A 144,179-nucleotide genomic window follows, 5' to 3' on the forward strand; every position below is an offset into this window, starting at 1 on the left:
ATGGCACTTCTTCACTTCCCCATCCCAGGCTGAAGAATTCATCCTAAAGATGAAGAAGGTGAATACCAATCCAGACGTGTAGAAAGAGTCGCCAGCTGAAACGCGCCAAGAAGGGCTTTCAGATGACTTTGACTGAAAGAAATCGACATTGATCTGTTCTGGTAAGCTTTAAAATGGACTGATTGATGACGAGCTTGGAAATTGGAGTATAGAGACATTATCTGTCCTCTCGGGCTAATAATCAAAGACTGATACAAGGTCACAAATGAACATTGTATTTACCATTCGTAATATAAATATGCATGTAGTCGGAACGAGCTCCGACCTTTTTCTTTTCTTTTCTTTTCTTTTTAGTGTTATAACAACTACTGGTTGCTTGCTTGCTGCTCCTCAAGAGGATCAGAGTTTAGTCAAATCGGAACCGGTACTTGGGAGGGAGGGGAGATGTGCTTGGTTAGCTGCACAGGGTTTAGACTAGGTCTACTTGTTGTTGCCTCCTTTAGGAGAGGCCCCTGTTATTTCCTGTTGTATTTGTTTGTTCTAAAGGCACACTTTTTATTTTTATTTCATTATAAGGCATGGTTAATAAGGTGGTTACACAAGCTTAGTTTACTGTTTACATCATGAGTGGTCATACTAAAATAAATATGATTTCATGGAACGTTAGAGGTCTTAGGAAGCTAGTGAAATTAAAACAAGTAATGTCTAGGTTGAGGCAGCTCAAAACGCAGATAGCTTTTATTCAAGAAACTCATTTACTTTCCAGTGAATATATTCCATTAAAAAGGAGATGGCAAGGTCAAGTCATATCTGCCTCATTTTCCTCTCAAGCCAGAGGGGTGGCAATACTGATACACTCATCTGTGCCATTAAGGGTTTATAATTTCATACAAGACACTGCAGGCAGATTTGTTATCGTCCAGGGCTCTTTACTAAATCAAGACATTAATCTAGTATGTCTATATGGGCCTAACAACGATGATGCACAGTTTTATAATAACTTGTTTCTGACTTTATCAACATTACATGGCCACATATGTATGGCAGGGGACTTCAATTGTACTCTAAATCCGAAACTGGATAAGTCATCAGGTATGGACACCTCACATATGCAGAGTAGGAAAACAATACAACACTTTATGAGTGAGTTAAATCTTTGTGATATATGGAGAAATAGGAATCCTTCCAGACGGGAATATTCATGTCATTCTACTACACATAACTCTTACTCCCGCATAGACTACTTCCTCATTTCTAAGCCTATGATAGACAATGTTAATGACTCAGTGTATAAAAGCATTGTCATTTCTGATCATGCATTACTACTAGTCAATTACACTGTAAAAGCAGCTACCAGGGGTCTAACAATGTGGCGATTAAGCCCACGATGGTTACATGACAAACAGTTCTTAACCTTTGTCGGGGACAATACTGATATTTACTTTAAAGTGAACACTACTCAAACATCAGCATCTACGAGGTGGGAGGCATTCAAGGCCTATATACGCGGGCAAATGATCAGCTATACAAGCAGTATCTCTAATAAACAGAACCTTAAGCTGTTGGAGCTAGAAAAAGATATTAAAGAACTAGAGATAGAAATTAACCTTAATGATACAACAGAAACTAGACAGAGACTGGCTATTCTAAGAGCACAGTATAATGAGCTGTCCTCAAATAAAGCATTAAATAGCATAATGAAACTGAAACAGACATTCTACGACCAAGGAGAGAAGGCAGGGAAACTACTAGCCTGGCGTTTAAAATCAATGCAGAATGAAAGGTCAATTTTAGAAATAAAGTCAGAGGAAGGGACAACAATTACTAATCCACAAGAAATTAATAGTTCTTTCCAAAAATTCTACTCTAAATTGTATATGTCAGAATGTCCAGCCTCAGCTCATAATCTTCACAGCTTCCTAGATCAGATAGAAATACCAGTCCTGACAGAGGACGCAAAAGAGGAGCTTGACTCCCCAATCGTAGCATCTGAATTGTCAGAGGCCATAGACAGTATGAAAGGAGGGAAAGCCCCAGGACCGGACGGTATTCCTATTGAAATCTACAAAAACTTCAAAGACATGCTGTTGGTTCCGTTATTGAACATGTGCGAAGAATCGCTTGAGAAGGGGGAGCTGCCGCCATCATTACGGAACGCACTTATAACATTAATATTAAAACCAGGGAAACCCCCTACAAAGTGTGAATCCTATCGCCCCATTTCTCTGATTAATAATGATGTGAAAATAATAGCCAAAGTCCTTGCCAGAAGGTTAGAGAAACACTTGCCATATATTATTGCACAAGATCAAAATGGCTTCATTAAAGAAAGACAAGGCTCTCACAATATTCGTAGGTTAATGAATATTATACATGCCAAACAAGAAACATCTGATATGGCTGTGATAGGACTTGATGCGGAGAAAGCCTTTGATAGGGTCGAGCACGAATACCTATTTGAGGTGCTGCAGCGCTTTGGAATTGGCAGATATATTCTCAAGTGGATTAAAATCTTATACCATGACTCAACAGCTTCAGTAATGACCAACTATATGGTATCCAAACAGTTCTCTCTGTCCAGAGGTACAAGACAGGGATGTCCTTTGTCTCCCCATCTTTTTGTTATGGCCATCGAACCTTTAGCGATTGCAATTAGAAGCAACACTCAAATAACTGGTATCAAAATTAATAATATTGAGAATAAAATAGGATTATTTGCAGACGATATAGTTATTTTTTTGACAGACTTGAAACAATCTATACCTATATTACTAACTTTAATAGGAACATATGGCAGCTTCTCAGGCTACAAGGTTAATGCATCTAAATCTACAATTCTCTTTCTGAAAAAATCTGAGAGACTGAATCCGCCACTAAGTACTCCTTTTAGGAATATTACGGACAGCTTTACATACCTTGGAGTTAAAATCACACCTACAATAGAATCCGTTATACCAACTAACTATAACCCAGTGATTGAGTCAGTAGAGGAATCTATTAACAGATGGAAATCTTTGCCACTCTCAATGATAGGACGTATTAATGTTTTGAAGATGAATATTCTTCCTAAGTTCCTGTACCTTTTCCAATCCATCCCACTCGCTCCGCCTGATAATTTCTTTAACAAAATGAAAAAACTTTTTTGTAATTTTATTTGGAACAATAGACGCCCAAGGCTGCGTATGACTCTGTTGTACTTACCGTATGAAAGAGGTGGGTTAAAACTCCCTTTCCTCCAAGGATACTATTGGGCTGCCCAACTAAGAGCAGCCTCATATTGGTTTGACCATCAGTCACCACTGCACTGGATAAAGATGGAGGAAACAACAACTTCTAAAGGTCCCTTATACCTCTACATTTATTCTGCAAATTTAGCCACTTTGAAAAGGCACACCGCAAACCCCTTTGTTAGAAATACACTGATAGTATGGCACGAAGTGTTAAATTATCTTGGGGAAAATGCTCCACTATCCCAATTCTCACCTATTTGGGGGAACAGAAATTTCACGCCAGGTACTAATGAACTTGGTTTCAAGTTATGGGCAGACAGAGGGATCAGGAAGATATCAGATCTGTATGAGAATGATACTCTTTTAAGTTTTATGGAGATCAAGCAAAGATTTGGCATTGAGCCTAAACACTTTTTCAAGTATCTTCAGATAAGAAGCTTCATAACAAAGACACAGAACTCTGTAAATCTTCCCTCACAAAACTCTTTGGAAAGGACAGTCCTGAACCAACATGGAGCAGCTGGATTAATTTCAAAATTTTACCAGATTATCATAGATGCAACAAAAGCATCTTCAGAGGATAAAAGATTGGCATGGTGTTCAGACCTTAATGAAGATATAACTGTAGAAGAATGGCAGGATATATGCTTCCAATGCCAGGTGCAAACAATAAATACAAGGTTTAAACTCCTCCAGTACAAATGGTTGATGAGAACATACTTTACTCCAGAATTATTGCATCGCATTTACCCCAGTACGCCAGATACTTGTGTCAAGTGTGGTATTCATAAAGGTAGTTTGTTTCATTGCCTCTGGGAATGCACCCTCATTCAAGATTTTTGGAAAGAGGTTATCACAATTGTATCCATCTTTATTAAGGAACAACTTCCACTCTGTCCCAAACTTTGTATTCTTGGTCGTTTCCCAACAAGCTGTACGCTTAGCAATAGCTGTAAGAAGATGGTCATATTCTGTCTTCTTGAAGCTAAACATAAAATTGCACTATCATGGAAGTCTGTTCATAGACCAAGCAAACGAATTTGGATTGAGGGGCTACTGCAATGCCTTGCATTGGAAAAGCTTACATATGCCATTAAAGGGAAATATAACACATTTGTAAAGATTTGGGGCTCATTTATGCAGTTTCTTGAGGGGGATGATTTCGTGACAGCTTGGTAGTCTGTTGTTCTTGCTTTATTTAGTTTTGTTGCTTTTTGTTTTGTTAACAAATCACAATATGTATTGAGGAAATACTTGTATGTGGGATACAACTGATGTCCACATGAACATGTGGATGCTTGTAAAATGTTTTTCATTCTTTACGTTTCGTAGGAAAACACAATGTAACAGTTAGTTATCAAACCAGCACTATGCCACTAATATCTGCATTTTTTTTTCAAGTGCCTTATATGCCTATTGTTGTGCCTATTGATGTGTTTTGTTTTGTATTTTTGTACTGTAACTGAAAAAAGACAATAAAAACATTTGTCAAAAAAAAAAAAAAAAAAAAAAAATGAGTCGTAAAGTGTGTGTTGTAAAGTTAATGGTTTTGCCCTTTTGTGGAGTGTAGAGATGATGTTTTCTCAATTTGCAAGAAAAAATGTATTTTTTTTAAAAGAATATATATATAGTATGTTTGTCTTTTCTGTTTGTCTCAGCCCCCCTCTTCTATTCTTGGTGTGAACATTTGGATATAAGACCCTCTGCAGAACTTCTGACTTTTGTACTTCGCTGCAGACTGCTTGACACCAACGATTTACCTTCTTGCAAGAATAAACTCCCTGCAAAGACTCTTTATTTCAAGAATCTTCATTTCAGTGTAACGGAAACATTTCCTCTCCATTTTATTATTATTTACTGGTTTGTCTCAGTACATTTCTACCACGTCATCAATGCATAATTTTGTTCCGATTGTCCAGACCAAATTAAACATACTTCAGATGTGAAACACCCTTTAATGACCTAAAACCAAAAGGAAGACCAAAGCTGATCTAAGCAGGGCTGAGCAGGCAGTTGAGTGGAAGACACCCTAGGTCAGGGCTTCTCAAACTCCGGACCAAGGTACGGATCCGGACCGAACTGCAAATCAATCCGGACCAAACCATGTGTCCCATTAAAGAAAAAAAAAGAAAAAAAATTATGAATCTGATGAAAATTAAAGTGGACCTATTATGCTATATTGGAAACATATATTGTAGGGCCATACCTATACAAAACATGTCTAAAGTTTTGTGCTGTGTTCTACCAAACAGATCACCCATTGTAGCCATGCCTCATACTGCTCATCATACCCCTCTTTTGCAGCCCTGTTAGAGAAACGCGGATTTTGGGTCCTTAGCTTGAAAAAAAGAAAGAAAGAGGAGGCGGAGCTAATGCCTGATCAGAATTCTACCGGAGATAAAGTTAAATTCTGCTGTGATAAAACGCCATCCTGTTCTAAACCACATGAAAGATTATTTCTGAAACAGTATCTCAAATGCTTTTTCTCTTGCGGGTTTATCACAAGGTGAGTTCCTTTTTTTATTTCCTGCTTTTTAAACACATGTGCTCTTCAGCACAGGTTAGCTCTGAGTGTGAGCGAGGCTTGCTAATGTAAACAAAGACGAGATTACGTCCAAAACACGTCAGGCATTGTTTCTGATAGCAACTCTCTGTGGGTCCACTGCCGATTTGACATCAGATTGGCAGCAAATCTGTATCCGCTCCCTGTTTTTAAAGAATTTCGGTACGGAGGAAAAGAGGGAGGGTTTTATTTTCTGACGCTGCGTGAGTTACCTGACGCACTGGGGACACATATTTATGTATAAAAGACATCACAAAGTGCATTGTCTGACGCGTTGTGAGAATGAACGTGCATATATATTTACTTGTGTGCGCGAGCGTGACATGCATTGCAGACCGCAAGTTAACCGTGACTTTCTAATGCTTCTAATGCCATTTTTGCTGAGGTTCAAGGCATTGGCTACAGACAAACAGTGCCATTTCTCCTACTAGTTCAAGCCATCATACTGTATGTATGTATTGAATTTGTGTGTGTATACAGGGGCGCCGTTTACCGACAGGCAAGTGCTTGGACCAGAAGGGGGGCCCCCAAATAAGGTAGATTAATCCAATCCAATCCAACTTTATTTATATAGCACTTTAAAACCTCCAGACCAAAGTGCTGTACAGCGAGATACATAAAATATAAAACCACACAGCTCAGCTCACAAAACATTCAATAAATAAATACATTTAAAATCAAAGATACAAACACAAAACAAACCAGAATAAACGTAACAATTTCAAAATGTAATTTTCTTTTAAAAAAAAAAGAACAAAAAAAAATTAAGAAGGTCCACAGCAACGACAACATGAAACACCCTTTAATTTACTGCAACAACATGTCGGGAAACCCCCCCCAGGCATTGCGCGCCAAAACTGCTTCTTAATTTCAGTTTCGTTGCTCCGCTCCGGGGGGGACGGGGACGGGGCATTGATCCGGACCGTTGACCTTGTATAAGATTCACAAGTGGACCTTTAACAAAAAAGTTTGAGTACCCCTGCCCTAGGTAATGAATAGCAACGACAGAAAGCTAGGCCAGCTCACCGCAATGCTGCGTTCACACCGGACGTGATGCGAATATTTGCTTCGCTCTAATCGCTCTAATCGCATCGCTCTAAACGCATCGCTCTAAACGCTTGAGTTTCACCGCGGCTGTCAGCTGTGTTTATTCGCATCATTCAAACAAGACACGCTGGCCAGGGGGCTAGAACTACAACAAAATGAACATATTTTACCGTGATTTAATTGTAATACACGTTTCAAAAAATGATGCCGAAGTAACGACATACTGATACCACTTAGTACGAACCATGAATTAATGCTGTATTGGATTGCATTGTACTGCACAGGTGAAACTTATAAAGTGGCTTAGTGTACTTCAAATTAAGTACAGAAACAGCATTACGTTCTACACTTCAACCTTATTAGTTTAAACATGTGACATTGTATTCATATTATACAGATAGAGGGATTTTTTCTTTTTTTAAACAGTGTGTTCATTGCTGTATTGCACATTTTATTTAAGTAGTAAGAGATCTAAGCACTTCCTCCATCCCTGCCTTTGGAAACTTTCTTTCTCCTTCAATGATTTTTTTGTATGCAACGTGCAGAATTTTGTAAATGTAAATCTACTGTTCTTCAATAATATGAACGCTTGCTGTTGTAAAACTGTACTTTTCCCCATTGTGGGACAAATAAGGGAATTCTGATAATGAAATGATGTCCTTCACAAGTCTTGGATCTACTCTCACTGATGCTCAACCTCTTATTTATTGTCCTTGTCTTCACCCATGTCCTCTCCAGTTAGTGCCATGCTCGTGAGACATCAGTGATAACTAGAGAATGCAATTCCTGAAGAAATAATAATGCTTTATGATGAAAAGCTGATGCTGAATTGCTATGCTGAAATGTAATGTGTAAGAAGAACGTGAAGAATTTAGATTGAAATGATACATGAACACTGGGGGCTTGAATGTGTGATGAGAGAAGAAAATAACGTAAAATGATGGCGAATGGTCTGTCGCCAAGGCAACGGCATTTGATGACACCCCATAATACGCTTAGATTTGTTGATGGCTGCATCGTTACCAAACCTGTGAAGTTTTGGGCCATTTCGAGCATTTGAACTGAAGTTGTGAGAAAACCGTGTTTCATAGTGTGACAGCCGTCGTCTTGCCTTCTGCATTAACCGGCCTTTGAGCATTCTGTGTGTTTATATGTGTGTGTGTATATGACTGCCTTTAGGTACTATGGTTACCGCGCCGGTGTGATGTTGTTTAGTGCCTCCCACCGGAAGAGGTCTGGACGACGTTGGATGATGCTATTTAAGCTGCGACGCTGCTGTCATTCGGGGCGCTGGATTTGTGCCAGTACGCCACGCTACTCTATTCTCCAAATGTTTGTGTATGGCCTGTGACTTGTGACGGCGTTGCATTTGTGCTAGACGCCTCACTATTTTCGCCTTAAAGAGCATCTTGCAGGTTTTTTTTTTTTCTACATTTATGCTTAAACTTACTTGAAAATTACAATTAAAAAAGTGAATGTAGGATTTGATATGTTTTACGAGACATAAGGGCAGGAATTCAGAGGGAAAGGAGCAATTTTGAGCTCTGCTCTTAAAAACGGCTTTTTTTTAAGGTCATACGTCAAACGCGGCATATTACATCACAAAGGGTAAACATCTCCGCTCTCTGACCGCGGGTATAGTTAGTAGTTGCGTTGAGCTGAGCGGTTGTGTTTTAGTGAGCTGGTATTTTTCGGTAGTTTTACATTGTATTTCACCATTTGTAAACATGGTGCAGTATTGTGTTTGTGCAGGTTGCACAAATACCAGCCTGTCAGGACATCGAGTCCACAGTTTCCCTCACGGGAAAAGGACCGGAGCTAGAGTTCGTTCCTGGGTGCGTTGTGCATCCACCTCCCTGCAGCACATACTCTCCACAGCTTTATCAGGAAACCGTATTACTTCTCTCTCCCCCCCCCTTCGCTGCTCTCTCTCTTTCTCCCCTCCGGTACACGGCACCGTAAGACGTAGTGTGGAGTTGCATTAGGTAACGCTGTGGTGGCACACCTGCTTTCCATCAAGCCATTTACAATGGCATATCAACGGAGGCTCCACAACCTTTCTCCGCCAGATCGTCAAGTATCAGCCGTATCTCGCGTCTCTCCTCCGGTACACAGCACCGTAGTGTGGAGTTGGATTAGGTAACACGAGATACGGCTGATACTTGCGCATTAGTTTCTGTTATGGATCAGTATCAACAGTCCTGCCAGTAACGTTACTATATTATCAATGCTACGTTAGTTATAGCCTGATATATGATAGCTAACTTCACAATGTTGTGATGTGACGTTAGCTAACATTCTGTAGCTAACGCCGGTCACTCACCAAGATAGCTGCCAAGTTCTCCACTGGTTCTCCTCACACCACAGCTCAATTTCTCTCCGATGGCCGTTATTTCTTCTAATCCTTGGCTGCTCCTGGTCTCTTGGACGCCTAGCAGGCTCAAAATTATAAGGTTGTGGTCCGTCATATGCATTCGAATATTCATGTTCAACTTCTTCTGTGTCTTCTGTGTCGAAACTAGCATTGGGATCCATGTTTATTAATACGTTACACCGGCCGCTCTCCCCCTTGTGTCCCCCGTGTTACGTCACACGCGGGAGGTCACGTGCCGAGGCTTTTTTATGCGGAAGTGAACATGTCTTACAAAAACGACGCCAGATGTCACTGTAGTGTTTATTTCTGTATATTTTTTTGAAAATCTAGTGTATTCATCATTTTCCTACACATTTATTCACAGGTGTCTTTAACCTGGAAGTTGCTCTTTAAGTACCCATATTGTTCTGTGACTGTGATACTCTGTGGCCTTCGTTTTGTTTACTCATATTATACACAGAAAGCTCCTTTAAGTTTAAGGAGCCTATACTTTTGTTTATATCATTTCTATTTGAGTTTATTATTAAAATCAACCTCTTACCAAGAACATCCGGTTTTGTGTTGCTTCCCTTTTACCCTAAACGAGCTGGGGACGTAACACATTGTGAGCATTGTGTTGCCATGGCAACGGCATTTGAATAAATCTCAAAACTGTCCCGTAGATGTCTTCACGGCTGGACTGTTAGCACACATGTGAAGTTTGAGCACTTTTTGAACATTTTCATAGGAGTTATAGCGACATCGTCTTTTATGGCGAGGGATGCGTTTCCATGGAAACGGCATATGGTGAGATCTCAGATTTGGTGTCGAGCTGTTGAGGCATGGGTCGGTGATATACAAGTGAAGATTGGGGGACGAATGGACCGTGTCCATTGGACTTACAGCAACATCGTGTTTCATGGCGAGTGATCTGTGGATGGCTGCATCGTTACATTACATTGCATTTAGCTGACGCTTTTATCCAAAGCGACTTACAATAAGTACATTCGACCAGGAAGATACAACCTTGAAGAAAACAGAATCATATAAGTACATCAGGTTTCATAGAGCCAAACCTGTGAAGTTGTGGGCCGTTTGGAGCATTTTCACTGAAGTTATGTGAAAACCGTGTTTCATGGCGAGCCTTGTGTTGCCATGGCAACGGCATTTGAAGAAATCTCAAAACTCTCACGTAATTGTCTTCACGGCTGGACTGTTAGCACACATGTGAAGTTTGAGCTAATCGTCTTTTATGACGAGGGATGCGTTTCCATGGAAACGGCATATGATGACACCCCATAATTGACGTAGAGCTGTTGAGGGCCGGACCATTAACCATTATCTGAAGTCTGCTGCTCTGAGCATGTCAGTTGGAGTTATGACATCATTGTGTTCCATGACACAGGTGTTTATATTTGAGCTAACGAGGTGTGCAGAGATCAAAGGTTTCCATTGTTCTGAATGAGAGATAAAACTCTTACATGTGAACGTTTTGTTGAAGAACCGTAACAGATATCGGTGAAATTTCAAAGCGTGAAACATCTCAAGGACCTTGAGTATCTGAAGTGTGCTTTTTGTGTACTTTCGGGTCAATAATGTGGCCTTTTTGGCAGATTAACTAAAGGTGTGCGGCTGCTGCTGTGAGGAAATATCAGCCTGAAATTAAGGCTTTAATGGAGACATGTTGAAAGTTTTTGTCACTTCATGCCATCAAGAAGCATTTTGTTTAATTATTTTTGCTTAGTTATTTGTAATTTTTCAAGCTACGAGATGTTTTCCTACGTTTGTCATGAAAAGTTATGTCTCAGGAATGTAGGGTTTGGGAATTATGGCAGTTTTCTTTTTAAATATGAAGGCAAATTTCAAGATTTCCTACTCTCTAGCTGTGACATCACGCAATCTAGTTAGTTTTAAAATCTGAAGAAGGCCTCTGTACCAAGGTCTGAACAATGTTTAATATCTCTAAAAGTAAGAATCAGATTTAAAAGTTGTGTGACACGAATAATGTCAGAAAGTTGTGTAACATTTTAAAGTTGGAATGAGGTTTCTAGGTGAAAGTATGAAGGAACAGTTGAAGATTTTCTCCATTGACTTCAATGGTTAAAAATGTGATGAATTATGGGATATATCTCGGGAATTATGAAAGTTATGAACGAGAAAAGTAATAGCGATCGATTCCAGACCGAGCTGAACGTTTTGATGTTCGAACGGAGTTTCTGTGATGTGGAATGTGGGAGAAGACCGGCAAAATAACGGGCGGAATAAAATTAAAGAATTTTGTGCGTAGAAGAACAGATAGGGGAATCAGGTTGCACAGGAATGCCTTATTGCTGAAAGAAAAATGGATAACCGAGAAACAGTTTGGGTCTGCAATTTCAGGCAGTTTCACTCAATCAGTCATTTTACGCAGATGTGAGAGGGTAATGAGTATGAATTGGTGCTCCTGAATGAATTAGTTTTTCAGCATTTATATTGGCAGAATGCCCTCAGGAGGATGTCACCTGCAATGAGCCGTTTTATAGCCCTCCTCGCTAATGCATACCAAGCAGGGCTAATTGGCTGTAAGAGCCTGATGGATGTGCGCATACATTGTTGGAGTTTTACGCCATATTGACAGGGTGATAATCACAGTCTTAATTAATGATGATTAACTAAGCTTTATAACAGCAGCCAAGGCACCCAACATTCAAAGCTGACATTGTTTGAAGTAACCACTGTTAACTGTGTTCGTTATTCTCCCGTCCAGGAGAGAAGCTTTAAAAGGAGACTAAATGGAGTCTCTGTGAAAGTTCAATTGGGTACTTTAATTAAAAAAGGCGCGGGTTGGTCACAAGCATGATATTGTTCAGTCAGACAAACAGCTGTGATCTGGCTCTCCTCGATAGGGAAGAGAAGAGAATGGATCTCTCCTCCGGTGCTGTTTATATATCCTCTGCTGGCTCCTCCCCGCCAGCCGGCTCGCCTCGTCTCCAATGTCCGTTGTTGCATTTAAACAGAGGATTGGTTCTTTTCACATTCAATATATGCTTAACACGCCGTTTCTCCTCATATTCTCTTTCATCACTTTTCATTTAACACATTCTAAACGCTGTAATCAATACTCTAAACAATACTTCTCGGCTCGTTTGGTTTCCGGTCATTCCGGATGTTGTCACATGCTACTCTCGTCTGTAAACAATAATGTATTCAAATAAACTGTACCTTCGTTTAATATTCAGCATGGTAGTATCTCGACATCTATAGTTGTAGTGTTAAATCAGTAGGCTTCGGTTTGCACCACTCTATATCATTTTGCTACTAAATTCACCTCTTCAGGAAATCGTATATTAGCCACATGCTAAATGCTAACCGTAGATGAAGGATTTTCAGAATAAAAGCTTAACTGCTTGTGCACAAGAATTTCTGGTTTTTCAGTATAAAAGAGCATTAAAACTGACGGCATGTTTAAACTACATTTCCCCATTAAAACATTGATTTTAATTTCTAACACCACCTAGTAATATAGGAAGTTGCGGCCTAAATACTGACTCCATATTCAATGATTCACCTCATGCATCTTGGTTGGATTTGGTAGCTATTTAAAGTGTAAGTGCACCCAAACAAGCATTTGCCATAGACCAAAATATAATTGACACCACACCAGGAGGAAGTTTAACACACATTCATGGCCAGATGTCCTAAAGATTTGGCTGCTCTCGCCCACCAAGATTCATTTGTAATCTTTACTCCTCTAATAGCATAACTATGTCAGAAACTAGTCTGTGGTAAGAGCCACTTACTGTCTGAAGGTACACTATAGACAAAAGTATTGGGCCACCTACACATTACTCCTACATGAGCTTTTATAACATCCCATTCCAAATTCTTAGGCATTAATATGAAGTTGGTTCCCCCTTTGCAGCGACAACAGCTTCCACTCTTCTGGGAAGGCTTTCTACAAGATTTTGGAGTGTGTTTGTCGGAATATTTGCCCATTCAGAAGAGTATTTGTGGGGTCAGACACTGATGTTGGACGAAGGGGGCTGGCTCTCAATCTCTGTTCTAGTTCATCACAAAGGTGTTCACTAGGGTTGAGGTCAGGGCTCGAGTTAAGTTCTTCCACACCAAACTCATCCAACCATGCTTTTATGGACCTTGCTTTGTGCACTGGGACACAGTCATGCTTGAACAGAACAGGGCCTTCCAAAGTTGGAAGCATAGAATTGTCCAAAATGACTTGGAAAGATGAAGCATTAAGAATCCCCTTCACTCAAAATAAGGGGCCTAGGCCAACCCCCAGGCAGGTAACGTTCTCCTGGCATTCCCCAGACCCAGACTCGTCCATCAGACTGCTAGATAGAGAAGAGTGATTGGTCACTCCACAGAACACGTGTCCACTGCTCCAGAGTCCAGTGGCGGCATGCTTTACACCACTCCATCCAACGCTTGGCATTGTGCTTGGTGATGTAAGGCTTACATGCAGCTGCTTGGCCATGAAAACCCATGCCATGAAGCTACCAGCGCACAGTTTTTGTGCTGATATCAATGCCAGAGCTAGTTTGGAACTCTGCAGTTATTGAGTCAGCAGAGCTTTGGCCACTTTTACGCACTATGCGCTTCAGCACTCGGCGACCCCACTCCGTAACTTCACGTGGTCTGTCACTTCATGGCCGAGTTGCTGTGGTTCCTAAACGTTTCCACTTTGCAATAATACCACATACAATTAAGTGTAAGTGTCCCAATACTTTTGTGTATATGGTGTATGTCTACTCTGTCAATGTGACAACAGCATCAGCATTTATACAACTTTATAAAAACGAAATTCACAGTCATATTCTATCTCACTGCGGCAACAAGGAAAAACAGCTTTAGTTATTTCCACACAACCTTTTCAATAAAAGGTGCATCGATGTGCTGTAGCAAGAATCACTTTCTCAACTACTTAATGATTTGTGGTTAAGAACATTGATCTTTTGTGGATGAGCGATCAGAATGATGTTTTTCATATAGTTGCAAAAGATGACTTATTCTCGTGTTTGTGTTTGTGTATGGATAGTTGGAAACTAAAGAATGCCATGGTATTGTTGTTAATGAATTGATTTGGCATTTTGTCGGATAAAGAACAGCTTCAGATGCATATCTTCTCATATAGATTGTCCCAATTGTGATTGTATAATGGGAAATAAAACATGGGAAATAGACCAATAGAGCTTGTTTATAATAAAAAGTTCCCGGATCCCAAAGGAGGAACACATGGTAATTGAGCAAAGGTTGCCTCCGGCAAAGCAGGTTGTGTATCTCTGATATATTATATACTAGGGATGTAACGATACCAAAAACTCACGGTACGATAATATCGCAATAACAAGTCCACGGTACGGCATTTATCGCGATATTGAATAATAAAGGGAAAAAAAAAAAATGTCCAATATTTTTCAATAACAATTTTTTTTACTCGGAAAATGTTTCTTTATTATATAATAAATCTGATTTCTACAGCATTTTATAGACCCTCCAGAAAAACGCGGGCAAAAATCCTTGATTGTGCGGCCTAAAATCCTTGATTATGTGATTAAACATGCGGGGTTTTTATGTGATTTTATGCGGTGAAATTGCGGGAAGTTGCGAAATATGCGGAAAGTTGCGAAATATGCTAAATATGCGGAGAAAAAGAATAACAATTTTTTTAAATATTGGGCTGTCTTATTTATTCTCTCTCACACACAACCTGCCACTAACGTTAAACCCCTGTACTATTCAATTAAACACATTCAATGTTTATTTATTGTAAAAGCAATTGTGCTATTTTAATCTCACACACATGTGTGGAAAAATCGGGAAAAATGCGGGGATTATGCGGCCTTTTGATAAATATGCGGCCTTTTAAAAATCTGCGCCATTTTGCTGATTATGCGGTAAATTCTGCGATCGCAGAATCGCGTTTTTCTGGAGGGTCTAATTTTAGTAGGATAGCAGTATTTTAAAGTGTCAAAAACAAAGTGACAGTAACAGACTGGAACAAGAAAACAAGTGTTTTTGTACTAGTACTACCAAACAAAGTAGGCATTTTCTTTGTGCCACTGCATCTCACAAATAAACAAGGACATTTAATAATCAGACCCTGCAATAAAATAAATCAAGTTTCAACTCAAACTCACTAGTCACTCACTCACAGCATCATCAGACAGGTTTTTAGGAATATAAGAATGTCCACATTTCCAGGTATTTATAAGCTGGGATGTTTGGGCATTTACAATATCCCCTGCTCTGGAAAAAACTCTCTCGCTTGGTACTGATGTTGCTGGGACACCAGTGGTCGCGTTAACCGAATATTTTATTTAACAATGACGGAAAAATCTGAAAGCAGTCTGTCATTTTGACAGATTAGAACAAACTCGGACCAGCTCCAACGTTTCCCCGCAGCGAGGCTCTGGTGTTATGCCGTGTTATGCATGCCTTCCAAAAGGAAATTATATAGTTTCCAAACCGTACTTTGCCGTACAGATCAATACATGTCTGGGAGGTTTTGCTTTACGCTGTGCTCGCTCCCGCGAGGTGCATGCACACACGGCATAACACCGCCCCCCCCCCCCCCGTTTACAGTTCACGAGCGTGCTGTCTCGTGAACTGTTCAGACCCGACGGGTAATAAGGGATTATGACGGATATTTTACGATCCTGTCTGTCAAAATGACGGACAGCGAAAAAGTCTAACGCCACCTCAGTGGGACGGAGAGATATGCTTTGGCCATGGGTGACAGCAGTGGGTCAAACTGTGCATTGTCTCTCCACCCCTATGCAAAAACAATACAGTTTTTGCCAAGAAGGTGAGGCTTATTGACAGGGCGAGATATAAATATATTGTTGGTACTTGTCAATGTCTTTAGGTGTGTAAATGTAGCCCTGTAAATACGATGTCCTTTTGTGTTATCTGTTATGTTCATGTTGTAACCTACTTGCTGCCATGTTGGACAGGTCTCTCTTGAAAAAGAGATCGATGATCTCAATGGGACCACCTGGTTAAATAAAGGTTTAAAAAAAAAAAGCGTTTAAAAAAAAAAATATTTTTTTTTTTAATTAATTTTTTTTTTTATCGCAGTAGATTTTGTCATTCTCATGACGGTATTGGGACGTTTATTTACCGCGATACCGCGATATTCGGTATATCGTTACATCCCTATTATATACACACAATATCAATTTGACTTCTGTCTGTCTCAGTTGCTCATCCTAAGGTTTGCTCAGTTTATTGGGGACATTTTTCATAATTCAAGGTGAGGGTCAAAGGACGGAGGGCGTTGTATGCTTTACAGATTGTAAGTTCCTTTTCTTTTCGTTTTATGTGTGATGTTGGGCTATATAAATATAACTGACTTGACATGGCCAGCTCCTTGTGGACTAGAGGTGGGGGCAGACCCTGATTTGCATGCACCTGGGAAAGCAAAGACAGATTGTAACCAGATTTGCAATTTGGCCAAGATAATTGCTATTTCACATATATGTAAATGAAAGAGCCTTAAATCTCAATGCCATGACAAGTGCAAGAGGGGTGGCTGACTTAAAGGCGGTTGTAATAACTTCTGATTTTCTAAATGTTTAGTCTGCATTTAATCTCAAACGGATATGTGAGGCCTGAGGCAACAGTGGCTTTTCAATGACTGCAGGCAAATCTAAATGACTCCACTGGGAGTCATAACCAAAATGCTGAACACCAACACCTCCGTCATGCTCTAATGAACACATAAAATAAGTTGCCTAACCCTTGCTGTGGGATTTGGGGAAGACTATGAAATTATGCACAGTTTCACAGAGATACATAACACACACCACATCAAATCTAAAGCCTAAAGCCCAACATGCAGGGAGACACTTTACAGTCTGCTGGTGGAATGTGAACACAGATCAAGTTACTTTGTTATTCATTATTCTTGAAGCCTAAATACCCATTAAATACTTATTTTCATACCCTCTACACGTTGTTTGCATACATGGTAAACATTTCACAAATGTGGCCAAGAAACGTGTCAAATGCTATTTTCACAGAAAGTGCTTTATTAAAGGGGCCCTATCATGCACATTGTGCTGTAAACTCATGGTTTTGTGCTGGGTCTATGAGGGTTCAATTAATGGGGTTCAGTTTATGTGAGTGGGATTTTAAATCTGGGTGGTGATTCATGGGATTTATTGATGTGTTATAAATAGAGGGGATAAATAAATTAACGTCATTGAGATTGAGGAATCAGGAGAGGCCGCTAGTAAGTGTGATTATTATATTGAATGTGAGTTTGGAGTGTGACTGTTTGAGGTTGTGGACAGGTGTCTTTTATACTGATAACGAGTTCAAACAGGTGCCATTAATACAGTTAACAAGTGGAGGACAGAGGAGGCTCTTAAAGAAGAAGTTACAGGTCTGTGAGAGCCAGAAATCTTGTTTGTTTGTAGGTGACCAAATACTTATTTTACCGAGGAATTTACTAATTAATTCATAAAAAATCCTACAATGTGATTTCCTGGATTCTTTCCCCCCATTCTGTCTCTCATAGTTGAAGTGTACCTAGGATGGAAATTACAGGCCTCTCATCTTTTTAAGTGGGAGAACTTGCACAATTGGTGGCTGACTAAATACTTTTTTGCCCCACTGTACATAGTGATGTCAGTGTGTGGGAGAGAAACTTCCTCTGGCAGAAACTTTGGGATCTTAGCCGCGGCACGAAAAACTACACTACAGGAAAGTGAAAGCCCAAAAAAGGGCCCCTTGAATTATTCTGAAATGGCATTAGGTTTAATTATTTAGCTCCAAACAAAGTGTAAATAGACAGCTAATCTTTTTGTTATTTGGTTTTTAAACGTTAGTGCACGTAGCATTCTGCCTGGCAGTGGGATATAAGCCACCCCACTTTTGTCTATACAGATGAGCTGACTAAAAGGACATTGTACATGGATCAGCCTCTGTCTCTTCATAATGACATAAGGATCATTGATGGAAGATCTCACAAAGCACACAGCTGTGGCTGAGCTGCAGACACATACACACGCCCATACACACACACACTCGAACAGCTTTACTGAAGTGAGTGAGCGATAAGAGCTTCATTATGAAGAATCACGATAATAATTGCAGAGGCAGTCATTCTTTCTAAATAGATAAATATGTATCTCTATCTTCTATTTCTGATAAACAATCAGTCTTCTGCATCACCAATCTCATATACAATTAACAAGTAAGAAATAATTGTCGAAGTCTGGTTGATTGACAATAGTTGCTAAACTTTTGCGATCGCGCTACTGTTTTAAAAAACAATGTGTTTAATCTCTTGTATATTTTATTGCATTGTTGAAAAAACTGTGACCGAATTGTTTTCATTCATTACACAACTCCACTTTATGACATTTTGAATAGCTTTAGTTACTATTTTCTCTGCTTTTTTCATTCTTAGTCAATGATCTATGAAAAGTTTAGCTAGCCCCCTGCCATGCTTGTCCCTTAGAGAAATGGGTATATTTTTGATTAAATGAAACAAGAGAATTATGATACTGTACAAACTTAAAAAGTATCTAATTGATAAACAAAAATATATGTGACTTACAAATTATATATAAACAAATGATCTACCTAATTACACATCCGAAAAAGGGTTGGGAAGAAGTTTACACATATTTAATTCCACCCCTTCTCCCATTTTCATTAACACTATTTGGTGTCTTCCTGAAATATCAATGCAGCATTAAAAATGAACTGTTGCTGGGTTATACAGTGGCCCATTTCCATGCAGCTACCGCTGTGTCATTAAATATGGATCTCCTCTCCAGAGAGGTGTCGCACGACTTCAGGAATTTTTGGGGAAAGTAAAAAAAGAATAAGGCAGAGAGGGAGCAAGAGCTGAATGCTAGAAAACTGGCACAAACATCTAACCCTTTGTTGTTTCTTTGTGGCAATATTTTGATACCAACTGTATACTTTATCCTCCCTAATGATCTGAATTTCCCATGAACTCTGCTTTGTGGGGTTTTTTATTTCCTGTCTCACATGATAAAATAACTCTTCCTGCTTGGCCCGGCTGGTTGTTGGGCCACGAGGGCTCCAAACAGGGTCGATAAACAAAAAGAATATAGAACACATAAGCTGTCAAGTTTGGTTCTTTTAAAAAAGTGTTCAGTATTTAGTTTAAATGCTAACACATTCAATACAAATCTGAGTCATTGTCAGGCAGTGGCCATAAGGTTCCGAGATTGCATTTCGACCAATGGTTTCTACTTTCAATGCTTGGACTACAAATAGCAAACAGGACGCTTCTGATACCAAAATCTTGTCTCGTTGCTTACAGATTCTTAATTTAAGATTTTTTGTTTTGAATCTGAAAACGAAAAATCTGCAACTGAAAAAAATAAGGATTCAAATATCAAAATATGTATAAAAGTGAAATCTGAAAGTGAATATTTTATTCCAAAACATTGCTGAACTGAATCAAAATGATATTATGGAGTCAGATTTGGGTCAATATTCTAGCGCGCAAAACAAGCTACTCACGAGCGGAAAATGTGCTTTTACACGCGCATGAAATGACCCTCGCGCACAGACAGCCCTCTTGCTCGCTCGCGGAGTCTGTCTGCCCGCACGTGAAAAGTTTCTTACACTTTGGGGCGGAGCCACTGGACTATGATTGACAGCTGCCAGGAAGCCCAGAATTGCCAGGTTTGATAAATGCCTGAACTACCAAGAGCCGAGGAGTGACAGCAGCAATCTCAGTTGGACGAGATTGAATGGTAAAGTTGTCCATAAAAAAACATTATATTCGTAAAGTGTACAGCTAATATATATATATATCAATTAATTTGATATAAAAAAAATTACACATTAATTCTAGGAGTGTAATGCTTTTACAAACACTATAGTAATAATATGCATTAATTATGACAATATCATACTATTACTATGGGAGTGTTCTATAGTGTGTTCAAAAAACAACTACAGAAACACTATATATTATACTATATTAGCACTATTTAAAATAATATAGTCTTAATACGGAAACACCAACAAAAAAAACTATAGTAGTACTTTTACAAACACTATAGTAATAATATGCATTCACTATGACAATATCATGATATTACTAGGAGTGTTCTATAGTGTGTTTAAAAAACAACTAGGAAACACTATATATATATATTATACTATAGTTATACTATTTAAAATAATATAGGAATACAACATAGATCTAGATACATAGTATTACTATTGAAATATTATAGGGCTACTATAGCTAATAAAATGGCACTACAGAAAAAACTATAGTAATACAATAGCAGGTAAAAAATACTACAGCACTGTACAAACTTACTATAGGACACTATACAACTCTTACAGCATAGTAATACTATAGTTAATTTATAGTTCATTTCGTATGAGGTGCATACAGCAGACAGTAGCTAGCAGTTTTCGACAGATACAGCCCACTCAAAAATATATTGTTTTATATATATATATATATATATATATATTAGCTGTACACTTCACGAATATAGGCCTCATGGATTTTTATGGACATCTTTACCATTCAATCTCGTCCAACTGATCTTGCTGTCACTCCTCGGCTCTTGGTAGTTCAGGCATTTATCAAACCTGGCAGCTCCAGGTTTCCTGGCAGCTGCCTATCAAAGTCCAGTGGCTCCGCCCCAAAGTGTCAGAAACTTTTCACGCACGCGCAGACAGACTCCGCGAGCGAATGAGGCTGACACTCCCGCGAGCGAGCAAGAGGGCTATGGAAAGCCTAAAGTGCCACCATTCACCCGTTTAAAACGCGCGTTTTTTGCGCAAAAAATGCGCGTTCTTGACGCGTCTAGAAACGCGCGTATTACGCGCGAAAAACGCCCGTTTTACACGCGTAAAATGCACATTTTTTAATATGATGAGCCCCTCCTTCTGATTTCCATAGCCACTAAGTTTAAAGTGTCTGTAACCAATCAGTGAAGAGTAAAGCCAGACCAAAGCAATTTGTAGATGAAAAGTTCCTGAAATGTTTAGGCTTTGCTGTAAATTGTATATTATTCCAGATTCAGGGGACCAAGTATTATTTTTCCTTTGAATATAATCAATAAATCAAACAATATAAAATACATATATATAAAAAATACAATTGCCTTACGCTTTTCCTTAACCCTCTGGAGTATAAGGATATTTTCTCGATATGTAGACGTCTCCTTAAATCACCTTTTAAATGTACTTCTTATAACATGGCACCCCATATGTTACTTATCAAAATATTCAGGACACTCTCTGGTCTTGCTAGAGATGCAAGTCACTCACCTTAGAGCACTGTCTTATGAGATACTTAGCTGAAAATGAGAAATCCGATTTTTGTAAAACCTAAAAACTCTTTCGAAAAACACATTTACTCATCTCGTCTATTTTTTGGGGCGTTTTAGATTTGGTTTACAAAAGTAGTGAAATAATTATATGAATTACACTATAGGCCTATATACAGTAGATGAGATGAAATGTTATTTATGTGTAAAATAGTTCCATCCCTCTGCTTTCACCACAGAAAAGTTACATCAGGACTGATTCATGACTTCATATTCCATACCAAGGTTCGTGTGATGTGTAAAAATACAAATTGAGCATTAGAACTTTTTTTTTCAACCAACAATTTATGTTAACATAAGAAACTGTAAAATCTCAATATTTACAATATCAGAACTTTTTCAACCAACTATTCATTATAAATGTAAAGACAGGGGGAGCAGTGTCATGGTCTTTGTCTGTCTTCCAGGACAGGGGGTCTGGCTGCTGTGTAGGTGATGGTGATGGTGCATGGGCTGCTGGTGGCTGTGTCGGAGGGAGGTAGGTGTGATTGTCCCAGGTTGATGCTGGTGGCCGTGTGGGAGGTATGTCTGCTAGGCGAGACTTCTTTGCTGGCTGGGTTGATCGTGATGGCTGTGGTGGAGGCCTTTGTACCGAGGTGTATCTTAATCTTGTGGCAGATGGAGATGGAGGCCACTGTAGTGATGATGGTCCTCTGGTCCTTGGTGGTGATGGCTCTGGTGAAGGCCCTTGAGCCACGGTAGATCTTGACCTGGGGGCAGGGACAAATGGAGGTTCTTTTTGCTGCTAGGCCCAGGCAGCTGTGAAATCTGAAAAAAATATATAGGACAATAATTACTACTAAGTTTGTTAAAATAAAGTTCAAGTGGAATGTTTCTCAAGCACAAATAACAATGCCCAACTCAAAATAAAATGCTCTCTTTCTCTGGAGGAGGAGGAGGAGGAGGAGGAGGAGGAGGAGGAGGAGGAGGAGCGTGTGAGAGATAGAAAGAGAGACGTTGTTAATATTTGGTGCTAGCTCGGAGCTAACGGAGATTAGAAGCTGTTTCAACAATAAGGAGAGGGAGAGCTCTCTCCTCTGGGACTGAGAGGGATAAGGTCAGCTCAGGAAGGTAAAGGACTATTAGATTGTAAACTTTAGTCTAAGTTATCTCAGTGGGTCTCAAACGGTTTGGTCATCTTTGTAAACAAATATTTCCATCTATGTAATATTAGTTGTATATAAAATGAGTTAATAAATCATTCCACTGTGTGCAATAGGTCAGTACAAAAATAAAAAACACAGTTTGAAAGGGGAGTGATTAGTAAAATATGCATAAATAAAAAGAAAGAATGCAGACTAGGTAAGATAAAGAAAAGGAGAGAGGAGTTGATCAAATATGTGTTATTGCTTGTGAGTATATTCTAATGGATTTTTGATGATTGAAATATATACTAGTACCCCCCCTAGAGGATGTGAGGTCATCACAAATAAAACAGGTATACATGGCAGAGTCCTGCATCGGGTCGCGACGGGTGACCCGCAAAAAAGGTGATTCGCGGGTGGTATTTTTTCAAACACTTTTTTCCGGGTTCGGTTCTGGGTAAAACAAAGATGATACGGGTCGGGTCGCGGGTGTTGCATAATAAATATATTAAAATAATAATAATTTAGTTTAATGTTTAAATCCTCAGACCTCTCCCCCGCGGGACCGTGCATAATCATAACCTCTGCAGCGCATCAATCTGCTTCTGAGCGCTGTACATTCTGAATGGCTGAGGTGAAGCTCTCCAGCGGAGAATACAGCATTTTCCAACACTTCCTCAAGAGCGAAATCCAACGTCTGGGAGGCTTTTGGTGTCCTCCTAGATGGAGAAAATAACCAACATCCCACGCTTTTTGAGACAAATATGCAACTGCGTGTGTTAATAATTGCACGTTTTCACTGCTCATATATATATATGCGGGTTCGGGTCGGGTTGCGGATCCTGTGCCGACGGGTCGAGTCGGGTTGCGGAACTAATTGGTAATATGTGCGGGTAGCGAGGCGGGTTCGGTATTGCACGTCGAAGGTGCGGGGCGGGAGCGGGTCTTGAAAATCAGACCCGTGCAGGACTCTGATACATGGATAGGATACTAGATAAGTGTGCACACTCATTATATACACACTACACATTTTCTTGGATTTGTTAACACTATAGTCCCTAATATATTTGTAGAAAGGCAGGAAATGGAATTAAATTGAGAAGATGTTTCATTCGGAGGACCCCCTGTTTTGTGTCCCCCCCACTTCTCAAACCAAAGTTACACCCTTACACCCTTGCACCCACACAATGCAAGTACACTATTACTGTAATATTTACATTTACCTATCTTCAAATGGATCCTTGCTGCTGTATTCTTCTTCTTCAGAAGGGTAGAAGCCTCCAGGTTCTGATGCTGCTCCATCTCCACTGCTGCTAGTGTTACAAGTCCGCTGTGCAGAGCTGGTAATCAGATAATAAGCCTCTTGATCAGGAGAAAAGAATGAAGCACAGGGAAAGTTACTGCCGTTTGTGTGGTCGTTCTAGCCAGAATGTATTAAACACATTAATAAATTCACTTACAAATGATATCTGTTTTCTCTATTTATCTAATAATTCTTTGTGTGACCGGTCTGGATTGACGCCAGATGTATCTCTGCGTTGTGTTGAATGAAAACGACTTCCTTCTTGCCAACCAGGTTTATTATCTGTGCAAACAGAATATAATGACGGCAGGAAATGGCTTCACCAGCTTTCTACCTCAATACTTCGCCTCAGTGAGGCCTGAAGCTAACTGAGAATGTAATCATACATTTAGCAAATCAAAATAACCGTATGACATATTTGTCTCTAATCAAAAATGGACATAAATCCACATGCCATATGACTTTTATGAAGGATTAAAGCCTTTTTCATTTACAGTATATAATACAGTGATAACAGATAACACACACAACCCGGTTGACTGTACTCACTTTAACATGGCTATGTTGTACAGGCACAATATTAGCATAGCATTAGCGTTTTAGCATTTAAATAATATGAACAATTATGACCTCAGACCAGCATTTCACATATTTATACAAACAGAATAAACTTGAAATGTAAGTCAAACTAGTGCACGGGAGTCATACACATGGTAAGTAGAGCCCTACGTTATTCAGGGAGCAACAGCCTGTGCTAAAGAAGCTAGCGGACGCCATTAGCCACACGCTAGTGGCGCAGCTCACAGAATGAGATTAAACTACACATAAAACAGTTTCAAACACACTTCTTAGATCAAAATATGACATAATCTGTGCACACACACTACTAACCCATTGAACAGGAGAAATAAATGAAGCAGAGGGAAAGTTGCTGCCATGTGTCTGTTCCATGGATGTATAATCGTTCTTCTTCTTCGGTTTTTGGGCGGATTGCGAACAACTTTAAGGTGCATACCGCCCCCTACTGTACAAGAGTGTGGATCATCCTATCACCACTTGTGGAATTATAGCACTGTGTTTACGGCGTTTTAAATTATTCCAATCAATTCTTTTTCGCTCAAATACTTAAGAATGGCCTTCCCGATAGCTCTTACCCCCTCACCTTCTGTTCCCAGTATCCCCATCAGGCTCCACTCCCTTCCTGCCTCTCTGACCCTGTCTCTTAGTTTTTCCCTCTCTGTTTTGTACATGTTGCAGTGTAATATGATATGTTCCACATTTTCTTTAACTCCACCGTTCCTACTCTTGTCACTGTTACTTACTGTTACTTTTCCCCATGACATAGAGTAACATTCAATGCTGTGTGATCCAGTCTGAGTCTAGCTATCATGATTTCCTCCATTCCGTTTCTTTCTTTATAAATATTAATTGTAATTGTCTTTTGAACTGCCTTTCTGGTCTTTCTCCCACCTTTTCTGCCAGATCTCCATCCCTTTTTTCTTAATTAGTGCTTACTTCTCCTTTTCTAAGTTGAACTGGTAATGTTATTTCCTTTTGTAGTGCACGTTTTGCTCATTTGTCAGCACACTCGTTCCCTTTCACCCCCTGATGTGCAGGCACCCAGCAGAACTGAAGATCTATACCGCCTCTGTGAAGACTTAACAAGCTATGATTAAGTTATATGAGTAATTCTTCTCTGACAGTTGTTGTTGACTGTATGCTTTTTAAAATGGATAATGAATCTGTGCATATCAACACCCTATCTGGTCTGACCTCTTCAACCCACTGCAATCCTATTATTACAGCCAGCATTTCTGCTGTATACAATTATAATTGATCAGACGCTCTTTTTGAAATCCATATTTTAAAGTCTGGGATATATATACCAACTCCAACACACTCTTCCTTGTTCTTAGAACCATCTGTGTATATTTTGAGGTATTTGTGATAATTATTGACTTAATTGCACCTATACACAACCGTAACGCTTTATATTGTAATCTAAACATTTTTAGTAATGACGTTTTTGCTGCTGCTGCATATATTAAACACCCGTAATCCAGAGTTGTCCTCATAATTGCCCCATAGATGTCAATTAGTGCCTGTTTGTCTGCCCCCCAGTCACATCTTGCCACCGCTCTTAATAGGTTCAAAACTTTTTGGGATTTTGTTTCCAAATGTTTAATATGGGTTTTCCATGTACATTTACTATCTAACCATAGCCCCAGATATTTAAATTCATTGACCTCATTCATCGGCTTTCCATATGATGTAAGCTTCTCAGTCTCCATCTTGCATTTATTTGTAAATGTCATGAAGCAAGATGTGCTTGCTGACAGTTTGAAACCCCAGTTGTATGACCCATTCTCCACTTTCTTTATAGCTTTGCCTATCTTCTCAAACACATATGGAACATTTCTTCCCCTTATCCATATGTCCCCGTCATCTGCATACAAGGCAGATTTGATGCATCCGACCAACTTAGTCAATATGTCATTTATCATAATGTTAAATAATATCGGGCTGATTGAACTCCCTTGGAGAATACCATTTTCTATATTGAACTCTTTCGAAACCTCTGCCCCTACTTGAACTCTGAATTTCCTGTCTGAGCCATGATCCTGTTACTGCCACTGTTACCTGTCACTTAATTTGATGAGTAACCCATCCCTCCACATAGAGTCATAAGCCTTTTCAATGTCAAAATATACTATTGCCATAACCTCTTTCATTTTCAGTGTCTTTACACTGTATTCCCACCTCATTGCTCACTCTAACCAAAGCATATTGTGGATCTTCCTTTGCAAAAACCACTCTGAAAATTACTCAGTAACCCTCTTTGTTCTAAGACATGTGATAGTCTATATGTCATGTTCTCCATCCATTTACACAAGTGTGATGTTAATGCTATGGGTCTGTAGTTACTAAATACCTTGTTTTGTTCTTTAATAGCTCTGCTACATTCCTCATTCCACCACGGCACCACTTTCCTCCTACCCTCTGTTGTTATTTTTGACATAGTTGTATTTGCTGCTTCTTTAATGTGCATTGTGATTGGATTTGAGCACTCCTCTATACTTCCTTCTAATGCTAACAATTGTGCTGACTCCTTACAGCAAAGTCTACATTTCTGTCTGCTTTACCAAAGCACCACCTGGTAAATATACTCACTTCCTATTTGTGTTGATGATAGTGAAAACTGGGTAATGATCACTTCCTATGGTACAGTCACTTTTACATTCCATTCACACGATTTAACTAAACTATCCGTCACAAGTGTGAGGTCCAAACATTATTGTGTCCCCCTATTCACGTCTATTCTTGTTTTTTGTCCATCATTAAGGCAAAACAGTGATCTTTCCTCTAACATTTGTTCTACAACATCCCCATTACTGTCTGTTTGAATGCTTCCCCATAGGCTGTTGTGAGCATTAAAATCACCACACCACACTTCCCTTCTATGACTCGTCCCTGCTATTGTCTGTAAAGTTTCAATGTGAAGATTTTTACACGGGTTATATAAATGTACAAGCTTTATGCTTCCTTCTTTCATTGGGCTGCACATTTCTACTATGACACATTCCTTGTCTTCAGGGGATGGAACTATGCTATTGGGTGGTACATGTGTTTATAGGTCCTGCCCTCTGGCCATACACACCAGGGATTTTGGGCCCCATGAAAATATATCACATTGGGCCCCACCACCAGGCCCGGGCCACGCCAACCAAGCACAATTGCTGTAACCACACCTCCAGAACCCAATCGACTCATTTATGCTTTAAATAACTCTACCTGTACAGGCTTGCATCTATCTTGTAGTCCAAAACTAACCGCACAATATTTACTGACACTGAGCTGTGAAAATATAACACTTATGGGGGGACAGGGCTGCTGAGCCTACAGATGGATCTGTTGGTCCTGGCACCAGGGGGAGGGACAACTGATTCAGCATGATAGCTGTCTAACAGAAGTTAAATCCATTTCTCACTTATTCTGACAATCTACTTAACCCAAAATAAAAGAACCCAATAAAAAGAGTTGTTAAATAATAGAGAAGTCACGTTGTAATATGAAGTCACGTTGTAATAACAATAACTAATCTAACTAACTAACTAACCTCTCTCATTCAGATTAATATTGTCGGGTGTTCTTTTTCTGCTTTGCCAAAGGCCACTGTGTCAAATGTCCCATTTGGGTTTCCGTATGTAGTTGTCCATCCCGCACATGCGCAGTACAGATCGGGCAGGGGGGCAGATCATGTGGGCAGATCGGTTAGTGACAGAGGTAACCGTCGTAACCAGCAGACTTCATCCGCTTCTATCCAGCCTTTGACACTTGGAAAACGAGCACATGTGATACTGGTAAGGATAAACTAATGTTAATATATATATATATAATATAATTTCACATACCGAAACGTTAACGCTTGTCTGAGTATATCTTCCGTTGACTCTGGCTGTGACTCTTACCGGCTGTTGATAGCCCTTATAAGCTAACGCTAGCATGCTTTATTCAGACATTTTCATTGGAGACAAAGTTCTTGGCGCAGTTGGACAAACACTCCACCAAACTGCTGCAGGTCATCAGGAGCAGGGGAGGAGTTGTGAAACAGAAGACCACCGGGATCTTGCAGGTTTTGGATGAGGTATCTATGAATGAGTTTATCTGTGGGATCAGTGGCTGAATCGTCCTTTTTTTTTTTTTTATTTATTACATATATATATATATAAATATATAAAACTGTTCTTACTCAGACTGTGGACATCGCCATCGGAAGAGAATGTATCCTCAAATCTCTAATGATCTACCTGGGTGAACCTGTTGACCATCTCATTAAAGAATTCCAGGTAAGACCTCCCACTCACTCACAAGAAGTTTGTTCATAAAAGAAAAATAACAGATTTGTACTGCATGCAAATAACTCCTTGATTAGAAAGCTAGTCATTTGTGATGACCTCCTGAGCTTTCCTCTTGGGCCGACTGAACTGAGAACTTTCCTTTTCATCTATCCACTATAATCTTGTATTTTTAAAAGGTAGCTGCAAACATTGGGAAACCTTTGCGCCTCAGGCCTGTTGAACTACACTATGTGGTCCTCATCCATTTCCCTTTTTTTTGCATGATATGCAGGACGCTGAGGCTGGAGAACTGGAGCAGGCAACAATGGCAATCTTTGTCATTGGGAAAAAGGATCAGTTTCATCGACCCACAGACGGCAAGGTTCTCATCGAAGGCACAGAGGTCCTCAGCGGCTTGCCCTCGGTTGCGACAGCTTTTGCCATGCTCTTCGGGCTCATATACGCACTGAACTTAAGATATCCGAAATAACTGCAATCCACTTTTGACATTGTGGAAAAAGTCCCGATGGAACTTGAGGGGAAAAAGATGAGCCCAAAAGTGAATAGACTGAGAACCCAGCTGTTCATCCCAGAGTAGACACTTTGTTGCACTCACTCACAGTTACCATTGTTACATGGTAAGGTTTCTAAAACCAAGGTTTTATAATAATTATGCATTGTAAAACATTTGCGAAAAAGTGTTGTGTTCAGAAGTTGCACTTACAGTATGACCGATTTTCACTGTAGAAGTTATGCATGTCTAATCATTTTCTGAGATTACATGTCTCACAGGCGCAAGTTGTCAGTGTTGCTTTAAAAAAAAGTGTGCAGTAGATAATAAGGACAAGTCTTTTTTCTAAGAGTTTGATGTTTGGAAGCGGCACATATTACTGCAACTAATAACTGTGGTACTTATTAACATGTCTAAGATCAGGTAATGACTGCCTCAGAGGCCAAAGCTGGTTGTGTGAACAACTTGTTTTTCATTCAAATAAATGTGCTCTGGAGTTAAAATATACAGATTGTTCTGAAGAAATTTACTGTTTTACTTTTATTAGTGTACCTTTCAGTTGCATTGCACTCCTTAAATGTGTTTGACACTTTAGGTAACAATGTGGCTGTCATTTGATTAACTCTGAAAATACAGTTTTTAATGAATAAATCACATTAATTAAGTTAAAGGTGTCCCCTCAGCTGTGCAGACTTATTTAATAATACGGTAGGAAATTGTGGAGTAAAATTAATATCCATCTTGTACACACACACTTTTCCTCTACTACTATTTTTTTACATTGACCTGAATGTATTCTTTATTCTGTGTATTTGTGGACTGAAATATAAGTTTTTATAAAGTTTGTGATACATTTAGGAGTTACATTGTATTAAGATACATTAGCTAGTTAGTGCTCTTACCTGTGTGCCTCCTTCAAACAGCATTATAACCAGACTTTATCTTCAAACGATAAGTACCAGTTATAGCTACTTTATTTTAGATAAACAATTGAAAAGACAAAATCAACCAGCTAATGTATTGAAAGACCAATCTTTATTTTAAGGTGCCTTTTCTTTAAACCTTCAGATGTGAGATATTAGTTGTGCAGTAATAGTATTGACAATACAAAAATACTGAGCAACTTTAGTTGAGTTAACTTTATATTTCTTGTCTAAAAAGCATTTATTACACTAATTTTTCCCACTCATATTCACAGTGTGTACCAATTGACTGTATTTCCCGTCAGGTGTCATCTCTCTAACCGGAGTACTGTTTTGTATGAAGCGGCTCCGGCACAAACATTACAACATAAATCAGATTCCCCAATAGTAGGTCTAGCAGTACGTACAGCAAGTTGCATTACATAGATTGTTTTGAACACACCCTCAAAATAGCAATGTGATTATATTACTGGATGGAAACTGAAAGCACGGGAACATTAATAAACTACATAACAGAAAGTATGAATAACAATAATGAAATTGTGACTGTAGATATGTTTATACTTTATATTATTTACTGTACATGTTTAATTTAGATTTAATTATTGTGATTATTCTTTATTCTTTCCATCTATCTAAATCTCACAATGGGGTAGGTTACAGGAACTTTTCATCAACAGATTGCTTTAGTCTGGCTTAACTCTTCACTGATTGGTTACACACACTTTAAATGTACTGGCTATGCAAAACAGAAGGCGGGGCTCATTATCATATTAAAAAACGCGCGTCAAGAACGTTTCGCGCGTTTTACGTGTGCGTGCGTGCGTGTGTGTGTGTGTGTGTGTGTTAAACGGGCGAATAGTGGCACTTTAGGCTTTCGATAGAGGGCTGTCTCTGCTCGCGGGGGTTTAATCTGCGCGCGAGGGTCATTTCATGCGCGTGTAAAAGCACATTTTCCGCTCGTTAGTAGCTTGTTTTGCGCGCTAGAATATTGACCCAAATCTGACTCCATAGATATTCAACCTAAAAAATGATTTCAAATACATCATTGTATTTTTCAAAGTTCAGGAAAAAAAAATGTTTGAATGATCAAAACGTAGGCTATGACCCTGAAATAGCTCCACAGTCATACAGTAAAATTAAATTCCAATGTACTTAATCTAAATGTTAACTTAAAAACTGGAGATTGAAGAGGTTTTTCACAAACTGGCAACATGTACAGAACAGCAGACACATTTTAAAACTAATCAAGCAGAACATTTACCTGGTACTCTTTAACGGGCTCCTCTGCAGACTCTTCCAGAAGCTCCATCAGGCGGGAGGGCGGCTTCCGTATAACTTCAGTGTGGTGCTGTTTAACAGACATATTAATTATTGTAGCAAACACATAACTGTAAGTACATAAAGATATTGGAAACAAATATTATGGTTTATCGTCAATTTAACCCGCTACAAAAGGCAGCACCAACAGTTAATGTTCTAATAAAGTGACCCAAAAGTCTCCCAGGATTACAATACCCCTCTCGTTCTTTCGGCTGCAGTAAACAGGCCGCATCACATACAGTGGTACACAGGCAGTTTACACAGAGCAGCGTCCATGGCAGTGAATGTGACCTACCCTTGTTTTCTTTTAAAGCTGGTGAACAATTTGTAAAATAAAAGCACACATTTGCATCACACACAGTCGGATGCACTGTGAGTGAATTTACTTGACTCCCACAGTAAAGGAAAAATCTGTTTGGCGACACACTGCTTTACTAACGAGCAGCATTTAAAAATGTAGCGTGAACATCCCCCCGCCCCCCTAAATAAAAAATAACTCCTCTGAACTACTAATGTCCCACTGCCACATGTTGTATTAAAAACTGTGAATTTCGTCGCTGTTCACAAGTTTGAAGCAACTACTAAACCACAAAGTATTACATGTTGACACGTCCATGAAAGCAGGCAAAATTAGCTAGCACACTAACTAGCTAAATTGCTAAGATGAAAGACTCACCTTAGCCAACATTTGTTTGATATCCACATTAAGCTGACAAACTAACTAACTAACTAACTAACAGGGATGTACAGAGGTAATAAAGTACCTACATATACTTACATTATTCAAAATCCACGAGTATTCATTTTAGACGAGGGTCCATTCTCTCTTTAACTGGAACAGTCTGCTTTTTTTCAAATGTACTGTGCTCAAACTCCTCTAACGTGATCGGGGGCGTCGCCCACCTTTACTCACATTGCCCAGGTACATTTTACTTGCTTTTCACAGGTTGTAGGCATGGTTGTAGGTCAACCCATTACTTTAGTCAACATTTACTTGGTGCTATGATTTAAATGTACTTAACAAAATGAAGATACAAAATTACTTGCAAATTCAAGTAACACGTTAAATAAAAACGAGAGATTTTTAGTGAAAGACAATTATTAGTACTTTCTCGTAAAATGTAAAGACATAATCAAAGTAATAATTACAGGACCAAATTTGCCATGCTAATGTAACGGAGTTGATCTCTGGGACCTCGGCCTCCGTTACGGATTGTATAGCTTCATTGGTGTTAGTATGTGATTTGTTCCCTGGTTTTATTTTGAAAAGTGTTCCCCTTCCCGTCTTGTCTGTTGATGCTGATTGTGTTCACACCTGAGGCCTGTACTACGAAGCTGGATTTTCCTAACCTGGATATGTTTGAGTTAGCCGGTTGGCCTAATCCAAAACATACGCGCTGCCGCTAAACTGTACTACGACGCTGGTTATCAAGTGGATCGCTCAAACCAGCCGTGCCCTATCTAGTTAGGTACGCGTTCACATGAAAGGAGTGGTATTTGGAGCATTCGACCAATCAAAAACATGGAGAAGCGTACTGACAGCGCAGCGTCATACTTCCTGAATGAAAAGTCAACTATAATATTAGACAAATATGAAGAAGTTAAACTTTAAACATCCATGACTTAAACACTTTATCCAGGATAAAAGCCACATAGCTGCACCTGCAAGGTAAATACAGCTGGTAACAGAAAAAGTGTTTGAATGCATAATTAACAGGTTTATGATATCACTGCCGTGTCTAAGACACGATCTGACTTTAATTACATTTGACTCGAGTGTTTCCTCAACTTAATGTGTTGCTTAAAATAATACTTCTGTATACAGTATGTGACACTGTGAGTGTTGCACGGCCAGATACGGCTCAGCTGACTCAGATAAGGAAATATATGATACATTATGATGTGATATGCCGCGGACTGTACTTAATCTTACTTTGATCCGGTTACTTATGTTGTGGCAGATATTTAAGTAAGCTTTCTTTACGCTAATGTTATAATAGTCAGATTGCTCTGAAGATGGGAGGTGATATTCTATTAATGTTCACGTTCACACAGTCTGTGATTTTTGCCGGCCGTCTTTCCTTCAACGGCAGCTTTTCTGTATTTACTTTCTCCTGTAATATGACTTCATCGCTTTAAACTCCGCACACTGAGCTCTGATTGGTCAGCAGGCAGTGCTTTCACTGAGTTGAGCTCTTAGCCTGCAACCTAACCTGCTCCGGGGCAGGTTAGCCGCACAGCATAAGTTATCATGGAGATCTAGCCTGCTAAAAAGAGAACCAGCTTCGTAGGACCGGAAAGCCCGGGCTTTCCCTGAAGTTAGCCGGCTAAGCGAAAATCCAGCTTCGTAGTACAGGCCTCAGGTGCCCTGTGTTGTCTCCTACCCCCTCACCTGCCTCTAGTTGGTTTGATTGGTCCTGTGTGTATTTAGGTTCTGTTTTCTTGTTAGTCTGGGTGTGTGTGAGATCCTTGTGGCTGCTGACTGTGTTCAGGGAGGACAGTCATATTGAGGCTGTGTATCGTGTGCCCATGATTAATAAATGCCCACACCGGGTTATATTTGAACTCTCTGCCTCTGCCAACTTGTTTGGTCGGGCCGCTCAACGGTCAGCTTCACAACCTGCTGACTTAATCTTTACTTTTAAGTGAGCAGTTAAAGCATCAAAAGAGAAGCAATAATATATAAGGGAACTATGAGGTACAATATTCTTTATCAAATGAACATGTGCTTCACAGTCTCTGCAACTATCATATCCTCACATGTTATCTGCCTGTTGACAACAGCAGAAGCAGGTTTGTTTGTTTATTCTGTCAGAACTGCATGAAACAAAGACCCTTTCAATTTGCTACATATCTTCCAGTCTTATCAAACAGGCAACAACAAAGGATATGAAAAAGTACTGGAACGACAACAGGCATTTGTATGTGTGTGAGGAGTGTGGGGAGCATGTATTCTGGCGAGTAAACATGGAGGAATCTACGTGGCCAATTTTCCTGTTGTTCCCATGTGAATCTACACAAACTACCACCCCGCCTCATTAAACTCAAAACACAAGCGACAGTCAATTATTTAAGCCGGGGGCCATTTGATCCATCTCCAATGTAGAGACCTAGCTAGCGGCTGATAACGAGTTGGAAAACACAAGGTTTTGTGTTTGAACACACCACTGCTAATTTGAGCAAAAGTCTGTGAAAATATCCATCATGTGATTTGCCAACTTTTCTGTCTCGGGTATATGAAAGATTTACCAGCATGCTCTAGTACTGATCAATCACTTTATGTAATTTGTGTGGATTTCACTATTAGGTTTCCGGACACTGATTTCTTCCCTGACTTGTGTAGGTGTGTGAATCTGGAGTTTACACTGTAATGCTATACCAATGAGTTGTGAGTAAACGAGTGTTCAAACTCACTACACCAACATGGACAATTTTTACCGTTAAGATGTAAGTGTAAACACAATTTATCATCAGAAGCCAATCACTGTCACCGAGCCGTGACTGCAGGGTATCCAGCTAAAAACAACCTCGCAATAATAAGGCAGCATTACACCACTACACACAGAAAAAGCTTAATAAGGTTCCCAGTCAACCTTTGATGTGTCAATCATTTCATCATGTAAGCTGGGTTCCTGAATGACAGCGGCATCCTTAGCCTCATTTCACAACAGAGGTTTAATCAACACAGAACTTACGGGAGCCAAACAATACAGCCACCGTGCTAAAAACAGCATTTTACTGTAGCGTGTGTGAGCATTTTGTATCTTGCCGGCTCACCACTGCTGAGTGTAAATAGTTTTTGTTCTTACACTACACAGATCAGTCTTAAAAAGGAAGCACATTTTCAAAAGGAAGTTTGACTGTTCCTTTGTGTCTTATCAATGTGTTTGATGGAAAAGCCAGGGGGAATACATAAAGCTGGTCTTGCAAACTGTAAGGAAGAGATTGAATTGAGGAAAGAAAGCTATCAGCAGCAACAAAGTCTATCAGCTTTCAGACCTCATTGTCGAAAACAAGAACTCTGATGAGCAGCAGTAATGAGGTCCCAGGCGTACCTGCCTCACTAAGGCCAATGATCCACCTGTACTTGTAAGTCTGTACTGCGATTCCCCTTACCAAGGTCACACTTTGACAGGATACAAAGACAAGGGCTACATACACAAAGACAAAAACACCCTATCTGTGAATTTATTTTATTTTGTCCCACTTCAAAATCCCTAGAAAGTACCTTCAGTGCTGTAATTATCAGTCCTCTCCTTCTGCTAGAAGCCCTGCCGTGTGTTCAATCTAAAAACTTAACTGTGGGAAAAGACAAGTTGCTGTTTTACGTGGAAGTCATGTGCTCGACTATTTATTGGCAAGGAGAACAACATCCATGGATTGGCTCATGGGACAGGCCATGTTGCCTTGGCACATGAAGACCAGTGATAAATGTGTTTTATTATTTTAGAAATGTCTAACATATAATCTATGAAGAGACATTTGAACAGTTCTTCTTTGGCCCCTTGTTGTAAGGGAAACTTCTGCAGCAATGGAGAGTCAGGACTCAGAGAGACACCAGGAGAGTTGGAGCTTTGATGTCAAACACTGGTAGTTTATTACAAGTATCGGCCGGAGAATTTATATCACAAGTCACAGCAGCCAGATATTCTGACTGCACGGGTGCGTTGCCACATCAATTCTGACCAGCCTCTCTTTCGATAGACCTTTTAACTAGCTTATAGAGTTAATCCACATATCGGGGGGCTGACGTAAACATTCTGGGAACACTGGAGATAGCCCCAACATCTGGAGACACTGAATCACCTGTCTGTGGTGCTTAGAAGCCAGCGTTCTCACATTCATAAAACCCTCTGTGACCGATAATATCAACGATAGCTGAACCCTCCCATTCCTTAAGACAGATAACAGACTCAGGGTTGGTCGTAAACGTCAACACACAGAAAAGGTTAAATATTTTAGGAGTAAGGAAGAATTATTCCCTAACACTTGTTACATTTTATCCATACATTTTTGATAAGTGGAGTAAACAATGTTATACCACACAGCCACCAGGCATAAGAAAAAAAAAGAAAAAAACTTGTGAGAAAACCTTACGTTATTGGTGGAGGTGAAAATGGGAGACGTTAGCGGTTTCTGGCCGAAATCTCCCCGTTGGTTCAGGCAACACATCTGCTTAGTTAGGCCTGGAAAAGAGAACCGTTTGAGTGGCAATAGGTCCTCAGGAAGTACTCAGGTCTCGTATTTGAGTAAAAGCATTAGTTCCCGAGTTTATCAATACTCTATTACAAGTAAAAGTCCTGCATTTTCTCAAATAAAAGTACAAAAGTATTAGCATAAAAATATACTTAAAGTGGCCAGAGTAAAAGTAGTCATTATGCAGATGCCCCCATTTCAGAATAATATATTATATGTTTGGATTATAATTATTGATGTTAAAGTGTTTATCAAAGCTGGTAAAGGAGCAGCTAGTTTTAATGACTTAGTATACTGCAGGGCAGCTTGTGAATTTACCCCAGGTGTAACTAAAGTCCTTTTTAAGTGTTGATTATATTTCACATTATCAATCTAAATCTGTAAAGTAACTAAAGGTATTAATTCAATAAATGTATTGGAGTAAAAGTACAGGATTTACCTCTGAACTGTAGAGTAGAAGTACAAAGGTGTATGGAAATACTCAAGTAAAGTACAAGTATCTCAAAATGGTACTTAAGTACTGTACTTGAGTAAATGTACTTAGTTGCCTACTTCCCGCCTCTGGTGTGTCGGTTAGTGGGGGAGGGGCAATTTCTTTGTCCTTTCTAATCAAAAAGAAATAAAGCTCAGATCAGTGGGTTGTCTGTGTGTGAGTGAGGGGTTAATGTGGAGAAAAAGGGAGCAGTGTGGCGAGTTTCAGTGAAGGAGACTTACCGTAATGTCCACAGAAAGGCAATGAAGTCCACAGTTGCATCCAAACAGGTCCAGAGTGAACAAGATGAAATTCCTCCCACCGGCTCCAGGGATAAGCAAACCACTAGCAGTGCCTTGTTTTCCAGAAAAAAGTTTGCCAAATCCAGACGTTTCTTGGATCACTGCTTTTTTGACTTTCTTGACTTTTATAGTCCCCACTGTTTACTTCTCTTTTCAAATGCAAAAATGTCAATAAACAGAATGCAACTTCAGAATAAAGCCACTGTCACTCTTCTCTGTGATCTCCTCCATGCTGCTTGTGTACATTTTTTCTATCCCTCCCACAGTTTATAGGTGTGTCATTGATCTCCTTCCCCACCTTAACTTCCTGTCAGGGTGGACAAAGGCAATTCTGTACTTTTAATTTATTGTCCCCCTTTCTGCTAGAGTAACTTAACAAATATCCTTATGTTAACAAAACACTCATCTTTTAACAAGATGTTTTGTTGCCTGAAGTACTGTTTTCCGTACTTTATGCTAAGATGATATAAGCACCTTTAGCTGTACAGTAGCTACATATTTAGCATAGATACATATGAGTGGTATCAATCTTCTCATCTAACTGCCAGTATTTTCCCAACAATGTCAACTTATTTCTTTAAAGATAAGGAAGGCGTTTTTATTGCTTTACATTGAAAACAATGAATATGTATGGTGGATCTTATACAGTTTAAATTAACTTAATTCAACACAAAATCAAATATGTATAATGACTGAACTAAGCGAAAAAAGGGGAACTTGGATTGTGGCTCAATGCATTGGTGCGCTGACCTTTGGATCAGCGGGACACTGCTTCAAATCCCGCTGCAATTATCATTCTGCTGAGTCCTTGGGCAAGACACTTCACATCAAATTATCTCGTGATGATTACCCACAGTTTTGAATACGTAAATCACTTTGTATAAAAGCATCTAACAATTGACCTGTAATGTGAATGAAATGTAGTGACATGGGCAGTATTGCCATACAGTAGTATAATGTCTCATAGCTGATAATGGACAATTGGAAATGGTATTTTCCCAAAAATTTCAAAGAACGAAGAGATGACGTTGGGATTTAACAAATAACATGTCAAAAGAGAAATGTCTTTCTTTTATTGGAGGCCTGTAAGGCTTGTAAATTACAATGTAAGTAGGTAAGATGATGACAGTACTGCTGTGACATGCTGCAGGTGGAAATGTAAGACCCACTTTATTTAGTCTGCCTTGAAGATCTAACTTGACACATGATGAGCAGTCACTTTATGAGAAACTAATAAAGGTAGCAGCTCTTCCTCTGTCACTATACTATTTGATATTGCCATTACTAATTCAGGTGAATCCGAACCAGTAACATACAAACAAAACACAAAACTGTATGTCATTGACAGATAAACTGGCAGCAATACAACCTCAAACTCAAGCATATCCACCAATGTTTCATGGTGAAATCAACTAGTTTCTAATCAAAACCCTCACATATCTGTCAGGTCTTGGTTTCCAAAATAGTTCAAAACAGCAGTGAATAATCTCAGAAAATAAACCATAAAAGAGGACATGGTTTCAGTATGTTTGATGGCCATGGTTTTCCTTATCAAAGAAAAAGGAATAGGCTGACCCAATTTATATTGTGAGCCGCAAGATAGCAGTAGTCTCCCTTGTTTTATGGTAGAGAGATAAATGTGTGAGGCCCTTTAGATAAAATGGCTTTGCTGAATACGACCCTATACTGTGCTGCACTCATGCATTATAGAATCGGTGGTGGGAAATATTTCCAGGCCCATATCATTAGACAACTGAAGACATATGTTCAATTACAGAGTTGGTTCTGTAAAGTTTCCGTGCTTGTTGAGGAAAGTTTAATTCTTCAAAGCGTACACAATTATGACTCGGCTGTTAACATGAATACTTTTTAAAAGTTGTAAACTGGTAAATAGAATGTTTTTAATATGGCTTGATTGTGGCATTATGTAACCACAGGAAGTGGAAAATATTCCAATGTTTTGATTGCATTGTATTATTTGGTATTGAAATCAACATATTGACAAAAAGCTGGTAGAACAATGCTTCAGCGGGCAAATACACAATTTGGATTATAGCAGCTAGTAGCACCATGAATTTAACATCACTTGCAAACTGCTCTCTGCCTCTTCTCGAGGTCTAAATCACAACATTATTATTTAGCTGAAGATATGATAGTGCAAACATACCAAAACCTTTGCAGTTACGTGCAATTCATTCTTTTAGATCTACACATCTTCTCTTTGCAAATAGCACATCGCACAGATGCATTATTGCTTGGCAGTGATGTTAACACTTTTAGCAGGTTGAGCAACTGCAAAGGCGCAAATCCTTAGGTGAAATTGCTTCTCATTGTATTGGTTAAAATCCCATTTTGTCTTCCAACAAAAAGCTACATTTTGCTTACTTGCAATTTCTGCTTTGCTCATACATTGTAAGGACACAAATTGCTGGTGACCTTGTGATTTGTCACATTAAATCAGAAAAATAGGATTACAGCTAGGAAAGAGGAATTGTTCGGTGTGAATGTGAAATCCTGAAAAGGCAAACTCTATCAAATCTTGTCTGTTACATTAGAAATATTAGTAGGAACAGAAAATCTGCTTTGCATTGAATCACTACCACAGATTATGTTTGAAAAATCCTATTTGCTCATATATAACGGTTGGTGCAGTTCCTTCACAGAGAAGCCGAGGATAAACCCACAGTGAACTCTGAGTAAACACACAGAAAAAGCAAATGCTGAGCTAAACATCAAACAAAGGGGTGTGTGGAAAAATGAAACACAGCAACAGTTTTTTTTCTTTGAACAAGATGAATTATTGCAGTTAAGAAGCAAATATATTAGTTCTAATCATTGTACAGTTACAGAGCCTGAAAACTAAACTGTCAGCACATATTCAAACTGTACATTAGAGCTAATAATGTCCAAGCCATTTGCTGCTTCTGTTACTTATGTGGTTTTGTAAGTGTGTAACTGCAATTCAGAAAGTTCATGTTGAAATGAAAGAGAAAGCATAGCCTAATTAAGCTTCAGAGACTGCGGTGCGGTGTGCTCATTATAATGACTAGCTCCTTACGCGGACAGACACACACGCACACAGACAAAACACATCCCCTCACTACATCAGAAGGACTAGACTATTACCATTAATTCTAACTTCTTATCATAACAAAAAAACGTATGTAGTTATCCAGGCATTCTGTGGTTCAATGATAAAAGACCAGTAGATACACATCAGAGGGACCAAAATGAGGTAATTGAAGTGATTTCAGAGCATCTGATCCTCTCACTGTTTGTCAGATGGAGAAGGAACAATGACCCAGTCAGAAGTCATCAGCTGCCATTGTCAGAAATAATATCACACATTATGGGAGAGTAATTGCACAGAGATCAAAGAACTCCTTATCGGCAATCTGCTTGACTGCATGATCAATTTCCTGGGCAGTGAATTATTGATCCATAAGCTCTGGCAGGACCTTGAATTTGTGATCTGTTCAATGGTGTTTTAGCATGGCTATAAGGATGGCTGTCCACCACTTCTATCTCAAAAGCTGAAGTGTTCTTTGTTGAGGCATTCATGGTCCCCTGAGGATTGATCCTTTTGACTTTGGTGATCCCATTAGTTTCCCTCAAGTGCCACTATAAGATTAATATCATCCTCACAACTATAGATTTTCATGGGATTTTTTTTTAATGACATATTTAAACATTCTTGATTGAATTGGAATCAAATGTTGATATTCATATAGTCCCAAGATGATGAATCTCAATGGCTTCCACAGTTCCCCTTTCCTCCCATCAGCTGGTTAACATATGATTGGTTGTTGAAATATATAACATTATAAGATAGATTACAGTCACAGTTAGTTCTGACATTCATGTTGAGAGTGTCACGATCTGTCTGTGTTGTGTTTTTGCCATGTCTAGTTCTGTCTTTGGTTTCCTGTTGCTTCCTGTCTCTGTGTTCACCCCCCGTCTTGCCTGTTGCTTCCTGTCTCTGTGTTCCCTCCTACCTGATTACCTGATTGTGTTCACCTTGTGCCCCTGTGTTTTCTCCTCCCTCCTCACCTGTTTCTTATTTGTGTGATTAGTCTTGTGTGCATTTAAGTTCTGGTTTTTCTGTCTGTCTTTGTGAGATTATTGATGTTGTTGCAAGGTTGTTGTTCAGAGGGATTTTTGTGTTTTGCCTTGCCTGATTTTACTTTGTTGCTAGTTCTGCAATAAAAGTATTTTGGATTTGGATTTTCTGCATTTGGGTCCTGTGTACCTTGCCCTCCAGCTGTGACAGAGAGGGCTAATTGATATAACTTTGTTTACATTCTCTTTACTGTCAATAATATGAATGTGCCCATTATTCAGGTTTATGACCATATGAGCAACCTGCAAAATTACTTTCCTATCAGTCTCAGTTTTTCTCTGTTTTTAGTGCTCCTGTTGGTTCTGAAAAAAAAAAAAACAGGAAAAGTGTCCTCTGGAGTGCTTAAATTGTAGATTACACATAATAAAGTGGCCTCTCGTGTGTCCTTCCATTAGATACAAAGTGGTGACGGGCCCTCCAGGTGGCCTTTGATTTAAGAAAACATTATGCATGCCATACACCAGTGTTTCTCAAACTTTTTCATACCAAGGACCACAATAAAAAAACACTCGCGGACCACCTAACTCCATAAATATCCAAAAACAATAGGCCAGCATACCATTCCAACAGTATAACACATTACAGCCTAATAATGACAAACTAACCTTCTCTACATCGCCTCGTTCACACATTAAATCAACAATACAAATATGACTACAGATTCTACAAGCATTTTGTTCAACTGCGATTTAAAACGCTCTCAGGTTTTACACCTCTTATGAAATGTAGACTACATTTATTACGGAGTTTATGTCCGAGCCAACAGACTCACAGATCGTTGGCTACTGAGAGGTATGCAAAATAAACCGCATGTAGTTCGACACAAACCTCCACTGTGGATTTTCAAAACAAAATACAGTTAAACTATGGTCGCAAGTTTAACTCTCTGAGGTCTAAGCCATTTTTTCACATGTTAGACTCGCGTGGGCTTTTTTTGTAAAAATGCTATTAAAACATGAACCTTGTTGACCATTGGGCTGGCCTGCATGGTCTGCCTACAAAACAAAAATAAAAAAACGTTTATGCAGCCCCAACAACAGCCTATGATCATCAACAGACTTTATGCAATGCTTCATTGGATACATGCATATATTAGATAATAATCTCTCTCTAACTCCTAACACATCTAAATCTACTTCCAGCATGGATAAATGTTCATAAAAGATATCCATTGTTTGTTTTATATGCTTCTTGAAATCTAAAAAAAACACATTGTTTTTCTATAACAGATTACAATCGGAAATGGCACAAACAAGTGGCAACGATGTGTGACGAAGGTGTTGCGATGGCTAGGCTATTTCATGCAATTGAAAGTGTAACTTAAGCTCGCTCCATTGCGGAGATATTCCCGCGAGAGTGCAGAAAACTTAAATAAATAAATGTATTTCAAATGTGAAATTTTAACAAAATACTCACGGACCACTAGGGGGCGCTCACGGACCACCAGTGGTCCGCGGACCACACTTTGAGAAGCACTGTAGTCTTCTGCTCTGCATGCTAAGACTTTCTATGAGGTGCTGGCCTTTTGCTTTGTTTCCGCCCGCGCCCTTCGGACAGCTTGTGTCCACTGCTGTATCAACATTGTTATTATGAGCAAGTTAGCATGCTAAGGTTGTCATGTAGCTCATGTACAGACTCTAACGGCCCGTCCACACCTTATACAGTCTATGGTCCACACACAGGCATGAAAAAAATCTTGAAAAATCTTGATGCTGGGCGTGTCTGAAGCTTGGCGATTTTTTGCGAGCAACGCCACCAACAATGAATCTCCCGCCCCCGACATACAAAGCAATAACAATGTTAAAACGAAGTAAACTAGATATAAACTCCCCAAACAGGCGAAAACCTACCAGTTTCACCCACTGTCTCTGCCACCTCCCTCCATGCCTGTTTCCTCCGGTTTGTATCCCGGTAAATAGTTCTGGTCGTAAAGAACCGGGTGATTTGCTACCGTAATTTCTCGTTTGGAATATGAGGAAATGAACTATGGTCTGGTTCTCTCAGCTTGCACGCAGTTTGATTGGCTAGCGCTTGCACTGGCGGGATTTGCATAAACGGGATTTGATTGGCTGAAAAAAAACATTGCTCAACTTTTGATGCTCACGATGCTCCGCTCCCCACAATGCAGTTCGGCGAAGATTAAAAATCTTCTACGTCACCCCATTCAAGTGAATGGGCGAGGCTTTGAAAGATTGTTTTCATGCCTGCCGTAGGCCCGTCCACAAGAATAGCCCTAGAGACAGCTGTAGAAACGCTTGCATGCAATGTACATGTCTAACTGTGATTGTGATTGGCCTAAATAGACTGTATAGTGTACATATCCATGTGACAGGTGTAGTAATGGGTGTAATGGCACTAAAAGAGCATCTGGGCAGGTTACTGTCCTGGTGCCTGCTTCCTGCCGAGACTGCCTACTCTCTCTGTTGAATAATGTAACAAGTGGTGAGTGGTGTGGGTGGCAGAGAGGGATGGCCTCTTCTCAAAATAGACTTCAGCGCAAAGGCAGAAGGCTTCAGAGAGAAGATAGCCACACAAATGTTGTTATATTAACAATCTGCAGTTATTTATAAAAGCACTGCAGTTTGGGCAGAATCATATAGGCTTATAATATTTCAAAAGACCAGTCATGGTCAAGAAAAAGAAGTATGAGAGGGGCAATGGCTTTGAACAGCTGCGGGAAGTGGCATCAAGGAAATAGGTTTGAATGTGTGCTGAGGTGGTTGGGTTCATCCCTGGAGCATGTGAAACATATAGCAGGAAGTGCAGCCAGCTGTGACCCTGAGACAGGAGTGGTCCCTTCCTCACACCATGTCTCTCTGTGTGTTTGGTGTGTGTGCAACTTGATTACAGAGAGCATCCTCGCTATTTCAACAGGGGAGTCATCCAAACTCCTGGGCAGGCAGCGTGTAGCACTTTGAGAGGATGGAGAGCGGGATAAATGGAGAAGAAGAGCTGGATTCCTGAGAGGAGATCCATTAAACGAAAATCAGGGGGGGCTGACCATTACGGGTGGCATGTGGTAGCTGATAAGAAATTCGTGGGCACGTGTTAAGAGTCGCCAGATTTCTGTGCATGCACTCAGCGGCAAGGCGCTCTGTGAGGCAGCGGACGGTGTACTACATGGAATCAATGTTGCGGAGCAGGAATCAATCAAACTGGGGCTAAAACACTGTTTTCAAGACAATCTGCCGTTTGGTGCTGCATTCTGGAACTCCTGACAGCGCTGTTCGGGTCATGGAGAAAGGACATTCATACCAATAATTTTCCAGCTGATGCCAAGGATGCCTTTTCCTTCTATGCTCTCCAGCAATGCGCCCCAGTGGACTCCAAACTTTAGTACGATGGAATCAACTCTTAATCGCAACAGTGGCTGCAATGCTTTTGGGACCTCGTTTAGTTTTGTGTCTGTTCCGAGTCTTAGAATGTCTAAAGAACACTGCAGTGTGGGATGTGAATGATAGTTATTATAAATTAATAAAGAAGAGGTTGGTTGAGGCGAACTCTCTCGGCTCATCCTCTTTACTTTTATCTTGTGAACATTTTTGCGACGGCTCCTATGGGAATTAAGCACTCGTCCCGCTGTATGCTCCTCAGGAGAAAAATGGCGGAGTCTGAGAGCATTGAGGTAAGTGTGAGATATACACCATTGATTTTCAGAGGAAACACGTGAGTGCTCGTTCAGAGCCCTAAACGTGTCACATCATATTAAGCCATTTAGTAGAAGTTGCACCACGGACAAAATGCAGATACTGACAGGGAGATTGCAGTCTGAGGGACCCCTGCATTACACCCCTGCATTAATTTAATATTCATTTTGTGCAGTGAGTGTTTCCAACATCGAGCACATTTGGTTTCACTTTAAATTATAGTAGGCTACAGCGATCAAATTGTTCCAAGGAAAATCTTATTTTACAACAACTTGCCCAGTCTGTTCAGCGTCGTAAAACATCTATATATTGTGTCATCTATTTGCGTAAAAACACCCCGTTTTAATAAGGAATATGATGTGAGCATGGTGATGTTTAACGGGACAGAATGTGCTGCTGCTTCAGACAACTTGCGCTGTCCAAGGTACTGCAGCACCTTGCAGATGAAGAGGAGAGCGCCGATGTGAGGAGCAGTTTGTGGAGAAAAGTACGGTGAGCTAAAGACGTATTGGTTCAGCAGCCTACGAGTCCACATTATTGGTTCCACGTAACACTCCTAAAGGGATCCAAACGGGGATAGTTCGGTACATTTAGAAAGAAATCGACGGATTCTAACTGGACCAATCGATAGCTCAAAAACAAAAACATCCTAAAAATCACAAACGATGTCTCTTAACGACCGTTTAATGTAGTAACAAAACTAAACAATTGGTAACAAAATAAGTCAATTTGCACAGTCATCCGAGCTGTGCAACTTAAACCACAACCTGCAGCCACAGGAGACGCGCAGGGACCGTCTACAAAGTGTAGGCTGAGTCTATCTCTCTCGCGGGCACTGAGTCACAGTTCCTTCCCATTTTAAAATTAAAATGTCCCTCAACTGTGATGAAAGGCGGCTCTGCGTCACTGCAAAGCTTCTATATAAATGTTGTTGTGTCCACGGAATGCAAGTTTACCAAGATGTAATATTCAAAGCTCCCTGAATGGGAACTTTGATCAAAAATGGATGTGGGCCTCCCCTTTGTGAAATAACTTTGAAGCACTACACTGAATAATAGTAGAGGTATTAAATATTTTAGACAAGGAAAAATAAGCACAACATCTTTAAAGGCATATTTCTTCCAAACAAGTATTTCAATATAACCATATGAGGCCATTAATGTGTGAAGTTATTTTGGTATATGTATGACAGGGAAGTTTTTGAAAACATGTTCTAATTTGTATTATTGCACTTTGTAGACAGTCCCTGCGCACTTCTCTTTCCTCCTGCTGCAGGTTGATACCAATGCTTAGCGTGTATTGGCTTGTTTTGACAAAAATTAGGTTGTAGCCCATTGTCTACATTACTACAATTGTAAAGAGACGTGGTACGTGTTTTAACAACCATTTGTTTATGAGACATTGATTTGTCAATTTCAAATCCGACAATTTCTAACCTCACCAATCTAACAGGGATTCCTTTGATGCAGGGAATAGTTAAAGTCTATCAATTGCCCCACCTTCCAAATGTACATTATACACCTTTGATTGAAATAATAATCTACTGCATTTTTTGTATTTATTTATTTTTTAATTCAGAGCAGCACAACATGAGCCCAATATTTTTATTGAGTGCAGTGCCACATCGGTATTCACAATGCAACTAAGCAGTGCTGATAAGTCATGCATTAAAGATTCACCCTGAGAAGCCTCATGTTGCAACATAGCTCATAAAAAGGAAAAGTTACTCCAAATCAAGTTTATTAGTAGAAGCAATCGCAAAAGTCTTATTTTATCGATGAAGTCAGCAGGAACTGCATTAATTTTGCTCCTCTGTGTTGTTTTGGAAAGTTAGATTTTTCAGAGGCACCTAAGTGCCATAATGGGAGAAGACCAAAGTGATTCTCTTTCCTCATGATACTGATTTCCCTCAACCTTATGGCAGGAAAAAGCTTTTCCTGTATCTGATACCTTTTTGCGGATATGAATTCCATTGAGTTTTACTGCATTATCCTCCTACTGAGATTTTAACAGAGGTGTAACACAAATGTACAGAAGTGCCTGTGTGTCCCCGCAGAAGTGCCAAGTCAGTCCTTCTCTTACAACAATCCTATCCTCCATGAAGGCCCGGGGATCAAGTCTGAAATACAACCCTAAATGTGTTTATCTGTCTGGGGGCGTGGGGGGCAGAGTCAAGGTCGTATGGCACTCTCTCCTTCCTCTGTCAGGGGGCATCTCAGTTACACTCACTGCAGCTGCTCCATTCTGACCGCACTGCACCCCCTGTCAAATTTAATCTCTGCGCTAAATGACGATTTTCCTGATTTGCAACTTTGAAAGGGATCCCACAATTCTGTATTAAACTTGGCAGCTTTAATCGCCGCCTCTGTGGCCCGCCTTGTAATTATTGACTCTTTAAGTGAGGGCTTGGAGCCAGCTGTTCATCAAATCCTTATTTTTTTGCTTTCGCTAGTGTAATTTATTTGTAGAAGATGCCAAGATTTCATTTGCAGTGGAAAGCGTGAAAGAACTGAGCTTCAAGGTGAATGACTATAAAGTATAATATACGGTTGCTGACAGATGCCAGCACGTTACAACGGCCCACAACATTTCCATTAGGAGAAGAACGCTGAAGTTACAAAAACGATGCAATAAAAACAACTGTGCGAAAACACATGCAAATGAACAAACATCTTCACTATCTTGAAAACACATGCGCAGCATTTCGAAAACATTCACCAACTTGAGGAAACATGCGCAGCGTTAACGAAAAGTGGTGCATAAACACAACTCTGCAAGAAGCTAACAAACACAATGAAACAGGGACACTAAAAAGTGAAGTTGCAGTTAAGGCTCCTTGATTATTTCAATTATAACCACATCTCAAGAATATTAGCCTCAGAAATAGTAGGTTAATATGCTGCGCAGCACTGAAGTGCACCCTCTTCAGATCAACATCATGGCTTTAAGGATTAGGAGAAGTTGGTATTTTCCTTTTTAATAAGGGAAATGCAAGAAGTTTTTTGAAATGTAAAGACACCTTAATGGTAATATCATTTTTATAACTTCAAATCCTTTAAAGCCAAGGAGAAGGCAGCTGTGCAATTATCATTACTTTAGGGATGGAGAGGGGAGTAATGGAAAATACTTTGTTCCTACAGTATATAAAATGTAAGCGAAATAACTATTTAATATGCAACTTTTTTGCTTTCCGGAGATTAAAGATTAAATATGGTGATGTATAACTAAAGCATCCCTCCCATACACCTATTTTCGTTCACGGCGCAATAATTTACCATTTATTATTAGAAGGCTGAAAGTTGGAACGAGAACAAACACAATAATCGGCTTATTGGCACATAACAGAGAAACTGGGAATCTGTTTCTCCACCTCCCTCACATTGTGTCTTACTCCCAAACTAACACACACACATACACACACACACACACACACACACACACACACACACACACACACACACACACACACACACACACACACACACACACACACACACACACACACACACACACACACACACACACACACCCTGTGGCTAGACCTTTCCAGCTGGCCTGAGAGGTGATAATCAGCGCATTATGGGTGGACCGTCTGTGCAGAGCAGAGCTTTCTTGCCATCCCTCTTGCCTTCTGTTCACAGACTTCATGTCAGTATCAAAGTATTCTCCAGACTCAATGAACTCTCTGGACTCTGTGAAACCACCAGACGGATTCTTGTAACAGTAGACTGACAGTTGAGCTAAGTGGGAAATAGCATATGAAATGGATAAAGATTAGGGCATGAATGCAAATCGCACCTTGATGTTACCTCCACATTTTGTGTCTTACTCGTAAAGTGATTTGGATAACTAGACCTTAGAGTTCTTGGCCTCAATGAACAATTGTTCCTCTCTTTCTCTCTGTTTCTAGCAGCCACAGCCGCAGCCACGGCCGATTCGCATAATTCAGTCCCAGTCGGCGCAGCCCACCTCATTGCCCAAGCCGGTGCCTTCCATCCAGCATGCCTCGCGGCCTCCTCTGCCGCCACACACACCACATGTGGCCAGCCTGGCCGCCCCTCCTGGGCGGGGGAAGATTTCCAAGTTCCTTAGCCCAGAGGAGATGACCTCACGAGACTACTACTTTGACTCTTACGCCCACTTTGGTATACATGAGGTATGTCATATTGCAGTGAGAATCACTCTTCTGTCTTGTTCCTGTCTGTTTCTTGTCAGGGTTTATTTTATACTTTGTAACATGAAGGAGCGGAATTTTTTCATCAAATAGTGTCAGCAACTAAAGTCCAGTATGAACTGCACTTAAAATAATTGCTATGTACACATAACTCTTTGGGTTTCCACAATAGAAATCAATAAAAATAAAAAGAAAGACTACTTAAGACTACTAAAGATAGTTTGTACTGGACCCTATGGAATATGCATTTTTATTCATCAGATGATAGTTATACCAGCAGCTCCACATGTACGTACAGCGGCAAACTTAGGGAATAGTCTTTCATTCTCACAGTGACGTAATATTACATCTTAATTCTGTCATTTTGCAAATTGTTCAACTTGCAGAAGACATTGTTGTTATAGTAAATGTCAAATATAATTCAGAGAACACAGTGAAGTAATTGCTCCATTATTTTAAACCTGAGTGTAAACATATTTAAGTTCGAAGATGCATTGAATAAAAATAAAACCAAGAAATATCCCTGCAAGATCTATTTAAACGGTAAGATAATATCATTTTACCTCAGACTTCTTATTTGATGTCTTGTGTTTTTTTCCAGTCATGAATAAAATGTCAACCATTAGGAATTGAGCCTGAATTGCAAATGAAACTCGTAATTTGTGATGTCATTTTCACTAAAAAGAGCTCTAGTGTACATTATTAATTCGGTTTGAAAATAGAACAAAATGAGGCAAAAAGCTCAAATCTGCACAGCAACTTTAAAAGGCCAGACTAAAGCCTTGATCTAACTCCAGGGTAGATGACAAAAACTAGATCATGCAGACCCTCATGGCTACGCAGGGACCATGAATCGGTCTTTGATTCCCGCTGACGTTGGTCTCTGTGTTTTTATTTGTCTTCACTTCTTTTTCTCTTTTAGACCTAATTATTTCAGACTCCTCTATTATTAGTTGGAAATGCACCATAATGATGATCTTGTGTGACACTTTTTGTGAACTCCCAGCCTCCTCATGCTCTAGACTACACAAACAACCTATAATAGCTTAAATATTTATGTCCTAGACAGTTAGAACCATGGGTGGGGTTATGATCAACCAATCCTATCAAAGGACATGAGATCTAATATAATAACATAGACGTTCCTATATGACCTGTGAGATTAATCTTTTATATTTCTGGGTAGAAGGTCAGGGGTCGTTTTATTTTGTCGTTTCCTCACACTCACGCATGCATGGATTCAGACAAAGAATGAATGCTCATGGGGTTTATTGGAAAATCAACCCTGGATTTGAATATAGAACCATAGGGCTGAGAAAATATATAGAGTTTGATTATGTGTGTTATTTTCCACCGCTCCTCTACAGATATCCCGTCAAATCCAGCCCCCTGTTGTCCAGCCAATGTTGTTAATTCACAAAATAAATTGTCCCTCTCCTCACGGGTTAGCTGTGTCCACATCTTCCTGAAATGATTTCTCATATGCTAAACCAGGAGATGCTGAAGGACGAAGTGAGGACGCTCACCTACAGGAACGCCATGTACCACAACAAGCACGCCTTCAAGGACAAAATCGTTCTGGATGTTGGAAGCGGGACTGGGATCCTGTCCATGTTCGCGGCCAAAGCAGGGGCAAAGCACGTGTATGGGGTAAGACGTGTTTCCTTTCAGCAGAGCGTTATCATGCTGGGCCTGACAAGCTGCTCACACTGTGTGCACGTGCTGTATCTGTATGACAGGCTCTCAGCACATACATGTTACCGCATTTTCGTCAGGCTCCCTTTTATCTTCGTGAGAGATTTCGTGTGACAGGTAGATGATAAAACGGTGTGGCCTCTCCGGCAGGCTGACAGGATTAGCTTTAGCGTTTTAAGAGCTCTTTCTGTTTATCGATTAATGGAGTAGAATGAATTGCTAGTCAGGGCATGTCTGAGGATACATGCTGGATACCCTCCACCGGTTTGAGATAACAATGTAGAACTTCATTTCTTTCTTCAGGACAACACTGTATTTGCTCTCAGGGGAGGAATGGTTTACTTGGAAATATCAAGAGATATCATGTGTAATGTGTGCCTTGGCCTCGCTTCCCAAATTTGGATTCCTTGCTTATTTGGCTGTTTTGTAAGTTCTTCAGTGGTTTTCAACCTTGGGGAGAAATATGGAATAGTTTATTTTCCCTTCTTAATTCACTGTAGAGGCGAGTCCAATGTGTGTAAGAGAGATATTAGAGACTATTTTGATAATAGGTTTCACTTGGCCAACGGTTATCTCCTCAACTGTAGTTGACAACTAGAGATTTATGTTATTAATCATACCAAATTATTCTCAGATGTAGGTCCCTGGAGCAAAATCTTTTCAAATGGGGGTCTGTGACCTAATGTGTATCAAATTCTTTGTAGTTAAACCTGAAATACCACTTCAGTTTGTGCTTAATCTCACATTTGCGATGCTTCTGTCCATCTGGAAAGGATATTTCTACATAAATGGGGCTAAGATATCTGGGATTTATTTGACCTTCGGCTTAGATGCTCTTAGTTTGAGGTCTGCACCGATGCCCGATACCTTTATCAGACCTAAAGCTTATAAAGCTCCATGTGAAAGATGGGCTTGTGAGGTGGAAGTACTGGGCTATGGGCCAATAATAGCATCACTCTGCCATATGGGCCTTGTTACAATAAAAATGAAAAGTGATAACCTCTCTGGCTCCATATACTGTAAGACATAAAATACTCTTTCATGCTTAGGACCATATGTATCATAGAGCCATATAGTCATAATACACTGGTTCCACATTCATTCAAATGTATTGTAATACACATCAAATAAACAACCGTTGTTTGTACATTTATTTCTGCTTGAATTTGTATCTCCCCGACAACATTTTTGAAAATACAAAAAGATGGCTCTCTGGCTCCATCTGCATTTCTATTTCATTCCGATTAAATTTGGGCCTTCAGGAGTTTTTTTAAGATCAACAACCATTTCCAGCCTAAAAAAGATTATTGATTTTGAAGCAAGCCTGAGGGCTTTGAATAGATGAAGGAGTGTGAAACCTTTTCTCCTACTTTTATGTTTACTAACAGCACTTCATTACAATCCTTGGTTAGCAATACTTTCGTAGTATTTTAAAACTTTTAAAAAACAGCGGTAACATTGACTAGTTGTATACAATGGTGGCTCAACTAATTACTGACTTAATGTGACTCACAACTCAAACACGTGCATGACACCTGAGCAGAATAAGAAACCTGTTGTGTCTTCAGACAGAAGGGCTAGCAGAAGTCCACCGTGACGAGCTGAGTGACATTGACTCTTCATGACACTGGTTTGAGGTGCAAGATGCCCTGCTTGAGTGTGTGTTGAATCTAAATGTGACCTCGAGGCTGCAACTGGAGCGGAGCGTGATGGACAGAGGGCTAATGGCTGTCTGTTCTCGCAGAGTTCACTGAGAGAGTGGAGGAATCATGGCCAATTAGAGGGCTGAGGCTTGTATGTCTGCGAGGGCTCAGGCTTACATAAACCTAGTGCAACATTAGGCATTGTTGACACAGCCTGGTGTTAATGGGCAGGAGACAGACAGAAGGCTTTGTGCGCCCCAAGCAGCCTCCTGACCGCTGCTCCACTAAAAGGCAGCAGAGAATAGGGCTTCTCCAGGGAGGCAGTGCTAATGTCAAGTCCCTGCACCCTGTATGCCTGCTCAGCAGGGAAGCTGGTGACCTCAGCTAGGATGCAGATGCCAGAATATCATGTCAGTGTGTATGGCAAACTGCATATGGAACTGTCATTATTGGGATATTCTTTGATATTACACTATATTTAGCTGACACTTTTATTCAAAGCAGCTTATATTTAGTGCAAAAAAAACAAGAAGATACAAATTCAAGAAACAGCCAGAAACTGAGACATACAGTATTAGCCAGACAAGCAGAGATGTGTGCGTCAGGGGCGGCACCAGGGGGGAGCTAGGGGGTGCTGAAGCACCCCCCAGGATTGCCAAAGCACCCCCTAAGCATCCCCAATAAATATGTCTTTTTTTTTTTTTAGAGAATTGTTATAATTTTTAAATTAAATTAAATTAGAAAAGTTATTGATTACATCAATGCAAATGTGAAACAAACAAATGTTTGACCAAAAACATAAAGCCAACACAGGTGATTAGGCCAATGGCCAGCACCCATTAGATTTTTGACCTACCCATAGGCTAAATTACTTTGTGACACTTGAGTGACTTCCTGTTAGCTGGAGCGCCAAATTATTTGCTAACGGCAAAGTGACAAATGGATCGTTTTTTAGTCCTTAAACGTCCACGTGTGGACATTCAATCAAAACCACCTGAAAGCGAGAGGGATTCTGCACATAATAGGCCTCGTGAGTACAAGTAGCTTACTTCTGGCTCTCTGTGTTTCATTCAAGCTCTGCTCTGTGTGTGTTTGGCACGAGCCATTTTGTGTGCGCGCGCGAGCACCGGTGGGTCTCTACCGGAGATCGTTGTGGTTAGCATCTGGTGCTAGCTAGCCAAGCTAATGGATATAAGGAGCTTTTTCAACAACAAAGTGGAGGGAGAACTCTCTCCTGTCACACTGAGAGTCTCAGATAACCTCAGCTCAGGTAAAGTAAAGGACTCTCAGTGTTTAGATAGTTAACTTTAGTCTAGTTATCTCAGTGGGTCTCAAACGTTTTGTTTTAAAAGGGGAGTGATTTGTAAAATATCTATAAAGAAATAGTAAATCTGTTTACAGTTCTGTTTCATATGTATGTTGAGAGATGTATCCATGAATCTCTTAATTTTGCTCTCAAAGTGCACCAGATTGATGCTTTTAACTTCAATATTTAAAAGAAAATCTTCGGGAGCATTTCAAAATGCAAGATGTGGGGGGGTGCTAGTGGATCGCCGCAGCTGTTAGATTAACATTAACATGCTTATATTGTAGTTCTAAGTGCAATGCCTTGCGGCCTGTAGCACAATCCTTGATGGAGCATATGTGTGGGCAGGAAAGGAGTGAGCAGAGAGTAGAATAGTTGTCGATTTTTGTTCTGTTTTCTGTGACTATCTGCCTCACCCTCTCAGACTTTCAGGTGCGCGCGCTACTAAAGAGACGTGTTACCATGGAAACCAAACAATGGTGTAGCTGTATTAAAGTCCGACTGGAAACAGTCCTGAGTAAATCTGATTTTGTCAGAAATCGGGAGAAATATGACCCCGGGAGGAAACCGGGAGAGGGCAATGAAATCGGGAGTCTCCCGCGAAAATCGGGAGGGTTGACAAGTATAAGTTGCAGTAGAAAATTCAACTGTAGCGCTGGTGCATTAATGGGAAACCCTTAAAGTTTGAGCACCCTCTAGGAAACGTCAAGCTACCCCACAGCACCCCCTAGAGAAAATCTCTGGCGCCGCCACTGCGTATCAAACATCTCCGGTATCAGATTGGTGAAAAGACAGCAGATAGAATCAGTTGTGTACAATATGCATTACTGTGGTAGTAGAAGCCATGAGGCCAAATTACAGAGTGGAGTGAATTGGTTTACAGAGAAAAGAGGAGGATACCCAGGAAGGACCCCTGTGGAACGCCACAGTATAGTACGCTTGTTATTCACAAAAATAATTGATACAAATATGTATTTTCAAACAAATGTTAGGTTAAGTGAATTAAGTAGGTTTTTTGTCCATTTTAAGAGTTAATAGTGTCACGATCTGTCTGTGTTGTGTTTTGTCTTGTCTTTTTCTGTCTTTGGTTTCCTGTTTTATTTTGAAAAGTGTTCACCCCCTGTCTTGCCTGTTGCTTTCTGTCTGTTTTCCCTCCTACCTGATTACCCGATTGTGTTCACCTTGTGCTCCTGTATTTTCTCCTCCCTCCTCACCTGTCTCTTGTTTGTTTGATTAGTACTGTGTGCATTTAGGTTCTGTGTTTTCTGTTAGTCTTTGTGAGTTCGTTGTTTGTCTTTGACTTTCTCGGGGTAGTGTTCTGTTTTTTACATTTTGGCCTTGGAATAAATGTATTTTTCTTTGAAATCTGCATTTGGTCCCTGCCTGCTTCACTCAACCCTGACAGAAGGAACTCACCAAGGATGGGCCCAGCAGATTATTTTGAGCTATAATTACTCAGTTTTTCCTTTTCTTTGACTGGCTACTCTGATAAGTGGAGGGGAGCGTCTGGAGTTCAGCAGCGAGAGGCTGAGGCGCACCAGATGGCTATGGAGAAACCAGGTCTAGTGAAATTCTTACCTGGCTGGATCTTGGACTTCCTCTCGGTGTGTGATTCCCGGCCTGCTAGCCCCAGGCATGTTAGCTCCCTGCCTCCCAACTCCCAACCTGACACCATACGCCTCGGTGTGTTCCGTCTGGAGTCGGCCTCTGCTTCTTCCCCAGTTCCTGCTCCTGTCCGGGAGCCGTTCTCTGGAGCTCGTCTGGCTTTTGGAGGTCCACGGAGCCTCCAGGGGGCTCCTGGGAGGGGGAGTCGCAAATCCAGGCTGGCATCCCGAGCCCCAAGAGCCATAGTTCTGGCCCCAGTTCTGGCCCCAGCAGCCATGGTTCCAGCCTCAGTTCTGGCCCCAGCAGCCATGTTTCCAGCCCCAGTTCCGGCCCCAGCAGCCCTGGTTCCAGCCTCAGTTCCGGCCCCAGCAGCCATGGTTCCAGCCTCAGTTCTGGCCCCAGCAGCCATGGTTCCAGCCCCAGCTCTGGCCCCAGCAGCTATGGTTCCGGCCCCAGTTCCGGCCCCAGTTCTGGCCCCAGCAGCTATGGTTCCGGCCCCAGTTCCGGCCCCAGCAGCCATAGTTCCGGCTTCAATTCCGACTCCAGTACCGGCCCCAGCAGCCATGGTTCCGGCTTCAATTCCGGCTCCAGTTCCGACTCCAGTGCCAGCCCCAGCAGCTATGATTCTGGCTCACGTTCCGGCTCTCCGGCCCACTCCAGTCCCTCGTGTTCTGTCGGTGTTCCGGCCCACTCCAGCTCCTCGTGTCCTGTCGGTGTTCCGGCCCACTCCAGCTCCTCGTGTCCTGTCGGTGTTCCGGCCCACTCCAGCTCCCCGTGTCCTGTTGGAGGTCCCGGCGTCACCTGTTCTGCCGGGGGTCCTGCCGACACCAGATCCTGTTCCGTTGGGGGTCCCGCCGACTACTCTCCTGCCGGGGGTCCTGCAAACCCTATGTCCTGTCCCGTTGGGGGTCCCGCCGACTACTTTCCTGCCGGGGGTCCTGCCAACCCTATGTCCTGTCCCGTTGGGGGTCCCGCCGACTACTCTCCTGCCGGGGGTCTTGCCAATCCTATGTCCTGTTCCGTTGGAGGTTCCGCTGGGGGTCCTGCCAGCTCCTTGTCCAGTCCCGTTGGAGGTCCCGCCGACTACTCTCCCGCCGGGGGTCCTGCCAATCCCATGTCCTGTCCCGTTGGGGGTCCCGCCGACTACTCTTCTGCCGGGGGTCCTGCCAACCCTATTTCCTGTGCCATTGGATGTCCCACCGACTACTCTCCTGCCGGGGGTCCTGCCAACCCTATGTCCTGTCCCGTTGAGGGTCCCGCCGACTACTCTCCTTCCGGGGTCCTGCCAACCCTATGTCCTGTGCCGTTGGAGGTTCCGCTGGGGGTCCTGCCAGCTCCATGTCCAGTCCCGTTGGAGGTCCCGCCGACTACTCTCCTGCCGGAGGTCCTGCCAATCTTATGTCCTGTTCCTCTGGGGGTCCCGCCGACAACTCTTCTGCCGGGGGTCCTGCTAACCCCTTGTCCTGTTCCGTTGGAGGCCCCGCCATCACCTGTCTCGCCGGGCGTCCTGCCAACTCCTGGTCCTCTTCCGTGGGGGATCCTGCCGAAGCCTGTCCCACCGGCTCCGGTTCCTGTTCGGCCAACACCGGGTCCTGCCCGGCCTCCGGAGCTGTCTGGTCTTTGCCCTCGAGCCCGGCCCCCTGAGAGCCGCGTTCTTCGCCCTCGAGCCGGGCGCCCTGAGAGCCGCGGTCTTCGCCCTCGGGCCCGGCCCCCTGACTCTTCCTGCCGCGGTCCTCGCCCTCGTGCCCGGCCCCCTGACTCTTCCTGCCAAGGCCTTCGCCCCACCATGGTCTCTGCCTTGCCCCCGGGCCGTCCGCCCGAGACCCCATCCTTGGTCTCTGCCTTGCCCCCAGGCCGTCCGCCTGGGACCCCTTCCGGGTCCTCCGCTGTGCCCCTGGGCTGTCGGCCCGTCCTCCGGACCCCCTCCGCCCACCCTGTTGGCCCTAGTTTTGTGTCCCTCCACCCACCTGCTGAACTTTTTTTGGGACGTCTGGGATCCGTCCCTTGACGGGGGGGTGCTGTCACGATCTGTCTGTGTTGTGTTTTGTCTTGTCTTTTTCTGTCTTTGGTTTCCTGTTTTATTTTGAAAAGTGTTCACCCCCTATCTTGCCTGTTGCTTTCTGTCTGTTTTCCCTCCTACCTGATTACCCGATTGTGTTCACCTGGGGCTCCTGTGTTTTCTCCTCACCTGTCTCTTGTTTGTTTGATTAGTCTCATGTGCATTTAGGTTCTGTGTTTTCTGTTAGTCTTTGTGAGTTCCTTGTTTGTCTTTGACTGTCTCGGGGTAGTGTTCTGTTTTTGGCCTTGGAATAAAGGTATTTTTCTTTGAAATCTGCATTTGGGTCCTGCCTGCTTCACTCAACCCTGAAAAATAGTGTTATTTAGTGATGATAATATCGAAAAGGGCAATTTTTGGGAAAGGTTAATCCTGACATCCTTAATGTTCAGTGTCCCAAGCGTAGTACCCCCTTGACCAAAAAGTACCATGAGAGTCCAAGGCAACAACTGAGTGCTTCCATTATTTAACGTTTCTCCACAAGTGTCCCATCGGGCTTTGCCTTTTTTCGTTTTTTAATCCACAGCACCTAGAGTTCATTCAAGAGTCCCCTGTTTGATTACCACCAGATGGATCTCTGGCAGCATGAATAAGTTGGAACACCTCTGACAAACCGAGTCCCAGGGCAGGTAGAACAGAGTACACACTGAGGGGAAAATCAATACTCTCAGACTCCCTGATGCTGTAAAAGGTCCGTATTGACAAATGCCTCCTCCTGAATTATGCTCTCATTTAGTTTTGGAGCTGCCTGCTAGAAGTGTCCCCGAGTTTATTCTGATGAATGAGGGAGCTGTATTGTGTTATAACTATGTTATTGCTGGCGCCTCAATAAATCAGCCATCAGTCCCGCAGAGGTGGGCAGAATAGGAAGATATATGTCAAGCTTAGGACTTGCTAAAAGTAAAAAGATTGGAGCCTGCCTGTAGGAAAATGGGACAGAGAACTGGGTATTTGAATCAATGGGTGTAAGAAAAAAATTGTAGGGTGAGGATCATTTTAAATAATTTAAAATGAAAATTCATCTAGAAGTATAAGGTCCCATCGGAGCAAAATGGCTGGTTGCAGTAATGCGGTGACTAATCTTCCCTTTAATTACTTGTACTAAGATTATCTGGCAGTGTTTCAGGGCCTGGCACAGAGGCTGGTCGCCCTGTAAACGCTTTGTATTTTATCTTTCAATATTTTCGTCATATCCCACACGCAAACTAAGTCAAAAGGCCACCTTAGAGGCAGTCCTGGCTAACGATTAGGTGGAATAGAGAATAGAGTGACACACATAGCACGCGTGGGCAGAGAAATTAGAACTTGTGTGGGCTTGGCTCATCTCTAAGACTCTGACAAGGCTACTTACCTGGAAGTTGTGGAAATAAATAACAGGATAAAAAAATAAAATAAGTATACCTGACACACACACACACACACACACACACACACACACACACACACAAAACTGTACCCCTCACGTTTGTTATGTTTTGTTCAGTCGGATAATCTCCACATGTCTACCCTACTTTTATAATTTTCTAATCATAAATCTATTGATCATAGATCTATCAATTCGATTTATGATTAGAAAATTATAAAAGTAGGGTAGACATGTGGAGATTATCAAACTGAACAAAACGTGATCCGTCTCTTGAATGTGTGTCAACCACAGACCTTATTTCGAGGTATTTTCCGGAATCCTAAGAAATTGCATTGCTTTTTTGTCGAAGGAACCGGAAGAAGCTTACTTCCGGGTTTTAGGAAACGTCACTGTGGCACTCTATATACACACATTTAGGTTCAGTAGGTATCTTCTCCTCCAGTACCCCCCTTCAAATTAGGTTCAGTAGGTATCTTCTCCTCCAGTACCCCCCTTCAAATTAGGTTCAGTAGGTATCTTCTCCTCCAGCACCCCCCTTCAAATTAGGTTCAGTAGGTATCTTCTCCTCCTGCACCCCCCTTCAAATGAGGTTTATATATGGACAATTTATGCTGATAGAGCTTGTATCCAAGGTCAACATCCGTACAGCGGTAACATTTAAAGGGCATGTTATTGCAAGTGATGCCAGTCCATTAAAGATATTCTTCCTAAAGCAGTCCTCCATCCATGGTTATTTAATTAGTTCATTTTCTTTTTCCCTGCCAGATTGAATGTTCCAGCATATCAGAGTACTCAGAGAGGATCATCAAGTCCAACCACCTCGACAGTGGTAAGATCTGCAGCTATTCACCCTCTCTATGATCTAATTAGACTGCACTTTGCTTGCAGTGAAGGGAGCAACGAACTAGCTTTCAGTCGTGAAATACATACAGTAGTGAATGAGGAAGAAGGAAAAGAAGAAGTAGAAGAAGTGTGGGGTATCCTAAAGATCAAGATTTTGAAGGATAGTGTCTCTGATCCTGTGTTGATTATTCCATACTGCATTGGACCATCTCATCTGTATTCATTTGCACATTGAAACTTCAAAGCATACTGTATGTTTAAATCATAACACCTCGGTAACTTTGAAAACAGATTTACTCCCAAGCTTCTGACTGTGTATCCACCAAATGATAGGTCCATAAACCACTCTGTCAGCCAAAGCCAAACCTATGAATATCAAGTATGCACTGGTAATTGGAAGGGGATTTAACACTATGTAGCAATCACTAGTTGAAGTATAAGGGTTAGCTTGTCATTCTGACGGACACTTTGTATCACCGGATGAACTTGTCAATTAGTTATTTTCAAGGCTGAACATACAAACAAACAAACTGTTGTGTCTCGTCAAATGTGTTAGTTATGTATTATGTCTGTCATTTCCTGTTTTATTTTGTACTTACCTCTTGTCTTTCATTTCAGGCCCTGTTTCTTCCTCCCCTTGTGTGTTTTTCCCGCCATCATCAGTGGCCGTTTCTCAATGTCGAGTAAAGCTGCTGCAAAGCCACTATTTCAAGTATACTACATCATCGAGTGGCGCCGAATGCTGGGCATTTAAACAGTCCTTCGGCGCCACTCGATGACGTAGTATACTTGAAATAGTTGCTCTCCAGCAGCTTTACTCAACATTGAGAAACGGCTAGTGTCGGCCCCGCCCCTGATTGTTTCCACCTGTTCCCACTCACCTCATGTTTGAATAGTCCTGTCTTCCCCTGTCCTGTGTCAGGTCGTCTTGTTTGTTTCCCCGAATGGTCGTCCCAAGCCTCAACTCCGAAAGGATTGCTTTCTCGCATGTCAGGTTATGTTATTTTGTTGATTTATGTAGACTTAAGTTTTTTCTTAAGTTCTCCTTTTGTTATGATTATTTTTTTCCTCCTTGTGAGCGCTTTTTGTTTATTCCAGCTCCTACTCTGTTAAGAGGGATTACCTGATCATTGGAATTAATAAATACATTTGATTACATTCACAACTTTGTCTATGGGTCGTGCATTTGGGTTCATCAGTTTGTGTCGAGGTCCTGACACAAAGCTCATCTCAGGAAGGGAGATCCCACCTCCATATTTACGTAAAGCACAACGGGGTGATTTCCATAAGAACACTGGCTGCCATGAAAGCACATACTGTACGAACTGATGTTTCTTACTTTGAGACTTAAATCTGCTTTCTATGTGTACCTGTGAACATATTTATACTCTTTCAGGCATTATCATAACTTCATTATATTTTGTATTTTGTACACCAAAATAAGAGCATTCAAAACAATGTGTTGTGTGTGTTGCAGTGATCACCATCTTCAAAGGCAAGGTGGAGGAGGCGGAGCTTCCTGTTGAGAAAGTTGACATCATAATATCTGAGTGGATGGGCTACAGCCTCTTCTATGAGTCCATGCTCAACACCGTCATATTTGCCAGGGACAAGTGGCTGGTAGGATGGGTGGAGTGTGTGTGAGTGTGTGTATAGATATGCTAGTTTATCCTTAAAATAAAATATAAGGAAAAAGGGGATTTGTTTTGGTATGATTAAGAATCCATTCCATTTATCTGGTAACCCCTTAACACAATCTTAATATAAGAAGTATTAAAATTGACTATGATAAAACAGCAAAAATCAAATATAAGTTAACTTTACTGTTAACACAATATGCTCTTTAATGCAATAACATTAACAGGAGAAAAATCATTGTAGGAAAGCATTCAAATAAGAATTCTATATTGTTAGCAGGCATGTTACATTATTAACCAGTTTGCATTGCTTTTCTCCCTCTGCCAAGGGTTTAATTATTTTTGGTTTGATCTTTTGGTACCACTTTATAATAAGACTTATTAATCATTAAGAACCATTTATAAACCAGTTCTAAAATCGTTTTCATACATCAACACAGGCGCGCTATTTGAAAAGATAACTAAGCCTTATATTGGCTACTTAGCGAGAATAAACTCAGTGAGCAACAGATACCAAGGATGCTGGCTGATGAAGAAGACAAAGTAAGCTAAGTAGCCAATATAATATTTGTATCTTTCTGTTCGGATTTTCATCAAACCTTGTAGAAGGGTGTAGCATGGGCCAATGAAAACCCATTACATTTTGGAGGGGATCCGAATAACAGGGCGGATACCAGCATTACTTTTTACTTTAAGCCCTTTCAAGTTCCCTTCTGTATGATCTTGTTATTGGAAAATAATCGTTAAAGTTTTATAATTGTACATCACGAACAGCTCTGCTGTGCCAGTCTGCGCACAGTGAATAACAACTCAATAATTTAAAGTTGTACTTGGCTGAGGAATACAATATCACCGATGTTGTAATAGCCCTTTTATAATCTGTTCTGGACTAATTGCGATTAATTTCCTTGTCTTGTTTGTCAAACAGAAACCCGGTGGATTAATGTTTCCTGACCGTGCCTCTCTGTACGTGGTGGCCATAGAGGACAGGCAGTACAAAGATTTCAAAATACATTGTAAGTTCATTATGTACAATATGTGGGGCTGATAATGTGTGTTATCTGAAGCAATACTGTGGAATGACACATGCGTCTACTATACTTCATATACTCTGCATACATCGTTGGCGGCTGTAACCGGGATTATTTCTCTACATTGTAAGTGAACCATGGTTGTAGAACACTCCACACCTCTGCAATGTACTCACACAAGAGTAGGCATGCTAATACAAACCTTTTCCATCTCTGCAAATGATTTTAAACTTTACCTCAGGCATAACACAAGCATTGGTAATTGACATTATAAGTCAACAAGCCTCTCCATCTCTATATCATCCTACTCTAAAGCTGCCAGGAGGACCGTGGGCGATGTTCTGCTGCGTAGAGTCAGTGTTAAGCCAGTGCACAACCTAGCTGACAACAGGCATGCAAACAGAACAAAAGCCAATAGGCCTCCTACTCACCCTCCCCCATACTTCTGGGAAATTATACAACCACAGTGCACCATGGGGAAGATATATCAAGTTGGCTCTCTGCATAGCAAAGATTTCCAATGATGTCTGGATACCATTATTCTCAGGCCGCGACGAGTGTTGAGCACATATTGACATCAAACTTCTTTCTCTACGGGGCAAAGTGACTTTTAGAAGTGTCCTTCTGAAGCTCTGCAGTATTCTAAGAGCATCCTGTGCTCATTAGTGCTACTCACTGCCTTAGTTAAGTGGGCAGCATGAAATCAAAAACATTACATTACCTCAGGGCTTTGTGACCTGTTCATTATCACCAGTGTTCCAACAGGCTCTAGTAGTTCTCTCTTTTTAGGGTAAAGATAAAGATGTTTGCTCACACTCCATTTTAAGGAGCTTAATGAATAATGTATGAGATTATTTAGTCAAAGCTGCGAGGATATTCAAGGCAAGAGTGGAGGCTGCGTTCAAGGCTGAAAGGCTCATGTTAAAACAAATTATCCCCAAACACAATGTGACTTTCATATGTCACAGGAAAATGGTTCCACACTGACTGGAGGCCTGACTCTGGGGTTGCATCAGAGGACTCTTGTAGTAGGCCCCCTAGTATTGCTTTACAGCTACAGCCCAACAGTTTGAAATACTGTAGCTTTTCCCCTCTAGAAAATTGAATGAAATATATCAAAACTTAAAAGGAAACTGTGTCTTATGTTTGCGATTTACAAAGATGAGTTGAACAAATGATGGGAAAGTAACCCGATGCTGTATTTACCAGGGTGGGAGAACGTGTATGGCTTCGACATGACGTGTATCCGTAATGTAGCCATGAGGGAGCCACTGGTGGACGTAGTGGACCAAAAACAGGTGGTGACCAACGCCTGCCTCGTCAAGGTCAGTAAAATGTTGACAATATTTTGGCTGAAAGCAGTTGATTCATTCAACACAAAAACTCACTACCTGTAAATGTCAGCTAGACTCAATGCAGTGCAGCAGAGATTTTACATTAGTGTAGCCGTTATACTTTCTCTGGGGATGACAGTGTCATGACTGACATATCTCAACAGCCTTTGGATGGATTGGCATGTCATTTGGTTCATGTCCATAATGCCCAGAGGATAAATCCTAATGATCCTAGTGATCCTCTTACTTTTCCTCTAGCTCCAGCAGCATTTGTGGTTTTCAGTGAAATCACAATTTTTAAGCCTCAGCTTTACTGTGTGTTTAGTGCTAATCAATAAAAGGGAACATGCTAAAACTGTTGTCTAACTAATGATTACACCTGATTAATATTATAATATTAGCATTGTCATTGTGTGCATGTTAGCATGCTCAATTTAGCATTCAGCTTCAAGCCCAACTCTGCCCAAGTACTGCTTAAGGTCAATCGGTAATATTCAGATTTTAGAGGACTTTAGAGAGATATTTGGGATGTCTTGAAGTGGGGTTGTTTGAGGGACTTATTCATATTTATTGTATTATCTACAATAGATTGTTCTCAGCATGCCACCAGTGAAGAGAAGCAGACAGGAGGCACACAAAAATATCAATGCAATAAACTGCTGGGGACAGGCCAACATAAGAAAAACATCTCTACAAAATTTGAGGCTTTTATTTATTTAGACCTTGTTTTGAGTTTGTTCTCTACATATACATTACTGATTATAGGTATTCATGGTAGAACAAACTGTTTACTAATGCTGGTTCAGTGTGCCAGAACTAAATGAGCATCCCATATAGTATGTAATAAGGAGTGATAGATAATTTAAATGAAAAGTAAAATGGCTTTAATAAAGTAAACTAGATTGCAGAAATGAAGGAGTATTACAGTGGTTCATATAGAAAAACAATAACTACAAACTATCGATTGATTGGTGAACGTATTGTATAACATTCTGTTGCTGGTATGAGTATGAGCTTGGTGTGCTGCTGTGGCCCTGTCTATGCCTCTCACTGTGGCAATTAAACTGGTCAGGCTGCTGCCATGCATGCCAATTGCAGCCTGTCTAGTCTTCCTGATTGTGCTCCATGTCATAGTGACCTTGTTATCTCTGGCATTGATTGGAAATCTCTGCCCTGTCTCGCCTCCATCCTGGTGAAAATGGCTGTGGGATCATACCTCCAGTGTTGCTTTCTCGATGTTGCTGATTGTGAAGCACATCGTTTTTATTTATCTTGATTTCATACACATTTTAATTGAAATACGATAAGATATAACATACAACCAGCAAAGAGATCAATCATGAGAGTTTAATAAAAAAAGCTATGAAGCTGATGGGAAGGTCTTTGGACTATGTAGAATATGGTCCTATATACTAATTATTATATACTAATAAAGGACTGGCTTATCTAAAGCTAGTTGAGTAGCACTTGAAATGTTTAGGCTCTGTGAAACCTGATGTACTTATATGATTCCGTTTTCTTCAAGTTTGTATCTTCTTGGTCTAATGCACTTATTGTAAGTCGCTTTAGATAAAAGCATCAGCTAAATGAAATGTAATGTAGAAAAAAGAAGCCTCAGAATATTAATGCCCCGCTGACAAGCTTTATTGTCTTTAAATGGATTACTGACCGGCCTCATTAAAGTTGAATAGCTGAGGAGAAGTACACATAGGACCTAATGTTATTAAAGTGCTGCTTGAACCTTTGGTAGCAATACTCTGCAAGGATCATAACCGAGTATAATCCGGCAGAAAATAACCAATTTACATTTACAACCTGCATGATAGGGCTCTTAAAACTTTTATTCTGCCTTCAGAGTAATTGCATGGGTGCAGACCTGCAGACATTGCAGAGCCTTATATTGTATTGTAGTCTTAAACTTTGAAATGTGACTTTGAGAAGTTTATACTGCATGACCAGAGTTAATGTCTTGTAATGTGTTTATTGGAGTGATTATTTCCTGAAGATGGCAGGGGGGGATTAGACATTAATATTTCATTGTTTTTATAGCCAGCAAACATAAGGCTCATTCCTCCACAGCTAATGTGACATCTGGTGCTAAAGCAAGCAAGCTAGCAGTGAATATCTAATATTGTTGAGGGTACACGAAATACGATTATCACACCTGCCTGCGTGTTTATCCTGCAGGGTACTTTGTTTTTTCAGGGGAGCTGCTTTCTCCTCTGTTATTCAGTGATAAAGATGATAGCTGGCGCAGTGCTGTTCACTCGACAGTAAACCACGATCTGGAACAACATGTTCTTTTCTGAACAAGGTCTAGTGGGACAACGGGTTATCAGATACCCTGTTAAACTTACTGGAATCTGGGGACACATACAGATGTGGGGTTGCCCGTGCACGAATAACACCTGGAGCCTCACCATAGAGCTCCCAGATGACCTCAGTCCCCGAATCCCTGTCCTACATGCACCGACACAAGGGTTACATAACCCTGCGGATATTTACCGGGCACAGTACCACTGGTGTCTAATGGCCGCCCTATATCATTCTGCTAGTAAAAGCTGTTCTTTCTTGATGTGTGTGTTATTTTCATCTTTAATGTAATGCATGTCAACATTACATGTACAAATTCTGGATTTGTTTCTTTAGCATTTTTAGATGATGTCATATTGTAAGTCTGTGGTTTGAACAACATGGTTGAGGTTAGAACTTTACACCATGAAGAGAAAATATAAATAGTTTGGCATTTTCGGGAAACATGCTTAGGGCTGTTGCTCTTTTCCCAAAAGTTTAATGAGAAGTGTTGAGTGTGTAATTCACTTTGGGTAAAACATCTGGTAACTAATAATGTCAGTCACAAGTTAACAATAACAATACCACTTCAAGTCCCTATAAAAAAGCTAACATCAGCAGCTGGTTTTGCTAAAATGAGTTGGCTACAAGCTAGCTTGGCTCATTGACCTACCGGCGTACCAAAAGCTCACTAATTCATTGTTATATGTTTCTCTAAACCACAAAATATTGTTCAACACTTTATGTGTGTGTGTTTTTAAGCCAGTTAGCTGTTTCTGCATGTTGATTCTTTGTGTTGAGCTAACCAGACGCTAGTTGTAGTGTTACATATAACAGGCAGGAATTAGAGTAGTATCCTTTTAACTACCTTTCGGCTAGAAAGCAACTATACATTCTTACCAAAAGGTCAAAATAGTCCTTCGCTGATATGCTCCAGATATCTGAGAAGGGTCCTTCTCTTTACTCCCATAGGAGGTGGACATCTACACAGTGAAGACTGAGGACCTGTCGTTCACCTCAGCGTTCTGCCTACAGATCCAAAGGAACGACTACATCCATGCACTGGTCACCTACTTCCACATCGAGTTCACCAAGTGCCACAAGAAGACTGGTTTCTCCACCGGTAAGATGCCTTACATGTTGTCTCATTTGTGATACAGCAATCTATGTATATGTTTCAATGTATGTGCATCTTGGAAGTATTAGAGCTACAGTATTATATGATCATAATCAGGTCGTTTATCATGGTAATGATAAACAAAACATTTCCTTTTTCATTGCCTGCCTTCACAGCAATAAAACAGCATCACCCTGGCTCCAGGTTGAGTATTTCCCTTTAGTCTACTGACAGCAAACAGAGTAGATGCTTTACTGAAGAGCTGCTTTTGGTTTCTCATTAATATATTTACTTCCCTTGATGGCTTCAGTGAGCCCTGTAGTGTAGAGATGAAATTTGCAATGCAAAAGAAGACGGCCCTTCTGATTCACAGTAAGGAAACAAGGGAAAGGTTATGGCCTGTTCTTAAAATCAACAGCTCTTACAATGAAAAACAAATAGATCTCCCCATGGAAGCACAGATCTCTGAACAAGTGAACATAAAAGGGCTCAATAGAATAGTTTATTGTAATGTGCTAATACGTTTTAGATCTGTTATCCTCAGACAGAGCGAGGTTAGTTTTTCCCCATCCTTTTAAGTCTTTATGCTAAGCTATATTGAATGTCATTAATATTCTATAGTTACCTATTGTATGCAGCAAATAAGTGTTTCTGACTACCACATTAGAAACAAGAAATGAAAGTTAAATATCCACACACTTTGATATTATCATACCGATACAAGAATCTCTGCCCAGATGTCTAAAGTTTTAACTAGTCTGTAGTGCCGCAGTTGAGTGATTGACATAGTATTAATAACTTAATAGCTTAGTAACCTGTTCCATGTGGTTGCTAAGATGTTGGAAAGAGGCTCAAACGACCACACTGAAAATGGCAAAAAAAACGCAAAGGAAACTGTTTCATGTGAGAAGATGCTGGGAAGATTTAACTATAAAAACGATATGGTTAAAGAACAAAAGGAAAACTTTGAGGACATCATTTCCAAAGTCTCTATTGCCATGTACAGTAGGCTACCAACGACTACCACATTATTGTAATCAAATGCCAAACTGCCATTTTTATATCAATGTCTGATTGGTTCCCTGTCTTTCACTTTTTATTATTTTGGTGTTGAATATTCCAAAAATGTAACTTTATAGTTATATAACTTGTATTGTTTACTTGCTCGGGCTTGCAGAGCGTCAGACATTAGTTTATAGTGAATTGTTGGCTATGGTTTATGTTAGCAAGCACTTCCTACACTACTGTAAAGGAGGGAAACTTAGAGAAGAAGGGAGGATATTCCGGGGCTTGTTTTATACCATCTGGAAACGTATTTCACATCATTAGGCAGATAGAAAACATCCACAAGAAAAGATTTTACATGAAACAGAATGCTCCCTGGAACCTGAAATCAAGGCCATCAGCTGGACAGCTTCACAAGGCACTTGCTTTATTAATGTAGCTAAAGTCAAACGGGAGTTTCTAATGCAGTCTTTGTTGGGACCAAGACATCTATCTCAATAGTAAATGTCACTGTCCCTTTACATTAGAACAACATACATCAGCTGATTGATATGAGCAAAAACAATGCTGGATTAAAGTGAGCGGGATGTTGTGTCAGAATCTGTGTGGGACTGACCTCTAGTGGTAGCCCTAAATATCTCACATTAAAATTATATGTAAAGCAGCATGTATCACTGTTGTAAGAAGAAGCTTTCTCTGCCCTACCCACTTCCCCTAAATGTATTCACTAACCATTTTCTGTTGTGCAAGTTTTCCTATTTCCAAAAAAGTCTCACTTACCAAAATGTAAGGATACAGATCTAAACTTTAACGCAGACACAAACAGACTCTGAGGCAAAGGAGGAAAAGGCAAGTCAAAGATTGCAATTCATGCTGTCGGTTAAAGAAATGCTATCTCATACTGAATTAGCATGAGACACGCATCTAGCTTGTCAGTGTCTTTTTGAACTCTGCCCCACAAAAATGTAAGAGATGCATCTGTGCTGCAGCCACGCTGATTGGCAAGTCCTTTTATGTATGGTATCACAAAGAGCTCGTGCTTAAAAGCAAAGCTACCAAGCTGGAAGGAATTCAATTTAAGAGCTACTGACCTTTTGAGTCGCAGCAAAGCGATCCGTCACAGCACTGGGTGATGCTCGCACTTATTTTAGGGCTGGGGTGTCAGACTTGACCTGTTTGTGTGTCTGTGCACACACACACAAACTCATAGACACAGAGGAGTGCACATAAGGGGGCACGATATAAAAAGCAATGAAATAAGATCTTGTCGTGAAACAGTGAAGAGGTCAAGAATACAGTCATGCATTTCCTGCCTTGTCCTTCAGCGCTGTCATCTTGAATTGAAGTGGAGCTTCCTGCTCTTTCTGCAACATTGCTTCACTTCTAAAAAGACACAGACTAGGTTCCATGCTTCTGCTCTTATTCTGTACAGTTGGTTTGTTCTCATCCTGACATTCTCGTCAGGTAGAGAAGAGACTGCATTTCTGTGTAGAGAAATAGTGAATTTTTTGCAAGGGGAAGACGTATTTAGACATTCAGTTTGTGTTCTGTCGAAACATCTTTGGTACATCTTTCTTATCAGGAATATTTTTTAAAGGATTCAATTGTTGCTGAAGAGAGGGCACACCAGCGTCAAGTGAAAGATCATTTGAATATCCATCCTTCGGATTCAAAATGTAATAGGTTTCTCCTTAGCCCATGTAAACCTTTCCACAAGATTTCATGAAGCCAGCATTTTTTTTACCGCAATCATGCTGACCATCAAACAAACATCCGAAAACATACACTGCTTGTCTGAACACTCAGGAATTGTATTTTATTATGAATATAAATAACTTTTTGCTTCTAAATATTAATAAATTGTTAGTCATTAAGATCTGATCCAGATTATTTGTAGTACTTACCACAAAAGTTGTCTAACATTCTTTGTGGAATGAACACCAGTCAAAGGGTTTCTTTTTAAGACCTGGCAACAAGCCAACACTATTGATGGCCTATAAGTGATCTAAGTCTGTGTTTCTGTTTGTGTGTGTGTGTTTCAGCACCAGATGCTCAATACACACACTGGAAGCAGACAGTGTTTTACCTGGAGGACTATTTGACGGTGCGGAGAGGAGAGGAGATTGTCGGCAGTATTGAAATGAAGCCCAATGAGAAAAACAATGTAAGTCTTTTACAGTCTGATGTTCTGGATTTTGAATTATGGCCTTTGGAGTAAAGGTAATAAGTCTTTATCCTTTTGTATACCTTTTCTGAAGTCCTAAACACAGGAACATCAAGTCAGGAAAAGGATAACCACATTATTTGTATATCCATCCTTTAGTGAGAGTTGACAGATTGTTTGCTCCTCAGTGTTGGATAGCGGTCAGGAAGGCAGCAGCACTGCAGAGGATTCCAGACAAACAACAACAGATTCTATTGTTGACCTTTTCCGTGTCCTCTCCTCCCCCTTTAGTATGAAGCTGGCTTCCTCCTGTTGTCTCAAACAAACAGGCTGTGCTTACTTAACACCGTGTTCTGCTGTCAGGACAAAATGGAAAAAAATGCTACGTGTTTGCTTAATCATTACTTCCCCTTTCAAAAGCCCAGGGGGCCGAGGGGCAAACGTTGTAGTCATAAACACTCTGATCTAAATGTTTCTCTCCTGTGTTAAAGACTTGGGACAATGGAAATAAAGGTTTTGTCAATAATGCTAACAACAGACTTTAAGTAATCATTATTTTTCACATAAAAAAAAAAAAAAAAGTTTTTATTTATTTTTTCTGTGAAAATTCGTAAATCATTTGCAATTACTATGTCATAAATGAGACTTAAATAATGTATGTTTTCTTCCAGCCCTATTACTCCATGCCCCTTTTGTGGCGGACTTGAGTTGTACAACAACAAACATTTTGAAAAATGATCTTGAAAAACATATATAAAGATCATAAACACAATAAGACTTAGAAAATAATTCACCTTACTCTTTCTTTCTCACTTGCCTTTCAGGGCTTCCGTACCCCTCTCTTTGATAACCATGCTTCTTTTCTCTCCTCTCTTAACCTGCAGCGCGACATGGACTTTACCTTTGAGCTGGATTTCAAAGGGCAGCTGTGTGAAGCGGAAATATCCCACGACTACAAAATGCGATAAGATGGACTGGGGGACAGTGGCACTGAGTACAACCCCTGAGCACCAGAGGGAGACAGAGGCACTCCCATGACCACAGACAGGCCCATTGGGTGAAGTTAGAGCAGCAGAGAATCAGAAATAAAGACCAGGCCAAAGACCAACCAGAGGTGGCCCCAATGACGATTGGCTATTGTCACTCTAGTCACTAGAGTGACAATAGTTATATCCTACTAGAGTCTAGTGTGCCATGAAGGAAGGAAGTTAGTCATGCTGACTGTTAAACACACCTGAATGTAACACAACAAAAAGAGGTCAGGAATAACTCCTAGTCTGAATGTTATTGATTATTGATGTGCGTATATGTGAGATGGAGTGATGTAATTGAGTGTTTTGCTCAGTATTTTTTTTATTTTCACAACAATCTGGACCTTATGGAGGGATAGTGTGAAAGTTACAGTAGAACTCATGTATTCAACTGCAGTATTGTCCACATTCTGGTATAGATGTAAGGGTTGATTCTCATGTTTTATTATGTAATGTAGGAAATGATTGTTAGAGGCACTTTTTTATTTTTAGTTGTGTCAGTTTAGCAATGCAGAAAGACAAACAGCAATTGAAAGCCACAGCAAAGGACATTGTAAGTGTAATGTGAATGGTAACACGTGTTTGCTTAGTCGGTGTACTAGTAGCTTTCTGTCAGTGTGTACTATTAAGAGGTGTCACACAGCCCTGTGTTCTCAGTGTGAGCATAATGTTGACATGTTAATAACAGAACTCCCCCCATCCTAAATGCCTTGACTAAGTGCCAAAGGCTTTTTCTTTTTTTCCCGTACTGCTGCATCTAGTTTTGTTTATAGTGTTATGTATGGGCGCGCCGTTGGGTTTATTAATATTAGATATAAACAAGCTATGATGCTGCTTTAGTCCTCATCTGGGCAAAATCCATGTCAAGCAATACAACCCGAAATTCTTATTAAAGAAATACTTCACCCCCAAGATGATTATTTGTTTTTAAATAACTCACCCTGTGTTAATTGAATTTGTGAATAAAACCATATCGCATGCCTTAATGGTGAACATGCCCACGGAGAATAACTTTGCGGTAGAACTACTCTTTATACATCCATGGGTACAACTTCAGATACAAATGAACACATAATGAAATATGACCTCCGGCTTGATGATTGACAGGTCACAGAACAATGGGGGCTATCTACCCTTACCCACAATTCACACAGACAAGTTCAGCTGTCAGAACAAAGTGAAAAACAAACAAATTGCATAAAATATTATTAATATGTCAGGTAGTAATACATTTATTTATTTTCTTCTCAGAGTGTACCAGAATGCGTAGTTTATATGTTAGTATTTCTAAATATCCCCCCAGACCCCCTGCTGGGGTTGGGTTTTCAGCATGTGTGCCTTTTTATGTTATACAGTTCAGCTTTGATACCATCATCTCATTAAACCTTTTTTAAAAGCATTCTTTAGTTCTGTGAAGGGATACAGTATATGCACTGTACTTCACTTTAATTAATCGTGTATGCTGAAAAGCATATATATATATTACAGCACGATTTTTTGTTGAATAGATTTGAATGGTTCAAATGTTGGGTCGCGATTTATTGACAAAGGAAAAAGTAGGTCCCGAGGTCTGACCAGTTGAGAACCACTGCACTAGAGGACCTGCAGTATCCCTGCACCAATATCTTGGTTTGTGTGCCATGAGATTAGGCATCATGTTTCTCGCAACATGCATAGAAGTACACACTGAGTGGTTTCATTCACTCAAGATGTGGACCTGGGCAAAGGTGACTCTTAATAATCCTATTAAAGCTTCAAACTACAACTATCAACTAGGGAAACATTTATTATCCCATTATCTTTCCCAGATCATAATTATGTGTATATGATACATATGATATTATTGTGTCCAGACAGCCAGGAAGCAGTTTCTAAACCTATATCTAACTGCAGTCATCTTTCGACGGCTGAAATCAAACTGTAACGTTTAATAAATGGAGGAAATATTTATAAAGCATGCATCGAATACTAGTGAAAGAATAAAGTAATTAACTGAGTGCTGCTTCTTCATAGCATACTGTACACTTTCTTTAATCCTGCATATCCTACCGGGCGATGGCAGCTACAAATAAGCTATGTTTTGAGTCAATAATGCTAACAACGGACTATAAGTAATCATGTTTGTTTAGAATGAGCCCTGTTATTGAGAAGCACCTTTGAAATGTGTTTTCAAAGGCGCTGCTCAAATCACACCGGAAATACGTTTTCAATATAGTTTACAAGTCATACAAATGCTAATAAGTTGGCATGCTAATTCCACTAAATATATTGTTTTTCATATTGTCATGTCAACTTGAATAAACAGCAATGTCCAAACTCATCCACTGTGTGACACTTTTTGACTTATTTTCATGTAATTTAAACAGGAGGAGAACTTTACACTTGATATTAACACCAACATTTCTTTATTTTTTATGTATTGACATGTTTATATTTACATTAAAGTGAAGTCTAAGACACTGCCAGTAGTGGAGCAATACAAGTGACCATAGTGCAATACCAAAGAGCAAAATCTGAACTTTTTACTAAAATCCTTCAGCGTTGATGTTACAGTCACACCATTTTCATAAAATACTTGGCACGGAGGCATATCAAAATGAAATGAAATAAATATTTTCAGCAAATAACTGGGGGAGGCCAGTACTTAATAAATATCAATGAAAAGGGGATACACAAAAGACAGTAAAAAGGGCAAAAATTACAATATATTAGTTATTTCTGTACCACTTTACAATAAGACTATCCTTATAAAGGATTCATAAAGGGTTTATAATTAGGTTACACTTTACTAATCATTAAGAACCATTTATAAACCAGTTCTAACACAGTTTTCATACATCAGCACAGGCGCACTATTTGGCAAGATGACTTACATTACTTACATTGGCTACGTAGCGAGAATCAACTCAGTGAGCAACAGATACCAAGGATGCTGGCTGATGAAGAAGACAAAGTAAGCTAAGTAGCCAATATAAGGCTTAGCAGTACAGAGAAATGTGGGCTCACTATTTGGCAAGCAACCGGTCACAGTTTCCCGGTTTATCTCATGTCTTATAAAAGCTTATTAATGATTTATAAAGTGTTCACAACCTAATTAATAAATGAATTACAAACTATTCGTAACCCTACACATTATTTGTATTCATTGAGGCCACAACAGAGAAGCACGTTTCTGCTGTGCTTCACTGGATGAGAGTGGTTTTGTTCTTACTTTATACACGCAGACAAAACCTAAAAACCCCCGTGCCATTTCCTACAAATAATACGACAACTTATCTTGGCCCTAATAATTGAATCAACATCTCACAGTCAGAACACACACTGTAAACCTAAAACCGCCATTAAGGTAGTGTTTACTGCGAGTTGGTTTGACAATGCATTACATTTAACTGTTGTTGACTTATGTCTGTGTACAAAAGCTGAACAGCTACAACAAAATACACATAACACTGAATTAAAACATTGATATTTAAGGGAACACGTCCAGAGGTGACATATAAAGTTTTCTCGGAAGCTAAATACATATTTTGAGATCCGCGGTCCCAACATTAAAAAGGTATTTGACTCAAAAGGGTCTTGGTTCAACTTACATTTGTTCAGTTGTTTATATAAATATATCTTTCTTTAGAATGTTCTTACATTTTTCTTACTTATATTATTATTTCACTATATCTTCCTGAAACTTGAGGTTATTTACACTAACATGGACAGTTTACAATGTGCAATAACGTACAAACGGTATGGATTCTGGTGTTTACCCGGAGCGGCAGAAGGTGGAAGACAGTGAGGAGTTGTGCTGACTTTCATAATAATGTGTCCTCAGTGGTCACTCCATCACACTGTTTCTTAGTAAAGGGTAGTGCTACTGTGTTTGTTAGCTGTGTTCACTGTTAGCAGCAGGATCTCTTCTTCTCGTAGGGTCCCCCGTCGACCAGCTGCACCGTCTTCTCCTTCTCTCGGTCCTCCTGCTCCTTCAGGATTCTGAGAGTCACAAAGAGTTATAAACAAATGGAGCAGTGCACAATTTGCAGCTGCGACTTCTACTGTATTCTAACCTGCAAATGCTTCAGTTCTCCTCTACCTTTATACATTGTTTAAACCCTGCAGGGTCTTCATTTCTTACTGGGGATTATCTGCAACTATCCTTGCTTATGTGTCATGCATGTGTATTGTGTTTTATGTCACAGCATTGAGTGATTGACAGTAGAAGTATCAAGTCAATTGAGAATAAAGGAAGCATGTTAAATGTCTTCATTTATTTGATTTATAGAAAAACACTGACAATCTCAAACAAAGGCAGAAAAACAGTTGGATTTAAAGGTCCCCTATTATACTGTTTTTCATCAATATATAATAGCTCTCAGATATATACCAAACATGTCTCTGAAGTGTTTGGCTCCAAATACCAAACAGACCATTGTAGCATCCCATAATCCCCTCTGTTTCAGCCCTGTTTTAAAAGTGCTGATTCTCTGTCTGTTACTTTAGATGAAAATAAGGAGCCACTCCCCACGCCCCTCTGAGAGATATTTGGTTAAAAAGAACACAATAGGCGCGTTCACACTGGAGAACTTTTCCCCGTACTTTTCCCGTTTAGTTCCTTTAGTACCCCTTATGTCGCGTTCACACCAAAAACAGTACTTAGTGCCGGGAACTTTTACCCCCATTTTTAGTGCCTGCTGAGAGGTGGTACTCTCCTGGGGGAAAAAAGTGCCCCAGTTCTGATTGGCTGAGCGAATTGCAAACCACGTCCCGTAAAACTCTGAAATGTTTTGTGAAGCCGCCATTTTATTATCCTCGCATTAGCACTATTTTTTTTCTTTTAAACTCACACAAATGTCATACATTTTGCTCACCTGGCTAAATGAATTATGGACTCTGCCACATTGTGTCCCGTGCACGCACTGCACTCATAGAAGTTCATTTGGCAGTCCTAATAAAGAGGCAGAGATATTTCAACAGTGTGCACATTGATCAAGGCTAAAGTCATTTTTGTACTAGTAGTGGCAAAAAAAAAACATCATTCCTCATGTAACAATATTAGTGTTACATGGTTCTTTACAGTCACCATAGAAACTAAAATAAACACCAGGAGGGATAATGATACAAAGAAAAAAAGATGATAAAAAAAAATTGCTTCAGAATCATCTTTTTGTCATTTCCTTGTTTTTCTGTAATCACGTTTCTTTCGTTCGTCATATCTTAAGAACACAGCACTGTATGTGGGTTTTCTGTTGTTGGATGGGCTGGAAATGGATTTGTCGGTGAGGACCTTGAGCTTAGTGGATAAAATCAACAAACTGACCTTGGCTAATCTTTCGCCCACTCCTTTCTGAACTTGTCTCTCGATCTCCTTGTCCGTTTTGTTTGCCAAGAGCATGATGGGAATGTCTTCGCCTGCGCCCTCCTGTGAAAGAAGGTTATCAAACATTACAGGCTCAAAAAACTGATCTTAAAAGAGTGTTTTACAGCTTTGTGACGAAGATGGCTTCGTCACTGTTGACTGACGGCTTCGGGCTTTGTATATTGCACATGTGTTTTATTTTGAAGAGTGTTCCCTTTCCCCATGTCTGTTGCTGCTGATTGTGTGCACCTGGTGCCCTGTGTTGTCTCCTCGCCCCTCACCTTTGTCTTGTTGGGTTAATTAGTGTGGGTATTTAGGCCCTGTTTTGTTTGGTGTGTGAGATCCTTGTGGCTGGTGACTGTGCTCACGTGAACAGCAAGATTGAGGCTGTGTCATGTGCCCCTGAGTAAAAAATGCCCACACCGGGTTGTATTTTGGAAGTTTTGCCTCTGCCTTCTTGCTTGGTCGGGCAGCTCAACCGTCAGTCTCACAAGCTTAAACACAAGGCCACCAGCTTCCCTGTTTCTATTGGCTCCCCAATGGGAAAACTACAAGCATTGCTGTAAACATTCAGCGACTGACCTTTTATATTTTTTATAACGTGAAATAGTTATTCAACATATACAGTACACAATATGTTTCTTTGGACTCTGCTCAAGGCAATCAGAATAAAGAAAGCAAAGCACACAATTCAAGTAAAACCCAACCGTTGGTTCAGCTTGTTTTATTTGAATGTGTGCAGCTCATTGTTACTGTTAACGTCTTACCTTTACATTTGTAAGCCACTGTCTGATAGCGTTGAAGCTCTGCACGGCTGTGATGTCATACATCACAACCACTCCGTCAGCCTTTCGAAAGAACTGTTTGGTGATGCTACGATACCTGCAGGAGGGGTGAAGGGGAAAAGACGGGAAGAGGAATTGCTGTGTTTACTGTGCCATTTCAAATGTGCGGATTGCAAAAATACAAGAATTGTGTCTTCACATATGAGATGAGGGAGGTGCGTTACGACACAAATGCAAACTTAAACTCTGAAAAAGGAAAACATTCCATTCAATGGGAATTCAAAACATTTAAATAAACTGTTTTAAAAGAAAGTAGTTGCACAGTGCCACAACTAAAGCAAAGGTAGAGGTCCATTGAGCCCACTGAATTCAGTCATTTGATTGGTCTATTGAAATAATCCTTCTATTAGGTCCATTGAAACTAATTGGCTCATTGAAAGAAGCAATTATATTGGACCATTCAATCAAGCTCTAGGATTGGTTCATTAAAACAAGCACAGACTATAGAAACTCTTGGATAATATTGCATGCATTTAGCTTTTAGTTACTTTTTGATTTTCCTGTAACAAAAATACTAATACTATGGAACATCACTGTATTCTTTTTCTTACATACGCCTTTTTTGGGGGCATTTCTCCACTGAGTTATAGCTGATATGGATTATTAAGAACATTTGTTGTATCTATATATTACATATCTTAATTTTTCTTTTCACAGAAATGTAAGAAAAAATTAAAAAGAAAAGTATGATTATTTTGCTGCCTGAGACCCAATGTTTTCCTTGTGTTGATGCCTCACCTCTCCTGTCCTGCTGTATCCCATAACTGCAGTGCCACCTGGCTGTTATCCACAATAATTGTCTTTACACTGTAATCTATACCTGAGCACACACACAAGAAAATGTTAGTCAGCATATTTGATTTTAATATATAACTGTGAACTATTCTTACAACACAGAACAAACTTCTACATTGGTACGAGTATACTAATATATACGTTGACAGCAATTCATATGATTGTTGCACAATTTAAAAGTCACACATTATTAGTGAAAGGGCTTTTGCTGAAAAAAAATTGGAGGAAAGCAAAAACTGAAACTTGAAATGTTGCAAGTAATGTTGTAAAACCTATTTTTTATTGTTTTTTGAAATCAAAATGTAATCTTCCAACAGCTTTAAAGAAAGAAGTTTAAAGATGTATATTCTACACAGCGTTGCCATTGCTCCAGACACAAGTGTGTGTCTGCTTTATTCTGTACGTACCCACAGTGGCAGAAGTGCCCGGGTGGAAGCTATCATCACAAAATCGCCGGAGGAGGGACGTCTTTCCCACGCTGGAGTTCCCAACCAGGACGATCTTGAAGAGGCGATCGGGCGGCGAAGGACCGCCTTCCTCCTGGGAAAACAGGAAGCACGGTAACAGAGAATATACAAAGCTCATGGGATAAAAAGCCCTATATTTTTAAAGAGGGCTTTAACAGCAGTAAACATAATGAGAACTTTAACAGGTCTCTTCCCTGTAGCCTGACTTGAATGAATCGATGTCCACATGCTTACAGTTGTGCTGGTTTCCTTGCCAACAGGCTGACCCCTTGGAGATGTGGGGGTTTCCCTTTCCTCCACATGTTCTTTCGTCTTTTGCTGTTGGGCAGAAGACGCTCCCAGAATATCGCTCATCACCAAGTCTATATTCTCCTCATTGTCAGAGGCTTCCTCTTCTTCACTGCACTCCTGAAGAGGAGTTTGGGCCACAGAGTCAGTCTGGAGTAAGCTGGGGAGGGGGTCCTCCTCGATGGAGATGATCCTCTGGAGGTGTCCTCTAGTGTTCGCTCTGACGTAGGACTGGCTCGACCCATTGGCTAGGTTGTGCCTCTCTGAGCTGGTGGTCATCTCCTCCTCATCCTCACTGCAGATAGGGAGTAACATTAAAGCTACGGTGCTAATCGAAAGAACACACATCCAATGCACTTGGTGAAAAAACAGAGGACGCACTGTAAAATAAAAGTGGTTTGTGTTCCATTCGACACAACTGAGAGACAAAGGCTTATCCAGTTAAATCTCATTTATAACTTAGTGATTGTTTACCTTTTGAAGATGTTTGTGTTTGTATGTTTCAGAGCACTCATTGAAGGCCTCAAACTTGGTGTTTTCCTATAATTCTTTGGATTCTGCAGAAATGAAAAACATGATGTTTTTATTCATATTGCAGCATGAGTGTATTATTCTGGGCTCTGGTTATCAATGACATCTGTTTATTTATCCCATCTTTAAAAGAAGACATAAGGAAGGTATATTTTTGACAAAAACAATAAATGTCTCATACCTGAAAGCATATGTCCTTCTCATCCCGTAAATGTTTGTTCATTTCCCTGGATACATCAAAGAAGTAAACATTTTAAAATGAGTGAGAAATCTTAACATTTAAATGCTGTAGCTAATTGACTGTTTAGCTGAAGGTCTTCTGAAACAAAGCTTACACACTCAAGTATTATTGAAAAGTATTCATCATACATTTTGAAAGTTTTGAAATCTTGCATTGCACTGTCAACTTAACAGACTTCAATTACTAACTGAGTTGTGACTGTAAATTATTTTTGACTGAGCGATACTGTTTTGTTATTTTCCGACAAAGTACACATAGCATCTGAACAGCTTTTGGAAGGCCTTGTGATTTGAAACCACATGATTAATATAAATGTCTCTTTACTGCATTTATTTATTTTGTAGGTGCCACTCTCCATCCTTACCTCAAAAGGTCCAGTTGTTTGAGGAGGCTTGTTCGCTCTCTCTGCAGTCCCTCAGTCAGTCTGTATATTTCACTGTATTAAAACAAAAATCCCATCCTGTATTACTAACACATATATTTTCACAATGTGTTGCAGTTATACTTTTTTAAACAAAACCACCCAGAGCAAAGAAAGACACAATAAGATGATATACTTGTTTGAGTTCATATGACATGATGTATATTCTTGTTGAACTCTCTTAACGAGAATGATACACAAGATTAATTGTGGTTTATAGCAACTCGACTTGCCATGTTTTACCGCCTCTCTAACGAGTACTGCAAGAATGATTCAGCATTTTTACTTCTGGTTTGCCTGTCTCAAAGTACATTTCTGAATGTATTTTAAACTAACTGTAAACTACGCCCCAAAACTGTGGAACACGTTACCCAACAATAATAGGGAAGCCAATACGTTAGACATTTTAAAAAGCATTTTACTGACTTTACACTATTATACTGCACTATTTCTCTGTGATTGACATTGCACTATTTCTCTATGTTTTATTCCCCATGTTTTTTATGTTTTATTATTTTATCCCACTTTATGCTTTGCTCTTGCTGCTTGTTTTACACTGATGTCTTATTTCTTACTGATGAAAAGCACTTTGAACTGCAATCCCCTGTATGAAAGGTGCTATACAAATAAAGTTATTATTATTATTATTTTGGGGTTGAATACATTTCTGTGGTCTGTGCTTATAGTAACACAAACGTAAGATATTTAAATCTTCTGTTTTTTGGCAAAACATATGTCAGTAAAGCTTTACTCATATAAATGTCCCCGCTATAGGATGAATGAGGGATGTCTGATACTCATACATTTAACAAGCAACAACATATCTTTAAAATATTGTTGCTAACTAAATCAGACTACAGAGGTTGTACGGTCGCTATTCCACTTTTTTTAAACTTTGGCAATTGTGTTTATTTTTTATTGTCCTAATTTCTGAGGATGATTTTGATCTATTACATTTTTTTTTACTTTTCATTTCCTCAGAGCTTATTTCCCACAGTAATCTAAAATCCTATTAAAAAAGTTAATCGTTTCATCAAGGGCGATACTAACGTCTGGGTTGGCCTGCAAAAACATTACTGCAGCACTCTATTTACTGTGGCAAAAACAAGTGATATAATCCTGACCAATGAGCAAGAAAAAGCTAATTGAGAGGCAAAATAATAAGTTAGGAGTTATGAAGGAGCCTGAGTGAGTAAGAATAGCTACAACTCACATCTCCTTCTCCTCATGAAGCCGTGTGGACTGGTCCTGCAGCAGACTCAGCTGATCCTGGGCCAGCATCAGCTCCTGGCTGGTGTGTTCCAGCTCCCGGGACAACTCATCATTCGTGTTCTTCAGCTTCACGTTCTCCACCTTGGTCTCATGTTGTTCAGAGTGAAGATCGTGGCACTGATGCTCCAACTGGAAAAGGTGGTCAAAAATGAAACAAGATCAGTAAAAATAGTTTGAATGTATTTGCTTAAGATGAAATACTTGTTCTTATTTTATACTTAAAGAGCAAACCAGAACAAGTAGGTACTTTTAATGAGGCAATACTGACCTTTTATTAGATATTAGAAAAATCGGGTATATTTTTAACTAATGTAGCTAGTGTTATTCACATGTTATACACTAGAAGTCCCTCGGATCACAACACACTGTAAATACAACCTGTAAGACTTTATGTAGGGAATATATCAGACTTTAGTGCCTCCTAGTGGCACACATTCCCATATTGTTATTGCTGTCAAAGTGTTAATTGATTTGACTAATTGTATGGATGTGACAGCATTATGTGAAGGACAAATATCTTCAAACAGCCTTCAAATATTTTCAAACAAACTTGTTTTGTAACATTAAATAAATGAACAGATCCATAGTAAATGCTTTTAAAGCTGTGAGCCTGTTTGCTAATGTATTGACTGCTCCTCAACACTGGGGACACATCTCACTTGAATTAGAGGTGATAAGGGGCTGTGAAAAACAAGAAACGTCCTTGTTTGCGTGACCAGAATTAATTCAGTTCACTAATTAGCCTTAAAAGCCTGAGAGCAAGTGTTTAAACGAAGGTGTGACAGAACCTATTAACATCTGGCAGCAGGCGATCAACACACACTGCTGCTGTTGAAGTGTAATCTCAACAGAGAAGATTCAATTAGAATGCATTCGATAAAACTGACAGAATAACAACTCCTTTTAAAAGGAGCGTTAAAAGGAGGTTAATGCTTAAATGCTTGGTTTTGTTTGTTTCCTTTCTGTTTCCACACATCAAGTAGAGGGGGCCCTACATATCGAGCAGAGTCAGTGTAAACATCATCATTTTGGGATACTTTTTTTCTTTTTCAGCAACTTAGTTTTTAACAGCAGAATTTTTATTTATTTTTTCATGACTAATTAATTAGTTTGCATATACTTGTATGCGTGAAAATAGGCTTCCATATAAATGTTTCGTACAGGAGAAATTCACAAACGTTTATTGTTTGTTCCTTAAATGATTGAGAACATGTATTTGTAGTGCACTGGGCACCGAGATCATCATTGTGTTATATGATGACAAATAAAAAAGTAGTTGATGATATACATGTAGAGCAGTGTTTCTCAAACTTTTTCATACCAAAGACCACTTAACCAATAAAAAAACACTCGCGGACCACCTAACTCCACAAATATAAAAAAAAACATTGTTTTTCTAGAACAGATTACAAATTGCCTGAAAATGGTACAAACAAGTGGCAACATGTGTGATGAAGGTGTTGCGCTGGGCTATATCATGCAATCGAAAGTGAAACTTAAGCTCGCTCTATTGCGGAGATATTTATGCGAGAGTGCGGAAAACTTAAATTTATTTATTTATTTCAAATGTGAAATGTTACCAATATACTCACGGACCACTAGGAGGCGCTCACGGGCTACCAGTGGTCCGCGGACCACACTTTGAGAAGCACTGATGTAGAGGTACTAAATCACTTCATTAGTTTATTTACAGCAATGTTATCTGTCCTTTAAATGTGTATCTGTGATGCTGCTGAGTTTGCTGATGGATAACTAAAGTGACAGACACTCTGTGGAGTGTTATTAATAGACAGTGAACTACATAGCACTTTTTGTGAAGTCATGCATCCATCTCTCACTCACCCCTCTCTGCTTCTGAAAGAGCTGTTCTAGCTCCTTCTCCTTACTGGACAGCTGCAGCTCCAGGTCCTGACTGAGACTCAGGAAGCGCTCATAGTCCTTTATGTTTAGAAATAAAAAAGGACACAGTACAAGGGTGATGAGGAAGAAGCTGGCAGTGATTTATAACAACACAAGACAACTAGTTTGATATGAGTACCTGCAGGACAATCCTGTCTTTTTCACTTTTTATTTGCAGCTCCATTTCCTCATAAAGGCGCTGGATCTCATTATCGTGTGTTGCTGATTTCCTGTACGGGTAAAAGCAAGACACAACGGTGTGCTGAGCATAGTTTGCCTTTCATTAAGTCACTTTAATTCATACTGTACAGTTTTGATTGACCCCGTTGATAACCACAAAGATGTGACCCCCCCCTGACCTTTTGAGAGCGTTCTCCATCTCCCTCTTCTCCTGGGTGGCCTCTATGATCTTGGACGTCACTCTGGACAGGAAGTCCTCAAAATTGGATAAAAGGTGAGGTTCGTCTCTGCGCAGCGTGGCCCACAGACTGCGCACCTCAGCAGGACTAAGGGAGAGAATGAGCAGAGGTAACCAAGTGCATTATCAAACTCAATTTCTGATATCTGCAGTCTTTGTCAGTCGGTTTTGTGAGAAATCTACTATTCTTTTAATATCATTTGTTTTATTCAAGGACATGGGTGGAAACTCTAGAACAGCAACACATACTAATATATAGATGCAGTCGCTCAAGTACAAGATGAGTTGATGTGTTTTTAAGGACATGATGTTTGTTGCCTTGATAAATCTATTTATACATTGAGTAAACATTCTTAAATTTAAAATAGTACTAAAGCTTTATTGTATAGCACTTTTATATGCGCTCAGAACAGTCTCATAATACACACTGCACACAGAAGGATTCACACTTGCATTTCATGATCCGCAAAAGGGTTCACACTTGTATTTCCGGATCCACACTTGTGTTTTTCAATGCACACACAAATGTGTTCCGTTGCATATACATGTAAATACAACCCAAATAAAGAAAACAGTTTTACATATGTATTTTTTGCTCCACACATATTTGTTTTCCGTTTAAAACCGCGGAACCTGCAAACACAAACAATGTGCATTCGTGTGTGGTTTTTTTGAGACTCCCCTGACGGTCAGCCGATTCGTACTTGTAATTGTTTCTATAGCCAATCAGATGTCTCCTCAATTCTAAGCCAACCACATGAGCGCGCCCCCACGAGGGTCTTGCGTTCATGACGTAGCACTTCATGTACGCATTTTGCGCTGTCCGGAGCTGACAGGTCCATGGAGCCTGCATTTCAAGCTGTTAGCCGGAGCCTCGCAGCGGGGAAACAGACTTTTACAGATGAAAAGAACATCAATGCTTATTGTAGTGAAGTGCAATGCCTTGCTGCCTGTAGCACCATCCTTGATGGAGCATATGTGTGGGCTGGACCTGTATTTTACAGGAAAGGAGTGAGCAGAGGGCGTTCTGTTTTCTGTGACTATCTTCCTCACCATAATGAACACCCTCTCAGACTTTCCGTTGCGCGCACTAGTATAGAGATGCGCTACCATGGAAACCAAACAATGGTATAGATGAGAGTAACACCTACGTCACTTCCGGGCAAAAATTACGGCCCCGCCCACTTTTGGGGGAAAACAACGCTGTCATTTGAATGGCGTTCAATACAAATTCTGAAGTTTTTGCCCATCCGATCAATTTTTGGGGAAAACCGTGGATTTTTGGATCTTCAAAGAGCTCGATTACGATGGCCAGTCAGGCAAACAATTACATTCGATCTTTGGTAATCGACAATCGGTCTTGATAAATGTTTAAATTAAAATCAGTAGGCGAGGCTGTGATTTCTCCAGCTGTTACTCTCATGAGTGAGGCAGAACATAATATCATGCCAAAAAGCTGCTGTGTCGTTTATTGCACCTCAAACATTAAAACAAATCCAGAGTTACGTGTTTCTGTACTTCCTCTAAGAAGAAAGGACAGTAACAGAAGATCTCTGTGGCTTCAGGCTCGATTGCCATTCAAATGACAGCTTGTGATGTGTCGGTCGCGAACGAGCCGGCTCAAAGAGCCGGCTCTTTTAAGTGAACGACGGGAGCCGGTTCGCTCCCGCGAACGAGCCGGTCCTTCTTTTTTTTGCGGAGGGATCTAGATCGGCATGAAGGCACATTATGCAATGTGCAATGTGCACATTATCCCGCTTATTACATGGCCACGCCACATTCTCAACAAAGTAACGACATGACTCCCAATATTAATTGAAATGCTTTTATGAATTTAGAAAATGATTTTATTGATTTAAAAAATAGTTGTATGTATTTATTTAATTTGACATGCATCCGCTAAAGAACAATAGTCCGTTGTTACTGTTTGAACTAACGTAGTAACGGCAGGAACTGCTTCGATAGTGTTTTTGAGGAGCTTTTTGATTACAGATTTGAAAACATCGTTGCTTGCTTTAAAAGTAGCACAATTCATTATGTCAAACCTTGGAAAGTATCTAGATATCCCTGCCCTAATGCCAAAGTAAATATCAACTGAATATGTGTCGCCGTTTGATGTCTACGTCTGGACCGCATGCGTAAAAAGGAGGGTTTCTGCCCCGTTACTTCTCTTCTTACTGCTATAAGAATAAAACACGGAGGAGGGAGATCTCTTTTTCTCCCCCTCTTCTGAGAGCCCAGCAGCTGATCGCAGAGCACGCTCCCCTCTCCTGCAGGGGGGCGTGGTCAGCTGCAGCTCACAGAATCGGCCTTTTCTTTAAATATAATTTTAAAATGTCGATACAGTAGCCCCTTTTTTTAAATAGTTTTTAGGTGTTGCTATCTGTTTTGTGTAGCGTGGTTCTACAAGCAAGTCAGTGCATTCATGGGGTGGTATCAGAGAGTTACAAGGGTCTGTAAATGCAATGAAAACATTTGGCCAGAGCAAATCATTTATATTAAACATGTAATTTTTACTTTTGAATACTTCAGTACAAAGGATGTATTGATTAATTTAAGTGATATATGTGTACACATAGGCCTATACATCATTCATTAGTCAAAACAGGGCTACATTTGATTTAATTATAAAAGGTATAATATGTGGTAAACTGAAGAGCCGTTTGGGAGCCGAAAGAGCCGGCTCTTCTTGGTGAGCCGAGCCAAATGATCCGGCTCACCAAGAAGAGCCGGAATTCCCATCACTAATGACAGCTGTTGTTTCCCCCAAAAGTGGGCAGGGCCGTAAAGTGACGTAGATGTTACTCTCATCTATGAAAATAAATAGCCTACTGCTATATTTAACCATATATCGAGCCCGATCGTCGATTTCTAATGGCTTAATGCAATTGTTTGCCTGTCTGGCCATTGGAATCGGGCTTTTTGAAATCCAAAAATCTCCGGTTTTCTTACATTTCTGATCGGATTGGCAAAAACCTCCGAATTTGTATTGACCCCCATTCAACTGACAGCATTGTTTTCCCCAAAAAGTGGGCGGAGCCGTTATTTTTGCCCAGAAGTGACGCATTTGTTACTCTCATCTATACCTGTATTAAAGTCCGAGTGGAAACCTTGACACCGTCCATATAGCTATAGTTAAATAATATAGCTATAGTTAAATAATATAATCGAAACATTAAGCCTCTTTGATTTAATAATCGGAGCTGAAACCTCTCTGCCCTCTCATATAACACACACTTCCTTACTTAACTTTGAATAATAATAACGTAAAAATAAAGACGACAATACTTCGGTCCTGAGATTAGCGCCTGCAGGCAGGCTCCATGGACCTGTCAGCTCCGGACAGCGCAAAATGCGTACATGAAGCGCTACCTCATGAACGCAATAAATCATACCCTCGTGAGGGCGCGCTCATGTGATTGGCTTAGAATTGAGGAGACATCTGATTGCTTATAGATAGAAAAAATTACAAGTACGAATCGGCTGACCGTCAGGGGAGTCTCAAAAAACCAAGCGGCAAACTCTGGGGAAGAGCCGAGGACGCCAATGCGGAAGTGCCTCAAACTGCAGTTCATCTAGTGGCCAGTAGGAGCAGTCTGAAGAAGGGAGCATTTTCCATAGACCCCAATGTTAAAATGCCCAACTTTAGAGCAGAATTAAACATGTTTACATCGTGGTTCAAAAAACCATATTCTCTGTATAGTTAGATCCCCCCTTCATGAATATGGATTGGGGGGTGAATTTTTTCTCAACTCATCTGTTTAATTAATATTAAGCCTTAAAGCTTTTGCATAAATTAGGGCGTGGTCACTTTGATGGACATTTACATGCCTCACTGTCAGCTAAAAGCAACTTGTCCACTCAGCTAGGCTACAACTATAGAGGCTACAACGTTAGTTAGTTGTAGTTACTGTACTTGACCCTTTAGCTTTAGCCGTGTTCGTGGTGATTGTGCCTTTTAGGGAATATTGTTACAAATACCATACAATTAAAATGTTGTGCTGTGCGCTTGAATGTACTAACAGAACTTCCAAGAAGTCTAAAATGATAATATTATACATGTCCCGTTCACAGCTGTTTGTGTGCTTGGTAGCTTAGCTTGTTACTTATTAGCCAGCTAAGGACGTAACCCTTTATACATACATATACATTTTAGTTTATGATTCAGCCTTGGGTAAGACTTTTATATTCTATGGCTATGACTCCCATAATGCTAAACGGGAGCAAATGTTAATAGGGGACCCAATTATCCCAGTGGTTGCCGCCGGAGCTAACGGAGCCGCAGGAGGCTAGTTCCAGCCGGCATCCCGGAGCTAGCCCACTGCGGCTCCGTTAGGTCCGGGCGATGGAGTCCGTCTTTTCTTAACGTGTGAATGACAAGCATTAAGAATAACAAAATATAGCAAATTCTCTTGCAGATTGTCTCATTTGATTATGAATGTAACGTTTATATAGGGGAACTACACTGTTAGCAGTAACTTGGTATGCACGTATTTCATGTTAGCTTAGCTTCTTAGCCTGAGCTAGCTCTGTTTACTTCCAGTTCGGAGGCAGCAGGTCCCGCCTCGGCTCCGCCTCTTTGCCCTTATTTGGAGCAGGCGGGATTAGACTGACGTCGCTGTCAAGCCGTTAGTGGCCGACTCCGCCTACTAAGGGCTTCTCGGCAACTCTGCAGAATCCTATGGGTGACGTCACGGACACTACGTTACGAATGCACAGCGATCCATGCACAGAAAGCGGTTTGTGTTTGCAGGTTCAGAGGTTTTAAACGGAAAACAAATATGTGTGGATCAAAAATACACATTTAATTTTTTTTCTGTATTAGGATTTTATTTACATGTATATGAAACGGAACACATTTGTGTGTGTATTGAAAAACACAAGTATGGATCTGGAAATACAAGTGTGAATCCTTCTGTGTGCATGTGTGTATTATGAGACTGTTCTGAGCCCATACTTTTCAAACACTAGGTGCAGCTCAAAGTCCTTTAACAACATGGCACACATAACACATTCAAACAGAGAACAAGAACATTGAATTAAGTGCCTTTTTGTGCACATAAAGAGCATAAAACATATTCTAATAATTGAAGGAACGCAAGGATGTAAAAAAGGTATGATGATAACAAGTTATAATGATCCTAAAGTTCACAACAGATGACCTTCTCACTAAAACAAAGGAAGACATAAGACCAAATGATTACAAAGAATACAAATATAAAAGGAAAAATATATATATGTACAAACAGGGGATTTTAGGATTTTTTTAGAGCCTGCTGAAGACGACCTTAGGGCTCGTCCAAGGACATAAAAGGACAGAATCAGTGATGTATGAGGGGGGCAAACCATTAGGAACTTTATAAACCAGTAAAATGAATTTAATCAGAAATATGATTTTTAGTGCGGGTTTGAATGCTGTTGAATGCAATATTGAAAAATTGAGAATAACAAATAATAAAAAATATTGAAATAAGCATTTCAATCCAACTATCAAAACTAGGTTATGACAAAAATATAATACTATGTAATTATCTTTCAACAGGAAACAATGTAATGTGCCTGTAAGCCAGTGGTTCTCAAACTTTTTCTGTCAGGAAAAGTCGGGCCGCCCCCAACACAAATAGTCAAGTAATGGGCCAAGTTAACATTTATTAAAATACATTAATATGATCGTGAGCATTCCTTTGCTAGAACAGTGATAATAAAACAATGCTCCATAACTCTGTGTGGTAAAAAAAAAAAAAATACAATTGTGCAATCCCTTTGCTAGAACAATACGTTAATACTTTGCCACTTTGCAATCTGTGCAAAAAAATGAAAAGAAAGAAAATGCTGATATTTGGCAAAAAACTGTGTGTTCTTATCACAGCATTAGTGGCTGCAATGAGCCTGTTTTGCACTGCACATTTCTTCAAAACGGGGTTGCAGGCGCAGTGGCGGCGCGAGTGATTTCTTTTGGGGGTGCTGTGGGGTAGCTTGACGTTTCATAGAGGGTGCTCAACCATTTAGGGTTTCCCATTAAGGTACCGGGCGCTACAGTGGAATTTTCTACCGCAACATTCCCCACGCACATACACAGTGTGACTGTTACAATGAAGGCTCGATAATCAGCTCACGGCATATTGGTGTAAGCAGAGGTAAAGTGCTATTTTATAGGTGGGCAGTGGACCTAACATAGGGGGGCATGCTCCCACGGGAAGATTTGTTTTTAAATATTGAAGTTAAAAGCATCAATCTGGTGCACTTTGAGAGAAAAAGGAAGAGATCTATGATACATCTCTCAACACCCATTTGAAACAGAACTGTAAACAGATTTACTATTTCTTTATGGATATTTTACAAATCACTCCCATTTTAAACTTTATTCTTTTTTTACTGTCATACAGTATTTCATACCTGTTTTCATTTATTCTTTTACTTTTTTATAACTATAATGATCATATAAACGTGTGCATCGGAAATAATTGTTTACATTAATCGTGACCAAAGCGTTTGAGACCCCGGCCACTCATAAGGTAGGGAAAAACAAACACTTCCCTTGAAGCTTTTTCAACAGTTACACATCCTTTAAATCTGGCCAACATCAATATCAGTTAGTGCTGCACAAACTCATCTGATCTGAAATGTCAACTGGAGCTAACCAGGTAGGCGGAAGGCAAAAGGAGGTTTAAATTTGGCATCCACCTCCACCACCGTTTGCTTTTATTGAGTTGTTTGTTAAAGGTTAGTCTATTCATGCTCTTCATAAGATCCTGTCTCTATCCAGAGTTATCTTTTTTAGGCAAACAGACTTCAACAAGAGCTTCAAATGCCTTTCAATATTGAATAATGCAGATAATATTAAAGTGATTCAGATACGTTTTGTGAAGTGGGGCTTAAGTGTGAAGCTTTTCACTAACCCTAATGTTTAATGCTACATTTCTATGCTTCAAACACAAAACTATAAGTAACATACTTCAATATTTAAGCTGTCACACTACTTAAAGGGGCCATATTATGCTCATTTCGAGGTTCATATTTGTATTTTGTTCATCTACTGTGACATGTCGACATGCTTCAAATGTTCCTCATACTGCCTGTGCTGCAGCACCTCTTTTCACCCTCTGTCTGAAAACAGAGCCCAGTCTGCTCTGATTGGTCAGCTGGACGGCTCTGTAGTTATTGGTCAACGCCCCTTAGCCTATCATGTACAATGTGTTGGATTGCTAGCCAATAGAGGTGCAAGTGTTACATAGTGATGTAATTACGTTATGGATGAAAACAAAGGAGTCCAATTGGGGGGTGTGGGAGAGAAACTCCTTCCAGAGGGATCTTTGGGATTTTAGACTTTGCAGACCATTTACATTCACAACAACCTTGATAACACACTACAGAAAATGGAAAACACCGAAAAGTATAATAGGGCCTCTTAAAATAAAAGAGGCAGAGCAGAGATTGCTCACAGGAACGGCTTTGCTTGAGAGTGGAAACTTCCAACTCTTGTTTAGTTTGATCAGCTGATAAAAGTCTCAGGCTATGTTGCCTAAAATGTAGTGTAGACTGAAAGCAGACATTAACAAAGTGTGCAAAGATATGACGTGGCTTATCACCACACGGTGTAAACACAAAGAACACACGCGCAGACAGTACTCACTCTTCAAAGACGCTGTTCGCCCCGAGGCTTTCCATGAGCATGCCGAAGTGTTTCTCCTCTTCATCCTCGTCTGGTCTCGCCAGGCTCTCCTCCCACTGGGTCTGGTACAGGACCTCTGTCGGGCTTTTACAGGCGTTCTTCTCCCCCATGCCTTCTTCTACTGAAATCTTCTGACCTGATAAAAACTTACCTAGAAAAACAGACTGAATTTAAGTCCACAATCAGACTACTCTTTCTGTGATGGTAATGTTCTTTTTTGTAGAAACAGAAACAGAAAGAAATCGTACTAAAGCCGGAGGAGAACTCATCGAGAGTGAGGAATCCATTGCCGTCAGAATCGAGGGTATCAAATACGTTCTCCAACTCCTCCGCACTGAGAGGGAGCTCAGCGTTCAGCCTCTATTTAAAAAGACACAAAACACAGCTGCTACTGACGAGAATATTAACCCTACTGTAGCTATAACAACTGCTACTTGAGCCCTAAGAGCACAGACATTAGTGCAGTAGCTCATCAAGTGGAAAGGGAAACATGGTGCTTATTTTTAAACTAAAGTAGCCGAAAAGTTATTTTCCAAATAGCTTCTTTCTTTTTCTAAGCAGTAAATGTTTAATTGACATGCATTGTCTCAATCAACACATTGCTTCACACTCATCTAATTAAGGCAACTAACAGCTGGAATCTGTCCAGTGCAGCTACAGTTTTGAATGAGTGACCGCTGCGCAGCCCCGCAGGAACAGACAAGGACTGTCCTTCAACACAATATCTAATTTAGCCCATTCTAACAAAAGGGACATGTTTGGCTTTTCATTATATGATCATTCACATGCATGTGACATACATGTTTGCCAGGTTGTGTTTCTTGAATCCTCAAATTCTGAAGGTTCAACTTCAGCTCCAATGATATTATTATTAATAATAATCAAAATATACACCTGAATTAAAACTAGTTCCCTATTAAAAGCCATGACCAATCAAGACAATGAGGCTATAGCACTCCAATATATCAGAGTTTAAATCTATAGCCCTGGCTACAAAATTCCTTTATTTACTATTTTCCACCATATTGATCAATTTTCAAATATTTATCCTATGGGAAAAACATGTGTTATCAATAATTATCAATATATAATTTGACGACTGTTTTTGTCACTGATACCAGAGAAACCTTTATTAAGAGATGCCCAAGGGTTAAGTTAAGATAATATTTGAGAGACAGCTCCTCCCAAACCAAAGTGACATGACAGAATGAGAACCTCCCGAAAAACGATTGAACCATACACTGTTGGATTATTTAGACACAAAGCTCACACAGCCACACCTCTGTTAGCAGCTCGGGTTTTATGCTGTGTTTACACTGCTGCAAAATGTTGACCAAGGGACCGGGAAAGGGTAGGATCTGTGTAAGACCATCAGCTGTTCTTGTAAAGTGTGTTATCTGGGCAGAACATATCCCTAATGTCAGCAAACAGTAGCATTGTGAAGCTAGTGCATTGGTGGTAAGACTGTGAGTCTGTGGAACTATTGTGGTTGTCAAAAGTGCACATAAATGTTAGCAGTGCTTCTCACTGAGCTTCTACAAGCTCTAATAGATGTAAGGAAAGTGTAAAACAAATATAACTAAGAGTAACAAGCGCTGCTTTGAGTACTGCATTTACTCTTCACTAACAGACGGTCACATAAATAGAAGTGAGAAGTTCCTGCTCGCTATCTAATTTCCAAGCTATTATCATAAACACCAGATCAAAAGCTTCCCCTCTGGGTATTTATGCTCCTCTGAGCGTGAGTCCTACAAGTGCTTCTTCAAAGGATTAGCCACGGCAGGGATGAATATCCAAGCGGCGAGTGAATCTGCACAATAATGCGAGTGGAGTAGCTGCATGACAAAGCTTCCGGTAGCTCTCTGTGTCTCTTTCATGCTGCTTTGAATAAGGTGCACATGTCCTATCTTTGTCCTGTTCAGCAGCATTAATGAGGGTGCAGACTGTCCCTGTGTTTTATACTCATTCTGGATGAATGAACAGGAAAACCATTATGAAACTGTGAAAGTGATCCCCTGTTTACTGTGGATGCTTAAATGTGGTCCAAACAGCGCTCATGCTTTGTTTTTAAGTAGTTTACACAATTGATTCAACAAAATGTTTCTTTTTTTCCCTGTGGTAAATATGCCTCTAACTGTAATCCAACTTTCATTTAACAAACAGTGAGTTTTTACACTACTTTGTAACACTTGTGTAGTTATGGCAGTCGCATCAAAATCCTCACCTGCATATCCCGTCGGGAGATGAAGCCCTTGTTCTCGATGTCACACATCTTAAAGAACTCGTGGGTTTTCTCCAAAATAGTGTTTTGTCCCACCTCCCTATTCTTCGCCTCGTCGCCGCTCCCTTGCCTTGAAGTTCGGGCCGCCTTGGCGTTGGTCGTGGCACGATGAGCAGTAAAAGTTGCCATGGTATTTGTGAGTCCGTTGATACGAGAGCGTATATTTCCCCTCGTCTGTCACATGAGCAGGGCACACACAGACAGAGCTTCGAAAGGAAAGGGATCCTGGATAAGTGGAGCTTCAGGCTTCGCTACATCAGAGGCTCTCACCAATGTCACAGAGTGTCATCTCATAGCAACCGCCTCTTTAATTAGTCGATGAAACCTAGGAGAGAGACGGGAGGAGAGTCTTCAGTTTCAATAAGTACAGCTCCTCGCACAATAAAAAAATCTATAAATATAAAAATGAGTGTACTGCATCAGAAACCTGTTATTATACAAAATATAAGGTCTAGAATAGGAAGCACTTTTAAACTACATAAATCAGAAAGATTCTTAAAATATATATATATATCATAAATGTGTCCTCTAGCGTGCATTTAAAAAGGAACATACTTTAGATTTGATGGGTTCTAAATGCCAAAAAAACACTTTTTAAACAAATTATGTTGTTAATGACACAATTAGAGAAACAATATATTAATTATTGTTCTTTCTTGCTTTTTCCGCCATCTGTCACACACATTTTCAGTCTGATTTACATTATTTTGTGCAATGTCACTCACTGCGTGCTCTACATCTGAGTCAACTGCTGCTCTTTTCCTTTACTTCAGCCCTCGCTGAGACTAATGCCTTTTAACAAGTTGAACCAAAACTCAAAAGAAAGTTGTGGTATGACGAGGAGGGCCTTGTCTACCTGGAAATATTGACTGATATAACTCACTTAGTGGTGGGTTTCATGGGGACTACAGTTCTACGGGGCACTGGTGTGGAAGACTGCCTTCAGGAGGCTGTTGTGCACCGCGAGTCGATTCATGAACAGAAGCATCAGACAGTGTGCGAGTGTGTTTACCCAAGCAAAGGTAGACTTGTGGGACTGGTATAAGTCAAACAGAAGAAAATAGACAAGCATGTAGGAAGTGGAAAGACAGAGGAGAATATAGGGTGAGAGACATAATACTACCCTAACTCTAGATAACTCTAGACAAATATAATCTATATTGTTTGCTCATGAAGCTCAGTGTAGCTTTTTTAGTTGACAAATTTGATATGAAATGTATTTAATTGAAGTATATAGCACTTATGGAAGTATACTGGAAATAATATATTTGTTTATTCAATTATTGTTCTTCAGAAGTAACTGTAGATGAGTGTTAAAAAGAAAGTTTGAGCCAAAACATTGTGAAACATATTGCAGGCATGACACACATCCAGAGGAACGTCACCAACCCACAATGAGCAAGAGACAACGGTAAAGCCTTAGCGAGGAAATAAGAAAGGGAACTAAGATGAAGTAGTGAAAGGTTGATGTAGATGTGGTGTTTGTTTTCCGTCAAGCATACAATTGTATCTTTAACAGACTCTTCTTTAAGTCAGAAGCCCTAAACATGTGTATGGCTCCTTTGTTAAAACATGGTGACAGACAGGTGGCCAGTGACTTAGGACTAGATTAGAAAGATATCAGACAATAAAAAACACTTTAAATTCCAAAGATATTTGTGATGCAACGTAAGGACAAGATTTGATACCCCATTATGTCAGTCCAACATCACTAAATTGCATTCAAGCATTCGTTAACATAATATAAACATGTTTGCACTATCAATTTCCTTTAGTTGGATCAATTTTTAAATGTGTTAGAGTACTGCTTTGCATGCAGTTACCTTATCTATTTCCGGCTATGACCTGGAACAGCTGTTACAGCTACAGCACTCACTACAAGCTAAGCAAAACAAGTTCAAACTGAAACTAAAACTCTGTCTGAAGCAACATAACTACACTAACTAAAAGGATAGACATATATTAATTGATAAGGATTCAAGATAAATAGTCACTTCAATATAATGTGTTGTTCAACAGACATGTTTCTTGTATATAGTGTGCATTAGCTTATGACACTCATATTGTGGTTAGGCCTACAGAGACACATTTTGTTTGTGGTTTGTCGTCATGACTGCAAGATGTTCCTGCAAAATACTCCTTTTCTTTTGCAAGAAAATAAGGGCAACTTGTGCCTTCTGCAGTTGAATAAAAAGTTGGTCATATTGATGCTGACAAGAATGACAAAGGTATTTATTTAAACCTAGCAGTAGATCCTCACTTAACCTTATCGCATGATTTAGTTCCAAAAATATAATAAATTGTGTTGCACAGGTGAAATTAAAGTAGTTGATAATGTTGGATGTTGCTCAGTAGTACCCATATTGGATTGGTTTTACATGCTGAAGGTATTTAAGGTATAACAAGTTCATTTAAGTTGTCAAATGTAAAGCTACGCCACTTCCTGAAGAAAGGTCACGACCATTTCCAACTTTAACAACACTCAACAGCTATCTGTGGTCAGTGAGGAACTGCAATGTGCCTGTTAGACCTGGCACATAGCCTAATTTTTACATAAGAAATGTAATTAGAAAACTAAAAGCTTGCAATATGTAAACATAATGCAAGTGCAGAGGCTTGTGATAAGCTATAGTGAGCCAAGGGCAGACAACAGGTTCCAGTTTCACACGTGTAACAAGATAAAACGTTCACTTCCTTCCCTGTTACAACTTTATTCTATTGTGAAACTTCCTGTAAAGCTTGAGTGACAATTTAGAAATAAACCTAAAATAACCTAACGTTAGCTAAGCTATGAAGAACAAGTAGAAAGTAGTTGTAACATTAGGCTGCAGCAACAGCAAGAGCACACAGTCATGTTTATAAGGCTAAAGTGCCCAGCTAAAGTGTTACTTAGTTAACGGCATGTTGGGGGATTTATTTATTTATGTTAACGTTACGTACCGGTGAATGAAAGGTGAAATTAAAGTTGGAGGAATTCATTGACGTGGTTGTTGTCAGCCGTATCCTATCCGTAACCTCAGTGTTTACAAGTGAACTGGCGTGAGTGCAGGAATGTTAGTGAGCAAGCAGTGACGGAAAAAAGCAAACCTGAGGGCGGGACTTCATCCAGTCATCGTTATGACTCACTCGCGCTGCTGGCCAATGGAGACTGACGTTGCCACATGGCCGATATCTTGCTACAGGCAGTGCTCTCATTCATAACATTATGGTTTACTATTTAAATAACCATAGCTTGCTCAATTTTCAACCAATTTTCAAACGGTTCAGTTTTTTATAAACATCAAAGATGTAGTTATGATACTGCATACTTATAATCATGGACTTTCTTATGAAAATAACATTAAGCAGATAAAGCAATAGCTATACACACACACAAGGTATTTATATTAAATATTTGCCGGTGTATATATTTCCATTTATTTTTATTATATTGTTAATATTTAAAATAAATTATAAAATTAAAATATATTTATATTTTATATATAAAAATCGGTCTCATGTTACCACTATGTAAACCAAGGGTTGTTAATTTAGCAATGCCTTAGCTTGAAGAACAGGGACACAATTAATGACAATAGCATATGGTGGTATATTATTTAGATATTCACACCTTTATCAGAAGAAGCAAACCAACATAAAATTAGCTCACAGACAGTAGGTCCTGGCCAGTTTTGTTTTTTTCGTCAGTGCCAAAAAATTGCACTACTTAAATCCGTTTTTAAGTCGAAATTAAAAACTTTTTAGAATGCTTATTTTTACAGCTTTAAATATTGGCAGACAAATGTATTTGTTTACGTTTTAAAAATAATTGTTATCCTGCTAGAAAACAGGATTCGAGATTTTTCAAGATTCAAAGGTTTTATGGTCATATGCAGTGCAGTGGTCATATGTACAAAAGTGGTGCAGCACGAAAAACTTAGATGTTTATATATAAGCTTCACACATTGTCTTCTTCAGTGATTATTTGCTGATTCTTAGGAATAATAATTTGGAGTCTTAATTTCTCCTTCTCCAGCTCAAATTTGTCGTGTTCCACTGGTGCATCATAAACACGTTGGGTAGTGAAAGTGCAATCGGATTCTCTAAAGTACTGCAGTCTCTTCTCCTAAGTCCTTTTGAATTCTCCTATCCACTATCCCTTAACCCAGGGGTCGCGAGACCCCGACGGGGGGTCGCGAGATGATTTCAGAATCCTCTTGATGTGACCCCTGACCCCTGACCCTGAGGTGTTAAAAAAAAATATATATATATATATATTTTTTAATGATTATTATTTGTATTATTATTAATAATAATAATAATAACGTGTGAATAGACATTTTGTATTATGTAAGCCTAATAGGTTTAATAGGTAAGCGGGACAAATAAAGGAATTTTGATTCTGACAGATTTACGACAGTATCATATGCAGCTCAAAGGTCACTTTACAACACCACAGTAAATATCAGAGACGTAAAACACACATCAACTAGGTTATGGCTAGAAAGGATCCGTCTAATGTAAATATGACGTCACGTTCTCGTTCTCGTTCTAACTCTCGTTGTAATCGGAGCGGCTCGGCTGTAATCGGAAAGGGTCGGGGTGGGCGGGACGCGGGAAGAGACGTCGTTCTAACTCTCGTTGTAATCAGAGCAGTGGTAACCACTCAAAGTCCTCAAGAGATAGGAAACGACAGCAGTGTGGGACCTTATTGCGGGAAATTACTGAGCACACATACCACCTACAGGATGAGACGTTCATGTGTCCAGTGATATCAAGAGTAAATGATCTTACAACGTTGACTTGCCTGTGAATACAAAATAAACCATAGTGTTGCTGATCTACAGTGTTGTCATTCTTCTTTCAACAGCAAGACCGCTAACAAGTATTTACATACTTAATATAGTTTAGTTTCTCGCCATCCCAAACGTAAACATTCAGCCACGTGACTGCGCTTCCGAGCCGCTCCGATTACAACCGAGCCGCTCCGATTACAACGAGAGTTAGAACGAGAACGTGACGTCATATTTACATTAGACGGATCCTTTCTAGCCATAACCCATCAACCAGCGCCATATAGATAGAAGAGTTACGACAGCGGAAGTCCAAAAACGGTTATCGTCACGTGGTTCATGCAGACGAGGATTGTTCCCCGGAAGTTCATGGCGGGCAATGTGAATGCATTGCTAACAGGAGATAGAACTACGATTTTTGGTAATTATTAGTGAATAAAGGTTTTGATTTGCAATATTTATACAAAAAATCGATATGTGTATGTATTTACATCAATAGGTTTGAAAAAATAAAATAGAATTAGCTAGTATTAAGTGATAATATTAGGATTAGTGTGAACAACTAGTTTACATGTTAGGCTAACAGTGCCTTGGTTAAAGAGCCTGTTGCTGTTTATGGCTTTGAATTCTTTAAAACCAATATTATCTTCTTAAACTTGTATGGTGGTCAGGAGCATCACTTTCTAATGTTTATTGATATATTTAGAGGGAGGGGATCTAAAGGAATGCTTCAAAATTCAGATTAGATTCATTTCTACCATTTTCTTAAATTCATGGTAGTTTCAGTAATCCCATGGTAATTGAGGACACAAGTTATCTAAATGACTAATGTCATCTTTATGGCTTTCAGAAAAGACAGGAGACCGACAGGTGACTATCAAAGGACAAGCAGCAGCAGCAGCAGCAGCATGATGATGATGATGTTAAATGTTGTTGTTTTAGGAACATCCATTGCAAATACATGGAGTTCAATAAACATTGAATAGCATATCATGCAGTTTGTCTGTGCCTTTTCCTCCGTGTTGTCCTGGTTTGCTGTGCTGCCTCCTAGTCGCCACCATGGTTTGCTGTGCTGCCTGGGGATGCTCAAATCACTCCGAGAAAGAAGTACGAATGTACGGCTTCCCCACTGACACAGAGCGGAGAAAAAAATGTCTGACTCAAGTCAGCAGGAGCAATTTCACGACCAACAGCAAAAAAATATGTGAGGTTATTATATACAAACACTGCATTTGCACTTTTTCACAAAACGAAAACCACACCATTGGGAAAGCTTAATGTTTTGTTTAATACAAAAAAAAACAGGGAAAGGCTTGAAAAACACAGAGTTGAGACTCAGGGTGCAGGGTGAGGGTCTCAGTGCAGGTATTCAGGCTCCATTGAATCCCCCTCTGGTTCTTGTGCTGAAAGAGGGAGTAACAGACAGGAGAAAGGGTTATACACACCTATATAGCACACCTATTGGATGGGAAATTGCCTTGGAGAGATAAGGTGTGTTCTTTGTTCCCAACTGAAGTTATGGAACTTTATTATTTGTGAGTTTAACAAAGTATGACAAATGGCATCAGTAACAGATGTGATATGAATTTCTATAAAGTTGTCTCACATTCTTGGTCATATTTTATATACAGTATGTAATGAGTATAACATGTCCAGTAACTATAAAGTGTTTCCTAATACTGTGTATTCAACCACTATGGAATATGTATGTGGGCAGACAAAACTGAGTTGTTCTGTGTGTGAAGTAACCTCAAGTCACTCCGCAGGCACATTTTGATGCAGACCAGTTTGTCAAGACAAAAAAGGGCAAGACTAGGCTGAGAGCCGAGGCTATACCCACCATCTTCGTGCATCGCCCTGTGGTCAAAAAGAGAAGGGCCCCTGCACCACGATTCACCCCGGGACCTGTATCTACAAAGCCAATAGCTCATGATCACAGCTATAGAGTGAAAGGTGACACAGGTATAATAAGTATGAACTCTTAGTAACAAAAGTCATATTTCTTATTTTTAAGTGGTATAATATTTTAAATGTTCGAAAATCTACAGTGCCATGTCTTCTACTTACATTAGTCTCAAAGATTGAGGGAAGAAGGGATGAGGAGACTGAGAGAAAGGAAAGTGAGGGTGACGAAAGAGAGGACATGGCTAGTGAGGAGAGACAGGGAGGGTGGACACCACCCACTCAGCCAGCAGCCAGTCAGCATACGAGGGAACCAGCAGCCAGTCAGCATACGAGGGAACCAGCAGCCAGTCAGCATACGAGGGAACCAGCAGCCAGTCAGCATACGAGGGAACCAGCAGCCAGTCAAACAGATCTATTAAAAAAATTAAAGAGAAAATTAAAGAGCCAAGAAGGAATCACCGAAAAAGCAAAGTCTGCACTAAGAAAAATCAGGAAGGAAAATGCAGCTCTCAGGAAAACAATGAAAATTAGGGACAACAAATATAAGAAAACGTTTTCGAAAAACCAACTTAAGGCATTAGGCAGACTCACCACAAAGGGAATGAAATGGAGCAATGAGACAATTAAGAAGGCTTTAAAAATTCGCTTTGCGTGCGGACCAACGGGTTAAAAAACTCTGCAGGAATTGCAGATTCCCCTTCCAGGAATAAGGACACTGCAAAGAAGGATGCAATGTGTTAAGTTTGAGCCTGGTGTGTAACAGCTAACATCACTGCCCCTCCACCCGTAACATCACTGCCCTCCACCTGCCAGCACCCAGCCAGAGGAGCGCAAACAACAAAAACAAGCAAGGTGTCCCGTCATGTACCTGGAAGTTTGGGTTGTCAAAATGGAGTAAGAGAGGGACTTGAAAAACCTTGGTGGCTCTCTACTCATGTTGTTACAGTTGTCTTGGTTACAGCTCTCAAGTTTTTTTTTTTTGCCATTTCCACATCTTTAGAAAATATGAAATAAATGAAGTGAAATCAACCTCTTCTCTGGAGAACAAACTTTGATTTCTCTGTCTTGTGAGTTTGCAGTCTTGCAGTTTTGCTCCTCCACCTTTAACATCACTGCCCCTCCACCTGCCATACAGTAGGTTACTAACACGATTACTTATATAATACAGTGATAGAATACATGTTTAGAATGCTTACTTATATAAAACAGTAGTATTAAACTTATCTTGTGTTTTCACTCTCACTTAAGTCCCTCTCCCTTTGCCATCAATCCAAAATCAGCTGAGCTGCAACATTATACAGACAGGTAATAATCAACATAATCACAAGGACACAACATGGCTCTGCTAAAAACACTCACTCTTACACGCACCAAAGTTATATTTATCTAATATGTAACTCCCTCCACCCCCGCATACAATGCCGTTTAGAAGCCCCTCTTCTCTAATTCAACAACGTTGGACGAAATGACATTAAGAGAACGGAATTTACAATTAAAAGGCTGTTCAACGTGTGTTGCTAACTTGATCCGTTATCCTAGCTTTATCTGTTATCTGTAAACGTTCCCTAAATCTACTAATTTAGGGATAATCCACTGACATCCTTTAATACACATGTTAATTTGAATCAGATGTACTGATAATATCCGCAATATAAATCTTTAAACTTCTTCTTACCTTTAAAAGTCCGTCACGAACGGTCTATTATGCTGCAACTCTACAGCTCTGCTAGCCTTGGCGCTAACTTCCGGGGAACGATTGAGAGGCTCCACGATCCGCCATTGCTGTAAAAAAGTGGTCCATTGGAGTGAACGGAGATGACGTAACTCTCAGTCTATACGGCGCTGCCATCAACTATACTAGTATATTTCTTCTGAACAGCTCTTTAATACATTTTTCGAAATGAAACGTTGGTTAATACCAACTAGTGAGAAGGCAGACAGGCAAACGGAGAAGGCAGCGGAGGAGAGCGGAGAGCCGCCATCACAAAGGCCGTCGACTTCTTGCGCGGGAAGAGGAGGAGGAGGAGGAGGAGGAGGAGGAGGAGGAGGAGGAGGAGGAGGAGGAGGAGGAGGAGGAGGAGGAAACGACAACCGTAAGGCGGCCGGGTCCATAAGCAGTCAGACCAGCCTTCATCTAAGTGTCGCAAGTATCGAGAGGAATACATCCAGTACGGATTCACATGCCTCATTATCAATGAAGCACAACATCCCCAATGTGTAGTGTGCACTGAGGTTCTTGCACATGAGAGCTTAGCTCCAGCGGGGTGCAAAACAGCATGTCCTCATCAAGTTTTCCATCAAAACTGTATCTGGCAAAAACAAGCAGTTGGGCAGAGTTTGACATATCTGTGGATTCGTCTAACTGTAAAGCATATTTCCCTTTCTTCACTCTGTCAATCAGCTGACACTTGATATCCCGGGGGCCATGTCCGTGATGCGCCGGGATATGGTCCCGTCAGAAAGCGGCACTGCTTCCAGCTCCCGTGCCTGTTTATGCCCATGCATTGCCCTACTCATAGCGATAGCAGCAGGTTTAATTAGGGTTTCCCCGATTGTATGTGGCTTTTTTGCCTGTGCAATTCAATATGCCACCTCATATGATGCCTTTTGAGCCTTGGTAGGGATTGTTGCTTGGTTAGTTATAACTTTCTTTTGGCCTTGCAATTCTCTCTGCTTTCGGCGGGAAAAATCTGCTGGTTTAGAAGTGCACAGGCGAGGACATTTTCACAAAACTTGACAACAAAATAAAAGAGGGACTGTCTTGGGATTATTGCATCGGTGTGTGTACAGATGGTGCTGGAGCAATGCTGGGGAAAAAGAGAGGACTAAAAGCAAGAGTCTTACAAGTGGCGCCCCACGTTATCTTTACGCACTGTATTATCCACAGAGAAGCTCTAGCGAGTAAAACGCTTGACCCAGAGCTTAAAAGTGTTCTTGAGACGGCGATACAAATGGTCAACTACATAAAATCCCGTCCACTCAATACCATGCTGTATCTCTGCAACGAACTGGGATCGGAGCATCAGGGCCTGCTGTTCCACACAGAAGTCAGGTGGCTTTCAATGGGAAATGTTCTCAGCCGCCTGTATGAACTGCTGGGCGAGGTGCGCTTATTTCTCACGGAGCATGGGTCCCAGTTCGCTGACCACCTGACAGACCCTGACTGGTTAACAAGGCTGGCATACTTGTCTTGCATATTTTACAGACTGAACGGACTTAACCTGTCATTGCAAGGTGAAAACACAAGCATCATGTCCTTGAATGGTAAAATCTGCGCATTCAAGAGGAAAGTGGATCGCTGGACTGCGCGAGTTGAAATGGGCAGGATTGACATGTTTCTTGAGCTGGAGGAATTCAGAGGAAAATGATCTTAGTGTTAACTCTGTGAAGAAGTCTATCACTACCCACCTGCAAGCCCTCCTGGAACACTTTAACAAGTATTTCCCAGAGGAAGCAGCTCCGGAAAAATATGACTGTATAAGATCACCATTTACCTTAACGACCGCAAGTCACATGTCATCCGACATGGAGGACGCACTGACTGAACTGTCAATTGACCGCACATTAAAGACAGCTTTTAATGCGAAGACGCTTGCTGAGTTCTGTATTTCAGTCGAGAGGGAATACCCACAGCTTTCCAAGGCCGCGATGGACGTTCTGACGCCGTTTGGCTCCACATACCTGTGCGAAAAGACTTTCTCGGCACTGACATACATAAAAAACAAATACAGATCTCGTCTAAACGTGGAGGATGATATCCGAGTGGCCGTCTCCAAAATTAAGCCCAGGATGGATTTGCTGTGCTCCATGCATATTGCCCACCCGTCTCATTAGGTGAGATTAACGCTGAAACATAGCGTATTACCCAAATGTAAATATGCACCGCAACAATGTTCATATGTTTATTAGTTATTATTACCTTTTATGTCTTTAAAGTTTGCACAGCAACAATGTTCATATGTTTATTACCTTTATGTATTTTTACAATTTGCACCGCAACAATGTTCATATGTTTACTACAGTTTATGTCTTTTAAAGTTTGCACCGCAACAATGTTCACTCGTAATTCACATGGAGATTACTTTGACTCATGAGTTCTGCTGTTATTTTATATTAAATTGCTATATGTAAAACCATATCATGGTTGTCAGGCTGTTTTGTTCTTGTGTGTTGTCGTTATGCGCGTGTTTGTATACGCCTATTAGTGCGTGCGCCCTGTGCATACTTTTTTTTTTTCTTCTTCCAGTCACCACGTGATAGTGGGGGGTCGCCAGTCTCTGGCACTGTTATTTTGGGGGTCGCGGGCTGAAAAGTTTGGGAACCCTTGCCTTAACCCAGTGGTTTTCAAACTGTGGGGCGCGACCCCTGGTGGGTCGCGGAGGTACTGCAGGGGGCCGCGGGAAGATTTCTTTTTCCTTTTTTTAAAATTATTTTCTCATTTTAGCTTTGTGAAGCACCTTGAGATGACGTTGTTTTTAAGTATGCTATATAAATCAAATGTATTATTATTATTATTATTAAATTGTAAACAAACACTACTCGAAAATATCTCATTGGTCAGAGAGCTGTGGGCATAATGCTGCCTTTTGCAACATCCTACTTGTATGGGATAGGCTTTTCTGCTGTTGCTGCCATCAAAACAAAATACAGATCAAAGCTGAACATTGAGAATGAACTGAGAGTGGCAGTCTCAAAACAACTCCCCCAGCAAGCACACACAAGGAATTGATATGTGTGGAATAGGAATGGTAAAATGATGTGATTGTTTGCAACCTGCAGTAGAAATAGTAGTTAAGTGTTACATTTGAATTTAAAAATATACTACTCAGGGAAGAAGGCCTACTAGTTTAATTAGGCCAAATTAATTCACAGTATCTATAACAAGCACTTTTGTTCATGTGTAATCCATAATAAAATATAAAATTATAGTTGGATCTTTGTACCTTCTTATTACTAGCAGAGAAAATGTAATGTTTTTACAACAATATACAATTAATCATATAGATGGGTACCGGGTTGGGGGGGTCCCGAAAATATTTCCAATTACCCAAGGGGGGCCTGACTGAAAAAGTTTGGGAACCACTGCCTTAACCCCATGACGACAAAAGGATTTAGGAGAAGAGACTGTGGTACTTTAGAGAATCCGACTGCACTTTCACTATCCGATGTGTTTATGATCCGCCAGCGGGCGTCATAAATGTGCGTCTGCTGCTGTAGGGAAACTATGGAAATTAGAGTTTTCTATACAGTGGACTACAACATGGATGTACAATAAGAAGAACGACGGACTATTGTAAACTCATCTAGAGACTCTGCAACATGCTCTGATGGTGTTGTTTTATGCTTTATGAACGTGGACAACAGAGAAACATATTCTTCATGACCAAAGTTGGAATTGAGATAAAAAAGGAAAGTGAAACTTATGCTCGTCACCCTCTCCCTCCGGTCTACATTAATACAAATGATCCCAACACGTATGATTGTATGAACTATGAAAAGATCTTAAAATCAATACAAATGTATTTATTATAAACGTTAGTCCTTAACATCTATCACTGTGTATATCAGCATTCAAACATCTTTTAAAAACGGCAAGTTACCGTTTTAAAAAGCTTAATAAGCACCGTAGATTTCATGATATAATTTCTCGGTCATAATCGGTTGTTTCCTTGAACGGCCGAATGTTGCGTGATGGCAAATGCTGCGGCCGCAAGGCATTGTAGGGCAGCATTTTCTCCTCTCCTTTCGTAAAGGGAGGTCCAGTGGTTCCTAAGCTAAAGTCTCCTATTAGAGTGGCCGTATGTAGTTGTCAAATATGGCGGACCATCTCGCACATGCACACTGCAGATAGGGCAGAGCTGCAGATTGGGTAGTGACACTCCAGAGCAAGTCGCACAAAATGACTAACCATCATGCAACTCACTAAGACGGCGATCGCAATTGCGCAGGTCTGCGTCGGTCTAGCTCATCTCAAACAAGCCTACTTTTTTCACACTGAGAGATGACGATAACTTCACATGGACACTGGCCAATCTAAAACCTCTTTAGTAACATATGTAGTACATATAGATTTGCTTGACAATAACTGCATTTTTTTCGTATATGCTCATAAAAAATGTGTGTTATAGTGAACCAAAAGTCGTGATAGAGGCTTGCTTGTCAACATCCAGGTATTTCTGCACTGGTGGGCCATGTTACCGTGTCACAATATCAATCGATCCAGCAGAGCTTATAGGCAAAACAGAGAAGATCAACAAAATATATGACATAAAATGAACTTACCAAAGCTGAAGTAGATTTCAAGTCAACTTCATTCATTTTCTTTCCGTTTTACTGATTTTAATCAGTATACGCTGCTCTCTCTTGTCTCCTCTTCACATCTACACTTTTCGTGGCACACGTAGCCTACTTACAGCCAATCAGCTCTGAATTATGAGATGACGTTTTGGTGGGGTTGCCAGCACTTTGCCCCACTGGTGATAATTATTTTTGCCACACACATTGGGTGCATCTCCAACCCAGTCTAATGGCATTTCGTGTTCACCAACACGATTTTCAATCTATTAATTTGTGTTCACCAACACGATTTTCCCCTTTTTTTCGTGTTGCACACATAGGTTTAAATCGCACAGCACGATTTTAAAAGCAATGTATTTCTATTGGTAGTCTCACGGCATTACGTGTTAAAGGAAGACCGGAAGCTGTGTGGTTCATAAAAACATGGTTCTTACTCAATATCAAGCCACAATTATTGCTTTTATTTTAAATCGTATAATATCTGACTTTTGTTGCCGTCTGTGAGGAAAATAAATGGGGCTGAGAGCCTCAGGATACTGAAATCTGTATTTTTAAAATCTTTTTTTCCTTCTAATTTGTTATTCTTTTCAAAATAACACACTGTTATTTACTCAACAATAACACATAATTATCCTTGTTTTTATTTATTGGTTTATTTCCATAATCTCTGGCTTTTTTGACGTCCGTCAGGAACTGAATTTCAAAATAAAAATAACCGAAAACAGACGTAGGCCTCTAGGAGTTTAGGACAGGTTTAGTATGGCCGAAGACACTACACTACCCATAATCCCCAGCTATCGTTTAGGACTACAGTCCCCGTGATTAATCTTCAAGCTCTGGGATTTGGATGTTGGAGTGCAGTGCGCCAAGGTTACGCCTAGCGTCAAACAGCTGTTTGAAATGGAATGAAACCACGCCAGACTATCCAAAACTGGAATCGAACGCCCCCCCCAGAACTACACATGCTGGCTATTGTGTTTCGCAAAATGTTCTGTGACGTCTCTACTGAACGTTTTCGTTTTTCCCACAATTAGAAGTTGCCATGACATTGGTGTTATCAAATGTAAAACATATAATTAATAAATGGGTGAAAATAGCTTGTGTCCATAATGCGCAGCATTAATATATACCCACATGACAGCTCATTGTTACTTTGTAATTCTACTCCACTACAATACAGAGGTTAACCTGGTATTTTTACTCCACTACACTTATTTGAGTTAGAATGCAGATTCTGATTAATGATGTGAAATATAAACAACCCTTAAATCAGACTTTAGTTACACCTGAGTAAAATTCAGGGAAGGTGATTGTCAAGTGCCAACAATCAGGAGAGATATTTGATAGTTGGTGCTTGAGAAGACTAAACATTTATCTGCAATTGACATGAATGGAAACGAGTAATAAAGTATATTCATTACTCATTATTCTCTACTAATAGTTAATTAAAGACTGTATAATGGCTATTTTGCACATCCCTTTCAAGATTTTCAAAGGTTCGACATATCATATACACAAGTACGGTGTATGCAATGAATGAAAAAATCTTCGGTCACAGGTTCCTCAACAGCGCATTACAAGACATCTATCAATATGTGTGTACCTCCACCATTAAACTGTCATATTCTGCACATTTCTTATACTATATACATACATAAGAGTATAATTCATATGTATAATATCAGTTAAAATAAGTGCTTCAACATAGTTAACATTGCAGGAAAGCAATATATTAGGCGTTAAGTACTTTGTCAGGCTTAATATTTATCTGTAGCTTTTTTCTTATTTAAAAGAAGACCTTAATCTAAAGTATTATTTAATGTTTAAATAAAGGTTAATTCGTTTTTTTGTTTTGCACCTCCTTCTATTAATATCTTTGTAAATCCTGCACTAAACTGTTTTATTGTAGAGATCACTTATAGTATCTTCTTGATTTTTTATATTCTATATTTCTATCATTGACCTTCTACTTTCCCCCTATGAAAGTATGTACTCTTAATATTTTTTTAATCAAATATAACACATAAAAACAATAATTCAATAACGTGCTTTAACCACAAGGCGGTGCACACAAGGTACACACAGCCATAATAACTTTGTATTATTAGTGTAGGATACTTATGTATGTACAACATCTGAAGATGTGTAGTTTTGTTCATGCTTTCACATAATTTTACAGCATATTGCTATACTATTTCAGACTCAGTATTTACATTCTTATATTCAAAGAAAATCAGTAATATCTTTAAAAACTACAAGTCCTTTGCATCTATGAATTAGATCAAATGTAAAAGTCAGCTGAATTAGGGTTGATACTGCCAGGAGACGTATTGTGTGAAGAGAAATTTAAGATGTTGTTTAATTGTTGATATATCAGGGCTCGACATTAAGGGCTGCCCGATGGCCTGGGGCCATCTAGTATTTAGTTCGGGCAATGAAGCCTCACCTGCTGGTTGCCCGATCGCGCAATCTATTATGCCAGTATCATGCAGCTCGCAGATCCAGTAATGAGTGACCCGACAGTAAAACTAAACATATCTATAACTAGTTACGGTAGTTTGAGAGGTAATTAAAATAGCTACGTGTGATATTCTAACCTGAAGTGTGTGTTTTGTCCGCTCACCGCTGCATGTGATCATGCAGCGCTGCGTGTCGGCTCGCGTTTATGTCCATATCGATCAGATCCAGCTAGTTCTAGCTAATCATATGACTACCTGCTTATTAAAAGACACCTAAACAATAAGTGTCGCTATGCAACTGGGTGAGGCCACAAAGTAGAGCGCAGCATTATGCATTTGTTTACATGCCCACCGGAACCCCGAGGCATTACCAACAGATCAACGCACAATCAACCCATACAGGACATCTCTTTCTCCACATTAAGTGTTAGACATTATAATTGACTATTCTTGTCTGTCACATACTCTTCTTGTCTGTCACATAAGTGGCGCAACTGAAGCGGTATTGCTCTAAAGGGAAATTATTTTGACCAAAGAGATTTAGATTTAGATTTGCCGGCTAACGGGAACTCTGACGTCGCCATTTTGTGTGCTTTGCGGATGCGCTCGGCCCCTCTCGACTGCTGCTCGGGTCTGCTCGTCAGCTTCCGGATGAGGAAGCATTAATTCGACCAACTTACAGTAGATAACATTACAAACATTTTTAACAGGGGCCATAATAGTGTAAATAATGTTTGTTTTGGCAGTAATGTGTTCTACTTTTTTACATCTGGGAAGGCATTTGCCTTCATCAGATGGAAAGTGTCTTGACCAACAACTTAAGTATTTCTTATAGCTGTGCAGGGCATGCAAGCGAGCAAACACAAACAAGAACAAACAAACAAGTGAAATTAAGAATAAAATTGAAATTGTACAATATAACATTGTGGTGGTTCATCTTATAATTCAGTCTAGAGAATGCACCAGACAGCATCTACAAGACCTGCAAAAATCTTTTCTTTTCTAGGGGCAGGCCCCCCAAACCCTTCGTGCCATTTCGTCCGTGCACATGGCAATCAGGGCAATCTCTATTGGGCTCAGGGCCATCTGTAAATTAGCTTAAATGGCCCACAGGGCCATCTCCCAAAATCCTTAATGTCATGCACTGTATATTTATGATCCACGTCAAGTATTCAGTTTTGGCGGCATTTCTTCCAGTTTTTCCAAAGGTTTTCTCATCAGGGCTCTATAAATAGAGAACTACGGCAGATCTGTAATATGTAATGCAGCCAAACCGTGTATTACAATGCCGTTATGTGATGACTTTCAAAGAGAAAAGCAAGAACACTCGGAATTGAGTATTATTTTATTCTTTTTAAATGTTTTTCCGATTTCATATCATAACCAAATCCCAACATGCATTGCGGCTAAAATATCCAACCCGCGAGCTTAAACAATAGCTGAGGATCTTGGGTAATCGCTCGAAATGCCTACGTCTGTTTCCGGTTATTTTTATTTTGAAATTCAGTTCCTGACGGACGCCAAAAAAGCCTGAGATTATGGAACTAAACAAATAAATAAAAACAAGGATAATTGTCTGTTATTGGTGAGTAAATCACAGTGTGTTATTTTGAAAAGAATAACAAATTAGAAGGAAAAAAAGATTTAAAAAATACATATTTCAGTATTCTGAGGCTCTGAGCCCCATTTATTTTCCTCACAGACGGCAGCAAAAGTCCAAAATTATACGATTTAAAATCAAAGCAATAATTGTGGCTTGATATTGAGTAAGAACATGTTTTTATGAACCACACATCTTCCGGTCTTCCTATAACATGTAATGTCGTGAGACTACCAATAGAAATACATTGCTTTTAAAATCGTGCTGTGCAACACGGAAAAAATGGGAAAATCATATTGGTGAACACGAATCAATAGATAAAAAATCGTGTTGGTGAACACGAAATGCCATGAGACTGGGTTGGCATCTCACTTCGGTTAAATGGATTCCTTGCGTCGTTTCCCTGTGACTAGTCCCTCCCACCTGGGAAGCATGGAGAGACGCAAGGAAACCACGAGAAGCAGGGAAATTAGTCTTAAGAGCAATGGGACGTCCTTTCCTCCGGAGCGTCACGTGAAGCGACGTCCGTTTGTGATGACTCCGCACAGCTGATCGTCTGAGAGCGTTATTTTCACAAACACCCCCATTTCTGTTAGTACACATTTACTGACATAAACATTTGTATCATCTGTTGTAGACCCAAATAGATAAAGTAAAATATGAACTCATTCTCAAAAAAGATAAACGCCATTCTTAAAATGTATAAACTGCTAAATACTACCATGTAGTAGCAGCGCTGGGAAGCTCCACGTCATCCAGGTTGTTGGGATTTATCGCTGACCCCCACACCGTGGCAAATATGAGGCGATTAAAGCCCTTCTCCTTAAGACGTTTAGCTTATCTGCTAAGGAGAGGGCCCGCCAGATTCTTGACATTCAAGGCCTAGGGGACAGCAAGCCATCTCAGCTCATGGAGAAAATGCTAAATCTGCTAGGGGGGGAAGATCCCCGGATTTTGTTCATGGAGACATTCCTGTGCCACTTGCCTTCCCGGGTCCAGACGGCGCTGGCAACACATCCATTACAGAGCCCCGTGCATTGGCTGAAGAGGCCAACCGTTTTTTCTTGGCTACCCAACAGCCCGGTGCAGAGGCGCTAGCTGTGACACTCAGCGCCCCCTCAACAGTTAAGAAGGCTTGGGGGAGGCTGGACGCGACAGTAACAAGCCGGCGTGGAGACACAGGAGAGTGTTTTTACCACACACGGTTCGGGGCCAGCGCAAAGAAGTGTGTCGCTCCCTGCAGCTACAAGCCTCCGGGAAACGGAGGAGCCAGCGCTCGGTAGTGGCCCTGAGCGTTGGCGGCACGAGCAGGCTTCTATTCGTCAGCGACAGAGTCTCAGGAAGCTTGTTTCTGTGCGACACAGGAGCTCAATGGAGTGTGGTTCCTGCTTCGAGGGAAGACGTCGCTCGTGGGGGACATGGACCGTGGTTGACGACGGCTAATGGCGGCCCCATTCGCACGTACGGCGTGAGGCCTATGTGTTTGTGTATTGGAGGACAGCGGTTCAACTGGGACTTTGTGATGGTAGACATTTATTTTCCCCTCCTCGGGGCAGATTTGTTATGTGCTCACGGACTCCTGGTGGAGGTTAAAAATAAACGCTTGGTTGATGCCTTGACGTTTTCCTCCCTTGTGTGTAAACTTGGCAAGGCAGCGTACGACGGGCTGTCTGGCTCGCTGTCGGGTGCGGACATTTTTCTCAGGCTGTTGGCTGAATTTCCAGACCTGACGCAACCCACCTTCTCCGCGCTCACCACCAAGCATGGGGTGGAGCACTACGTCACCACCGAGGGTCCCCCAGTCTACACCAGGGCCCGGTGGTTGAACCCTTCTAAGCTTGCAGTAGCGAGGGCGGAGTTTTCAACCATGGAACGCCTGGGTATCGTCTGCCGTTCTGACAGTCCTTGGGCCTCTCCTCTACACATCGTTCCCAAGCCGAACGTCGGTTGGCGCCCGTGTGGCCGCCTCAATGACGCCACGACACCTGACCGCTACCCGGTGCCGCACATTCAAGACTTTTCAGCAAATCTGGCCGGTACGACAGTGTTTTCAAAAGTGGACCTGGTGCGTGGTTACCAGCCCCTGGACGTCCCTAAGACAGCAGTGATAACTCCGTTTGGACTTTTCGAGTTCCTGCGGATGCCTTTTGGGCTCAAGAACGCCGCCCAAACGTTCCAGCGATGGATTCGGTGCTGCGGAACCTGCTGTTCGTGTTCGTTTACCTGGACGACATACTCGTCGCAAGCGCTTCGGTAGAAGAGCACCTGTCACACCTCCGAGCCCTTTCACGAGGCTCAGTCAACACGGGTTCATAATCAATCTTGCAAAGTGCTGGTTCGGGGTTTTTGACATTGACTTCCTCGGACACCGCGTCACCAAGGGCGGTGCAGCACCCCTGCCGGCGAAGGTTGAGGCTGTTGCTGTTGCAGCCTCACCCGTCTCCCCCCTGCTCCTCTTTGAGGCAGCAGCAAAGACTAGTTTTAGCTCTCAACAAGTTTATAAAGTTTATCTTACCTTTTTACACCTAGTTAAAACATTTTTTTTTATTATTCATGCATATTTTACCAATCACTACCCCTTCAAATGGAAATATGTGTTTACATAAATGGTGACCAAACCGTTTGAGACCCACAGAGAACTTAGACTAAGTTAACTATCTAAGCACTCAGAGAGTCCTTCACCTCACCTGAGCTGTAGTTATCAGTCTCTCAGTCTGACAGGAGAGGACTCTCCCTCCACCTTGTTGACAGCTCATTATATCCGTTAGGGCAGCTAGCTAGCACCAGATGCTAACAACAATACACGTAACCGGTGCGCGCGCTTTCTCTCTCGCTCGCTCGCGTCACAAATAGACACCCTCCCGAGCTTGAATGACACGCAGAGACCAATCGAGGGCATTAGTGTATGATCTGTATGAAAGTGGCAATGTCGGCAGGCCACATCATGTAGACAGCCAGTCACCCTCTGTGAGGCAGAGTCAGACCCACATTTGCGCAATGTTGCGTTCACAATACATACGTAAAAAAATAATAATCCTCAGGCCAGCACGCCATTTAACAGGCCAGGCCATCGGGAAACTTCCCGGTCCTCCCGATGGCCAGTCCGGGCCTGCCGTCAGACATTTCCTCGGACAGGGGCTCACAGTTCACGTCCGAGCTCTGGAACGCCGTGGCGAGCGGTTTGGGGGTTAAGCTGCACAGGACTACCGCTTACCACCCTCAGGCTAACGGCCTCTGTTAGCGGTTCCATCGCTCCATGAAGGCAGCCCTCAAGGCCGGCCTTACGGACGGTAATTGGGTCGACAAGCTGCCTTGGGTAATGCTGGGCCTAAGGACTGTGCCTAAAGAGGATCTGCAGTGCTCTACGGCTGAGATGGTCTACGGTCAGCAGCTAAGGGTTCCAGGGGATTTCCTCCCTAATGCAGTCTTTTGCTCCGGTCCCTACTACTTAGCACGGTACTCAGGTGTTCCGGGTTCCCGCGGAGCTCCGCTCAGCGGGGCACGTCTTCATCCGGCACGACGCACACAGAGGCCCCCTGCAGCCCCCTTACGATGGACCTTTCTGGGTTTCGGAACACAGGGACAAGCCCCTGGTGGTCAGCCTGGGTGGCAAGGCTGAGCACGTCTCGGTGGACCGGGTGAAGGCTGCTCACCTGGACTTGGACCAGCCGGTCGTGCTGGCTCTACCTCCGCGACGAGGCCGCCCCCCCGGCTATGAGCCCTGTCATGGGTTTAAAGAGCAACTTCCAGGTTAAAGACACCTGTGAATAAATGTGTAGGAAAATTATGAATACACTAGATTTTCCAAAAAATATACAGAAATATGCACGACAGTGACATCTGGCGTCGTTTTTGTAAGACATTTTCACTTCCGCATAAAAAAGCCTCGGCACGTGACCTCCCGCGTGTGACGTAACATGAGGGAAACAAGGGGGAGAGCGGCCGGTGTAACGTATTAATAAACATGGATCCCAACAGGGGCGGATTGGCCATTGGAAATACCGGGAGTTTTCCCGGTGGGCCGGTGCTGTGCGTGGGCCGGAGGGCCATTAAAAAAATGCCTAAATCCTACCACCCCACATTTGTAAGTGTTCCGGCCACTCCTTTTTTTTTTTTTTTTGCTTACCTAAATCCTACTGGCCCACATTTGTAAGTGTTCCGGCCACTCCCTGGAGGGGTGTGGCCCACGCCCCACTGGGCTGGGCTGGGCCGCTTTGATAGGCTATCTATGTTCTATCCATCAGATAGTTTCACTTTCACACATCAGGCCCGTAGCAGCTGTCACTGCGCAGTGAACGATCAGGAGTGAGTGACTGAGAGACTTAGCTGGCAGTTGCTTACAGATGGATAAACAAGCTCCAAAGCGTAAAGGCGTTTTTGTATAGTTTGTGTATACAGTATTGTAGCGAGTTCAGAGGGAGGGGCTTGCATAGGGGAGTGGGGGGGGGTTGGCAGGAAAACGGGGTTCAAGGGGAGTGGCCGTACCTGTAGGATAGAAAAGGGGGAAGTGACGTCTGACTCAGAGGTCGCACAGGCTGTGGAGAAGAACGTGTTGCCCACATTCTGTTAATGAGTTTAGGCTAGCTAGCAGCTAGCAGGTTTATTGTCGCTTTTGCCTCCACTTGCTGTTCAAATACATTTTGAAAGAAAAAGTAAATGTGTTTACAGTTCTGTTTCATATTGGTGTTGAGAGATGTATCCATAGATTTAGTCCCTAATTTTGCTCTCAAAGTGTACCAGATTGATGCATTTAACTTCAACATTTAAAAATCTCTTCCCGGGGGAGCATGCCCCCGGACCCCCCTAGAGGAGGTGAGGTCCACCACCAGCTCACACCCCCTGTTAAATTGTCTCACCCACATTGAGGATGCTTCCTACGCCCATGTTTTATTCCATGTGTCAAGTCAGGCAAATTTGGTCCAATTGCATCAATGATTACATTACATTACATTACATTGCATTTAGCTGACGCTTTTATCCAAAGCGACTTACAATAAGTACATTCGACCGGGAAAATACAACCTTGAAGAAAACAGAATCATATAAGTACATCAGGTTTCATAGAGTCAAACATTTCAAGTGCTACTCAACTGGCTTTAGATAAGCCAGCCCTTTATTAGTATATAAGTGCTTTTTTAGTAATTCTATCGCTCGAAGTGGAGTCGAAAAGAGATGAGTTTGATGTGCAAGCTATCTGCTGTCCTGATTTCAATGGGGAGCTCATTCCACCATTTTGGAGCAAGGATAGCAAACCCACGTGTTTTTGCTGATGGGAACTTGGGTCCCCCTCGCAGTGCGGGTGCAGCTAGCTGTTTGGCCGATGCAGAGCGGAGTGCAAGTGCTGGGGTGTACGGTTTAACCATGTCCTGGATGTAGGAAGGGCCAGATCCATTTGCAACATGGTACGCAAGTACCAGTGTCTTGAAGTGGATTCTAGCAGTTACCGGAAGCCAGTGAAGGGAGCGGAGGAGCGACGTGGTGTGGGAGAATTTTGGAAGGTTGAAGACCAGACGAGCCGCTGCATTCTGGATGAGCTGCAGAGGTCGGATGGCACATGCAGGTAGACCAGCCAGGAGGGAGTTGCAGTAGTCTAGGCATGAGATGACGAGATCCTGGACCTGATCTGATCTGTTAACATTAAAATAAATAAATATATGCTGTAACTATTTTTGCTCTAGGCAACTCAAGGGCTCTGGTAATGTGATTACTATATGAATAATGTTCCAAAATAACATTAAATGCATAGGTTTTTTTGTTAAATAACATACTTTCGTCGGCGGCCGGCCGATACATGCCGCGCATTAAGTGGGCCTGTCTGTCAATTAATCCCGGGGCCACTTTTTCCTCTCAGTCCACCCCTGGATCCCAATGCTAGTTTCGACACAGAAGACACAGAAGAAGTTGAACATGAATATTCGAATGCATATGACGGACCACAACCTTATAATTATGAGCCTGCTAGAGACCAGGAGCAGCCAAGGATTAGAAGAAATAACGGCCATCGGAGAGAAATTGAGCTGTGGTGTGAAGAGAACCAGTGGAGAACTGGGCAGCTATCTTGGTGAGTGACCGGCGTTAGCTACAGAATGTTAGCTAACGTCACATCACAACATTGTGAAGTTAGCTATCATATATCAGGCTATAACTAAAGTAGCATTGATAATATAGTAACGTTACTGGCAGGACTGTTGATACTGATCCATAACAGAAACTAATGCGCAAGTATCAGCCGTATCTCGCGCTACCTAATGCAACTCCACACTACGGTGCTGTGTACCGGAGGAGAGACGCGAGATACGGCTGATACTTGACGATCTGGTGGAGAAAGGTTGTGGAGCCTCCGTTGATATGCCGTTGTAAATGGCTTGATGGAAAGCAGGTGTGTAGTCGGGGATGGTGCACAGGGGAGAGAGAGAGAGCAGCGAAGGGGGGGGGGGGAGAGAGAAGTAATACGGTTTCCTGATAAAGCTGTGGAGAGTATGTGCTGCAGGGAGGTGGATGCACAACGCACCAAGGAACGAACGCTTGCTCCGGTCCTTTTTACTGTGGACTCGATGTCCTGACAGGCTGGTATTTGTGCAACCTGCACAAACACAATACTGCACCATGATTACAAATGGTGAAATACAATGTAAAACTACCGAAAAATACCAGCTCACTAAAACACAACCGCTCAACTCAACGCAAATACTAACTATACCCGCGGTCAGAGAGCGGAGATGTTTACCCTTTGTTATGTAATATGACGCGTTTGACGTATAACCTTAAAAAAAAGCCGTTTTTAAGAGCAGAGCTCAAAATTGCTCCTTTCCCTCTGAATTCCTGCCCTTATGTCTCGTAAAACATATCAAATCCTACATTCACTTTTTTAAATTGTACTTTTCAAGCAAGTTTAAGCATAAATGTAGAAAGAAAAAAACCCTGCAAGATGCTCTTTAAGACCTGTTGTTCTGGTCCCTCCTCTTCCGGGGGCCACACAGGCGGAAGTCGCTTTTCCGACTCCCGTGCTCAGGAGTCGTGGTGGTCGGCGTGTCGTTCCTCCCCGCCACGCTGATTTTGTTTACTGTATATGTGAATTCTGGGGGGGGCTTGTGTGGTGACATGTTATTGGACATAATTCACCTTCAGGATATTGTGTTGCAACACGGCCCCGTTAGTGTGGGTACCGGAAGTTAGATTCATTCAGGCTAGTATGACATGCAGTAGCAGCAAGTGTATTCCAGTCTTGTGATTCAATGTATAATAAAGTGTGGAGTTCCATACTGAACACACCGCCTCCGACTCCCATTCATCGGCTCTACAAAACGAACAATAGTTTGATTAATATTGATTAGAGTGCACAATATAAATAAAATAATTGAGAGAAGAAAAAGAGATATGTTATCTATCAAAACCCAGTTAGATTAACATTCACTGGATTGCACACTTTGTTTGTTTGGATATGTAGCAAATTAACATTTGATATAGTACTTAATGACTGACTGAATGGAAATGACAATAAATGAAAATGTAAAATGAAAAAATGTTTGTGTCAGAGGAATTCTCCGGAGGATGGTCTGGTAGTTCCTCGATTATCGCTCCTCCTTTATCACTCCTCGATCCTTGACCATCCGGCAAAAATAAAGCCACTGGGACGGTACTCAAGATGGCGCAGACAAATCAACTTCCGGTAATGCCGAGCCCGAGGAGCGAGGAAATGAAAAATAACCGAAGTGAGACGCACCCATCGAATACAAAAATACTCTGACCATGCGCAGTGTAGTTTTTACAGCACCCATTCATTTTGACAGCAGAGAGAGGGGCTAGATCAGGGCTTGCCCCACATCGCTCTACACGGCTCAATAGGTACAGTGTGTAGCCACTAATTACAAGAACGCAGAACATGAACATGATCCTAAAATATATTTTAAGATATATATTTTTTTCATATTTTTTGAATTATTATTTTAATTACTTTCTGCTGACACTAGATGGGGCTGTGCCCCACTTGCCCCTAATGACGAAACACCACTGGTCATATGCACATAAGCTAAAATTGCAATGAAAATGGTATGTCCCGAGCTCCTCCAATAATGCAAGATAGTAGACAGAAACAATAAAACAAATTGAAAAATTAAATGGAAAAATAAAAAATGACTTTTATTTTTTTCTTATAATAATGACTCATGATAATCAAAGTTACCTAATATATAATAATCTATTTCTCTCTCACGCATGCACACATGCACGCACACACGCACGCACGCAAACACGCATTTATTCCTGTGCCTTTTTTTCAAATGTTTGCCAATGATTATATTACAACACTCAATTTCTAGAACAGGTTTCAAATTTGTGCTGCAAAAAAAGATTTGCAGGCTAAATCACTGTCACAATTTGATGTTGGTATGCACTTTATGTGTAGATACAAGTCTCAAAAAGTGAGGATTTCATGATGTCCCATTCCGCAGTTGTAATTCCAATAACCATCACATGATGGCAGTAAAAGACCGATTGTGAATCCATTGAAATAAATGTATAGCATTTTCTTCCACTTTAAATTGGGAGACTCATGTTTAATCAGTTGCTTTTGGAAAAGGTTATTATTATTATACTTATTAACCTGCATGATTTATACTGTCCATCTGGACCGACAACGTGTAGCAAATGGCACAGATGAGCCAGTCTAATAATAAGTGGGTCTACTCTACAGGAGGAACTGTCTTAGAATGTTCCATAAAATGTGTCCGCTCCATTGCACAGCAGCCAAGCAGGTGTAAAAACTCTCCGAGGCCACATCTCCTCCAGCCTCGCACACTTCATGGACTCAAACTACACGTATGTTCAACATGTGTGGGGCCGCGGTGATGAGGACCCTTGAGCTTTCACTGTCTCCTCGTCAAGTTGTTTTTAAGAGGCTGATTTGCAGCAAACAGATGCATGCAGGGACGATGCTCCACAGTTGAGATTTTGGATCCAGATGTATTTATACTTTGAGACACTTAGTAATGGTCTTTGGGGTAGCACTTCTTTCTCACATGACTGAAAGCAGACAAAAGTGAGAGAATTGGGGAGATCATTTTGTATATCATTTACTGGTTTCAAATTCTGCAGTCAGTGTTTTGGGTCTTTTTCAAGTATTTCTTACAATTGGCTTAAAATATTTTGTTCCATTGCCCTATACAATTTTCTCAATTTTTTCCAACCCCACCATCCATACAGCTCACATGTGGAGAGGAAACTACAGCCACACTTCTAGCTTGAGAAAACCTCCTCTACTACAGGTCCTGTGGGAGCTATTTTACCAGTGAGAAGAACTAGAGCAAGGAGGTAAGGAGGCAAGGAGGGAGGACAGACATGATGTAGCGAGAATATGTACCCAGTGTCACCACACTGCTCTGGTTTAAGGCCTTGGAAGGACTGACATCACACTTGGAGAGTTTCATTCTGCTCTCCATTTGAAAGTATGGGAGGGTGTGTGGTTGGGGGCCTGGAGTCATCTGTGGCACTGCTTTAGAGGTCTCTTGGTGCCTTTGGGATCACGCTATGCGGTTATGATCAGAGATATGCCAATGCCTCGGGATGTGGACAGTTCTTCCATTCAACACCGTGGCCTTTGCTGTATCATTGTGTATCTTCGTGGCTTCGGGTGGTTTTGGTTGTCTGTACGTGCTCTTTTGTGCTTTTGGTCTCGGAATTTATGCCAGGGAAAATTGAGGAACTCATTCACATTTTTGTGCTGCTACTGCAAAAAAAACAACTGATCTTTTTGTCATTGCAGTTCTGCAGTCTGGGTAAACAATTGAAATATTTCATTTAGGTCAGACCTACTTTGAAAGGGTTGTTGTCACCTGCAAGGTCTCAAATTTCAGGCCATTTGTGGCAGCTATGATGCAGTGTGTTTGCTCTACTTGTAACATTACCTTTTCCCAACTGGAAATCGGGCTTCATTTACTTCAGTGCCCCTGGCAGTTTTCCTGTTGCAACCTTTTGACGAATTTAGCCGAATTGTCTTCACGATTATTTATTTTCATACAACCCTCTTTGTCAAATGGATCAGATGATATTTAAATAGGAACTGAATAAAAATGAACCAAAAATAAAAAACGTTTTTCAGATGTCTTTTTCATCTCTTAATTACTAGTACTGGGGTTAGGGGTTTCCATCGGGGTTTCACCCACTCACTAGAGCCTCTAGGTGGCACTCTGATGTGGGTTAAGGTTGTGAGAGTCCAGCTCAAGACCTGTGCACTTAATTTGCAGCACCAGCGCTCCCACTAATTGGCTTTAGCTATGGAGATAGAGTGTGTCATGGTTCATTTATCGTTTAAATTATATTTTTCTCAATGGAAAATCTAAGTTTTTCGGTTTCATTATCTGCAATTGAAGCAAAAAATATTCCAATTCAATGTTCATTCATGCTTCCTTGTATGATAATTAATTATATTTTGACATTTATGCAAAAAATACTGCATTGATTTACTAGGAGAGAATATGAGGTGAAAAATGCTGATGTGTGTTTTAGCTGATTCTTTTTATGTGCTTTTACAGCAAAATACCAGAAGTGCCAAATAAATGTCACAAACAACTTCGTCCTCAACGTTTTTCCTCTGTATGCTGCTGTTTTAATGTATTTTTACATTACAGAGATGACAGATCTGACCAACCCAACTTATTTTTGCAAGTATGTGGTGATAGTTGGAGCACACTCATGTCGCAACCTGGCTCCTCACTGACTGTTGGAAGCAATTCTGGCATGTAAAGCTAGCATACTGCTGCTATCGCTTGTTATCAAACAAAGCCTTATAGTGCAAGACAAGCTATTACATGCTTCAGTTCCAGGATGGTTGCTGATTCACTGAGGGATAGAATATTTAACACAATGTAAACAAAATAAAAATGGAAAGCTTCAAAAGTTACTTCACACATCCCTCATATACTGTAGGATTACTTAATGATGAAGTAGCCTACAATTGATTAGAGAAGCTGTTATGGACATTGTGTCCAAAATATACGTCCCACCTTAATGTACATTTCATCAGGGATCTCTATTTCCCCTTCGAAACTGGATTCATGCCATAATTGTATTTAAGTACCACTTGCCGTAGTCCCTTCCCAAAGGACTATGGGAACATGTGTTTCGCATTGTTCATGGTTTCTTCATGTGTTCACACTGACCACACTGACTTTCCCATTATCTCACCGTGCTTGTGTAACTCCACAGACTCTTTTGTCGAATTTGCAGATTGTGCTTGGATTATATCAACTAAATCAACTACACCAGTAAAGCAAAAGAGTAAATACGCATTACAGTAACTGTATGGCTGCAGTGGTATGGTTATTTAAAGGAAAGTTCATCCCAAAATCACATGCATAGCTAACTGCTAGCATATTTTAGCCATAGCTAACGTTACAGTTTAGCTAATGTGGATTAATGTTTAATCTCACGCTGAAGCATTGGCGTCTTGTCATGAGTAGACACCTTCCTTCTGTGCGTTTATGCCCTCGGTCCATGTAGTTTTGTAGAAAGAAAATAGTTCCTACATGAAACTGCTTACAACAATGTCTGTATTTCATTTCTAGTAATCGGGTCATGGTTTCTGAAAATAGATATTGCTTTTGAGATCTCTTTTTAGTTTTACAAAATTATTTTTTCAGCGCTTTGAGCACAAGTGCATTGCCATAAAGATAATTTTGTTCAAGAAAAGGCAAATATTTCTATGACAGATATCCCCAAAACTATGGGCTTTCGATTTTAGAGGTGAATTACCCTTTAAGCCCCTATAAAGATGTAAAGAAAAAGTTTGATATTTTTGGGGAATACAATATAGTTATGTGTGTATCATAAAGAAGGAAAAGTACGTGAACAGCCCCTTTGGTAAAAGATAAAAAACAAAATACACAGCAGCATGTTAATTAGTCCCGTTAAGCAGTGTTTGCATAGGCCGATTTATTTAACATTAACTCCCCTCGGTTTTTAATCTTTATTCTAAGCTTTAAGCTAACCACCTGCTAGCACAAGCTTATAAATGCACACATATGAAAGTGTCTATCATTTATCTCTGTGCAAATTCAAACTATTTATTTTCGTTTAACCCCAAATATTTAAATGTTCTACCCATTAGTTGATGGCAACCTCGACCAAATCTGATTCCAGTCTGATAAACTGAAATCTGAAGGAGCAAATTGACTTTTGGACCGAACCCAACTTTTTGTTTTTCGTAAAAGGACACTTGATCCTTGCGGTACTTTTTTTCCTTCCAAAATATGGTGTATGAAAAATGTGTCCCAGCTGCTGTATTTTTAGCCAATTACACAACCTGTGTGAAAACATTATCTTTTTATCTTTTATTTGGCTCAGGCTTTTCACAAGTCCCTTTTTACAACCCACAGGAGTCCAATTCTGTACTCTGGAAGAAAAGGCCAATTTTCTGGCCTACACTGCTTCAAGATAAATGCTGCTTGCAGTAAGGAGTTGCAGGCGTTTTTTCAATCATGCCATTGCCCTGTTTTAGTATGATTTTGTTCTCATTTTGTGGTCAAACCACAAACGAGACAAGAATAAAACTACCTCTCCATTCTTATTGTGGTGTAAAGTTGAAGTTCACACTCAACCGAGAAACAGGACCTTCCTGAGAAATGATGGATTGAGTGGATTTTCAATGTTGTTGGTAATGCGTTTTGCTGAGCATTTAATCCTTGTAAAATTATATCTATTTTTAAAAGATTCTCATTTTATGAAAATGGTCAGAATAAACCATGGTGAAAATGTAGGTAAGAAAATAAGGTGGTAGAGTTTTAAACCTTGGTTCGCCAAAACAATTATTCTGTTTTGCTGACTCATTTGTGAAAATTACTGATTTAAAAGTGTGATTCCAATCATTTCACCCTCATTTCTGGTTCACTTCCCAGTCATGTGGAAAGGTGATGTTTTTGGCCCAGGAAGTAAGATGACATCAGAGATTTTTCTTTTTAAAACGGAAATCTGACAGGTCTACCCACATTGGTCTATTAGTCCTGGTGACTGACAAAATAAAACAGGCAGTAGATGGATAAGTGAAAAAAAACATGTGCTGGCAATACTAGCTGGCAAGGCATTACATGTTATAACTTAATTTGAATACAACGTTGTTATAAAGCAATTAACCTTCCTCTTTACGAGTATGACAACAGTTAACTTTATGTGTATCCTGCAATAAAACTGAATTACATATCTTGCACAATTTTAACACCCACTTACATCTTATCAACCTTTAACCTCTTTGAAAAGCGGCCCTTCCAAGAGTCTCCTAAACTTTTTATATCGGCTTGTATCAGTGTTATGTTCAGAAAAACGTAAGGTGGTATATATTATGTAAAAATAAATATTCCTACTCCAACATTATATTATTTACAGGCCTGGCCATAAAAATATGATTGATTTATGAAGCTGGTAGCCAGCCAAGTTCATTTCTTTAGTCAGTCTATAATGCTTTAGTTTCATTTCTTTGTTGTCAAAACAGACTTGGTTGTCTGTATCTCGATTTTAATACACAAGATCTTAGGGTCTTTCACAAACACATTTTCATAGGGTCTTGTTGATGACAGGATCAAAATCACATTGTTGAAAGATAATGTACAAGTCGAAGGGAACAACTTAAAGGGGGGAAAAGGATGAAGTCAAGTACATTTCGATCTAGCATGCAGAGTATACCTCAGACTGAAACACATCTTGAAACAGTCGGGATTTCTCCAATAGTCAGCAGTATGTAGGATATGTCTGTGTGAAGTATTGGATTTTTTTGCAAAAAAAACAACCCAAAATGTGACAGCCCTCTCTTTAAAATAGGGTGTTTTTGAGTACAAAGTTAACAATCTGTCAAAATGAAAGTTGTGTGGAAGTCCAGTTGCTGATGTGAATAGGTTGGCCATTTTCAGCTAATATAAATAGTTTATCAGTTGCTTCAGCCTTAAAAGAACAAACTGAGCCAGCACGTATTATCTTAATGTTGCTGCACATTTGCAGATGTAAATTGTAACTGATTAGAAAAATATTTGATGTGGTGATGGCTGTGGTTCAGGGGGTAGAAGAGTGGTCCACCAATCAAAACGTAGTGGTTTCGTGCCTTGCCTCTGTGTTCAAAATGTGGAATTTTTTGAAAATGTGTGTTAAATTACATTACATCGCATTTAGCTGACGCTTTTATCCAAAGCAACTTCCTGTGTTAATGGATGAATAATGACTTGTGTTGTAAAAACGTTTTGAATGGTCACAAAGATTATAATAGCGCTATATACATTTAGTCCAAGTAATCATTTGTAATTTGTTGACTTGACTTTATTACTATTTTATGCAATTACATTAATAAGAATATCGCCAATTTAAAGAATTAAAGCAGCTTTAATCAATATGTTTGGATTAAAAGATTACAATATGTAAATGTGGCATTAACAACATGTTTGTGCTGCAGCAAAGTGGCCAACCAAAAAGTATTTATTACAGGTTTAAATTGAGTGCAAATAATACCCTGCAAAACTTTGCATCCTATGGTTATAAGATTGTTGTGTCTCTCTGGTTTGTGTCAGGCAAAGTACATTTCATGTTTAAATGATATATTAATCTAGTTTCTTTTTAGAATGGTAAATACTGTCTTGGGGGCGAATCAAGTTGTGGCTTACAAACTCTAGCTAACTACCATTATGTGATATATTTATATATTGTCACACCCCCAGGTTTATGTCACGGGTTTTAGTGTTGTCTGTCTAGGTTTGGGTGTTTGCGGTCATGTTTTTCCTCCTGTTTTATTGTCTGGTCCTTTTCCCTGTGTTTTTCATGTCTGTCGTTAGTTCCCTGGTGTGTCTAATTCCCTGATTGTTTTCACCTGTCACTCCTTGTGTGTCTCCTGTGCCCATCAGTGTCAGCCCCGCCCCTGATTGTTCCCACCTGTGCCTTGTTACCCTGTGTTTAAATTCCCCTGTCTCCCAGTGTTCAGTGTCAGTTCATCTTGTCTATTGTCATGTCAGGTCTATGCTTTTGGAACTCTTTGGTTTTTGATTCCTCACTGCGTGAGCGCCTTCATTTTTTGTCCTCTGTTTTTTTTGTCATCTCGACTGGAGTTTTAGTGATTACCTTTTTGTTCATTTTTGCTAAATCATGGAAAAATAAAGTATCTCACAATACTTTACCTCTGCCTCCCTGTCTGCATTTGGGTCCTAAAAACTAAGTGCCTGGAATCGTAACATATATATATATATAGGACATAGAATGTAGGCCTTTTATCATCACATGAGAATAGAATGTGCCCTTACTTTTGAGAGGCCACATAACATAGCTCCTATGTTGTGCAGATTAATAAAGAAATTAGATTGCTCACTTACATATGTCATTTCATATTACACACTTCTAAAAGAGAATTTCCTTTCATCTAGTTGCTTAGAAACACACATTTACTTTCCTTTGTGAGAAATGCCATAATGTAACTGGTTTCAAAGCTCTTTCAATAAGTTTAATATCACCCTGAATCTCCCCAGAACTGTATCCTCCTCAAGGGATCAGGGGGCTTCAGTTTAGATCTACAGCTTCTCTTCCACAGCCAGGCTCCTAGTGATACTTTCCACCCTGGCCCTCCATCAGCATTTCTGCCAAAACGCAATCTCTTACATATAGTCTGTTAGGGACTGTAAACTGGAGAGAACAGAACTAAGCAGCCTCAGAGACTTTGAGCTTTCCGCAGGGGGGTAAATCAGACTTCTCTTTGGTGAGGGATAGGTTTTATGGTGAATTATTGAGTGCATTGGTCATGTATTATGGTTACACCTTAGGACGCAATGCCACATGCATTTTTAACATTGAGTCATAAGGAATTATACCCTAAGACACTGTCGGATAAGACATGCAATGAATGAGACACAGGACCTCCCACTGGTAATTACTGTGAAGGATGGCTGTTGCCTCCTTGCTGGGTGGCACGTCCTGTAGACGTCTGCTCCAACCAGAAGGCAAATACCACAAGTAAGTACCCGCCACGTGTTTGACCAAGCCCTCTAAAGGCCATGGCATCAGACAGACTGAGGGGCAGGCCCGAGAAAAAAGGTTTACACAACCTGATGTACAGCAGGTTTTTATTTTAACCACCCTTTGGGAGGGTTACATACTTGGGTTTCAGATTGAAGGATGATTGGTCTGTCAGATGGTAGCACATCACACTAATTTCGTAAATGTTGATGAAATGGTCTCTTCCAAATTGAAATAAATGTATATGATTTTAACTATAGTAGAAACAGACAAGGTTATCCATTATGTCCAATTTCTGCACACAATTTGAATGATTTCCCAACTCATATATCTATCATTCATTGCAGAAAGGTATTCTATGAAGTCAGTCTATTTTCCAGAGAGCTCCTTTTTTACGCAATAAATATTTGGCTATTTGTGCAATTCATGATTTAGGATAGTGTTCTTTGGACCAACATAGAACCTTAAGGATAATATAAAACAATTGGATATATTAACTTTTGGCTTAGGGTGGTAACTGCAAATGTCCACTGGTGAGCCATAACTCAGTGTTCTGGATGAGCTTAGCAGTAGTGGTATGTACAGTATTTTATAGATGAGAGAGCTATGCTATTAATCCTGGTTTATGTCAACCTTTTTGGTGTGATCGAAAAGCCCTGATGTTGTGTTTTTCTTGTCCCGTTGAATTTTTAGTGTGTCACCCTTCTGTTAACACCACTGAATATTATGAAGGGGAATTTAGTGGTGGCAGATGATGGCAAACTTTACTCAGAATGTGGGACTTTGATTTCCTATGATTAGGTTCAGAGTATGGATATTCTGTATTTCAAATATGTTTAAAATATAAGTTATCAGGATCTGAATTTTTAACTTAATATTTCCAATGACACCTATGGGTAAAGTATGTAGCAAATTAGTCAGATTAGTCACTGAAAAAGTAGAAACTACAGGCAAAAAATAATAAGTTAACCAAGCATAATACCTGACATATTGTGCGCTCTATTCCTTCTTAACAAACCTTTGTGTAGGTTGATTCCTGGCAATTAAAGTCATGGAAAGCAGAACCGTCAAACTTGACACAAGTGAAATCAAGACATTGTTTTAGACATTGGCTTAAGAACGCTTTTACTGTGTGGAGATATGAAACGACTATGCAGCTTCCTTGCCATGAGCTCTTGTAGCATTTATCAGAGAACTCCACAGCGTGTATCGCAACAGTCTCTCCACTGAACACAGAAAGTCTTAACTGATATCCACCATCAGACAAACTACCAGTTGGATGGCTAACAAGCTGTTCTCCAATGATGCAAACAATAGGCTACCTTATAACTTAAAAGTGAAAAAAGTAACCACTTAACCCTTTTCTGTTGCTTAGTTAGAGCTCAATGTGATAAGGGAAGTCATGAACACAATAAGTTGTGAGAACACTCATGCTAGACATTGGAACATGGAAGCCAAAACATCTCCATGATCAAAGATGAACCAATAGAAAAGTTGTAACGTGGCTTTTACAGTTTGTGGCCATTACTCTTAGCTATTATTAATAATAATAGTATTAATGTTGGTGTCTAGAAGCCACAGAGTCTACATATTTTGCAAGCTAGCAAGCATGTAATACAAAGACATGACAGAGAAAAATATGAGGTATTTTGAAATATTAATTTTAGGCTCAGTTGTAGAGAATAAGGTAGAAAAACTCTACTAAAGTAACACTTTGCAAACTGACCATCAAATACCAAAAGAAGGGGGCATTCATATGGACTCTTTTAATCCCATATGAAAGCAGTATTATCGAGCAACACATAGTTTGAAGCAGTGTAAATATCTTTTAAATTCTTGACAGCAGGCTGTTTAGTTGACTTAAGTTCAGCGATCCTTGTTGGAGGTGCTGAAAAGTTGCTGTTGGCTTCGATGGCCGGTGGTTGGCAGGAAAAATGCTCTGGGAATAAAAATGTCTACATTCATGCCATGAAAAGCTTATCCAAGTACTGCTGCAGTGAGGGATTTAAGTGATCCATGAGTGGCTTGTTTACTTCAGTTAGAGCAATTTTCAAAACATAAAACTTATATAGCTTGAACTTTTAGCCTCATGTGGCATGGACCGTCTAAGAGTATTATATTCAAAGCCATAAGGAATAAATGGTGAACTATATGGAGCTTGGTCAACATTACAAATTAAATTCAGAGACCAACTAAAGCTGGATGTTTGATGTGTTTCACGCCTGTCAAAGTGTGAATACAATGGGAGATGTCACATCTCTTTATATCAAGCCCAGGCCACTTAGTTGCCATTCCAGTATGCCCTGTAATACATCTAACTATAGTGCCGTCCTCTATCCCACATCCTGGAGCTGTTGCAGATGTTCCTATGAATAGACCACGTGTGAAGTGTCCTGGTACTTGTTATGGATTATTTGAATAGATTACCATGTCGCTGTCCCCACGGATTACACACGCTTACTTACACACATCTGAAATGTTTAGGTCTGACTCTCAATCATTGCTAACATTTTAGCAGAAATAGTTTTCTATCACCTCCCTTTCTTTCCTCTTTCCTGTTTAACTTGTCCTTTAGTTATTTCAAGTGTTTCATGCTAAACGAACCCCACTTTGGAAAATTATAATCTGACCCCATGGTACCTTTTAGTTTTCGCCGAAACTATTCCTCTTTTTTATTTTTGAATGCACATAGTTAAGTTTACCTTGTCTTTCTAGGACGTTTTTGGTATCTGTGAACCAGGGTCTTGACACCAAAACGGCACACGTAGGGGACTTTAACCACCTACGAGAGGACTTTAACCCCAATAATGAATTTAAGTACCTTTGGGCAATTCAAAGTGCTTTACAAAGATGAAAGACATTAAGAAAATGGCATTAAAAAGCAAAGATAATAAAAGTTACAGTGCAGTTTAAGATATGAATATATCAATTAAAAGCAGCGGCAAAAAGAAAAGTCTTCAGCCTGCATTTAAAAGTAGTCAGAGTTGCAGCGGACCTGCAGGTTTCTGGGAGTTTGTTCCAGATAATTGGATAACTGAATGCTGCTTCTCCATGTTTAGTTCTGACTCTGGGGACAGAAAGCTGACCAGTCCATGAAGACCTGAGAGATCTGGATGGTTCATAATTTAGCAGCAGGTCACAAATGTATTTTGGGCCTAAACCATTCAGTGCTCTATAAACCAGCAGCAGTATTTTGAAATATATTCTTTGACACACAGGAAGCCAGTGTAAAGATTTCAGAACAGGAGTGATGTGATCCACTTTCTTCGTGTCAGTGAGGACTCGAGCAGCAGCGTTCTGAATTAGCTGCAGCTTTCTAATAGATTTTTTAGTGAGACCTGCAAAGACACCATTACAGTAGTCCAGTCTACTGAAGATAAAAGCATGGACAGGTTTTTCCAAATCCTGCTGTGACATTAGTCTTTTAATCCTAGATATATTCTTTAGGTGATAGTGGGCTGATTTAGTAACTGTTTTAATTTGACTGTTGAAACCATACTCGTCAACCCTCCCGATTTTCGCGGGAGACTCCCGATTTCATTGCCCTCTCCCGGTTTCCTCCCAGGGTCATATTTCTCCCGCATTTCTCCCGATTTCTGACTAAATCAGATTTACACACGACTGTTTCCACTCGGACTTTAATACAGCTACACCATTGTTTGGTTTCCATGGTAACACGTCTCTTTAGTAGCGCGTTCAACTCAAAGTCTGAGAGGGTGAGGCAGATATTCACAGAAAACAGAACAAGAATCGACAACTACTCTACTCTCTGCTCACTCCTTTCCTGTAAAATACAGGTCCAGCCCACACATATGCTCCATCAAGGATGGTGTTACAGGCCGCAAGGCAGTGCATTTACAACTACAATAAGCATGTTAATGTTAATCTAACAGCTCCGGCGATCCACTAGCATCCCCCCCCAAATTTTGCATTTTGAAATGCTCCCGATTTCTGAGGTCTAAAGGTTGGCAAGTATGGTTGAAACTCAGGTCAGAGTCCATGATTACACCTAGATTTCTGGCTTTATCTGTTGTTTTGAACATTGCAGGCTGAAGCTCAGCGCTAACTTTTATACGTTCTGCCTTGGTTCCAAAAAACATTACCTCAGTTTTATCTTTGTTTAATTGTAGAAAGTTCTGTCACATCCTTTCATTGATTTGTTCAATGCACTTACTCAGTGTTTGAATTGGAGGATAGTCTCCTGGTGAAATGGTTATGTAAATGTGGGTGCCATCCGCATAACTATGGTAATTTATTTTGTTGTTTTTCATTATCTGAGCCAGTGGTAGCATGTAGATGTTAAAGAGAAGAGGCCCCAAGATGGAGCCTTGAGGTACCCCACATGTCATATTTGTCAACTCAGATGTGTATTTACCTATATACAAAGTTGCTTCTGTCCTTTAAGTAGGATTCAAACCAATTTAGAACTGTTGCCGAAAGTCCCACCCAGTTTTCTAGTCGGTCTATGTTGTGGTAACTCATTTGTTCTACAGGGAAATAGCTAGACAAATAGGTGTTCTGTAAACAATAACTGAGCCAAACAATACCAAATAACCCATGACCATGATTTAGTACAAGGGAAAATGCACCCACTTTTTAAATAATTGGCCCTTCAGACTTTCTCAATACAAGAGTTAGGGGTCGTTTTCTTCCATTGTATTAGAAACAATAATAGATACAATAATTACAATTTTTTTTTAAAAACAAATCTGTATAAGGTTACATTCTCAAAAAGGTTGTAGTACAATATACAAAGAATGGGTGTTTTGTTGTGTATGGTGGCACCCAACCAACAAATAGTATTTTTCAAAAATAATGGATGTGCAGCAATAGTCAAAACCGTTGAATGCGTGGTTTGGTAAAATTGGAAAAACCAGCAGAAATGTCTATATTAAATGAAGAATTTAGTTTAGTTAGTTACAGAAATCACCAGTTGCATATTGGTTATTTGTGATTTTCCATGTTTAAGTTTCACCCTCTGAAATGTACTTCATTCTTTGCTGATCCTTTCATACTAGTCTGAAAATATCAAATTACATATTCTGAACATACTCCTCCACCATCTGATGTAAATACAACAATTGAAGTGAATGTAATAAATGTATGTGGATAAGTATGTCAAGCTATCCAGAGCGCATACACATAACACCTTTTCAAGTAATCACCTAAAATGAAATCTACAGTATGATTGATAACACGTTCTTGACTTAGGTTTTGATAATGGCAGAGTTGTGCGGGCCCCTCTAAGGATATTAATAATTTTTGAGTGTTGCTTCTACAGGGACCACTCTGGAACTGGTTTTAAACAAGCCCTAGTTCTGGCAGAGAAAGTTCAAGGAATGATAATCTGATGGTGGAGGAGTCTGTTGTGGCTTCAATCAACAGGAATCTTCTATTTCACTGGAATCTGGCAGTGTCAAAGAAAAATCTATAAACAAAACAAAACAAATAAAAATGTGAGTTTACACCATTTCTCCTTCCCAGCAAATCCAGATTTGCAGATGTCTGGGAAACTGGCATATGTTTATTGTACATTTCCATGAGTCCATTCTGCTCTGGACTATTTCATACAATTGCATAATGTGATTGATATTGTCTAACTCACTTCAACATACACACACAATGGAAAATACACATCGTATGTCTGGATGTTGAGATACATTTCCTGTTTTTGAAACCTTTTGCAAAGTCCACAATGCAGAACAGATAATCCTAACTGGGGTGGGGGTGGGGGGGGTGGGGGGGGGGGTGTTTGTCCATGTTTTGTTTATCCTATTCTTGTGAGCTTAAGAAACACATATCTTAAACATTTTCACATAATGTATACTAGGCCTCAACAATGACATGTAAGATTCTGGAGGTCATAGGATACATAGGACATAGGCTCGAGGCCGTATTATGATTGATTGTTTCTTAATCGCGAGTAAAGCTGCTCCAGAGCCACTACAGTATTTCAAGCATACTATGTCATCGAGTGCCACCAAAGTACTGTTCCAATATCCAGCATACTTGGAAATCTACCGAGCCCGGCGTACTTCGTTTGGAGAAATTTCGAGGCTGCACATGTGTAGACTCCGAGGTCTTAAAATCCCCACAATGCTTTGCACACGGACCAATTTCCCCAAATCTGTGGCGGAAAATGTAAGGCGGGGCCTCTCATATGAGCACACCTGCACACTTGCTAGCCTGTTCCACTGTTTGTTTTCCGAATGCCAGGAAGTATTCTTGCCTCGCTTCTGAAACAAAGACATGTGCTACCAAGCAAGCGTACTCGAGATTGAGAAACACCCAGGGGCCGTTTCTCAATGTCGAGTATACCTGCTGCAGAGCAACTATTTCAAGTATACTTCGGCGCCACTCGATGACGTAGTATACTTGAAATAGTGGCTCTGCAGCAGGTTTACTCAACATTGAGAAACGGCCAGAATCCCCAACCAGGAATAATTAGTGATGTTACGTATTGCGCCGAGGCTTCGGAGCGTGTGTCGAGTAATCCCCGAAGCTTTTTGTGAAGCCTGTATCGAAGCTTGTATCGTTTTGGGCCAGTGACGTCACCGATGACAAACGAAGCCTCGCTGCCTGTCAATACCACGTGACTGCTTCAGAAAGCGATTCAGATCGGTTGAACCGTTGAACCACAACGCTCATATGGATGTATAATAAGAACGATATTACCCCTCCTGTACCCGGGCCCGGTGCTGACACGATAGAATTAAGAGAGCTCAGACCCTCACTTATATAGAGGTCGGAACATGTTTTAAGTATAAATAAATAAAAGCATAAATAAAAGTAGGAATAAAAACATCAATGAATAAATAAATGAATAAATACAGGAATAAAGAGCGTGCAGTGTTTTCAGATGAATTCAGTGTGTGTACTGTGGCTCAGCTGGAAAGCAGTTGACTCATGACCGCAGGGTCCCTGGTTCAACGACTGGTCAATACGTCTTTTTTGTTTGTTTATAAAAGCTACAGCTAAATAAGATAATGTAGTTATTAAATGTATTCTTTGATATGGTTTAGCCTTTCTCAGGCTACAACTAGTGATGTTACGTATTGCGCCGAGGAGTAATCCCCGAAGCTTTTTCTGAACCTTATATCGAGGCTTGTGTCGTTTTGGGCCAGTGACGTCACCGATGACAAACGAAGCCTCGCTCCCTGTCAATACCACGTGGCTGCTTCAGAAAGCGATTCAGATCGGTTGAACCGTTGAACCACAACGCTCATATGGATGTATAATAAGAACGATATTACCCCTCCTGTACCCGGGCCCGGTGCTGACACAATAGAATTAAGAGAGCTCAGATTTAGCCTTTCTCAGGCTACAACATGGTTAAGTTTACGAATATTATTAAGGAATACAAATCCCTCTTTGCAATGTTTACCAGCCTCCTTAGGCTTTTCAATCACAATCATTAAACAGGAATAAATACAATATTGTCAACATGAAAATATGATTTTATGTTTGTTGTTTAGAGTTATTCTAAGGCTTTATTCATTGGGAACTCGGTATGAGATAGAGCACACTGTTCAGATGTCCAATCTGCCTGTTTTACACACTTTGACCAACAGGGGGGTTTGTGTTCAAATGAAGCCCATGATGAAGCCTCATGAGATGAACCCTTTTGCGAACCAATTGGCTGAAAAGCTTCAAAGCTTCATAAGGCTTCATCTCGGCATTACTAGGAATAAGTCTGGGAAAGAGTGCTGGAAAGTATTGCATGAAGGGTAGAACAGTCTGGCAATGAATGAGCGGCTAGATAGACTTATACTGGCTTGATTATCAATGAGAAGCAGCTGGGAGCCCAGGTGTGCTGATGAGGTGGGCGTGGCTGGCTGGTGGTATGAGGTGGAGGCGGGGTCAGCAGAAAATGACTTAGGTGCAGCAGCCAGGGAGAGAAGCAAACTGTGACAGTACATCCACAAAACTTGTTGTTTGCCACTAACTCAACAATTCATACTATAATTATGAGAATTTCAAACAAATGTCGAATAGGATAAATTGATAAATGCTGACATTTATTACAGACATGGTTATAAATGGCAAGTAGACCAACCAGGAGAAGAAAATTATAGTTATTTAATATTTCAATATTTCAATATATTATTTGTCCATGCTTTGAAAGAAACATATAAGCCATCTCATTGACTTTTGAAAGCAATAATGCATTCTGACCAATTATAGGGATTGTAGAGAAAGTTAAAACATTAAGTGTATTGTGTAGTACACATCATCCAAGGGCTTCAGGCCCTAGAACAAGGTGGTTTTTCCCTAAATAAGCAAAACTTACTTCCCTGAATGGGCCATAATAAATCACTATTCAAATCGATCTTTTAACTGCTAAACTAATTCTTACATCAATCACTTTATGACTTACTAAGTACTTGTTAGATGACCTCATCCTCATTCTCTTCAACTCAACATACACTGATTCAATTAATAAATAACGAAGGCGTTTGAAAGCAAAAGCTTTTTTTTGGCCGACCATGGAGAGTGCATCAGGTCATTTTGGTTTTGCTCCAATCTCGCCATATGTTTCCAGTTTTGATTGTTTTGCTTTTGAAAAGCAAATACCGTTGTCAGACAAAAGATAAGAGCCATCATTTTGAGCACGAAACGATGAGCATGAATCAAACCTCCTCTTTTCCAGCGTACAATTAAATATTGTATGAATCTGTTCACCACATGGTCGATCAATTCTGTACCTGGATGAAAAGGCTTGGCTGTATTCTTAATGCAACCTTGTTTTCCAAAATGGTGAGGGGTCAGCATGAAGAAGATGCAGAATAGGATTAAAAATGCTGGTGCTCCTTGGGCGTTGTGCAGTAGCTGCCCACTTCTAATACTAAAATGAATTAAATGTTGGTGTGTGTGCGATGTTGTGTAAGATTGTGCCATTTAAAATAGGATATTATTAAAATCATCCCATTCCATTATTCTTATGTATTGCAGAATACAACTAAGTGTTTAGATATTTGTTCTAGCCTTACTGTTGCTTCATAGGCCTTAGAAGTCCTTTTGATATCTGCATATTCGGGATATGGCTCACTGTTATCAAAGGGTACACAGTGCAACATGGGAACTAATTATTCCCCTGAAGATGTTGCATTGTAAGGACAGCCAGTACTCAATTTGATTCTGCATCAAAGTCAATAAAATAATAAATATCTGCTTTCATGGCATAAAGAAATACTGAAGCAATGCCAGATTGAAAAAGAATAACAGATATCATGGTAGGGGGAACATTATGTTCAGTATTTGCCAAAAATAACTGACACAAAACTATTTTTGTTTGCTTTGTATGCTTTTTACATGCAGTGAAGATTGAAAGTATATTGGAAAGCCAGCCAGAATCACATTGAAACACAGACACATAATTAAAGGCCTAAATAAGGTTAGCGGTGGCTCTGAATTAAGGAAAATGTTCAAAAAGACTCTTCACTGCTCTAATAGGTGCATTAACTCCTATTTCTAGAACAAACTTCTTACATTTTCTTATAAATCATTTCTAAACAAAGAGGGATATTAAGTTGCAGCTATGGATGAAGTGATCATTAAAAAAAAAGTTTTGGGGGTGTTTTAAGTTGTCATTCATTGAAAGCAAAACTCTGTGAGTTTGAAGCCAATGACTTTCAGATGGCGTTGTGGCTTTCCATAAAGTCCCCAGAGAAGGGAATGTGTTGGCTTGCTTTGAAGCTCATGTGGGTTGAACAAAACACAAGCAGTTTTAGTCTTACTCGAGGCTGTCATTACCATTATCTGAGGGGATCAATTTAAGTGTGAATCTACTCTGTTATGACAGACTGTGAACGTGTATGATCAGTGCTGCACACATGAAGATTAGAGAGTGCTTGTTCTTTCAAAATTCAAATGCTGTAGCATAAATCTGTGGACAGGAAAAGGAATACTGAGAACATCTGATCAACATGCACATTTCAATTGAATATGATTTCAATAAGGATCTAATTGGCTTTTATGTTATCCAGAGAGTAAACATTTTTACATATTGATGTGTTTCATGTTGGTTATGATAACCTGATAGTTTCAGATGTTTATCATTGTCACAGTGACATATGGCCATCACTTTAGGCATTTGACAAGTGTAATCAATACACTGTAAAACCAAGATCCTTAGGGTGTATTCACATTTGAGAAAGGCTGTGGTTGCAGGGTTCCATCACCTTAACGCTTTAGACATACGTCAGCAAGTGATTGGATCTCAAGCAAGAGGTAACTTTTCTGACCCGTAAGGCCCCAATTATCAGGTGTGTATTCATACTAAAAATCAAGATCAAGCAATTATGTTTTGTTTTTTTAACTTATTAAAAATAAATTAAAGGTGACCTATCATGCAAAATGCACTTTTGTACGTCTTTTGTACATGAATATGTGTCCCCGGTGTTCCAGGGAACTCACCAAGTGTCAGAAAACACAACCCTCTCTATTTTCCTCCATACCCAAATCTCTTAAAAAGGGGCTGCAACGGATCTGATACAGACTGATCCAGATTTGAACACTTCTATGACGTCACAGAAGTGGCACTACGGCTATTGGGCCAACTCCACCAATCAGGAGGAGACAGCCACGGACATTGCCGTTCGAAAGCGCTGGAGACGCTGTAGTACATATGCCAGGCCTGTAGATGGTGCTGTTCTCACAGAATCAGCCCATGAAAAGACAGTGTTAAATTGAGCGAAATGAGGAATGACTAAAATGCATGATCTGTTTAGTATTTTGAAAAATAAAAAGTATAAATATGCCTTATATATGTATGGTCCTACACTATATTATTCAAATATAGCATGATAGGTCCACTTTAAATAATCCATGTAAGTCCGCGTAAGGAGGAGGTTGGGGTGGATGGATTTGATGGGGTGACCAAAAATTGACTTTCACACAACAGACTATTTTTCGTGTATAATACGGAAAGTCAACAGTGCCTTAGTTTAAATGTTGTAGTGTTTGCCTTGTTTTACAAAAGCATGATTTTGAGGGAGATTCACAGATGTGAGTTGATTTTTTAAAATGCAACATACTTTACTCAAGCCACATATGAAACCTACAAGTCTTACGTGTAAAGTGTTTTTGTGAAAAACAGACTTTGAGGGTGAATTTGCAGGTGATGGTTGTTTCTTTTGAATTTATTTTTTAAATGTACTGCCACGTCAATGAGTTGGATTGCATCAATATCAAAGAGGAAATATGGATTCTTTAAAGTTTCCATTATCTTTCATCCGTTCAAAACTCAGAGCCAAAAACCAGTGCAATAATAGATCACATGTGAACAGTTTCTTTATGTCTTATTGCCAAAATGTATGATAAGGGGACTGTTACGTGTAAACATAAAGATAAATGATGAGAGTGTTTGATTTTCGTTACATCTGGGTGTGTAATAAAATAAAACTTGGCTCAGAATAAGCTCATCTGCCTAACCCTCAGACAGACGCACTGTTGAGAAGGTAAATCATGTCTTGGTGTCTGCTTTAAATAACATATATAAATACAGTAATCTTGGCCCAACATTAAAGCTTTTGCACAGACGATCCCATGGCCTAATCACCCCAAAGGCTTTCTTGAGTTATTTTATTTTCCTTACATTAGACTCCTTTTCATTATAAATATTTAGGATCTTCCTGAAAAGTCAGGAGAAAATGGAATGCCTGGAAGATTTTCAGTGCTTTCAGCAAAGCTTTGAAAAAGGCTGTATAGGAAAAATAGAAGAAACACAAACAAATATAACCCCCCCCCAAGGCTTTTCCTCAATGTTTAGTGTGAAATTAAATGTTCCTAAACACAGGAAATTGCACCATTCAAGATAGATTAAATATATATACAGTTTCCGTGTGATGTATTGCACATACTGCTAATGAGCGAGGGGGCTACTGATTATGAGTTGTTGCTTTCTTTCTGCATGTGCAATTCTCTGAGCTCTGATCTATTTGTCAGACACTGAGAGCCCCGCCTCCCAGATCCTATTATTCTACCAAATATTACGAGGCTGCACATCTTTGCTTTACAGGGTCTTGATATGAAATAATGAATCCTGCAGAGTCCTGGTATTTATTTATTAGCATCTTTCAGCTATTAGGAATATATTACAATCATTTTAATATACGATTAAAGCCAGATATCTTTGTTATTGCAGTTAAGCCAGTCTTTGAGTCTAATGATATTGGCCTAACATTGTTTTTTAAATTACCTTTTTTCAAGATAATCAAAGTTTCAAAAATATTTTTTTTTAAAGCTTGATGTGTCAACCATAATCTATTGGTTCATTCAAGACATGCTTTTCAAAACCAAACTAGCTTTGAGCCTTCTTTATAAAAAATAAGTGCACTTTTTTAGTGCACTCATTCTCTCACACTTACTTAAAATCGTCACTCTTATGACTTATACACTGACTGAATAGAACTGTGAGCCAGTGATGAGATGAATCACATGTGTTATTGCTGGTTGAAAAGTTCTGTATGTTTTTTTCATGCTGAGGTTAAAAGGGATTTATCTATTCATCATCCAGACATTCCTGCCACAACATATCAACAGTCACATCCTCCTTCTATAAATAATAGCAGTTTAGACATGTGGTTCATCCCCAAGATGTCACTGTCAAGTTAAGGCTCCTCAAAACCACTGCTATTGAAATGCAAAGCAACTCAGCCTCTTGCACACTAAATTGAAACCGCTGGCAGCAGGTCAATCATTGTGTTGCTCTTTGCATCAATCGCTCACATTACTGTGCGATCAGAGTGTTGCAGTTGTATATATATGACAGCAAACATCTGGTTTACAATCTGACTCTCTATAGTCTATCCATCAATAATGCTTGGAGTTCCCGGATCTCGGTTCTGTAGATCCTTACGTTTATTTTAATTTGCTTTGTTGATAATTGCACCTTTCTCATTATTTCTTTGAGTTAAACACCAAAGAAGTTCAGCTTGCTGTCACACGTGGAGAAAACAGAGCAGGGTGGACACAAATGCAGGAGAGAGACGGTTAACAGAAAGACACACTTAAGGTTTGAATCCAGACTGGACATGGCAAAACAAAGCTGCGAACAAGGATCCAATAAACACTGTCAGAAAAACAGAACTTTAATACAGACTGAACTAATCACAAGGACAACACACAGCTGGGGAGGGCAGGAAAACCCAATGGCATCAGGTGTAAATAATCTGGTGATCCAACAGGCGAGAAAACACAGACAGGAAGGGAAACAGGCATAACACGGGTTGTAAAAGTCCTTTAAAATATAACAGGAAACACTGATAGATCATGACACTTGGACTTTTAAAAGTTGTGTGTGTGTGTGTGTGTTTGTGTGTGTGTGTGTGTGTGTGTGTGTGTGTGTGTGTGTGTGTGTGTGTGTGTGTGTGTGTGTGTGTGTGTGTGTGTGTGTGTGTGTGTGTGTGTGTGTGTGTGTGTGTGTGTGTGTGTGTGTGTGTGTGTGTGTGTCTATTAATGGTACATTTATATTGGTCTGTGATACTTTACCACAGTATTTACTATTTACTCTTCATGTTGTAGGCTACTGTCTGAGACATCATACACAGTTTCTTTGTCACGGTTACCTTTACCTCTTATTTAAATCTTAACGTGTCACATTTAACAAGCTAGCATTAGTTTATTTAATGATGCACACTTATACCTTGCAGTTACAGTACAGGTGGAAATGACAAATCCTTTTGTCCACTTAAAGCCACGTTGGCCTCCTGGTCGTTCGTGTAACCCCACACCCAGTGTATCGTTATTGATGAGTGTATGGGGAGCTGTGGGAGAGGGCTGTGGAAGCACACTGAGTAAGGCCCTCAGATCAGTTTTATATACTGTAAGGAGAATTTGTTGCAAGTCCTATTCACTAAATCTTTGTGGGAGGCTATTACACTGCAGGCCGTTAATTAAACTGATATAGTGGCCTTTTTGTATGACACAAACAGACCCCATTAGAAAAAGACCAATCCTTCTTCTCAATGTGGAAGATAAATTCTAATTAGGGAGCTCAAGACAAATTGTCTGTGCATCCAAGCAAATCAAATCAGAAACATGTAACCCCACATAGATGATTTTGGGTAATTTAGCTTGCTTAAAAGAGGATGGTGTGGGGCTCTGGTAGTACTCAACCAGATGTTGTTCTTTAATTCCATGAAGTGATTATTAAAACATACTTTTCCACCAGGGTTTGGTGGCTGCTGTCAAATATGTGTCTAATGAAACTGGGTATTTGGGTTGTGCTGTTATTATTAATGTCTAGAGGTTTATGTTCTCCACAGAGGATACATGATTTTCCGCACCAACAGTTATGAGGTACTGTAGCCCAGGGAGAGGAAAGCTATTTATTTTACATGTATGCATCTTAGAGTTATTTACTGTACCTAATTAACATCAACGTGTTATTGTTGTATACATTTCATTTTAGCAGACGGTAATGATTCATCACAATTTCAATTTTCCCATGTGTACAAGTAATTAAAAAAATCTACAAGAAGCCTTTTGGACATTGGATTTTACTCTTCCAGTGAAATGTCTCAACATTTCCATGACCATTCAATCTTGCTGAGAATGTTGTTCCCCTGACTTTACGCCCAGGGCCGCCATGATCTTCATATTAGTAAATAAACACCAGGATGTTTGCAACAACATTATGGGTTTGTTAGCATAGTGAGCTTATCTAACCTCCCAGTGGCATATGTTACCCAGCTCAATATCCTCTTCATGTGACACAATAAAGAGGCACCTTTGTTTACTACCGTGACATAATGACATCACTATGTAACATTTGCGCTTATTGGCTGGTGCTCCAACACCAGGGTGAAAAGAAGAACTGCAGCACAGGCAGTGCGAGAAAAAATTAGGCACTTTTTGAACATTAAAGCATGTAAACACGTCACAGCAGAGGCACACAATCAGTGTATAAACCTGTAAATTAGCATAATGTGTCCTTTTAAAGGAGATCTTTCTTTTTCTTGTTTACAGCGATGTCTTTTTCTCTAGGACAAATGTTGAATTTGTTTCAGTCAGTTATGCTTAAATCAGCAACATTTAGCTCTTGGCCTCCGGATGTTATTGCCTACTCTTTAAACCTATTCCATCACATTTCGATTCATAAACAAATGAACCTTTGTCTTGAGGTTACAAGCATCAAAAAATCGGTCTGGAAGTCCGGATGGATTTATACTTTAATAAAAAGAAGATGTACCTGTTACATTACAGACGAATAACAGACATCAAAAATACCATCAGTACAAATGTGCTCGCTTATCGCCCTTTTTTCATGTGGATCAGCATATTGGCCTTTGTGCTTTTTATTTAGGTACAGTACATTCAGAACAGACTGCATTTTCTGAGGCTCAGGTCAGATGTTTTTCAATATATATCTATCATTTTTATGGCTGATGGTCTCATAGATGTCAATGTTTGGAATTTCCTGTAATGCATTAAAGATGGCTAAGCTGCAACAAATCAACATCATGGCTGAAACTTTAATAGCCATAATTTTTTTCATGATACAAGTGATATTTAGGTTGAACGATGATTCATCTTTTATTTTTAACTTTATGACCCTCTCCAATATTCATATTTGAAAGATATATTGATGATTCAACAGCCATCTGCCAGATTTCTGCATGTACAGCTGAATGCTTTTTCTTGACTACAGTCCAAGTCACAGGGGAACATTATACATCACAAGCGACCCATTACGATTCAAAGCTGCTATGGAGGCCATTAGATGACAGTGGCGCTGATACGAAGAGAATTCTCCTTGTCACATAATTTCTTCATAAACATTCACCGGCTGGGACCATAGTGTTTTCAAACCTGATGGGAGAAAATCACGTCCTCCTGTGTATCCATAATGTTCATACATTATCTCATGCTCCCCTAAGAACGCTGTGTGGGAGAGGTGAAATATGGATATGATGCAATGCCATAGAGAGGTGATGGCTCCCTCATGGCCTCTGATTTAAAGTCCCTCCTTCCTTGGCTGCATTGTTGCATGTCCAATAATCCTCTTCCTTGGGATTGGGTCTTGGTTATTACCATTTGGTTTCTCCGTACATTTCTCTGTGATGATTTGTTATGTTGACTTCATCTCCCTGAGGCTTGGTTATTGTGTAAATGATTTCATCATAAATATTGACAACAGAGCTGTAATTGTCTTTTACAATACCGTAATTAGTCACTACTGTAGATGTCTCTTTCTGTGCCTGCATTTGAAAAATAAAACAAGTTACACAAGCACAGTGCAGCAAAACCCCTCCAAATGTATCTTGTGGCCCCTCAGAGGGCCCTTGCCCCTAAGATTGGAACCACTGGACTACTAAGCTGAATATCAGAAAGTCATAACTAGCTACACATTGACCAACTACAACAATAACTACTGCTGCCTAGATTGCACACTGATGCAAAAATAAGCACCCCTAGCTGTATAATGTCAAACTTGTATATGGCTTATGGGAAGAAACAAGTACTTTTTTTTAATTAAGTAAGATTTATCATGCAGTACTTGCACTTATTATTGAGTATTTGTATATTGCTGTGTGGTTCTTTTGCATAAGTAAAGGACCTGAATACTTCTTACATCACTGCTTGCTGGTAAATATTTAACAGAAAGCCAGGTACTAGGCTTGTTTGAGACAAGCGAGACCTGCGCAGACCTGCGCAGTTGCGATCAACGTCTTGCTAGTGCGTTGCATGATGGTTAGTCATTTTGTCCAACTTGCTCTGGAGGCTCCCCTACATGAGACGTTGAAATCTCGCGGGACAAAGACGCCCGCAGACTTGAGAGCGAGGCGCGGCAAGGCGGCGCAGTTCCTCTTCACGGGCTGCGGAAGCGAAATGATTGATGGGAAACGACTCGCTGGTATCTCGAGCTGAGCGCGTTTTTACCACGTGCTGCTGATGAAACTCTCCAATTGGCTCGGCAAAAGTTTGTTGTTGTTTTGTGTCAGTTTTACCCTTTACCTCGCCACTTCCATTCACATTTTTCATCATTGTTCAACAATGTTTATCATCATGAAATTAATATCTATATATTTGTATACTATACTTCCACTGCTTACAGTACCGTTTTCATACACACTGTTCATACAGCTCACAGGCTGCTGTGTATATCTAGTGTATTCATACACACTGTTCATACTGCTCAC

The 144,179-nt window shown here is 40.3% G+C and overlaps 3 protein-coding genes and 1 long non-coding RNA gene across 6 annotated transcripts; 1 reads left to right on the plus strand and 3 right to left on the minus strand.

Annotated features, from left to right (window-relative positions):
- Positions 1-21,808: 21,808 nt before the first annotated feature.
- On the minus strand, positions 21,809-37,539 carry LOC307040943 (uncharacterized protein). The gene is made up of 5 exons (XM_079684174.1): positions 37,431-37,539; positions 36,618-36,706; positions 31,462-31,548; positions 23,846-23,982; positions 21,809-22,305 (listed from the first exon to the last, which is right to left on the minus strand). The coding sequence occupies exons 1-5, from the start codon at positions 37,468-37,470 to the stop codon at positions 21,921-21,923; spliced, it is 738 nt and encodes a 245-aa protein (XP_079540300.1). The 5' UTR covers positions 37,471-37,539; the 3' UTR covers positions 21,809-21,920.
- Positions 37,540-44,499: 6,960 nt separating this feature from the next.
- On the plus strand, positions 44,500-72,468 carry LOC307040440 (protein arginine N-methyltransferase 8-B). 2 transcript variants are annotated; one of them, XM_079683268.1, is made up of 12 exons: positions 44,500-45,235; positions 49,168-49,413; positions 50,926-51,081; positions 59,868-59,931; positions 60,564-60,584; positions 60,868-60,939; positions 61,423-61,565; positions 62,511-62,598; positions 63,823-63,938; positions 67,212-67,362; positions 70,404-70,525; positions 71,410-72,468. In XM_079683268.1, exons 1-12 carry the CDS (start codon positions 45,167-45,169, stop codon positions 71,491-71,493), a joined length of 1,332 nt encoding a protein of 443 aa, XP_079539394.1. In that variant the 5' UTR covers positions 44,500-45,166; the 3' UTR covers positions 71,494-72,468. The 2 variants fall into 2 exon arrangements, with proteins under 2 accessions (XP_079539394.1, XP_079539395.1); XM_079683269.1 differs by lacking the exons at positions 60,564-60,584; positions 60,868-60,939 and having other exon boundaries at positions 44,501-45,235.
- Positions 72,469-73,944: 1,476 nt separating this feature from the next.
- Positions 73,945-97,118, minus strand: cracr2aa (calcium release activated channel regulator 2Aa). The gene is made up of 18 exons (XM_079683267.1): positions 96,971-97,118; positions 93,974-94,355; positions 91,998-92,109; positions 91,711-91,900; positions 84,019-84,165; positions 83,799-83,889; positions 83,603-83,698; positions 81,702-81,889; positions 80,432-80,503; positions 80,008-80,053; positions 79,770-79,852; positions 79,242-79,590; positions 78,948-79,080; positions 78,484-78,565; positions 77,668-77,782; positions 76,862-76,963; positions 76,413-76,489; positions 73,945-75,537 (listed from the first exon to the last, which is right to left on the minus strand). Exons 2-18 carry the CDS (start codon positions 94,157-94,159, stop codon positions 75,447-75,449), a joined length of 2,160 nt encoding a protein of 719 aa, XP_079539393.1. The 5' UTR covers positions 94,160-94,355; positions 96,971-97,118; the 3' UTR covers positions 73,945-75,446.
- Positions 97,119-100,110: 2,992 nt separating this feature from the next.
- On the minus strand, positions 100,111-102,654 carry LOC307039128. Of its 2 annotated transcripts, none has more exons than XR_013808151.1 (3): positions 102,383-102,654; positions 101,299-101,422; positions 100,111-101,119 (listed from the first exon to the last, which is right to left on the minus strand). It is a non-coding gene; the product is annotated as an uncharacterized lncRNA (long non-coding RNA). The 2 variants fall into 2 exon arrangements; XR_013808152.1 differs by lacking the exon at positions 102,383-102,654 and adding an exon at positions 101,576-101,923.
- Positions 102,655-144,179: the final 41,525 nt, after the last annotated feature.

This window comes from Notothenia rossii (genome assembly GCF_949606895.1).
Source record: "Notothenia rossii genome assembly, chromosome: 5".
Classification (NCBI taxonomy): Eukaryota; Metazoa; Chordata; class Actinopteri; order Perciformes; family Nototheniidae; genus Notothenia; species Notothenia rossii.

Coding starts and splice junctions, on each gene's coding strand:
- cracr2aa (XM_079683267.1), bottom strand. CDS start 94,159: ATGGCAACTTTTACTGCTCATCGTGCCACGACCAACGCCAAGGCGGCC. Junction 84,166..91,710: donor GCGAACAGCGTCTTTGAAGA/GTGAGTACTGTC, acceptor TCTCTCCCTTAG/TCCTGCTGAGGTGCGCAGTC. Junction 83,699..83,798: donor AAGACAGGATTGTCCTGCAG/GTACTCATATCA, acceptor CTAAACATAAAG/GACTATGAGCGCTTCCTGAG.
- LOC307040440 (XM_079683268.1), top strand. CDS start 45,167: ATGGGAATTAAGCACTCGTCCCGCTGTATGCTCCTCAGGAGAAAAATG. Junction 60,585..60,867: donor CCCTGTTTCTTCCTCCCCTT/GTGTGTTTTTCC, acceptor GTCCTGTGTCAG/GTCGTCTTGTTTGTTTCCCC. Junction 62,599..63,822: donor CAAAGATTTCAAAATACATT/GTAAGTTCATTA, acceptor TGTATTTACCAG/GGTGGGAGAACGTGTATGGC.
- LOC307040943 (XM_079684174.1), bottom strand. CDS start 37,470: ATGCAACTGTGGACTTCATTGCCTTTCTGTGGACATTACG. Junction 36,707..37,430: donor GCCTTTCTGTGGACATTACG/GTAAGTCTCCTT, acceptor TCTCTTTTCCAG/GCCTAACTAAGCAGATGTGT. Junction 23,983..31,461: donor AGCCCGTTAAAGAGTACCAG/GTAAATGTTCTG, acceptor CCTGATCAAGAG/GCTTATTATCTGATTACCAG.